The sequence below is a fragment of the Haliotis asinina genome, chromosome 15 (assembly GCF_037392515.1).
Source record: "Haliotis asinina isolate JCU_RB_2024 chromosome 15, JCU_Hal_asi_v2, whole genome shotgun sequence".
NCBI lineage: Eukaryota > Metazoa > Mollusca > Gastropoda > Lepetellida > Haliotidae > Haliotis > Haliotis asinina.
The window spans coordinates 36,234,434-36,378,612 of record NC_090294.1 but is presented as its reverse complement, the minus strand read 5'-3'; the positions used below and the strand labels follow the sequence as shown (position 1 = coordinate 36,378,612).

General features: G+C 39.7%; 5 protein-coding genes across 6 annotated transcripts; 2 read left to right on the top strand and 3 right to left on the bottom strand.

Annotated features, from left to right (window-relative positions):
- Window positions 1–9,578: 9,578 nt before the first annotated feature.
- On the bottom strand, window positions 9,579–16,032 carry LOC137264996 (putative nuclease HARBI1). Its single transcript, XM_067800333.1, has 2 exons — window positions 16,024–16,032; window positions 9,579–10,304 (listed from the first exon to the last, which is right to left on the bottom strand). Exons 1-2 carry the CDS (start codon window positions 16,030–16,032, stop codon window positions 9,579–9,581), a joined length of 735 nt encoding a protein of 244 aa, XP_067656434.1.
- A 13,087-nt stretch (window positions 16,033–29,119) lies between these two features.
- LOC137265267 (helicase POLQ-like) lies at window positions 29,120–46,911 on the bottom strand. 2 transcript variants are annotated; one of them, XM_067800622.1, is made up of 20 exons: window positions 46,547–46,911; window positions 44,738–44,962; window positions 43,251–43,713; window positions 42,169–42,347; window positions 41,348–41,548; window positions 41,150–41,225; window positions 40,485–40,579; window positions 39,319–39,432; window positions 38,903–39,057; window positions 37,730–37,969; window positions 37,050–37,191; window positions 36,466–36,570; window positions 34,383–34,550; window positions 33,821–34,079; window positions 33,508–33,665; window positions 33,045–33,143; window positions 32,655–32,828; window positions 31,869–31,982; window positions 30,922–31,056; window positions 29,120–30,321 (listed from the first exon to the last, which is right to left on the bottom strand). In XM_067800622.1, exons 2-20 carry the CDS (start codon window positions 44,960–44,962, stop codon window positions 30,238–30,240), a joined length of 3,186 nt encoding a protein of 1,061 aa, XP_067656723.1. In that variant the 5' UTR covers window positions 46,547–46,911; the 3' UTR covers window positions 29,120–30,237. The 2 variants fall into 2 exon arrangements, with proteins under 2 accessions (XP_067656723.1, XP_067656722.1); XM_067800621.1 differs by having other exon boundaries at window positions 46,834–46,904.
- Window positions 46,912–47,057: 146 nt separating this feature from the next.
- On the top strand, window positions 47,058–69,756 carry LOC137265535 (uncharacterized). The gene is made up of 14 exons (XM_067800953.1): window positions 47,058–47,141; window positions 49,926–50,063; window positions 50,737–50,814; window positions 53,778–53,958; window positions 55,144–55,208; window positions 55,799–55,949; window positions 57,051–57,115; window positions 57,912–58,037; window positions 59,529–59,600; window positions 60,347–60,376; window positions 61,509–61,714; window positions 62,309–62,581; window positions 67,890–67,959; window positions 69,282–69,756. The coding sequence occupies exons 1-14, from the start codon at window positions 47,085–47,087 to the stop codon at window positions 69,711–69,713; spliced, it is 1,944 nt and encodes a 647-aa protein (XP_067657054.1). The 5' UTR covers window positions 47,058–47,084; the 3' UTR covers window positions 69,714–69,756.
- Window positions 69,757–70,550: 794 nt separating this feature from the next.
- On the bottom strand, window positions 70,551–82,211 carry LOC137265963 (uncharacterized). The gene is made up of 5 exons (XM_067801450.1): window positions 82,092–82,211; window positions 74,139–74,305; window positions 73,280–73,363; window positions 71,902–72,028; window positions 70,551–70,746 (listed from the first exon to the last, which is right to left on the bottom strand). Exons 1-5 carry the CDS (start codon window positions 82,198–82,200, stop codon window positions 70,664–70,666), a joined length of 570 nt encoding a protein of 189 aa, XP_067657551.1. The 5' UTR covers window positions 82,201–82,211; the 3' UTR covers window positions 70,551–70,663.
- Window positions 82,212–82,390: 179 nt separating this feature from the next.
- Window positions 82,391–103,969, top strand: LOC137265962 (uncharacterized). Its single transcript, XM_067801449.1, has 12 exons — window positions 82,391–82,466; window positions 84,614–85,112; window positions 86,194–86,748; window positions 95,097–95,154; window positions 95,940–95,969; window positions 96,326–96,414; window positions 97,589–97,712; window positions 98,471–98,593; window positions 99,057–99,187; window positions 100,430–100,506; window positions 102,280–102,404; window positions 103,095–103,969. Exons 2-12 carry the CDS (start codon window positions 84,639–84,641, stop codon window positions 103,238–103,240), a joined length of 1,932 nt encoding a protein of 643 aa, XP_067657550.1. The 5' UTR covers window positions 82,391–82,466; window positions 84,614–84,638; the 3' UTR covers window positions 103,241–103,969.
- The last annotated feature ends 40,210 nt before the right edge of the window (window positions 103,970–144,179 follow it).

The following is a 144,179-nucleotide window of genomic DNA, read 5'->3' as shown; positions in this document are numbered from 1 at the left end:
TTAACATGTTAAAAATGTATTGTAGTACTGGTGTTCTTAGTTCAAACATGTTGGCTCATGTTCATATTCATATATAAATGTTGGCTCAATTGGCCCATGATTACGTCCTCACAGCTGGGCGACGTTTAATGCCACCAAACAGCTTTCTGTGACATTCGCAGATGAGAGGCCAAACAGCGAGTTTCTGCGTCTTCTCATGAAATGTTCTTCTTGCCAATATTTATTGGTCTTGCTGACAGCAAACCTCTCGAACTGAACTCCCCTGGTGATATATGTGGCGTAGTGTTTATGACTGGCAGCCTAATTCTAACAAGTAAGTAAATGTCATGGGCTTCGTCCGTCTTGATTTGTAAAGGCCGTTCGAAGATGATGCCGTATTGACAATTCTCGATAAGCCAATGCTTAAAGGTGAGGAGAAGGGATAAGTATGTCAATGAAAAAAATTTAAAGAATTTCTATTACATTTTTAGTAATGTACATAACCAGTTACTTATTGACTTTTTAAAAAGGGATATAACTGACTGAAAAATGTTGACTGATATGTATTGTAGTTAGTTGTATTTAACATCATAGGAATGAATTATTCACCGAGATTGGGATAAATTAGTGCATCATTAATGGTTGAAACGTAAATCTCATTACAATCAAAGTAAATGTCAACCTGCCACAGTTTTACAACGTAGAAAATTATTGCTAAACGTTCCTGCAATCGCCAGATGCTGAGGGGACAATGCAAATTCAACTAGGGTCCATACAGGGCACAGGCACTGTACGTCCCATAGTATGAGGATTTACTTACCTGCAGTTGTTGGTGATCTATAATCCGTTCTCATATTGTGTCCTTCTCTTTCGCAATATCGTATTGATTACATGCTGGTGTCACCGTATGTGTGATACTTTAGTTTTGGGGGTTATTTCTGTTAACACATCGTCAACATCTTTTTTTATTTAGCATTTTGCTGATCTTTGGTAAGATTATTTTTGTCACGATATCGCTGAAAACATATCCGTTGTGACGATAAGTATTAACCCAATTTTCTGTTACTAGCATGGTCTTCATGCGTTATGCGTTTAAGAAATCAAAAGTATTTCTAGCTTTTATTTTTAGTTAGTGTTGCCATGCTTGGATTGTTCAGCAATACAATATATGCACTTAATAAAACAAGTGCTTCAGCCAGGCAGCGCCATTCACGCTACAAATATGCAATGGCGTTTTCCCAATGCTGGAGCGTACCCTTTGGCACAACATATTAATTGCCCTGTAGGGGAGGGCGATAATTTATTGCAATACGAACTTCACAATACGATAGACTGCAGTACACATTCGGTGAACCGGTTCACCCGATACGATCGGCAATTACCGCGACCATACTCAGATATCTTCATTATGTAGACAAAACTATAATAACGAATGTATTTCCATTATAATAAAATATATACATAGTCTTGAGAACGGCTATTGATCATATGATTAAGCGCATGACCATATACTAGTAGGTAAAAGGAATATTCGGTATATTCGGAATTATCGCCCTCCCCCTACTGTGTGGATCAAGATCTGCAGAAGGTGCACAATATATCAGCAATGCACTTTGAGAAGACACTATCAGAGGTCTACTATTTCAAGAAATCTACCACACGTCTACTTCATCTCATGGTCACACAAAATACACTGGAAGCAGAGGAATTGAAATAAAAAAGTGCGTGAAAATCGCTGGTTTGCATTCTATAATGCACTCCATGCAATATACTTGGCCTGGAAACCACTTGTTACGTATTTCAAGTTTTGAAATACCAGGTGACTCAGAAATAAACGTCTTGAAAACAGTGACTCGAGAAGTTTCTAACACTGGACATCATCCCACCAGTAGAACGTTCCGCTTCAAAAGAAAACATTGAAATCGATGTAGTACCTGCACCACTTGATGGGACAATTGCAAAAGCACAGTAAGCAAAACTTGGTAACTCATATCTCCGAAATGAATCCAAGAAGTTATCCTCAACTCAGGAGAAGGTCAAAACATACATCACTTTTAAATGTTTAATGAAGCTATCAAGTAAATCTGTGAAAGGTGACATAAAAGAATGAAAAAGTCTCTGGTAACTTTACTGACAAGCTGTAAAACACAGTGCAGAAATTGTACTTCCTGTCAATGTTTTGGGAATTAGGCCCCTTTTCTCTCGTTGCTGAAATTTTCGATTTTTTTTCTCTCAGCGCAGACTGTAACATTTTTTCTACTCAGACAAGCAGTGTAAGGAAACCATTAAAATCATTTGCTATAATAAGCTGACCAGTGGTCCACAAAGGTGCAAGCAAGAATTGAGCAGGTTGGTGACTATTTTGCTATGGTTGCGATTTATCACAAGCTGTTGTTAGTTACTCCCCAACGCAACAAAAGAAGCCAAAACAGGGACGGCTAGTTGATGCTGTGAAACGTGCTCACAGGCGGCAAGCCACTTGCCCGACAGACAGTCTATTCCAGAAGAGAGTGAGTCTCCAACTAAAGCAGTAAATGTTTATAGCACCGACATGTTTTACAAGCTGAATGATTATGGATAATAACCCCTACATAATTTGGTCATGACACATATTATTTTATTGACTTTTGAAGCATTTCGACGTATTTACACTATTATCATTTCAATGTTATTTCACGGATTGTACATTTTTAGACTGAATGAAGTTATGTAGCCGTTGTGTCAAGATTCCTCTTGTTTATCAGCTGGACGTTGATCTCGGTTTGAAGCATGCAGTTGTGTTTTGATGGACAATGTATCTCCTTCCCTCATTTTTATGCAGCTGAAATCTTTTAGAGAAGTTTGCATTTATAAAAGGTTATCATTAGTACACATATACTTTCTATAGAACAATACACTATATTTTTTATCTTACAGATAATGGACGTTGAAGCAATTGACGACACAAGCAGTCTGACAACAAAGCCACCCACTAAAACACCCCAGCATAAGTGAATCATGTGCGAAATCATTTAAAATCCAAAAATGCATTGGTCATCGTCAACGTAGTGTTCATCGAAATCATCAGCTAATTCACCCCGAGTCGATGACTATATGAACCCGTTGACAACGACAAATGCATGCATACGTTGGTGAGACGACTTCGGATCGGCTCATGGATAGGATGACTGGAGAATTACATACATGCAATACTTTGACGAAATGATGAATGAATACGTTGACGAAGGCATAGTTTAGTTGTTCAAACTTCTTTAGTTGGTTTCACAAGACATGACAAACAAGTATACATGAATGAGGTGAGCGGACTTCCAGCTCAACCCCAGGTATCTCACCTGCGAGCGGCATAATCCTGCTCGCGGTCGTCCCTACAAAAACAGTCGGAATGCCGGCCTCCACACTCACATCTCATCTCTCACGTACAGTATAGATGTGAGCATACATATATATAGTTTTTAACAACAATAGACAGGCAAAGATGCAACAATGGACAGATAGAGAAGCTAATAGCACTTCCTTCTACAGCTGATGTGATGAGAGACACAGCCAAGGGGGATGACCAATAAAGGCAAAGACAAAGTGACAAAGAGGAACAAGGTAGCTGACAAAACAAAGTACTCTGCGGTAGTGGTAAAGATCAAGATTGCAGATTGAATAATAATAACTAAATATCATATAGCCTGGCCGCATAGTTTTTGGTCAGTAGAATATTTGGACATGGCTGTCCTGAAGTAGACACTATAACACTTGGTGTGTTAACACAAGTGATGCAGAACCAAAGGGAAGATGTGCACATACATGACTTATGGCAATTAAGAAATGGTTGAACTAGATATCATTGTATACAGAACAAATCAGTGAAATTTTCAGAAACGTAACTAATGTAGATAGATACTTTACACACGAGAGACTTCATTTCGTTAATATTTCAGGAAATTAATAATTCGGGTTATATTCCTCGAATGTGCATAGTACGAAGATAAAGGTTTCAAGGATGACAAATTACCAACATAATCTCTGTTGCATTATAGTTCACAGTAAAAAGTTACTTTACAGTCCTCGCGGGAAACAATTACTTGTAGCTGAATAATTCATTACTGTTGTGTTTCAACTTTTATATTCAATATCTTTGTGTTTGATATTCGCATTGAGTAATTGTTAGTGTGGGTTTTAGTCATAGTAATGAAGTCATCATAGTAAACCCTCTATCTGGAATCTTAACAATCATTCGGGGTCTGCAGTTTCATATGAAAGAGGAGCATTGATTAATGTTGTCCTTCAGACAGAATTACACTGTAGAAATGGTCAGAGTGACTACTTTGTGGTTCGTTGTTTAACTCCTGGATCTCCACATTACTAGCTGAAGTCACATTTGATGCATGGTTCCCTCCAGGTTTGACAAGAACCGGAGATAGCGGTCGAGGGCTTCCTAGGTACCCTTTGGCTCTGTCTTACCGTTTGCCGTCTACCATGCGGCATATTTAACATTGTTTCCGTGGTCGATTAAGTCCAACGTTGACTTGATGTAAGGAACCACTTCTGTTGGAATCATAGTGCGCCGTTATAATCTCACATTTAGAAGGGGGTTCCTAAGTTAAATGAGGTATTATGAACGTAGCAGATATAGCGTAAAAGTCCTGAAGGTTTATTCAAATGAGCATTGGAAACAGAAGGCATGCATTACATGAAAGCTATGATATTATAGACATACCCCTCTCGCGTCTCCATTACCTTCAGTACTTGCCACGTATTCCAGGAAAGAGTGAGCTACAAGATATGGATCTTTGTTACTACCGCAAACGTTGAGACAGTGTAGGACCCGCAAGTAGGCCTCGGCACTTCACGAGACATTGGTACTTCCGCTGACAAACAACGTTTCGTACCTTTTAGTTGGCAGTAAACAACCGGTACTTTTTATAGGGATAAAATGGGCACATAGTTGAACTGTCAACAGCTGTGACAGCGAAAAGGTTGTGCACTCGGACCGGTCATATTTGGCGGTCGTGCAATTTGGGACTCGAACTGGCCCTATTTGTCTTGAAAAACTGAAAAATGATAATAAAATATCCATACACCTTTCCAATTTCCCTTATTATGTAAAATAACAACATAGTCTCTGGTACAACTAATTTACTATATAATACTGAATATGAACTCACCCGCAAATAGCGTCGTGAAATGATGTAATATTTTCACATGTATACAAGATAATTCGTCCCTTGTTACTATACAGTCGTCTTTAAAGAAGTCCGGTCCTTTGTTGGATACTCATTTTCTGGGTCGTCGATCCTCGATCAGTTACACAATAACTACGTCTGTGAAAGGATTGTGAATAATTTACAGGCATGCACAATAGTTTTAACTACCAGTGAAAGTACAACTTGTTCTCTGTGCTAAAAGTTCCGTTATCATTTCTAAATGTGCTTTCTACATGTGACCTGAACAAGACACACATATATACATATGCATTCACTTAGACACGCAATACCTAAACTATTTTGAAAACCCAATTACAAACAATTGTTTCCACTGCAGTGATCGCCAAGTGAAGCACGCCCAAGACGTTACCCCAAGTCCTCCACCTGCGAAGAGATCGGCTGGGATTCCAAGTATGATGAGATAGAACAGAAAATGTATCTGTGCGCATGTTTTTCTTCACAGATCGGGTTTTCCGCAGAATCTGCATGCAGAGCTGAAGGAAGCAGGAGTGTCTACCATTAAAGTACTGTCGCAAATGCTAGAAAAATGCTTTTTAGCCTTAATAGATTTTATAAACGTGATAAATGTAGTATGTTGCGTGTACATCAACTCGCCTATACTGTGTGTAAATGATATTTATTTCAATCGATTTAACATTCCCACATGTGACGTGAAATACTTACTCACTCTCTCACACACTCACATGTACTTAAACGGCAGTTTCCATGAAAGAATTTGGTACCAAAACAACAACTCATGATTTCTTCTCAGTTTAACAAGAGAAATTTGAAGTAGTCTTTATATTTATGCCAATAATAAAAATGGTATAAAAATATGAATTAACATTTTTCATAAGAAACTAAATGTTGAATGTTTGTGTTACTGTAATTCATTATCTTTTCTTTATTGAAGAAATATTTATGTAAGAAGAAACGTTAATTTAAATGATGTCTCAATAAATAAGTTTCCCGTCAGGCATGAACACCTTGATCACAACGTTCATTATGGCTAATGACTTGCAGTCGATTGTTGCAAGGATCTACAGTTTCATTGTGCTTAGAAAATGACAGAGGTAAACCTGTCATTACTTCAGAGAGGGTTTATTACAGAACTTGTAGAGCAGTTGGTATGTCTTACCAACAGGTTTATAACATTGTAAATAACTTTAGACAAGACAGGGGCCGTCTCTAAAGCAAAATCGGGATGTAAAACCATCCTTGCCAACTTTGACAAGGGAGTGATTTAACGGGCGACCACAAATTTACAAGAAGAATATTCCATCGACATATGGGAGTATCAGAGAGAAAATTAAGGACAGTATCAAAGTCTCCAGAGCCACCCTCATCTTTGCCCTTCATTTAAGATGCGTTTTAAGTAAACTGCCCGTGGTGATGATGGAGTTCAGGGAGAAGACGTGATGGAGTTGGTGTGGGTGTCGTGAGACCTCCGGCGTGTTCAGAACCGCGACCACCCGAGCGATTGACTCATGCGAGCGCTTGCTTACATCGAAACAATTGTGACCAACTCGTTTCTATTCCGGGAAAAAGCGTTTCGTCGTCTTGTTGGAGGTTACGGAAAGGGGCGAGTAGTGACGAATGGCATTAAACATGTAGAAGACAAAACGTTATTAATGTCAACTTCTTTATGCTTTACACCGCATTTCTTGGCTATTCCTTGCCCATTCTTCAAGTGGGTGCTAACTAATGATTTGAATGGGTTTTTTCTTTTATTATTAAACATGGTCGCCATCTGTGTTTGCTTGGCGACGCAGCCCTGCGTTCAGCAGGCAAACCGTTACGGAACATTTTGTTTGTTGAAAGTCACGTTTCTTCGTAACGCTACGATAGACCGCGAACGAGGTTGCACGCGAATTGACCAAGATGGCGGACGATGCATCGGTGTCATCAGCCGGTATATTTTACAAGTGCTCCCAGCTCCCATTCTATGCTACGAAGGAAGCTGTTGTTTAGCATGATTGTGGTGAGTCCTGAAAAGTATTTTTACAATAGTGGTAACTTAATATTACGTATGAACGCAACGAAATCGTGATTGACACATGCCGCCATGTCAAAAAAATGTCTTGTTATTATGATTCAGCTCTCCACTTTGCAGCATCATTTTAGATGTAATCATGCTATGTCTGCATTTTACACTCTCAGTGTATCCAGATATGTTCATGTTTCAATATGTTTCAGTAAGTAAGACACAGACCACCACGTCTATTGACGAACTCGGGACTGATGACAACTTGGAGAATGAAGTTCAGAGTAAGTTATTCAGAAAAAAATAAATGCAGTAGATATAATATAGAATACATAATTGCAGTCAGAGTAAATATTGTTTGCAAGTAGGTTATATGTTTATTCTTTGAAAACGGTTATCGAGAACAACAAACGAGTTATTTGCCAATACTGCCCTAGAGGAAAACGATATCAAGTAAAATACAGTTTTACCGTGAAAATAGGGCAAATAGAACCAAAGATAGCTATGCAGTAAAGCAGTCTTAATTATACTTATAACCTTGAAAAAACTGGTTTCTACAGTGAAAATAAAAATTGCATGAGATAAAAACGGTAGTCGACAAAAACACTGGAATATTCCCTATACATGTCTCACAGTATTAATGTAGTACACTATTTCTTTGCAGCTTCTACCAACTGCACATGGGGGTACTCTGCGACCATCCTCCTAACTGAAACCTACAGAGATCTACAACATATTTTCAAATCTTCTGCCTACAAGAAGATTGATGCTTGGAAACGAGTGGCCAAAGTGTTACAGAAACAGAACTATAGTTATACTGCAGATCTGTGTGACAAAAAGATGAGAAGCTTGAAGTACAGGTAATTTAGGAGATAATCATGTGTCAAATTGAAAAGAATGTTAACATTGTTGCATTATGTTTGTATTCATTTTACAAGATGATAATTCATAATCATGTATTATCGGTAAGTAAATGACACTTCATTTGAAGAGTCACGTGGGTCTCATCCGCTCGTCACTTTGTGAATGCATTAGATTATATAAAGAACTGTGTTGCTTTTTCAAAATCGAGCTGGAAAAAATGTGTATTCACCTTACAATTACAATGATAACTGAATATTTTGATCAGGCAGATGACGCCAGTGTCTGTTATTAAATATATTCAGTAAGACTACCTCTTCTTTCAGACACAAGGTGAAAGTTGATGGGAACAACAAAACTGGAAGGGGAAAACGAAATTGGGATTTTTTTTATCTAATGGAAGATCTGCAGACTGGCAGTCCATCCGTCCGGTCAACCATAACTGTCTCTTCGCTCGATGGTATGTGAAAATGTTTCTCTGTTAATTAAGGAAAGACAAATTAAGAAGAATGTCAATAACCACTGTGCTAGAAAGGAATTTGTCACAGGTTCATTATAATTTGGTATGCCACAAAAATAATGATATTAAAAATGAGGGAAGCAAAATTTTATGTATTGATGAGAATTATATGTACTGTTGATGTTCACGTTAGGTGTATAGTGTAGAAAACGTCTTGTTTCTGTATAATTGTGCAGGTGAAAACACCCAAGGAACAACTCGTAGTGCTTCTACAGCTACTAGTGCGCCTTCACCTTCAGGATCTCCCTCCACATCCCTATCATCTTCATCGGCTGGTCGAAAGCGACATGCACCAGAATGGTTTAAGCAGTTTACAGAGGAAAACAAAAAGCAGTTGTCCGAGTTGGTCAAGCAACAAGCAACAGCAAATGAAGTGACCATGGAAGGAAATGAAATTCTGAAGGCTATCTTAAACAAACAGTAGAAGAGTATGTCTCTATCATGTCTATTTTCTGGTTCTTAATGGACTTGTTTTAATCATACCTACTCAAAAGGAGTTACGCGTCATCCAAGCAATAACTATCTTTGGCAAGAACTTTAAAGATTTGCAGCTTCCAGTTTTTATTTTTATTTCGATCTTTCTGAGCTTCATACCAGTGACACTTTTTTCCAGTTAAGCAAGTCATGCTGTGGACATTAGTTAACCAGTGGATTTTCTTATTTAAGGACATGTTGAAAACCAAGGTGTTCATTTATTTTATTATAACATCATTTGTCACGTTGGACCAAGTTAATGTAAAGAGAACAAAGAGTGCTAAACGTTTATTTTATTGTTTTGTTTATTTTAATAAATAATTTTTAAAAGCCAGATTGTTATCAGTTCGTCTTTATTATTACACTGAGGCATGACCGTGTCACCATGAGTGAAGGGCCTTGAAAACACAGAGTAAATCTACAGGAAAAGGGCAGTGTCATTCCTCTTTGCAACAACATCAGCTGGCAGCCTCGGGAGTAGTGCCTCTTAATCGATCAACTCATCTTCCTGGTGATCGTCATTGCAATAATGTCATCATGAAACATTTCCCTCATGAGAATAAAGTTATGCTGCTGCAATGAAGTTGTACATTTCCTCTGTTAGCTGCATGCCAAGATACATCAGCCTCCGAAATCTACGTTTCAGGAGTCTAGCTCTTTCAACATCCACCCTAGTTGATGCATGGCATTTGTTAAACTTCTTTTCTGCAAGTGATAAATGTCCTTTGTCCTTGAATGGCACCATGATGTACGGAGCAAGTGAGTAGCCCGAATCACCAATAAGATGGAAGTCGGGTGGCAAATATCCTTGCTCAAGTTTGTGTCTTAATGGGCTGTTCTTGAAAATTCTGCAGTCATGAACCGACCCCGGCCAGCCTACATAAGTATCGGTGAACTGCAGTTTGGCGTCGCAAACGACCTGTAACTGCATGCTTGAGTAACCCTTCCTGTTGATGAAAGCATCTCTATTACAAGAGGTACCAGAGATTGGAATTTGAGTATCTTTAATGGCACCAATAACTTTAGGGAATCCACACCATTTGGAAAATCCTTCAGCGACAGCCCCTACTTCATTGAGAGTAGGCAACTTTATATATTCCTTGACTGTTGAAGCAATTGCTCCACAGACACTAAGAGCAATAACATGCAGGGATCCTTTGCTCTTACCAAACCAATCGGCAATACCATGATAGGATTCCTGATTGGCAAGTAACCACAAAGTTGACAGTAGCTTTCGTTCTGCAGACAATGTTCTCTCGGGTAACAGTGGTGCAATCCATTCACACAGGACCTACAACAAGAAACAGTACTCATACTACTGGCTGAGTTTACTCTTTAACTCTTTCCATGCTGGCTAAATTATTATTCTATGGGATCTGCTAGTAATATTACCCTACCAGTTAAGCTTCAGCTTGAAACATTTGTTAATCCAATTTAATTACGTTGGCTTCCTATTGTCAAATAGTACTTGGCATGTTCTATATATATATTCCAGTCTGGAGGATGCATATAATAATGTTTCTATGTTTTTATTGTGCTGTTTGCTCTTGAGTTGTCAAACACATACCTAGAGCTGTAGTTGATGTTAAGGATGTTATTTTTGCAATGTTTACAGCAGGTAGTAGGTAGCCCCCCACCCCCACCCTTGCTAGTTCACTGAAAACTACAATTTCTTCTAAAGATAACGCGATTTTGAAAAACGTTTGCACAAAACAGTGCGTTCATCAGGTGAACAGATTGTTCTTACAGAATGTCGCAAAACGTTTCAGGCTATTGAACACACTGCAGCTGTGAGGATAGTTCGCGGGCGCTCGCTCGTCCGGGCACAGGCTTTCAGGATCGAGCGCTCGCGATTCTGAACACGCTTCTGTTGTAACCCCAATGTGTGAGGACCCGGATTCAGACTCGTTCTACTAGTTTTCATGCCAATGCCTGTTGTGGTTGAATAAAATTTGTACTTGCATCAAGTTAATGTGTCTTTCACACAGTTGGTTATACACTTCGAACCATCATAAATTTACTTTGATCAACTGACTAGTTTCATACAGTGACTCTCCGACATAAAGAGTTATCAGAGCTCGTCCGTTTCTACGGTCGTATCTCATCGCTCACAATATGTCCGTTGGCTACACTCTATACTATACTGAACTGATGAAATGATATCCATATTTTAATAAAATATACTATTGACATGCAATATGATTTTAAACGTCGCGCATTTCTACAATCAGTAGATAAAAAAAGCACGTGGTGGGATTCTTTCTAATGGACATTAATTCATATGTTTTTCTCAAAACAAACACAGAATCATATGCATAAATATTATTAGTATAGTTGTTAGTGTGCAGAATCATATTTTGGATATCGCATGATCCTTTTCATAACCAATATGCATACTATTTTCAACATTATCAAGACAAGAGTCTATTGAGAAGACCCCTCACCCGAGCGTGTGCCATGTGTATCGATGCCTGCTCGAAGTCGCTCCACGATATCTGTGTGATTTGATCACAGAGTACAAACCAGCTCGATCTCTGCGTTCAGAAAACAGTTTCTTGTTGACAGTTCCATCTGTGAACTGTTGGCAACGTTCCTTTGCTTTTAATGCAGCAAAGGAATGTAACAAACTCCCATGCACTCTATCTCAGACAGTCGTCATCTCTTGCATCCTTCCAATCTCAGCTAAAAACCTACCTATTTAATACTGCTTTTCCAGAATGATTCTATACTCTATATGTGCGCTTAGAGCATGCATTGAGCACGGATTAATGCGTCATATAAATGCACTATTATTATTAGGGTGGGGCTATCGGATTTTCTTGGTGTGTTGAGGTCAGCAGACACGAGTCAGTAAAACGCAGAAGAATTACAAACTGTCACTCAGAATAGGAAGTACATACATAAAGTAGAACTAAAGTTGGCAGAGTATGTTCAATCTCAACAAGAACATGTTAATAATTTGAAAAGAAAGTTACATTTACTGAGGGAAAAAATGAACTTTGTACACGTAAACTTGATACCGGCGCCGAAAGACAAATGAATAACGTCCTTCAGGACTCGTCTCACATTTTGCCAGGATTATTGAAAACAGGATTTTGAAAACAATATGGTTGCAGAGATGGCAAAGTCAGTCAGCTTACCCAGTCAGCATATTAATGAATCCGATAGTGATAATGATGTTCCGACAGCTCTTATTTACATTTTATATGCATTCAGGGTTTCGCAAAGGGCTTATAATGAAATCTCTATGTTATTTCCCACACTTCCAAGAAGATACACAATCGCCGATGTTGTTTCTAAAATGAACCCTAGTGCATATTACCCTAAACCGGCTGAGCTCCAGATAAGTTTTCAAGCAATAGGGTATTTACTGTCATGTCTGTTTGCATATGAGTAACTGCATTTTTTGAGGAGTAACTGGCATATGTAGCCAACTGTTATGTTGCCAAATAGTTGGCAGCCATTTTTATTTACTCAACGTGGACGTCATGTGACTAATATATTAGAGCATAAACTCCGGGTAGTGGCTACGGCTATAACAGTATATGTATTATCAATATAGGCATCGCCTACCATTTGCTAATGCTGTTGTCGAGTTTGGGTGCCACGACGAATCATACCCAAGCCAGTTTAGTTAATTGAGTAAAGTACGCAAGGTGTTATAGACCTATTGGGTTGTAAATGATTCTCATGCTGCGTTTTTGTACTCCCAGATTTGTAGTTAATTGTGTAAATGTGATTTTTTTATTGATTAAAGTGCGCACGTTATCTGGAACTCTGACAGTAACACCTGACGGTAATGGGGTCCAACAGTCTCTGCGTGATTCTCTCCAGCGAGTTCTGCCTGTACATACTGAACGTATAGGTGAAACTGTTCAACTTAAGACATGTGGGGATGGCACTAGAGTAGGGAACAGGATCCGTATATTTAACTTTGCTTTCAAAATTGTGAGGGCACCCGTGGTGAACCGTCTCCTCGTGGTGGGTGCTGCGTAACGCCAGGAGCTCGCCAACCCCCGTGTGGACCCGGGTCAGCAAGGTCCGTAGCACCCCATTGCTGCTCGCGAGGAGCGACCAAATTGGGCAACCTGTTTGTCTTGGGCTGCGTCTTGTGTCGGTGGAGGAAGGGATCCTGGTGGTTGAGGGCAATAGGGGCCTGCAGCCGTGTTCCTGTTGCCTAACACACTAATTTGGCCCTGTCTTCACCTAGACGGGTGGTAGAACTGGGCCGGTTCTATCAATCGGCTAGTCACGCGATGCCCTGAGCATGAACATGTTGACAATATATATTCCTTACATTGTATTTTGACACTGAATATTGATGGCATTCTGTTGTACGTGTAATAATTGCCTAGAGTCCTATGCCAGAAGGCGGTGGCTCATGGGCCAGTCTGTTGATACTGACCCCTGAATTCTATGTTTCTTGAGTCATGTGTCATGGACCGAACCAGCCTGGCATATCTTCTTTTGGATATCATGGCTATTCATGTCTTTATTAACTGGAATATAACCCCTCTGTAGCCCTGGGGTCACAGGCTGGCTTCCGGTGTAACGTCGTCTTTGCTGACACTTGATGGCGGATGGGGAGCAGAGTTGTCGAATGTATTTCGTATTTTATTTTATGTATCACTCTGGTTCTTCAAAAGCTAACAAACGTCGACATGTTGATTCTGATGATGAAATATCAACTGGAAAAAATCTGATTCTTGGCCTAGGTTAATCGTTGTTGCTTCTGCTGACGGTATCCCATTTGAAACTCAACCCATTTGCTATCTCCAAGGGTACAGAAGGTGCCTGCGGAGAAGTGAAAAATGTCACCTGCCTTCGAAATGGTTCATTGTTAGTTGAATGTGCTCGGAGGCAGCAATCTGTCAATCTGCTCGGTCTTAAGCAGTTTGTTAATACACAGGGTGTCTCAGTGCACAGAACATTGAACTCAATTAGAGGAATCGTTCACGATCGGGCGAAGTGTCTCTTTCGTTTATGAGTGAGGAGGAAATTGTAGTTGAACTGGGAACTCAAGGTGTTACAGCTGTGAAGCGTTTTATAAAATAGATAACAATATCATACAAACAAATACCTACCTGTTTACATTTAAGTGGCCGACCATTCCAAAGTCTATTTAAGCTGGTTATTTCAACTTTGCATTGGACGTATACGTGCCTAATCCACTTAGATGTTACAAGTGCCAAAGATACGGGCATGGTGCTAAGTCTCGTCATGGAAAGAGTTCTGTTTGCTACCGTTGCGGTGGCACACATGAGAGTTCTGAATGTACAAATGAATCATTCAGATGTGTCAACTGTGGTGGGGAGCTTGCAGCCTCATCTAAATCATGTCTTGTCTTTGAACAAGAATCCAAGATACTGAAAATTAAACATACAATGTTTCTTATCACGAAGCGAAACGGTTAGTTTCTGTTTCATCTCAGACTTCGTCTATTTCTTACACAGCTGTAGGTTTCCTCTCCTCCTCTACCTGTTGTCAAATCCTCCAGAGTTTATACTCAGTGTCAAACGTCGATTAGTTGGGTGAATGATGATCAGATCATTCTGGAACAAGTTTCTTCTGAAGCGGACACATCAGTATCCGAAACACAAACAGATGTCCAACTGACACAACACTCAGAATCAGACAATGTTACATGGGAAACTCCAGTACAATTGTCGAAAACGGAAACGAAACAAATGAGAGGAAAGGCTAGGGCCATACAAAACTTGGAAGTGCATTCTTCTCCCTCAGCCCCTGCTTCGGTTCAAAACTGATTTGAACCTTTGGACATGGACGTCAGCCCTCCAGTCTCTACTCAAGGGAGTAGGCGATCATCTCGTTTACCAGTTAAACCACCATGAATAGTTATCAACCAATAATCCAGTGGAACTGCAGAGGACTTTGGAACAATTTCAATGATTTGCAATTGTTATCACAAGATCTGAAAACATCGGCATTTTGCTTACCGGAAACAAATTTAAAAAGTACAGATCAGCTGGAAATCAGACAATATGATTCGTATCATTTTCTTTAACCTACGGGAGCTACGGCCACCGGGGGTATTGGTAAAACAAGGCATAATTCACAGTCCAGTTTCTCTCAAAACACCTCTTCAGGCTGTGGCTGTTCGTATCACTATGCACATTGTTTCCACTTTGTGCTCTCTTTACCTTCCTCCATCTTATTCTCTTCAGCAAAATGAACTTCAAACACTCTATGACCAGCTCCCAAAACCTTGTATTATAATGGGCGATCTAAACGCACATAAACCTCTTTGTGGAAGTACGCATACCAGCAGTAGGGGAAAGATTTTGGAAGAATTTTTGGGCGCCAATGATTTGTGTATTTTGAATGATAAATTGTTTTTTATACGAAACACTATGTAGAGAAAAACTTCAACCTGAACTTTTTAATGGTGCTCCTGACCCCATTAAATGCCTTTTCGATGCACTAGTCACTATAGCTGATGAGTGTATTCCGAAGTCCTGTGTGGTTCCCCATATCCGTAAACCATGGTTCAACAGCGACTGCAAACAAGCTAGGAAGGCAAGGAAAAGGGCGGAGAATTATTTCCGCCGCCATCCTATGATCCATAACTTCAACAAATTTAAAATCTTAAATGCTAAAGCGCGGCGTACCTTTAAACAACATAACCACCAGTCTTTATGTATCTAGAATCAAATCACGCACGCCAATAAATAAGGTATGGAACATGATCCAGGGTTCTAAATCTAGCATACACCATCTTAAAGACGATTACAAATTATTGACTGATAAATCGGATATTGCTAACAAACTTGGTGAAACTCTGGCTAAACATTCTTCCTCTTCAAATTTTGTACCTCAATTTCAAAAATGTCAAAGACAACAGGAAAAGAAAACTATCAATTTCAATTCGGATAATGGGGAAGATTACAGCGAATTATTTTCTCTTCATGAGCTCTATACTGCCCTTGGGCAAGCTCATGATACTGCTACAGGTTCTGATAACATCCATTATCAGCTCCTGAAACACTTACCGCAGCCATGTTTGGAAACTCTCCTATTCATATTTGATGAAATCTGGACACTGTCCACCATAATGGCGTGAAGCAGTTAGTGTTCCCATACCAAAACCGGGTCGGGATCACATTAACCCTTCGAATTACAGACCTATATCCTTAACAAGCTGAGTTTGCAAAACCAAGGAAAGCATGGTCAATAACAGACTAACATGACATTTTAAAAGATTTGCATGATTTTGGTTTATGAGGCCGTTTCCCTAAGTTCATATCCGAGTTTTTAACTGACAGGCAATCTCAAGTCCGAGTGGACGCATTATTATCAGGATCAGGGTGTCCCGCAAGGCAGTATTATATCTGTCACATTGTTCAGCATTAAAATTAATAGTCTAAAATTAATAGTCTCTCTAAGGTTTTAAATGATTCCATTGATGTATATGAGTTTATTCAGTAGGAAGGCCACAGGCCCATGTACAATGTACGATACAATATAAGACGACTGATGTCCACAATTCTAGTAACAAAAACAATTTTTGTATACATTCACAATAGTGTGTTGCGTCGCATCACAGCTTCCTTAATATATTTTGCATACCTATATAAATAGTTGCTGTTTTCACATTGCAGAAGGCGGGTTAGAGAATTGGAATCTTTACAGACAATATTTAACATATATCTTGTTCGTAAATCATTGTATTGTGGGCAAATATACATGAAATGAACCTAGTCGTCTAAATTGTGTTTACAAAATGGACAAAATCTTAATTCTCTTGGGATATTTTTCCTTCTGCCTGTATTCTGTGTAATATTTAATTCACCTAATCTTAAAAGTGATAAATATCTTCTTAAATCTCTATTATATAAAGTTGACAAATATGATTCCATGTTAAACACACTTTTTACACATGAATAGAACTCTAAATTAAAATGTTCATTTAACATAGAAAATATACACTGCATGTTACAATCTTTGACTCGTTGAGAAAACTGTTTAACAAATAAGTCAGTGTTAACAATGTTCTGAAAATTCCACTCACAGGTTAAATCATAAATATACATCAATTTCTTCACTTCTGTGACCTATGATTTGCGGTTATTATCGTCCATGCTTTTTAACATAATATAGGTTTGTTTGGGATATCTTGTCTCTTCCATAATCAGTAGTTTACACCAGTATTTAACACATCTTATTATAGAGTCACAGCAAATATAATGACGGCCGCATTCAGCTAAAACAGCTGCATTAGTTGTGTTATTACCAACACCAAGAACATATTTACAGTATTTCACATGAAATCTTTCGAGAATTAACCACTCCTGAAAACCCCATATTTCTGAGCAATACAATAGAATAGGCTTAATTTGTGTATCAAACATCTGTAATAGGACAGTGGGAGGAAGGGGGGCTTTATGAGTGAGAGTCTGTACGGCTTTTGACCAAGATAGTCTGATGGAAAATGAAATACCCAAGTAGCTGTAATAGGTTGCGGTTTTCAACTTTACATGGTTAAACATCCAATTTTCGGTCTTCTTTAATTTACCTCCATTGCGAAAAACAATTACCTCTGTTTTTGTAAAATTAACCTTTAAACCCCATTTTGTGCAAAATTTTGATAAAATACTAATCTTTCTTTGTAAACCTATAACACTGTCAGAGAATAGACATAGACATCATCAGCATAGAATAGTAAAAAGAGCTCTAAAACATGTACTCCAACAAAAATACCTCTTTCGTCCGACAATGTAAGATCCTCTTCAAGTTGTTTTACAAACATACTGAATAGTAATGGACTGAGTATACTTCCTTGGCGTACACCACTCAAGGAGTTAAAATTTTCCGAAATACTACATTGTGATAGTTTTACAGCTGAAATAGACTTAGCGTACAGATCACGCACTACTGAAAGCATTTTACCCCGAATGTTGTTTCGAGAAAGTACATACCATAGTAAATCTCTATTTACACAATCAAATGCTTTGTGGAAATCAACATATAAACAATAAAATCGACCCTTAGACTTCGACAAATATGTTGGATTAAAGCCTGCAGGGTGAAAACATTATCAACAGTTGAATAACCTGATCGGAATCCAACTTGACATTCTGGATTTAAATTATATACATCAACAAATGATTTCATTCTTTCATTTAAAATATAAGTGAATATTTTCCCGCATATGTCCATTAAGGAAATACCTCTGTAGTTATTCACATCATATTTGTTCCCCTTCTTGTGTAGTGGGAAGATTATGCTCTGTGACCATGCAGAGGGAAAGTCTCCAGAGTTAAAGATACTATTAAACAGTATACGTAAATAAGGTAATAAAATATTACCTCCGTGTTTCCACATTTCAGGAGGTAGTCCATCAGGACCACGTGATTTGCCAAGCTTTACAGCTGATAATGCGTTTGTTATTTCGTTTATGGTTATCTCTTTATTTAGAATATTACTAGTGTCTACATCAATCGATGAGAAAGCATTTTCCGGTATATACTGTTTGGCAAAGGTTATAAAGTCTTCGTCTGTTAACATCTTTAATATTCAGAATATTTCTAAAGTAGTCAACCCATTGCAAATTGCTGATAGATGTAGCTTGTGTATCTGGTTTGCCTAGTAATCACCTAACACCCAACCAGAATGTTTTATAGTTTCCATCCTTAGATGACTGCAGTAACTGTTTAGTTGTAGCTTCGTTGTACAAATCACACTTCCTACAACACATTTCTCTATATTTGTTTCTAGTAGTTCTAAATTCAGTAAGATGTTTGAAGTATCCTTTAACTCGAAATTTATCTAATGCTGAATACTTTCTTTTCTTCATGTCTTTACACTCCTAGTCATGCCATACCGCACTTATTTTTTTGTGACTCGATTGCTCATTAACATTTTAGCGTCTTCTCCGCTTTCGTGGACAATGTTTACAAGTTTATTAGCAGCTTCACCCGTGTGCTTATTTGATAAAGCAGGAAAATCGTTCATTTGCAACAGTGATGTTCGTACACTAAGAGATTTAAGGAATATTTCAGAATTTGACGGCTTCTATTTATATCTATCAATATGATAAACATTCCCGTCATCTTCGCTGACAATATTTTCCGATCTACTGAAGAAACATAATAGGGGAAAGTGATCTGATTCGGTGCGGGTGACCACTTCAAAGTTTTCAATTGTATCAAATATTTGACTGGAGCACAAAATGTAATCAACCAGACTTCCACCGCCCTGTGTATAACAAGTAACACTACCGTTAGCATCTCTAGGAAAACGACCATTTAACATATGAATTCCAAGTGAACAACAAAGGTTGATCAAATCTGTACCGTAATAATTTACTTCATTGTCTCTTGACCTCCTAAAAGATCTAAAGCAATCGCTTTGGTAAGTCATGTCATTCAAAATACTAATGTAAGAGTCACTTTTATCATCGTCATGTAAAATAAAATCGTTCAGCAAACCCGTTCTGGCTTTCAAATCACCTGCAATTATTATATCAACATCAACGAAAAGCGACAACAACTGTATAAGGCAAGACTCAATGAAATCAATCCCAGTCACAGTACAAGTATCAGTCTTGGCTGAGGATGCATAAGGATGTACATACACGATACCAAGTAAAACATCTCTTGGGAAGCCCAATATGGATCCATTGATGGATCTCTTTTTGTGGATGATTTTAACATTTCATATCGTGGTAACAATATGAATACTATTGAAAGGCAGTTATAATTATGTCTAAATAGAATTCTTAAATGGTCGTTAGAAAATGGATTTAAATTTTCAAAGTTACAAACAAACTGTATCCAATTTTGTAGGAAATACAAACCTCACTGAGACCGAGACTTGGTTTTAGATGGCACACCTATACAAGCTAAGCTGTAAAGGAAGCTAAATTCCTAGGTGTAATTTTTTATCACCACTTGACCTTTTTACCACACATAAAGTATTTGAAAAATAAATGCCTGAAGGCCCTAGACTTGCTGAAAGTTGTTGCGAATACTAAGTGGGGAGGGGATCAGAAAACTCTCCTTCAATTATACAGGGCACTAATCCGTTCAAAACTTGATTATGGCTCCATCGTATATGGTGGAGCCTGTAAAAGCACCCTGAATATACTTGACTCAATTCACCATCAAGGTCTGAGACTGTGTCTTGGATCTTTCAGTACTTCTCCTGTTACCAGTCTTTATGTAAAGGCTCTGATGAATCATCTTTAAACCAGCGCCGAATAAAATTATCGTTACAATATGTCACAAAACTCTATTCAGGTGAGTCTAACCCTGCATATAACTGTGTTTTTGTCCTCTTTGTGAGGATTTGTACAAGAAGAAGTCTTCTCTTCTCCCGCCTCTAGGGCACAGAATTAATCCATTTATTTCTTCTGCCGGCATCGAGATGGAAAGTTTATCTTCTTCCCGTCTTCTTTCTTCTCCTTGGCAGTTGGTTAGGCCACAAGTTGACGTAACATTAACATCATTAAAAAAATCAGAAACTAATGAATTAAAATAAAAACAGGAAATATAATCAATTAAAACATAAATATGACAATTACAAATCCTTATTTACAGATGGGTCCAAGGGGGTGGCGCAGTGGCTTGTGCCACTGTCGTTGGATCCAGAACAATATCCTCTAGATTACCGGATAACAGCTCCATTTTCACTGCTGAAGCAAACGCCCCTAAATATATCCAGAAACATCCTAAACATAAACAATACAAAATCTTTTCAGACTCTCTTTCTTGTCTTCAGGCTATTAACAAGTAATCATGTAAACATCAACTTTTAACAGAAATTATTGAATTTTATAATAATCTTGCTACTGGCCAATACGACACCGTCTTTTGTTGGGTACCCAGTCACGTAAGCATTTCTGGTAACACAATGGCCGATCTTGCTGCCAAGGCAGCTCTCAACAAATCTGTGGCTCCACTTCTTATTCCATACTCAGATTACAACGCTACCATTGACCTTTATCCGTGAACTGATGCAGACGAAGTGGGACACACAAGTAGGAATAATAAACTACATAAAATAAAACCGTACATTGGCTATACCTTCTTGGATTGTCAGTCCAGATTTGAGGAGGTAATCATGCGACGATGTCGTATTGACCATACAAGATATACACATGCATACCTGTTGAAAGGTGAGGATCCTCCCTTTTGTATCCCTTGTGATGAGAGAGTCACGGTCAGGCATATCCTGCTAAAGGTTTCAATGCCAAAACTGTTAAGGATCTCTTTACCACTGTTAGTGCTCATTTTATTATTGGTTTCTTAAAAGAAATTGATTTCTTGATTGAATTTTGATTAGTGCGTTGTAGATAGATGTATCCTAATGATTGGTAGTATAAATTAGCAGCTGGTATTGTTAGTGGTTGTATCGTATCCTCAAAGGGGGTTAAAGTGTCGTAAAATTATTGTCCTCCTGAGAAGGTACGTAAGTCTCAAAACTTTTCTCAGTTTCATTTTTGCTTACCCGATTTTAAACGTAGTATATTTGTTCTTTTAAAAATTTGGCTAAACTTTCGTACAATCGCCAGCGGCTGAAGGGATTATGTAAATCCAGCTAGGGACCATGCTGGTAGCAAAGGTACTGTAAGTCGCCATGGAGCCTGGTATGGTGATCTACCTTCAGTTGTAGGCGGTTTATAGCCTGTTTTTGTATTGTATCGTCCTCTAGAGTTAAATTGTTTTAGATTCAATTACTAGTTTTACATGTCTTTCTGTGATAGTCTAGTTGTTTTACTGCCCCTTCGTTGACAGTTTTTTTTCTCATTTTCTATTACGTATATTATTAATGGTTCTCGTCACGATATAGCTGCAATATTGCCGTTGTGACGGCATTAACTCACTCTCACTCACTCAACATTGTAAGTTGTTTGACTCCAACCACAAGGGCCATGACTCTTGGCTTCATGTGATGCACAGACTAAGCAGATTATTGGAACTTTCACCAAAGCGTCTACGGCCGAGACCATACAAGATCCAGAAACACATGGAGAGTAGTGAACGATGTGTGACTGTTGCCAGTCAAAATGAGGACGTTTTGGTAACATTTTGAAGCTACGCTTCCACAGATTTGTAGTCTACGCAGGTCTGGCCGCCTTGCTGTAGTAGTCTAGAATTATATGTTTGAGCTGTGCCTTAAAATGAGTGTAGATGATCAACTGGCGGTGTAGTTTCTCTTTTTACGTACATGCATTTACACTCAGAAGTAAGAGAGGTGTTTACTAGATATTGCTTTTACGGATGATTGTCTAGCTGAGTGTTCAGACTTTATCATTCATAAAGTTCATTTCTGTACATGCTTAGCTTTGTTGTATCACCATTTACTACTGGAAATTAAAACGATAATTATAAAAGGTGTTTCTGGTTACATTGTGCTCAATGCGTAATGAAGTGATCAGTTTCCCGGGGCACAGATTCATACAACACTGTTTGATGATAATACGATATGAAATTAAAATTTATGCATGTTGTTTATTTAATCTTTACCTTACTAGACTGGATGTGTGTGAGAAACACAGTAAAGCCCTTGTTTTGGAATAAGACCACGACCTTTTAGCTTAAAGACTGTAAACTCAAATCGTCAGACAGGACATCATTCACAGTACTATTCAGCTGAATACCTTGCACATTGTTCTTACGTTGTGCTCTTTATATGTGCCTCCTTCATCATCTCTTTGACAATCTGACCTTCAAAGTTTGTATGATCAACTGCCAAAACCCTGCATCATCATGGGAGATCTCAATGGGCACAACCCTCTATGGGGTAGTACAAATACGAACAATAAGGCAAAAGTTTTTGAAGATTTTATTTCTGATAATAATTTATGTGTTTTTAATGATGATTCACATACGTATTTGCATCCAGTCACTGGATCATATTCTTCACTTGATCTAGCTCTGACTGAATCAAACATTTACAATGAATTTGAATGGTCTGTTCATGATGACCTTTGTGGCAGCGATCACTTCCCTACTGTCCTTAAAGCTGTAAGACCAGATGATAATCCTCCTTTATCTCGTTGGAATTTTCTGTAAGCAAACTGGCCTTTGTATAAACAATTATGTGTTGAAAAACTAACACCAGAGCACTTCAGTAATGTAGCAGATCCCATCCAGATTTTTTCAGCACAACTGAATGAAATTGCTGATCAAACGATTCCTAAGTCCTCTGCAACTCTTCATATTCGTAAACCATGGTTTACTGACGAATGCAAACAAGCACGAAAACGTAGGAAGAAAGCCGAAAAACATTTTCGCAGACATCCTACTGTTCATAACTTTAACAATGTAAAAATTACTAGTGCCAAGGCACGGCGTACATACAAGCAAAACAAACGCCAATCTTGGAGAAATTATGTATCAAAAATTAATTCACGCACACCCATGTCTAAGGTGTGGAACATGGTTCAGCGCATAAAAGGCAAAGGCTCAAAATCTGCTGTTCACCATCTTAAAGATGGTGACAAATTGGTAACTAATAAAGCTGATATTGCAAATAGAATTGGCGAAACTTTTGCCAAAAATTCTTCCTCGGCAAATTAAAGTTAATTTTGATTCCGATAACGGTGAAGACTATAATGAAGTGTTTTCAATGCATGAGCTCCACACTGCTCTGAACCAAGCCCATGATACTGCAGCGGGTGATGACACTATTCATTATCAGCTACTGAAACATTTGCCTGAATCATGCCTGGATACGCTTTTAGATATATTTGACAAAATATAGACATCTGGGAATTTTCCTCCTTCATGGCGTAATGCCATTATCGTGCCAATACCCAAACTTGGCCGGGATCACACGGATCCATCAAATTACAGACCGATTTCTTTAACTAGCTGCGTCTGTAAAACCATGGAACGAATGGTAAATAACAGATTAATTTGGTATCTGGAAACGAATGACCTCATTACAAATATTCAGTGTGGTTTTCGGAAGAATCGAAGTACTATTGATCATTTAGTACGTTTAGAATCCTTCGTCAAAATGCTATTATTACCAAACAACACGCAGTATCTATATTCTTTGATCTAGAAAAAGCATATGATACTACTTGGAAACATGGAATTTTAAAAGATTTACATGATTTTGGTTTGCGAGGTCGTTTGCCTCTTTTTATATCAGAGTTTTTAACTGACAGGCAATTTCAAGTCCGAGTATGTTCTACCCTGTCTGATCATTACAATCAGGATCAGGGTGTTCCGCAAGGCAGCATTTTGTCTGTGACCTTATTTAGTATCAAGACCAACAGTTTATCCAAGGTTTTAAACGATTCAATAGATGGATCACTTTTCGTGGATGATTTTAATATTTCCTGTCGCGGTAAGAATATACATACTATTGAACGGCAACTGCAATTATGTTTAAACAAAATAAATAAATGGTGTCTTGAGAATGGTTTTAAATTTTCTAAGACAAAAACTAATTGCATCCATTTCTGCCGTAAGTATAAACCACATAAGGACCCAGAATTATTTTTAAATGGCACTCATACCAAAGTCGTTAAAGAGGCCAAGTTCTTAGGTTTGATTTTCGACTCTCATTTAACTTTTCTTCCGCATATCAAATCCCTGAAAACTAAATGCCTGAAGGCACTTGATCTTTTGAAAGTTGTGTCAAACTCAAAATGGGGAGGGGATCAAGCTACTCTCCTGCACCTATACCGTTCACTTGTCCGTTCGAAGGTTGATTATGGCTCCATCATTTATGGTGGAGCCTGTAAAAGCAATCTAAAACTCCTTGATTCTATCCACCACCAAGGTCGTTCCGAACTTCTCCTATTGACAGTCTCTATGTCGAAGCCGATGAACCATCTCTTACACAGCGCCGTATCAAATTAGCTTTACAATATATTACAAAACTATACTCTAACGAATCCAACCCTGCTTTTAACTGCGTTTTCGATCCTCTTTATGAGCATTTATACAACAAAAAGCCTTCTCTTGTTCCGCCACTTGGGCACAGAATTAAACCATTCATTTCTGCTGCCGGCATTGAGCTGAAAAGTATAGCGCCTTCTCGTCTTCTTTCCTCTCCTCCTTGGCAATTAGTGAGGCCACAAGTTGACCTCACATTAACAAAGTTAAAAAAATCAGACACAAACGAATTACAATATAAACAAGAGTTTATGCAATTAAAAAATAATTATAGTACATACAAATCCTTATTTACAGATGGGTCCAAGGATGGTGGCACAGTTGCTTGTGCCACTGTCATTGGATCCAGAACAATATCTTCTCGATTACCTGATAACAGCTCATTTGCACTGCAGAAGCAAACGCAATATTAACGGCTCTTCAATATATTCAAAGACATCCTAATCATGTACAGTATATAATTTTTTCTGACTCTTTTCTTGCCTTCGGGCTATTAAAAATTTGTCTTGTAAACATCCACTTTTAATTGACATAATTGAATTGTATAATGATCTTGCAACTGGCCAGTGCGACATCGTCTTTTGTTGGTTACCCAGCCATGTAGGTATTTCTGTGAATGCAATGGCCGATCTTGCTGCTAAGGCTGCACTCAACAAATCTGTGACACCACTTCTTATTCCATACAGTGACTATAAAGCTAGCATTAGAACTTACATTCGTGATCTGATGCAAAAGAAGTGGGACACCCAAGTGGGAATAAATAAATTACATGCCATAAAACCTTATATTGGTTACACTCACTTGGGCTGTCAGTCCAGATTTGAAGAGGTCATTATGCGACGATGTCGCATTGGCCATACGCGTTACACCCACAGTTATTTACTATAAGGCGATGATCCTCCGTTTTGTATCCCTTGTGGTGAGAGAACCACGGTCAAGCATATCCTGCTTGACTGTGTTGAATTCTCCATCACAAGGGATAACTATTTCAATGTCAAAACAATGAAGGATCTTTTTAGCACAGTTAGTACTCATTTAATTCTTGGATTTTTAAAAGAAATTGATTTTCTTATTGAATTGTAATTGATATGTTCTGTAGATAGTTGTATTTTAATGATTGGTAGTTTAAATTAGTAACTTAGATTGTTAGTGGCTGTGCCCTCAAAGGGGGTTGAAGTATTGTAAAATTATTGTCCTCCTGAGAGGGTACGTAAGTCCAATACTCTCACAGTCAATTTAAATCTACTACTAGTTTTTAATCGTAGAATATTTGTTGTTTTAAGTAATGGCTAAATTTCACGATACTCGCCAATAGCTGAGGGGATGGTGTAAATCCAGCTAGGGTTCATGCAGGTAGCAGAAGTAATGTAAGTCCCCATGGACCTTAGTATGGTGATCTACCTTCAGTTGTTGGCGATCTATAGCCCCGGTTTTATGTTGTATTGTCTTCTTTAATTCCAATGTTTTAACTTACAATGCTAGTTTTATGTTCCGTGATACTCTAGTGTTTTTACTGTCCTTCGCTGACAGGTTTTACTTTTTCTCTTTTCTCATCTTAACATTACTATAACTTATATTGTTCTCGTCACGATATGGCTGCAATATTGCCGATGTGACGTTAAATATTAACTCACTCACTCACTGTAAACTCAAAACTGAGACGGATGTTGCCGCTCACGGAACTTCTTGTTCCGAAATAACTATGATTTTATTTTTATGAACTCAAATTTACATACGCGTTATGTGAATACTTTCTGAAAACATTTTTGCACAAATAATATAAGTTGTGTGGATACATAATTAGATAGGTCCAATTCTGAATATAAATACTCTTTTATACATGAAAACATGTTTAGAGGCAGAGCAAGAAATGTATATGTAGGTTCATGTGCATTCATATAAACAACTTTTTATAAAACTTTTGGTCACGTGTATTTAAATAAAACACATATCCTGAAAAAACTCAGATACCATCCAAAACCCTCCTGTACTTCCTCATCCTTCACTGCTTCTGTCAAAATAGAAATTCATACAAAATATTAGATGCTTAGCAAACGTTCGTGGTGGACAAGGGTTGCAGCTGTGTGTGCAGTGTAGGACATGTTCGGCGTTTCTGTTTCTGCTGCTGGGTGTATGTTTGGAATTGGAGAGAATTACATAATCTGATTTGATTATGGTCCGGTCAGTAGTCTCAGATTTATAATAGATTTTCAGTCTCTTGGGACTTTTTTACAGTAAAGTCTTTAATTTAGGATATGAAATTTGGTACTCTTTGCGAATTTGAAAAGATTTTATTTTAATTGTTTTGAATGGGCTTTGGAGTTTGTTTTGAGATTTTTATATTTGTGCTTAAATCAAAGGATGGCATATTCAGTTTATTTAGTTTGGTGTGCGTGGGAAAGGTAGATAGGAACACACATGTTTGTCAACAAAAACTATTTCTGGAACTACCCTATCAGTCTTTGACAGGCGTTGGCGGTTTTGACAGGCGTTGGCGGTTCCTCATTAGCTAGAGGTGTCTGGATGTGCACATCCGACGCATGTTTCCATTCCCACTGTGTTAAAAAGTGAATTGCCATGTTCCTTACCCAGTGCAAGAACTCCGAAAAGGACTGCAGTCCTTTGAAATTTACCATCCTTTGTCACGAGAACTGCCATGTCTATGTTTAACAGAGGTTGATAAAACATCCCTTGTTGGTGATGCGGTGTTGACATCTGAGCGTATGATCTTGATCATAATTTTCTTCTTTCTTCAAAAGGTGTTGTAAAGGTTTTTGCCAAATGGGGCAGACACTGAAAACTCGACTCAAAAGAGAAGGAATGTTCTTGGTGTCGCCATCCCAGTGTCTTGGAGCCAGTCTGACTACTCTGAAGAGAACATTTCCCTATCTAGCCTTCTGGTATGAGAAGCTAATACAGGGGTCGATCCTGTGTTTTTGACTGGTCTCAACTTGAGGCAGTGCCAAGCAAGGAGGGGTTACTTGAAGTACTATCCCGAGATTTAGGTCAGCACAAATTCTTTGATTTCCTTCAAGTTTGAAAACTGAACTTGTGACAATGCAGGTATGGTTTTCTGAAAAGATTCCTACAGCTCAGGTTTCCAGTCCCGATTGACTTTGTCGAAATTTGTTATGCTGGTTTAATAAGTTGGAGTAATAACAAGACATGTTACTTGTCAATAATGTATTTCTTTACTGGAATAGATATATGTTATTTAGGATACATATTTGAGATTCAGTTCACTATAAGTATACAGGAACCTTTTGATTCACTGAAATTTCAAATGTACCTTGATCTTTATAAGGATACCATTGCCATTGCTGCCCCCATAGATCCTACTGTTAACTGTAACTATCATAGTTAATGACTGGATGTGTGTTTAGTCCATCAGTCCAGCTATAAGAGCTATGTAATAGCTATCTGTCTATAATTGAGTTGAACATTACAAGCAGTCGTGATACAATGTCACACAATCAACAAAGTAACCGAGCCCTGCTACATTGCTTGTTTTTAAATGCTGTACCCAGCATCATAGCTAAACTGGTTGGAATTATCATGCAACTCTAGTTATCAGAAATGAGCAGGCCTCAGCAAATGATAACGGAGGGCCATTAACAGTTCTGTTGTCAAATAACGTCACAGCATAACAAGAGCTGAAGGCACATGAAGATCCAAGAGCATAAATCTTGTTCCATGATCTGTTGGGTCAACAGCCTGTTGTGAGCAATTTTAAGTAAACTTTCAATTAAACTTACGACACTGTTTGTCTTTTTTAAACCTAAATTCCATCCACTTTAGTTATAGCAGGGGAAATGTTGTTTTTCAGGTTGTTATCATTTGCAGATAGCAGTTGATGGAACACCTAAGGCTTCTACAAATGATGATGCCCTGCTTCACCCCTATATTATTCCAGCTATATTAATAATCATCAAGTCAGGACCAGAGAAACCCCGCAGTTGATATGAGCACTGATCAGCACAATTGGCCTACGATGACATGCATCCACCAAAAAAACAGGCCGGACCACATGATCTTGTTTGTCACCTCTTACGACAAACATGGGTTGCTGGAGACCATTCTAACGTGGATCTTCATGTGTCTTCAGCTCCTAAACCAGAATGGGCTGCTTGGGACTCAGAATTCTCTTTGGGTGAAAGCTGCCAAGTGAGTATGGGATACCGGGGAAGGGGCAATTATACAATTCTCATCCAATAAAAATGATCAAATCAGCTTGTTAATAAATAATTTAATCATGAACCAGTGTAGATAATTTCAGCTTCTGCATAAATTATATACTGTTTGCACAAACAGAAGCAAGTGCAACTTTTACTTATGTGACAAATCAGTACTACCATGATCATTCCAAAAGACACATCCCACCCTGTTGGTGAGTACATTCACAGCTGCGTCAGTGGTGTTTCAGCCAAGTGTGAGCCTGATCAGGGAGTATAAGGCTGCATAAAAAATATCAAATGTTTCTTCGGCACATTTTTTTTAAAAATGACAAGCGCAGTAGGACTTTTCTTTTAATTTTTGATGGAAAAAAGAGTGACAAGGGAGGAACACATTGTTATGTTTTTTTCTCTGAGAAATACAGCTTGCAACATGTAGCATTTGTAAATGAGTTCTGGATTCATTCTTATAGTGGGCAAAATGGATGATCGGACCGTGGCAATGAGAAAATTATTTTTTTCAAATGGCAATAAAATGTTGTTAAGCGCACAAATAAAAGTGATGCGCCGATGTCCTGAGAAACATTTCATGTTTTTATTTAGCCTACTCAAAACAGTCATACAAGGCTGGCTTTGTTTTGTTGTTGGTAGTGGTCTGTAAATAACTGAGTTTGTACCAGACAATCCAGTAATCAACAAGAGCATTGATCAATGCATTTAGGATATGAAGACATGTTTCAACCAAGCTAGCTAGCTTGACACTGGATCCTGCTACTTGCCTCTTATGACAAGCATGGGTTTACTGAAGACCAGTTCTAATCTGGATCTATAGGGGTTACAAGACCATGACATCTCACCACTTTGCTCAAACCCATGACAACAGGTACAAAGGTAACTGAGGAAACATGAGGTGCAAATATGAGACACAAAACCAAGACTACTGTATCCTGCAGAAGCAAAGAGTGGTAACTTTGCACAACTCAATATGGTGATGCAGACCACTCTGGCACAGGTTCCTCATGCATTAAGTTATTCTCTGATTACATAAGGCTAAATCACATTGCTCAAAAACTTGGTCAGACTTGTTTTGTCTATCTGTCTGGCATAAGTCTGCAACATGTAGGTAGCTGGACATATGCCACAGGAGGTCTCACATGTCTCACTGACTAGTCCCTGATCAATTCCCTAACTGAACCGTGGGTAAGGCAACCAGACTTTCAACCTCCACCCATAAAGTCTCTGCTTTCTCGTTTAGCATCACCTGAAACAAACGAAAACAAAAAGGATGTGTAGGTAATTATATTACATGATAACAAGATCCTTTTAATCAACTGATACACTTTACTTTACATGAGAGCATATCATATGTCATGCACATAGAGAGTCATACTGATTTCAACAGTGAAGATGTTGAAACCATATCAAGTACAGGAGATTTGTGACTACTTACCCCAGGTGGGGTACATACACAATGCAAAATACACAGTGATGCAAAACCCTGGACAAAGAGTTAGTCTCCTTCCATTTAAATAAATGTAACATCTTATACACATGCACACATATACAGCTTGCCCAAAGACAACCTGACTGTACCAAGGAAACTTCTAATCCAGCATCCTTAATTCATTTTCAACATGCACTTCCTAACATGTTTAGAGCAGTCTTTTCACAACTTTGTTTCTGAATTTCCAAATTAAAAATCTTAAAAAGTGCATAAATGAAAAACTGTTTTGTTAACTCTCATGCTCCATGTAGTCAAGTAAGATACGTAAAACGTTACATCCAAAACACCTTGACTCCATCCTCCTCCCCAACACTCTCAGAATACCTGGCCTCTCATAGCTAAGTAGGGAATATTCACCTTGGCTGAAGTCACAATCTGTCTGGCTGCTTTCCGTGGCATGTGTTCAATGTTCCTGACCAGCTGTTCTGGGTCAGCAGCAGCAACATCCTGCAGGGTCCGTAATCCACTGTGGTATAGCTGGCGAGCTCGTCCCTGGAATCAACAGTGATTATCTAGCTAGCGAGTGAGCAAGAATGGTTTTATGCCACTTTTAGCAATAGCTGGGGACACCAGAAAGGGGCTTCACAGACTGTACCCAAGTAGGTAATCAAACCGGGGGCATTGGCGTGGTGAGCGAATGCCTTATCCACAATGCTACCCCGTCGTCCTAGTGATGTTCTAGAATGGTGTATGTGACAAACCAAAGTACTACCTCCTACATTTGATGTTGGCCCTGTTGAAGAAGACAGGAGAGTAGGGAAATGGAGGATGGTTCAAACAGGACAGGAGAGATGTAGATGTGAGAGGCCATAGTGCAAGAGGAGAGGATAGTAGTGTAGCAATTGAGAAGTGAGGTGAGATAGATGAAAGACGATGCAAGAGGGCTGAGGATAGGAGAGATGTGGAATGAAAGGATGGGAAAGGACAGGAACGGAGAAGTGAGGAGAGAAGCAGAGTGAACCTTAGCATAGTTTTCCATGCACTTTCAGGAACATGACAGCATTTCTGCTAACATTGGAGGAAAGCTGCTGGTAAATGTACTAACTATCTATATGAAACACATAAGCATGTGTTTGGTAATGTCCAGCCAAGTATGACAATCATGGTAAATAAAAAACAGAACCTACAGTGACAATGTGTGACTACTTTACTTAAAACCAGAGCACAGGCAAGGAAAAAAACAGACTATAACCAGATTCTGGTATTCAAATCGATAAGCAGATGATCTAGACAAGAATAGGGACACAAAGCCTAACTGTGACATTTAAGGTACTGAAGTGTGGGTGTTGATGGGGCATTGTTACCAGTTTGACTCCTGGAATCTCCAGCAGTGCGATCAGCTCCATGGAGACACAGTAGGACAGACGCTTCACAAAGTTGCCCAGCAGGTCCTGGAACGCCCAGAACTCATCAAGCTCCTGCAAGAACAAACTGCTGATTACCCTTCTCTACACAAAGTGAGTGAGTGTGATTTACAAAGCTTCTTTTTAATATTCCAGCAAGATCATGGCGAGGGACACCAGAAATGTACCCATGTGGGGAATTTAACCCATGTCTTTGGCATAACAAGTGAATGCTTTAACCACTAGTCTACCCCACTGCCTTCTCTGCACTGAGGAAGTGAGTGCAATATAAAGCTGCAATCAGGAGTATTTCAACATCACAGCAAATAGACAAACTATTGACTGAATCAAGACCAACATTCAATGATGACACACCAACAGTGAGACAGATGTTGGTGATTTCTGATCCACTCATTAAAATCACATCTTCTGCTCTCATAGAAAACCTATCAACTGGGGAAGTTTCTTGTCAGCTGGTGATCACTGAGAATTCATAATTGACCGTGCTTGGATGAGAAGAATAAAGATAGCATATCTGATTTTTACATGTCAAGTTCTGAATGTTCATAATAAAAAGCATTCTCACATTGTTGTGGTTACCTTGTGCATCATCTTGACTCCTAGTAAAAGCTCTGATTATGACAATGCTGGCTAGTGATCTGATCCCTGGCCTGATGTCTGCACAGGTACTCAGAGATTCAAGGAACAATTGACACATGAGAGATGATTACATGAACCCCTACACACCTGGCAGAAATGGAAAACACAGGAAGCAAAGCTGGCCGCAGAGGACAGGAGGTTCTGGACAAAACCACGGTTGACCTGGAAACGCTGGGCAACCTGCCACACTGTCTTTTGCTGCCACAGCTCATTCAGCATCAGAGTCAGGTAGAAGCGGCTGATGACAAACTCATTCACCTTCTGTAACAATGGAGATGTTGTCCTGTTTGACAAAAAAACTGTTTTGCTTTTTAGTCTGAAATGTTCAAGACCTCTGCTTTGTAAGTAATCAAATTTGGACCAGACACACGGGTTGATCCCCAACCCATGTATTAAGCATACAATGACGTCCAAGCCACAACTTCATGTAGTTTCCATTCAGTCGCCCAAATGCCTGTTACATGTTGATAGAGTTACCTGTCTACAACTCTGACCAGAGGCTTTCTTGGCGATGTAGCTTTCAGAGACGCCGATCAGGGAGGCCACACGCATCTCCATGGCATTCAAAGTGTTCATCTAGAGAGGAACACAAAAGAAATAAATTCATGCAACATTCAGGTTAATAAGATTCCTAAGATTATTCCAAATTAGTTTCTTGTTGTCTTAGATTTCTCAGTCAATACGTGACTAGGCAGATTACGCAAGATTGGTGTCAAGGTTGATTTGAGTCTAAGTTGATTTGAGCCTAACTTCTCACTGACATTCTCATTTTCAACAAACTGTTTCGGAGTTCTATTTCTGTGTAGTCAATCTATAGTGCAATCAAATTCATGTATTGATCACCTTCCAGATTTGGGCCAAGATTCAGAGCCAGGGATATTTTCTCCCTTGGACTCCAACAGATTACTTTATTACAACAAAAGCACATTCCAGACTTCACCTGTTCAAAGTAGACCATCCATGGTATGTGTAGGTCACGTGCCATGTCATACGGTGTGACAAGGTACAGGAGATGAAGGTAGGAGGCCAGGACCAAGGACTCCTCCGCCCTCTTCAAGTCGTCATACAGAAGCCGGCTGTTGTCAGTATCAATAGACCCTGTCAAGGAAACAGTTTGTCACAATTAGATCACTGCCTGCAATTGTTGCCCTCAAGCATTAATATCTTCAACAAGTTAATAGGCAAGGCATCTGAAACAGTTTCAACAACACTTGACGTAAAAGCTCTCTTCACAAACATTCCTTGAAATTCACCTTTAAATGTTGCCCTACCAAGGGCCGTGACTTCTAGATGGACATTTGGACTGTTGGATAAATCTGCATCAAGAGTAGTTCCATCTTCTTTGGCAACTGTTCCCATGGCAACATGGTTATTATGACAAGTTTTGACAGATTTGTCTGCCCCTGCCGCAGACCCATTTATGGACTGCTGGGATCTTGGGCTAGGTTGAGAGAATATTTTCGACTTGTCGAAGTCTTTACATTGATCATGAATCAATTTCTGAGAGCCATTCTGGAAAAACAAAAAAATTATCATTGAGAGTAAATAATAAATAGAAAGAAGTAAAGCAAGAAAATGTTTGTTAACATTGCAATCAGAAGTATAGACAAGTGATAGGAAATATAATCCAAGTTTCACTACCACTGGAGGTGACATTGCATAGATCACTGATCAAAATGATGAAACTGAATGAAAATATCTACAAATACAAATACACTACAAACATATAAGTATGGCATACAGGTGAGGAGACTCACCTGTGATTAGTCAGCTGTGTAGGTGAGTTGAATCAGCTGTATATGTGAGTCCACCCACCTGTGATGGGTCAGGTGTATTCCTGGCCTCCTGTACTAGCTTCAGCTTCAGCAGCTGGTTGAGGGATGCCCTGGTCACAGCTTCCACATCACAGCCCAGGTCAGCTGCTTGCACTGACAGTAATGTGTGCTTCATGAACCTTAGAATCTCATCAGTTGATTTCAAAATCTGAAATAGAAGTGACATGACATCAGCAGTCAAAAAGTATTGTTCTTACCATATTAATCAACGATTTATCTTACTGAATTGACTACTCTGGAATCACAATCCAGTACATATGCAAATAATGCGATGCCTACCTGGTAAAAAACATTTGCATAATGTTGTAAACAAAACTGAGATTTTCATATGTGTGACTTCATACTTATCTAGGCTGCAGATCTTTTGTCACTGTCAGGTATATAAAAGGCAGTTCACCCAGAATAATTTTAAGGTTGATATTTTGTCCTAAAGGGATTAAGGCTTACATTATTATTGGGTCACAATGTTAAGTGTTTTGAATAATAATTATGATGGGTCACATTTCGTATAACAGATGGTCAGCATTTTTTAAGATTTTGGCAGCAGGCTCTCCGGAAATTATATGCCCATCACTTTCTGGTGGTTTACTTCCGGGAGATTATTCTAGAGCTTACCACGTTAGTGGCGATGGTCGTATGTGCTTGAACTTTCGGGAAATGACTGAAGATATGTATATGAAGGCTAGTTGCCGTGTTGGGAACACAGACAGACATTACTGGAGTAACATCATCGTCAATCACTGCCAACGCATGTATCTTCACAGCTGCCGTTAGACCGCTCGCTGTGTTACATTCTGCATAATTTCTCTCTCGCACTAAGACTTTGGTGAGTTTGGGATATTATATCTTGTGACCCATTCATTGCCTTAGATTTTGTCTCATTTGTATTGTATTTGAAATCGGTATTGTGAAATTGACTTGTGACTTTGTATAACTTGCTCTCTCTTTGCTAAGTAGTACAATATTTGAATGTTTTAGACATGTCTTTGTTCTGTTTTGCTGGTTCTCAGGGGGATTTCTTAAACCTTTTGTCACAGCAAATTCTTAACTGTAACATCATAATGAATGATACTTACGATAGAAATATGAACATGGTTAATAAACTTTGCTCAGTATTGCTGCACACTGTAGTAACTAGGGGGATTTCATATCCAACTTCTAGAGTCAGCTACAAGGCTTCTTAACCCATTAAGAAAGACTACAGGTCTGTCATATATAATGGGTGATTTATATGGGTGATAGAGTAAATAAGTGGTACATAATTGGAAGAGGCCAGTAGGGAACAAAAACAACAAAGAGCACTAGTGACGAAGCCAATGACGAGTGGGATTAATGTGTTTGTTGTTTTAGTTCCCAACTTGCCTTTTCCAATTATGTACCACATGTTTATTCTATCACATGCTGTTGTTAATGCTAATCAGCTATTTCTCACAACATACCATGCATATAAGCTTCTCATTATTTGGTTGTATTCACATTAAGCTTGAAAACGATGTCAGAATTTACATCGAAACATCGCTCAACGTTATAAAGAAGAAGTTGTAATCAATAAAGCTGTATGTTTCATATTTGACTCCCCACCTTAAAGAATGCCCATTAAACATGCAGAGGTTCTTCCATGCATTTTTTTTAAGGTTTTCGAGCTATCAATTCATTTGTATCATTTCCCCCAAATCTGAGTTGCACTGTGAACAAAACTTTTGCGGCTGTGACCACTACCTTTGCTGACACTGACAAACTTGGTTCTAACAGCAGCTTGACTGATTGGCCACTGTGAGAATGCAGAGTCAGCAAAGGGAGGTAATAAAATCATTGGTCCAACCCATAGATGCATCCAGAATATAGTGGAGACTCATCAGAACATACACCCTAGAGATAATGAGAATGATAGCCACCCCACTAGAGAGTAAATCTTATACGCTTTTTACTACTGTTAATCCCATTGAGTGAATGAGTCAAGCAGCCAGAAGTATGAAGGTTTATGGACATTGTTTACTCAATTTGGCTTGGGTACTGTAGGTTACTCACAGTAAACTCTTCAATGCTGTATTTACAACAATTACCTTGAGTCCAATAGAGGAGAGAAGCAGACTTCGGATGCCCTTCCCTTCGTCATACATGAGGCTGCTGTGGCAGGGCTCCTGAGTTGTGGCCAGCAGTTCCCGCACCTGGCCAAACACATACAAGGATAGGGAGTTGTTAATGAATATAAACCAGATGTGTGTTTCTCCCTATATATCAGGTCATGTCTTGTTTTTCCAGAATAACCGCATTTGAGGTTTTTGTTTCGCAAGTAAGACCTCTCCCTTAGCTTAAGTCTAAAGTGCAAATTTTTTCCCAAGCAAGATTGCAACTGCAACTCACAGATTTGTAGGCAGACACTTACACATGGCCACTGTGCCAAAGAAAGTAGTAGGGTTGAGGAGAACCGAGGAGAAGTATTTTCTCCGATACATAACCGCTCAAGCAGTTAATAAGGAACAGATTGGAATGCAGGAAGCATAGTGGATCAGCCTAGGAACAAACATGACCTAAGATCTGCTAAATGATACATTTGAGTCATATGAAAGTTCAGTCTGAAGTGCTTTACTTCAAGCATGTGGGATTTCTGCCATTTGCAATCACGATGAGGACATAGCTGGATTACCTTGGGAGCGTCCGCCTTCTTTGTGATGAGAATACTCTCCCCTGAGTCATCAATACCTGCCCGCCCCGCCCGGCCAGTCATCTGTTTATACTGACTGTGGTTGATGAAACCACTGCCCACATACGGACTCCGAAGGATCACTCTGAAACAGTGCAAGGATTGATAAGCACTTATAAAAGAAAATATTGAAAAGCAGATGTCTGACACCAAGGAACAGTAAGGATGGACGAATAGGGTGACATCATACACTGTAACATTAAACCAGTGGTTGATAGTATAAACACTTATCTGTCACAAATGAACTGTGACTTCATTTGTTGTTACTCTGTCTCTCTTCCAAATATGGTCAGTGAACTGAATCAGTCTATTCCTGGATCTTCATGCATATTGCCAGAACAAGCATAACAGAACAATAAATATCATGGCCCTTTATTGAGGTGACTGTCATTTCACTGCATGGCAATAAGCACAATCGATGAATCAGAGAGGAACTGGCATAAATGCTTATTGGTAGTTTAGCATTATTGCAATGTCAGTAACATTAAATATCTCTTCATTTTTGCAAAATAACACCTAAATTATCCCAAATGAATTTCTTCATGAATTTATCTCCCATAGTAATTAGTTTAGGATGTCACATAAATCCCAATGTCAGTGCTGGTGCATCCTAGGTGTCTCACCTCTTGGCGGGGAGGTTGACCCCAGCAGCAAGGGTGGAGGTGCAGGTGAGAAGACAGAGAGTCCCCTCGGAGTAGGCATCTTCCACAAGTCTCCGCTCATCCATGGTCAGGCCACTGTGGTGGTAGGCAATACCCAGGTGGACAGTGTATTCCAGGACGGGGCAGATCTGACCGTTGCCGTCTCGGTACAGCTCACGGAGCAGCTGCTTCCTCTCTGTGCGTTTTACTGTGGTCAGGTGTCTGTGTCATAAAACATGGGGAATTATCTAAGTCAGGTGTCTGTGTCATAAAACATGGGGAATTATCTCAGTCAGGTGTCTGGTCAGAAAACATCAAGAATTATCTCATAAAAATCTGTTCCTTTACTCAAAAATAAATAATTCTGTCAATGTGCAAATGATGTTTTGTTTGTTGTTGGAACATGAATATTAGCCAACGATGATTTTGGTTTGGTATCTCTTCAACACCATTATTTAAATGTTAAGCTATTCTGACACATAAGGTGAGATTTGTAAACAAGAAAGGTGTATAGATGTATAACACATTTTTAATACAGACACTGAATCATTCAGATGAATAACAAATAATGTAAGACACAATCATATCCAAACCAACATCAAAGACCTCGGTGTTAGCATGGATAGTATGGTTTAATGCTCAACAAGATTTACCCGCGAAGGTCCTGGGTAGAATAGGCCTTAAGCAACCCATGTGTGCCATGAAATGCAACTATGCTTGCAATAAAAGGTGACCAATGTAATCAAGTGGTCAGACTCGCTGACTTGGTTGACACATGTCATCAGTTCCCAATTACGCAGATAGATGTTCCTGTTGTTGATCACAGGGTTGTATGGTCCAGACCTGATTATTTACAGACCCCTGCCATATAGCTGGAATACTGTTGAGTGCAGCATAAAACTAAACTCACACACTCACTTAATGGGATTTAGTGGGATGGCATGCCAGTTTGATGTGGGTGTAAAGTGTAAAGTGTTGCAGATTGAGGTGTTCATTAATAAAATTAACCCACAAGCATGGTTATAACGCTGGTAAACTAAAGAATGTAAACAGCAAAGTTGACTTTGGAAGCGAGGTATAGAGGGATTCACCTACTCACAGAGATCTGCAGTGAAAGTCTAGACCTCCTGCTTCCTTACATTAGGAAACACCTACCTGTGATGTTTGATCATCAGTTTAGCCAGCATCATGGCCACATTCTCACAGTTCTTCTTGGTGGGGCAAAATACAAGGCAAGAGTTATTGGGAACCACCTCCATTACCAGCCCCAAGAGATGGTCAGGGTCCTGCTTTCTTAAGTCATCACTGTACTGAAATAATGGACATTGTACTGAACTAGTAGACGCTTTACTTAAATTAAGAAATACAGTTCGCTCTAACACCATGTATACTGCAATAAAGCACACTTTCGCTCTGAACTATTACAGTTTAGCATGAGGACGCTTGCTAAATAACTGGCTAAAAAACAATGACAGTAGGATAGAATGACACAACCACAATTCAAATTAGTATCCTGTTGGCAGTAGTGTTGGGGGCTATCTCACCCACATCCCTACTGGGTGACAACTTACTGGGAACATGGTGACTCGATCATGCTTGAGGATGTCCTGACCCCTCAGGGCCACTTCACCAGTGTCCACCATGAACACGCTGTCCTCCATCTTCACATACTCTGTCAGCTTCACCTGGTAGAAATCATAGATGAATCCCTTTCAATGTAATCCTGTGTTCTCTATATGCAAAGGTGATATTTCACAATTTCATATTGTATTTCTCTCAATAAAAAGCCTGATTGGAAAGAAACACCAAACCAAACTAACTTAAACGTGTAAGCAGATGATTAAACATTTGAATATGTCAAGGGGACCACTTTAACTACCTAAATGTACAACAACACGGTTGATATACTTGCTCATTGGTCAGGACCCAATATAACCATAAGGAGCATAAATGCTCAGATTAGCTTCCCTTCCTTACATGGAGAAAACAAACTTTAGTCAACAAACAACAGTCAGCCTACCCTTTTATCTAACAAAATGTGATTGGTCCAAAGAAAGCTTTCAGTGACCAAGTCATTTTGTTGAATTTGCTGACCATTCTGACTTTAACTGTTTGTCTCATTCACATGGCAGTGATAAAAATTGAATCAACTGGGACCACCGAGTTATGCTTTGTAAAATTTACTTTTGCATATGTTTAAGCTTACCTCACAGTTTCCTATTTTTTAACACAGGACTGGTTACATGTTCACAGGGCCAGCAACATTTTCAGTTATCAGCCCGGTGGACTACCTGTTTTTTTTCAGGAGTTTCAAAATCTGATGTTGGTTTTGTATACCCATATCATGGTAATTTGATTGCATGCATCAGTGTGCAAAGTAGTTTCCTCATTTGGCTAACCAGTGACGCAAACTATGCCTGATAGTTACTAGCCTACTAAATAATTCACTAGCCTGAAATCTGAATACAGCAACTAAGAAAAGGATTACAAAAATAGATGAGAACAAGACATTGTCGGTATGACAGGGTTTCATCATTAAGATGCTAGTATGATGAGCAATTTTATCAGGCCATAACCCTGCACGATTTACATGTGTATCATAACCGAACAAGTCAGAGAGGGTGATATATTTAACAAAATGATCCCATGAAAATGGCTTGTCCAGCCAATGACTGTGGAGATTTACTGTCTGACTCACTGGTTGGCATGCATGTTGACTGTACATGCCTATACTCACTGGTCGGAAGTTGTTGGAGTAGACCTCTGCCTGCAGAAATGTCTGAATGTCTCGGATGTTGTTCAGAGTTGCACTCATGCCGATGATCTGTGTCCCTGAAAACAAACACACACAGATTCCACAAGTCACAATCAATGATTAATAATTTCCATACATGCACAGGTCAGTTTACAGACATAGAAATCAGTGGATGTTGCCATCCACTTCTTGAGTGCAAAAATTCACCTTGGAGAAAAGAAATATAAACTACAATACACTTTAAACTCTTCTCTTTAACACTAATCAACTTCAGTGGCCCTACTCACCACTGCAGTGCAGCAACCTGAGTAATGCTGCCTCCAGTATGGCCCCTCAACTCCCTCCCTCTCCTATCATGTGCCGCTGGTCCTACTTACCCACACAGTGCAGCAATTTGAGTAATGATGCCTCAAGTATGGCCCCTTGGCTCCCTTCCTCTCCTTTCAAATGCAGCTGGTCCTACTTACCCCCACAGTGCAGCAACTTGAGTAATGATGCCTCAAGTATGGCCCCTCGGCTCCCTCCCTCTCCTATTAAATGCAGCTGGTCCTACTTAGCCCCACAGTGCAGCAACTTGAGTAATGCTGCCTCAAGTATGGCCCCTTGGCTCCCTCCCTCTCCTATTAAATGCAGCTGGTCCTACTTACCCCCACAGTGCAGCAACTTGAGTAATGCTGCCTCAAGTATGGCCCCTCGGCTCCCTCCCTCTCCTATCATGTGCAGCTGAAACAAATCACATCTTCAGAATTATGTCCCTCTTTAATACCTCATGCATTGTATACTATGGCAGTTATGATCCATGTGCCCATTTGTGTATTCCATATCCCATCAATAACAGTGCTCACCTCATCCACAACTACAAGGCCCAAGGAATCGAGGTAGTGAGTCTCTATCATGCTGTTCACTAGAGAGTGGGCTTTCTCTAATGTAGCTATGTAGAGAGTCTGCTTGCGGCGCCGCTTGATAGGAGGGAACCTTCCCTTGCTGCCTGCATACTCCTCAACAAGGAAGTCCAGTTCGAGGGCAAACTGACACAGGTTCCGCACCTAGTAACCATGGTAACAATACAACAAATTCTATGACATCTCAGTCTCACATCGTTAATGTTGAAGTTCATTCTGTTACTCATTGGACATGGCCTTCAGGACAGATGATGACCACAGATGGGACTCAAAAAATACTAACATATGTACTTCACAAAACAAACTGTCATCCTAAATATAACATTACATCTGACCACTTTCTACAAGGCATTGTGTCTCCACAAATTAATTGTTTACAACTGTTATATTTCTAAAGTCATTAACCATTAAAGATAAAACAAAAGCTCTGGTAAATAAATTCATACACAGCATATCCACTAGTTACAACAAGTGTTGTATATTTGTATATATAGAAGGAATCTCACCCAAGTGTCTACTGATATCAATTACATCAATACTTGTTGATACAATGATATCAGGAGACAGAACTGTGAGATTCTACTTATCATCAAAACTCATTCTTCATTAGTTTTCAATGAAAAATGTACATCTCTGAACAGGGTACTGCCATTTGACTGGTGCAGTGATGTCTAATCATTGTGATGTTACAGCATGTCAGGGCATTGTACAGTGTGTTCTGTCAAAAGAACATCTCCTGTGGGACAGTTTTGGATGATAAATACCTTTTCCTGCACGATGGAGACATAAGGCAAGATGAGGATGGCATCTTTCTTCTTACACAGCAGCTCACGAAGGATGAGGATCTCAGCAACTAAAGTCTTGCCTCCACTGGTGGGGAGGGAGTAAATCAGATTCCTACCCTGCCGTACAGCTGGGAGTCGGAGACATTCATCCTGCCAGTCTGCCCACACCAACATCAACAACAGTGAGAAGAGTGTTAGAAGAGGACTACTCATGTCTTTGATGTTTTTAGCTGTTGTTTGGGGTCTCCACCCCTCTATACACATGGACAAAACTTCTACGCGCAAAATCCTGGTAGGTAGATGGAGAAGGAAAATAGGACATGGAAAATGTTAGAATATTTGGTTCTGCAGAAAATTGAGAAATCTGGATGATTCTATGGATACACCACTTCTAAATTCTGGGCAGCCAAAGTTTCTACATAGGTTCTAATGCTGTTGTCAAGCAAATGGTGGTTGAGTGACATCTGAACCTAAGATGACGTGTTGTCTTTATTCTCCATCTCCTAAAATTCAAGAATGCCAAAGACATCTACAGACAGTTTTCTGTAAATGTTGTCATATATTTTAATTTACTCATGGCATAAAGAGTTTAACAAATTGTGGATTTGTATGCAGTTTTTTATGGTGGGACAATGTGTATGTGTAAGTATGTTTTACGCTGCTTTTATTAATATACCAGCAGTATTACGGAGACACCAAAAATGGTTTAAGAGGTGACTAAGTAAGTTGCATTAAATTATGGTACTTTCTACTCTTTAATACAGTCATTCCATTTAATTTAATCCCTTTGAACTGTTTTAAGCTTATCTGGCCTATGCAGCAAGTGTTGTTTTTAGGAAAACATCACTGATCGCATACTTGCGGAAGTACTCCACTGAATGGTGTTCAAGATTAGCGGCAAACTTTAATATGTGATTGGATTTACTTCAGATAAAACTTTCAGATGCAAGTAAGCTTTGAAACTGTCAAACTAAACTATTTTTGGAGAATTAGGCAAGTCGCAAAAATATCATGACGCAAAAATTTCGTGATTTACAGTATTTATTGACTGATCCACTCACCATAGAACTTTGTGATCCCTCTGTGAGCCTCCAGCAACTTCTGTACCTTGGATGGAAGGCCATAGAATGGCCCTATATCCACATCTGTACCCTGCTTCTGTATCACTAGCGCCTCCATCTGAGCCTGCTCCAAAACTGTCTCACGGAGCAGATCCACAGTGTGATTCACTCCAGACGGAGCCATGGAGTTGCGCTTCATCTTCTGCTTCAGTCTATCCTTCAAGGATAGATGCTTCGTTACTCCCTGTTCTGCATCTCCCTTCCCTTCACTCTCAGCTGGCCAGACTTTGGAGGTTCCTCCATCATCTGGAAGACTTCCATTTTGTTTGCTTGTTGCCTTAACAACGACACTGTCAATTCCACACCTCACAGATTCAACTGCATCTGATGTTTTTGACGCTGGATGAATACTTGACTCAGATTTCTCCAACTTTCCAACTGATGCCGCTTTTTTACCTGGTATCTGTCAAAAACAATTCCAGTTAATATTCACACATGTACTGTCTGTTCTTTAGGCTTTGCTTCCTAATGATTTTTGTTGACATCCTTTCTCGAAACATTGTTGCTTGAGGTGTCTTCAGAGTCTGTCTAAAGACTGATCTGGCAATTATGGTAACAGTTCGAATTAAAACCTCTTTGTCTACCAGCCCAAATTGCTCTTAGCATTATTTTAACTACAGTTTTGTGTTCAGGTATGGCATTTTGTCTTACTTGACCAAACAGGCTTTCGGCTTGTGGCCAGTGGTGTAGGCTGTGGTAGGTTTAAGGATATGCATAGTCAAACTGTTAACACTAAATCAAAGCATATAGGCAAGACGGGACACACACTGCTCAGCAGCAAGACATCTATACAGCATCTATTGTGAATCCATGATCAACATAAAGACTGCTTTAACAACAATATTTCAGTTTTTTATCACAATGATCACTAGATGTGCCAGGCAAATCACCAAGGAAACCCTCAAGTGAAGCATTCCCTGATTCTTTGTTTACTGTTCTATGTCTCCAGGGACATCATATTTGTCAACCCTGTCCCTCAGCCAAACATCCCATAGAAATAACAGCAAAAGAAATAACATCAAACATTCCAGATCGTTATGACAGCAACACTGCAATACACAGCAATACAGGTTTCTGGCATTCATCATGTTCATTTGGTTAAATTTCATGATAACAAACAACTCACAACTTCTTTGAGTGGCATTTTAGAAGTTGGGGAGTACAAGAATGACAAACTTTATGGATAACAACTTCTTTATTGCGATAGTGCGATCTTTCAGTACAGATTCTTGCACCGTTGTCAAGTAGGAACGAAACATACATTAGTGGCAAAGTATATATATTGGGGCTAATAAAGACAAGATAACAAGGTAATTAACACAATAGGGTGGGGACTGAGGTGATGAAGCCAGTGGGTAGACAATGTGAGATACTATCGTAATAAAGAAGTTGTTATCCATAAAGTTTGTCAATCTTAAACAACTCACATTTGAATGACTCTTCTGTGGATATGATGAGTGATTGTCACTGCAGAATGAGTTAATAAACCAGTCCTCTTCAGTATTGAAAGAGTCATGCATTGTGTGTGTCATGGCTTTCTCGTGATGCTTCTTGGCACTGCTAACAATATCACTGGTGTCTAGAAGAGATGAAGCACTCCTTTTCCTTGAACGAGCAACCCTTCTAGTTGGACCAGCTTCATCACTCTCCATCTGAAGCCAAAACTGTACCTCATAATCATGGCAATAGAATACATGCTGTTGAAGAAAGTTGAGTTTATGTTATCTTGTCATCTGTTAATGCTTTAACTGTTTCCAAACCACAGATTAGGTCTATGATTGCCCCGTACAAAGATATGTAAATGTGCACCATTTAATCTACAACACATTTACCATCTCCAATTGGCAACAAATCATAAATACATCCATGTACACTGGATTTCATTATATGTTCTCACTTTGCCTCTTTCACTATAATTCTTTTGGAAAGACACTACGGGCAGATAGTAAATGATTGAAATAAATGTGTTACTGAAATTTGGGTTATGTTATTTAGTCACGACATGTCTTTTCCTAAATGAGTGATGTAATATTTGACAAAGGTGCAAGAGTTGAGTTGGCTGATCAATTTCAGATGAATATCTCCACATGTTATAGAAAACAGTAAAACAGGTAAGCATTTTGTGTGTGCTATAATGGGATTTAGTGAATCCATGGACCAAGTAGAAACCCATTTCACAGCAAACTCATTTAGTGTGAACATATTCTTTAATCTGGTTCTAAAAATTAAATTCAAATCCTATGATAAAAAATAAAAATCTTACCAAATATTTATCATTGAATTTGAAGCAGCATATTGCACAACATGCAAGACAGAAGTGAGAAAGAGACTACATGCACTTCCATGTAATTCTTCATAAAATAGCACAGTATGTAATCAACTCAGGTGCAATTATAGAAATTGTCCTCCACCTGTAATTAGGCATGCAAATAGTTAAATGAACTTTATCTTTAAAATACAGTGGATAATCTGGCACTCATTGTGACTGAGGAAATAATCCACTACAGGCAATGTGGCAGATTGCAGAGCTCACGGAAAGGACTTTAATTTTATGCCGGTGTTGACAACTTGCTGGATTAGGCAGATGCCAGTTTTTACAGCTTCCTCTGTATGCTTATATTGTAAGAGTTTTGTTTAAAGATTTCACAAATGTATCAATGTTCTAAATTTATTTATTTATTTTCAATAGCATGATTACATATGTTTACACTACCAACTCTGGCAAGCAAGATACAACCCAGTGTACTTATGACATCAACAGTCCAACTTTGCTTTTTGTGGTCTTTGGTCAAGGTTAGGGTGGTTGAAAATATATTCAATAGTTCCTAAATTAATATTTAAGTCTAAGTATTTCCAAATACTATTTCTTTGACATGTTCACCACAATTGCAATGTGTAGCAGTTCTCCAGTCTTTCAAATCACTTTATTTATGAATTCATTAATTGTATTATCACACAAACTTCTAAATGGCTTTGAAGAATCTTAAAGGGGCACTGACTCGCTAAGTTTGGCCGTATCAGTTCACCTTCAAAGACAAACATAAAAGGTGAAGATTACAGAATATCGGATAGCTTCTGTCATCTTTTTTAAGGTTAGGGTAAGGTTTAGGGTTAGCGTTTGGGTTAGTGTGAGGTGAAAGTAATCAGTATGACTGGTAGGTATAAGGTATTCTGTGTGTGTACCATATGAAAAATGAAATAAAAAGTTAGATAGACATGACAAGACATTAACTTACAAGAATAATCCTTATGCAAATTGTTCATACGCGTTCTTACACTGTAGCATACATAGTAATGATGCGGGGGTTAAATTGTACGTTGAATGACTGAAGTCTAAACTTCATGTTCGAATGGACGAACGGATACTGGATGTTTGAGTCAAAGACCAAGTCAAATGTTGAAACAGGTTTTCTTCCGTTCTTCTCAATGAATCGATCAAGGGCTATTTATGGGTGTCCTATTTATTTTTGATGATAATGCAATGGTTTCCAGTTCCTACAGTTAAGTGCTTATTGAAACATACTGATAACCCCGATGTGAAATCTTCGAAATTACCACCGTTTCATAAAGGGAGATAACTGCACACAAAAATACATCGCTCACATCAACGAAAATGCATAACTAGCCTAAACGCTTTAAAGCAGGGAGAAGATAAGCTGTGAATTAAATATGTTACAGGAATATTCCTCCTAATATTTGACAAAACGTCTTAATGCTGATCTATAAGGTTAAATGGAATATATATATGGTTTAAGAGACTGAAATATAGTAAAGATGGCGGCAAAATCAAGTTCAGAAAATGTTATCATGTTGTCTGGTCCACCGTGCTCCGTAAGTCAAGTCAGGTTGAAGTAGCAACTAAACTCAGGACCCATTGGACACGATAGATAATAACTGTTATAGGAGAGGTCGCTGTCGAAAGATGCATTGATCAGTTTGGAACAGCAAATTGTCAAACAGACATCAGCTGTTGCTGATAATAAGACAAGTATATGGACTTCTTTTTATTGTCTAACATGACGTTTCTGGGTTACTTCTTGCCCCTTCTTCAGGTGATAGAGACAGGAGTACAAGACATAGTATATATACCAGTATTTACAGGAAAACGATAAGTACATGTATGTACAAACAAATCACAGAACAAAGATCAAATGCAGTTATAAAAGCAATAATGACAGGGATAAAGTGAAGGCAGTTAAAGGGGCACTGATGCAGAGCGAATGATGTTTCTCGCCAACGGTCTAGTTACGAAACCAAACTGCAAATTGGTCAGCGCCTGCTCCCTCGACCGTGACGGACAAAGGGACTGGGCTTCTGTCCATATTAGCAGAATTTCTTCACCCAAAAGAGTCAGGAGGCCGGATGCCCATCATATGCCATTTTTAAAAATATCCATGGTATTCCTTGTCTGATTGTAATAAAATATCCCAGCAGTGTAGGCTTTTTTCGGATGCTTGGATGTAATGACTGATCCAATTTGATCCTATTTCTGTGTTTTTAACCTCAATATTTAATCATGTTATGTGAAAATATGATGTCTACAGCCATGTAGCAAGCCATTTGTTTCAGTCCGAAAGACTGCAAAGCTTAATATTTAGATAGTTTTGAATGTTGGTTCAGCTGTGATAGCAAATATCATACGTAAATTTTGGTAGCTATGGTAGCTACCCTGCTTTATTATTTATGATAATAAGAAGACACAGTTGATTTATTTGAATTCGTAAACTAAAAACGATGACTTTGCCTTTGGTAGAGAAATCTGAAAATTTTCTTTCTTAAAAAAAAGACTTATTACACCTATTTACCCAAGTACACAGCAAATGCCTATATGCATTCCTTATGCACTGAAGTTCCGTTGGTATCCTAAAAACAGTTTCAGCCCATCAGTGTTTTCAGGCTGCATGCGACGCAGAGATTACAACTTCCTTGCTGTAACTCCCGTTTGATGGTGCAAACCTACACATGTTATTCGTCATCATTCTCTGGATGGTCAGTTAACGAATTTATAACAGATATAATAAGTAGTAACACCACTCAGGTTACTCAACAAAGATTCCCATTTGGCATTTCTCCTGTCTGGAGTAAATACTCAACATTATTAATTAAGGTCTGTAATGGCAAATGTAGTGTATGTTATGTAATATGTGCATGTAAGTGATGCAAGAGGGTTTATCAGCTGAGTTACAAAAACAAACATCAATCAAAGGATTACCCGATAACATACTGATTGATTAATTGCTTTTATCTTCTAGCGGATTTATCAAAAGGCAGTGTGTGTGGATGTACTAATCTATACTGCCTACACTCTGTCCTAAAGTGCGAGTGTAAAAACAACATCCTCCCTTCAAAGAATTAACCACCATTGCGTTGATTGAGTGCTCAATTACTTATAGTGGCGGACATCATACAATTAGTTCCCAGGTGTGCTATCTTGGGTGACCAATGAGAGGTTTATCAGGTTTTCACCAATGTGAAAGACGTGAAACGATGTTTTACTTTTTCGCAAATTAGACTGCTGTAAGACACACGACACAGAGCAGGATTATTTACCAGCCGCAGATGAATGGAATATCGTTCTTTTATGTGGATATTGATGAATACAGTCCTGAACAAGGTAGTAGCCTGACATTGTTGCTATAAAATTAGTCTGTTTTACATTCATTATTTGCATTTTGTTTTAATTTATTTGTTGTAGCATTCAGCAGAATCTGTATGACAGAAAACACACGCCAGATCACATATGTGTGTGAAATAGGATCCACACTGGCAATCTATACAATGTATAAATGTTGCTGTCATGTTAAAAATTTACTTTAAATATACGCAGACTGTGTGTTCTTTTCTTAGTTTTCAAAATCGTACAAATATGACAATAAACTAATGAGGGTTATGAGACAAAATATAGAGACGTACATTGGCTTCGTTATTTTTCCGTCCTAATAGTTTTTTACCATTTCTACCACTGGCAGATGATTAACCTTCAAAGAATTTCATTTGTTTTCATAATACATTTGGAATGAAGTAAAAATGACTTCCCCTTAGTTGATCTGTCAATAATTAAACTCTCAATTGCGCATATGGACTGTGCAGCAGAGGTCACGAACCAGTAAAGAATTGTGGGATATCATCCGGGTACTCAGGGGAGAAAAACAATAACAAAAGTTTACACCAGTCCACGGAAATTGCTCCGCATCAGTGCCCCTTTAAGAGATGTGTACACAGCAAAGTGGTATACAGATAATTAGATTTACAGGAAGCCTGAGGTATGCATGTGTATTCAATCAATGAGGTAGATCAAACAGACGTTACATAAACAATGATGATGGGGAGATGTAAACACAACTGAGTGATATACAGCTAATTAAATGACATCAGGGTGGCTTTTGTGATGTTCCAGGCATTGGGGAGATATACACCTTGATCTCTATTTTTGTCAGGGTTTATCTCCTGATATTGATGGCTTCTAGTAGTTTTTGTTTGCGCCAAATGTGAACTTGGTAGCCAGGATGCTCGTGTGTTGCCAGTCAATGGAATGGGTGGGGTTGTTTTTGATGTGCTCTATATTTGCTTCAACAACAGAAATGAAGGAACCTGCATATAATATTTCTTTTCTAGGGGAAGTCTCAATACTATCACAAGATGTACAAGAATCAGAAAGACTTTTGCAGGGTGTGCCCAGCTGAATTGTACAAAGAAAATCCAGATTTTGGCTTGAGAGATATCTGTCTGCACATTTGTGGTCTGTTGAAAAAGGTATTCTCACAGATAACAGAGGTGCTAACCAATATGATTTGGATGCAAATTTTGTAATATTTTGCATCCAAATCCATACCTTATGATGAAATATTTTGTTTAAAAAAACTATGCATGTAATTGTACCAAGTAGATTTTGATTTACAATCATTGCTAAATAAAAACTTCTTAGTAACTATTCAGCAACTATTTGGCTTTAAAAGTGTGTGCTTTAAGAATACTGCTCTAATCAACCAGTGAAAAGGCCTGGGTAACCATGGTAACAAATTATGGTGACAGAGATAATAAGATTTCATGCTTATGAGATATGCTCTTCATGATTTTAATTTTATGTCTCAGTTTGTGTTTGGTACCTCTGTAACGGCCTAATTACTGATGCAGCATTAAGCATTACTCATCTAGTCTGTAAGAGCTTATAGTCTCCAAGCTATAGTCAAAGTACCAACAACCAGTACTCATAATAAATATTCGTATATCTTTCTGTAATGACATATTTGCATGACCCTTCCAATTTTATTTTGACCTCAATTATGAAACCTTCGGCTGAGCTGCAGAACTTTGAGACCATTTTGTTTTGTGTTGATAATTGATCTATGGGTCTTACAGCTTGGTCACGACTTTAACAGATCATGGCAGTGCCTCAGTTTTGTTTCTCTCTCTTGTGTTTCAACAGGGTAAGAGGGTTGTCATAGATGATGTATGTGATCAGCACACCACCAGGAACGCATATTTCACAGCCATCAAGAAAAAGGTAGGTACATTACAGTAACAGATGTTTAGGTGGAATCCAGGACAAAATCCACCCGGACAAAATCCGACCCAAAATTGAAACCTAGGACAAAATCCACCTGGACAAAATCCACCCGGACAAAATCCGACCCAAAATTGAAACCTAGGACAAAATCCACCTGGACAAAATCCACCCTGAACGAATCCACCCCTAATAAATTCCATCCTAAGAGTAAGGAACTAATGACATGTTTAGTCACAGAAATGAATTTATTTCATATCAGTCATTCATGATCAATAACAAAAACAACCATATTACATATGTTTCACACGTAGTGAAGCGTACTATTTCTTCTTATTTCTTATTATCATTCAGATATATCTATGAATAAACATCTTGCCACAATTTATGGAAGCACTGCAAACAATGGCCTGCACCGTGGAGAAAGTCCTAGAGTGCCTTTTCCTTTGCCATTGTATGTTGTCTGTAATACAGGTTCAGCTGAGTGCTACAACAAATAAATTAGAACAAAATGCAAATGTTAAATTTAGAACAGACTAAAGTTATAGCGACAGTGTCAGGCTATTACCTTGTTATGGAATGTATCCATCAATACTGACATTAAAGAACAATATGCCATTCATCTACAGCTGGTATATAATCTTGATCTGTGTCATGTGTCACTCAACAGTCCGATATGCGAAAAAGTGATACAACGTTTCAGGTTTTTCTCATCGGTGTATAGTCTTATTGGTCATACAAGATAATGCATCTGGCAGGTAATTATATGATGTCCCCAATTCTAAGTAATTTATTTAGCCAATAATGATCAATCAACCAATGTATTGGCAGTTAGTTCTTTGAAAGAAGGATGTTGTTTAAACACTCGCACTTCAGGACAGGGCGTAGTCAGTACAGATTAGTAAGTCAACACACATAACACTGTCTTTTGACAAATCCGCTGTGGAAGATAAAAGTAATTAATCGATCAGCATGTTATCGGTTAGTCCTTTGATCAATATTGGTTTTCGTAACTCAGCTGATAAACCCTCTTGCATCACATATATGCACATATTACATAACATGCAATACATTTGCCACATCAGACCTTATTTATAATGTTGAGTATTTACTCCAGACAGGAAAAATGCCAAATACAAACCTTTGTCGAGTAATCTGAGTGGTGTTACCAGTAACAATATCTGTTATAAATTCATTGACTGACCATCAAGTGAATGATGACAAATAACATGTGTAGGTTTATACTACCAAATATGGGTTACAGCAAGGGAGAAATAATCGCTGTATCATATGCTGCCTGAAAAACCTTATGGGCCAAAACTGTTTTGAGGATACCAACTAAACTTCGTTCTTACATAAGAAATACATATACGCATTTGCTGTGTACTTGTGTAAACAGGTATAATCAGTTTTTTACCAAAGAAAATTTTCAGATTTTTCTACAAATGGCAAAGTCATTGTTATTTGTTTACGGATTCAAATAAATCAAATGCGTGTTTTCATTATCATAGATAATGGACCAGGAGCGTAGCTTGTAGACATCACATCTTTACATGACATGGTTAAATATCAAGGTGAAAAACACAGAAATAAGATCAAATTGGATCAGTCACTTTTCCATCCAGATATTCGAAAAAACCTTCACTGATGGGATACATTTTTACAATCAGACAAGAAATACCAGTTATCATACAGTGGGTAGTGTTCTTGGCAGGGTAACGCCAACAGATATTTTCGGTATCCGTTGGAGTCACATACGGATACCGATGCAAATTAGAGACGTCATATGCAAATTTTAGGGACCACTTTCAGACTGTAAACAAACATGGCGTCACGCCCATCTATCGGCAATCGTGTCCAAATTGACTGCCATGCTTACGTTACTGTGAGTTTCTGTTGGTGTTAACGCTTTATTTGGGGGTTCAGTGAAACAAACATTGTCCCAGCTAAGACTTCTTCAGCACCGAAACGCAGGCATCTTGCAGTTATTCCTTGGACAGCACCCAGAAAAATCTGGAATAAACTGTTTGACACTTTGTCAGTTGACAAGTGCACTTGCAAAATGCCTTGTGAACATTATATTTGTTGTTCAAAAGTTTAACTGAAATTTTCCCAAATTCCACACATTTTTTTGGTCATTTATCAAGCTAAGTTAATATTTGTTGACAACAATACGCTCTTTATCATAAAAGCTGACTGGGAATTACATGATGTAATGCAGTCAAATGAGTGATTAGTAGAAAACTGCTTCACCAAGCTTGTGATGTCATATATTACTACGTACATATTCTTGATGTCATAGATATGCGGGCACATCTCAGGAATTTTAGTTTCATGATCTGTGGCAAATGAAATCACATTTTTTAAAATTTTAAAGTAAGAATTACATTGTATGATAAATAGGTTATCACACTCATGTGTTTTGGGATGGTTAATATCCTGCATTAGGAACAAACACTATGTATGTAGCTTGCCAAGGCTCGCTAAATACAATGTTTATTCTCAATGAAGGATATTAACCATCCCAAAACACACGAGTGTGATAACCTATATGGATATTTTCAAATAACGGCATGTGAAGGGCATCCTACCTTCTCACTGTTTAGGGACTAGCTTACAACACTCACAACTGTCACAGGGACCAGCTTACAACACTCAGAACTGTCAAGCCGAATCAATGAAATGAAATCACTGACATCCTGCATTACAAGGGAAAGGACAAGAAAAGAGGCTGTATCACAGGCAGAAAATTCCAAAGGGCCCTTTCTGTTTTTCTAACTAAACCTAAGGCCAAAGATATACATCAACATTGTGTCAATCCAAGTAACTCCAGCACCAGATTGTTAGTTTCTACTATTTATCCAGATGAGTTGTGGTGACGGGAAAAATTCCAGCAGACTGTCATCTAAGAGAAGCTGTAAATTTCAGTTTCATATGCAATATATCCTTTCACTTTCATCCAGTTCCCAGCGTGCAAGATGAAGGTTATCCAGGTTCGCCCAAAGTATGGGGAGTTCCAGTGTCAGTGGGCTGCCCAGTTTGCTGTGGCTGCCTCCACTCCAGACACTGAGGAGGCTCTGGACAGCAAACAGGCTGAGATACACAAGTGGTTCCAGTCTGATCCAGCTGTATTAGATTCACAAGGTAAGGAGACCGTATTTAATTACAATGTGATCAGGTTAGTCTCATGTCACACAAGTGTTGTAACGACTTGACTTGAGATTCTAACGATTTGATTGGATAACCTATGATTAGCAAGTAGCAAGTACTTTGCTTCAAGCTAAAAAGGTTAGTTTCAAACTCTGCATATAATTTGTATGTAATGAGACCGCATGCAGTATTCTCTATTAATGCAGTGTTTTAGAGTTAATCAGTTTTTATCCCCCCAGCTTATCTGTTCATTCACCCTTCTGTCCGTAATCATGTTGTCTTAAAAACTGAAAACAACCATTCAATATTTTTCAGCAATGCTTGATAGATACATCAAACAGAGCCGAGAGTGGTGCATTTTGCTATTAACAGATTTTTGTCATTTTTGTTTTTCTTGGTTTTCCATGAAATGTTTTGGACGTTTAGTCTCAAAACGGAGGGCTAGGCACTGTTTCCAGAGCACAACTCAAAATACATTCAATATCTTTCTGCAAGACTTGGCAGGCATATTAAACAGGTCTTGGAAGGGATGCCTTTTGCTACTTGCAGAATTTTGGCATTTATACTTTTCATGATTTCTATGGAAACAAGTTGGACTTAGTTTTTTGAAAGAAATCAAGTTGGATTTAAGTATTTATGAACCAGTCAGAAGTTTAACAAGAATCCCGATCACATACTTTATGTACCTCTCAGATAAGTGTAAATTGGCATGGCTTCTACAGCTGAAATCTGAGAATACACAGTAATATTTAGAATGTAGTGAAATGTAACACAGTTTACTTTCGGATTACACTTTCTTAGTAAAGTACATATTCTGGAACTTTTGTTGTTGAGTCCCACCAAGGATTTCAACCCTCACTCTCAGAGTCAGGCACCTAATCACCAGCGCACAAAGACAGCGACCTAACCCTCTCTCCACAAAAGTGGAAATCATCAGCTGGTAGCCTTGACAACATACTTGCTGCCAAGGGAGCTTTCACAGATCCCACCTGTTTGACTTCCATGAAAGCCTCAGCGGCTGAGTGGGTTGGATGACTGACTTGGATTGTGGTAGGATTAAGACTGATGTAACTGATGTAAGGAATCCATGAAATGTGATTGTATTGATAATGAAAAGGAGCTAACTTGAGTGATTAGATTGGAGAGATTAATTGAATCATGTTTCTGTGTATTTTACAGAATTCACAGACAGTTTGACAGTTGCAAAGAAAAGCCTTCCTTTGACAGCAGTAACTAATTATAAGGTAAAGAGCAAGACAACAAACTCATGGCATATTTGTTGTTGCTGTTTTATGACCAAAGCTGTGGTGTTTACATGTCTTCTTTCTTGTCTGGTATGTGATTTTTTTTAGAGGAAGAAATATGTTTAGTGTATGTAAATAGTTTCATTTCGTAAGTGTGTGTAAATAAGGGAGTGCATTAATAACTTACATGTAGATTTGTCAGTCTCACAGAAACTCACATGATGATCGCTTGTTAAGCAACTTTTTTATTTGTGACACAAATCAGAGTTGGTCTGTCAATTTCCTGTGCAAGTGCAAAATTGGGTTTTCTTTCAATTCTTGGAATTTGTGTTAGTGAGCAATTCATAGGTCTCAAATGGAATCAAACAAATTTTAACTTTGAATGAAATATGACATCAGACACGAGAGTTATCTCCCTTATATATGAAACCGTGCTGTTGCCTCCTTATGTTTCTTGTCCTTGGGTCTATCCTTGAGCTTGCCATTACTACCTTTATCTAAAGGTTCACTGAAAGGAATAGTGCGATTTAGGGAGTGATTAATGTAGGGTCATTGTGGTTTTTAATGGCATCTAGACTCATATGTTGCAGCTTGAGGTACCAGCTCTCTTCTTTCAATGGGAGGGCCTAAACACTGACAACAGAAATGCCCAGCTCACAGCACAGCTGTGTCAAGGGTGGGCCACAGCTAACAGATGTGGGAGAGTGTTCATTGTCTGTGATGGGAAGAATGTTAGTAAAGGTAAAGTAAAGTGGATGGATGTTTTTTATTCTGCAGGCCTCAATGTTCCTACTTTGTCCTTTTATACTTTTGTCATTTGTACTTGTATTCCTATAGCAGTTATGCTTGTTGTTAGAGGTGGCATGACATGACATGACTGTCGGGCCTGTTGTCTAGAGACCCACACCTCAGCACATTTAAAATAAGGAAATCACTGTCTACAGAGTCTACATATTATCACATGATTTTCTGTTGCAATATTTTTTGTTTTTACTTAAGGCACTTGGCGGCCATTTTTTAAATAGTCTTCAACTCATGATATCTTGACTTATCGGTGCACTGATACATTGCCGACAAGCCTACAGGCTCGATACGATGACTGATTCAGTTGTAATTGTATGGGTTCATATTTGACATGTATCGATTTTTGTTATTTTGATGTTGCACTGATATCTGCTGTTTGTATTCTGTTTGGGCTCTGATGAAATGCCTTGCTGGCTTTACTTTCTACCTAAGATAATAAGTTTCCCAAGATGAGTTGAGCTGAGTTGGGCTTTGTATGCCAGACCATACTAGCAATTGCAGCTAATCAGAAACATCAAAACAATAATGACATAAAAATTTAATTTTCCTTTCTGGAAAGGTTGTAAGTTTCCAGTTTACTTTGAAGTAGGGATATGTAAAATGGTATATGTCATATGCAATGCTCATATTTTGTATAACGTTCAGGCCCCCACTAAGTAATTGAATTAATTACAGTAAATGTGAAGGAACTGGATCTCAAATGTAAACAAATGCAGCCCACTCGCAGAACAATTGCAGCGATATCGGTAGTTTAGCGGTAGTAACATAAACACAATGCCCTTATCAGAAGCAATGTTGGTAATACTTGAAACATGCTCGGCCATCTTTGGAGATTTCTTGGCTCCGTTCCGTGATTTGTCAGTTGCGTCCGGAAACTTACTCATCATAACATGGCATCACCAGAAGGAGCACCCATTGCAATTCATGGTGACCCATGACCTCAGTATTGAGATAGGTATCGTATCATGAGGCACCTGTATCGTGACATCACTTCTATCTTGGAAAATATTTTGTGTTTATGATGTCAGTATGTTTCAGGTCTAATCAATCAACAAGAAGAAAACTTTTCTGTGAGAACTTTCACAAAAGCTGTTGCTAAAGAGGTAACTGATCTCATACTTGACAGAATACACAAAGAATAAGTGTGTTATTCCGGTCAGAGTAAGAATTCATATTGAAAGTACCGTTACTTATTGATAATACATATATATATGGTTATCATTGAATATTACTTTTGTGTGAGAACTTTCACAAAAGCTGTTGCTAAACAGGTAACTCATCTGATACTTGACAGAATACACAAAGATGTATATGGTTAGCATTGAATATTACTTAATGAACAGTTATGTGCTGAGGTAGAATGTCCACATTGATGTTTCTTCCCCTTCTGTGAAAGTTCAGCTCAATGTACAGCATGTTGTACATCGCCAGCCCATCACAAACATTTATCTTTACCTCTGAATACAACTACACCTGGAAATTTGATGCTTCATGCTGTGGTGTCGCTTAGAAATTTTGCTTTCAAAATTCATATCAGCTATAAAGATATCTGTTTTGTGGGATATTTCCATAAGAATCACTGTGAAGTTTGTCTTTTGGTATGTTGTAGACCCAAAACTGTATGCTTCATTTGGGTGTTTACTATCATTATCAAATGTCTGTTTATTCATCACAATATTCTGTCTCAGTCACTCAGTGTGACAGTTAATAATATGCAGGGATATATCTGTTACATAGATAGTGGTGGCATTTTTGTTTCATCTTCGTTTTGTGTTGTAAGATCTAATGTAATAATCCAATCAACTTCAGTTTAGCCACAGGACTGAGTTACTATCATAGGTTGTGGTGCTAAGTTTGTTTGACTCATATGAGGCCAGCTTCATCACTTGCATATATCAGGTGGACATCCCAGTGTATGTAGTGCAGCTAACGGACCTGGCACAGGCAGGGAGTTTCTGTGTCCCCCAGGAACCAGGAATATTGGCCTACTTACAGAAGAGACACTGTCTACACCTCCACTGTCGGGTAGGCTGTGTCCTTTAATCAACAATATTATACAATTACTTTACAAAAATGTCATCGCTGACCATCCAAGACTTCTATTCACTGTTAACATGTAATCTAATATACAATCTAACATTACTATACTGCATTACACTGTATGATTTTGCATCAGATTTCCAGCCTTTTATCACTCAGTCTGTGGTACCACATTGTGTAGTGCAGGGTCAGTGTAGGAAAAATTTAGAAAATTTAGCCTGTCCACAGGACTGGCTGGTCCAATTTTTCACCAGTCCTACCCAAATCTAGCCTGTCGTCCAAATATAAATAAAACACCATTTCAAGACTTAAAACTGGTTTGTTTTATTTTAAGCTGTCATTTAACATGCACACACAGAGCTCAGACTGTTAAATGTCTCCCAGTGGAATCCTCTGGTTACAACATTACTGAACTAGTCTTCAGACAAGTCATCAACATCTCCATCAAGATCTGAAAACTGACCCGACAAGGGCACTGACGAGAATTTCTTAAACCCATCCTCCACAAAATTCACCCATCTTGGACATTGGGATGGGCTATCTTTCCTACACTGGCAAAGACATGACAGATTTGTCTTAAGTGTTATTCTTGCTGTGTCAAATGATAGCCCTCATTATGGTTTCCCCAAAGTAGTTAATGTCTTAGACTGGCACTTTGTCTTTTCTGTTTCACTAGGAGATAACATAATATCACTGAAATGCTGCTGACAGCAGTGTTAAACCCATCTCACTCCATCACCTTCCACTCTATTATTTTCTGACCCGTGAAGACACGGGTTAGAATTAGTCATCAGTAACCCATGCTTGTTGTAAGAGGCAACTTACGGGGTCGGGTGGTCAGGCACGCATACTTGCAGTGACCAGTGAGCAATGTATTTACTTTACTGAACACCTCAATGTTAATTCTAAACTGTTTGAAGCATGGGTACACTTAAGGCAAGCTGTGTGAATCAAGCAATTCAAATTTTGCGTCTTGCTGTTTTTCCTGCAGGTATTGTCTTAGTTAAGTTGCTGCAATGTAATTCCCCTTTTTAATATTCACAGGGACTAGATTTCAACGTTTTGTCGAAATTTATTCATTGGAATGTGAGGCTAATCTTTTTGTGGACAATGCAAGATTTTGCAGATGACAAAACAAAAACAGATTTATAGTTGGCTCCCTTCCATCAATTTGCATTTGCAAAACATTGGAGATATTTGTGTATCATGCATGATTCAATGCTATTCGTTTGTAAGTGTGGTACATTGAAAGTAATAGAGGAGCACTTAGACGGTCAGAAAATGACATTTATGTGTGAGGTAAGATAAATCATCTTATCCCATTTGTGTAGATCGATGCTCATGCTGTTGGTCACTGGATTGTCTGGACCAGACTCGATTATTTACTGACCACTGCTATATAGCTAAGTGCAGCGTGGGATATAGCTAAGTGCAGCGTAAAACTAAACTCACTCACTTCATCATCTTTCACTGCAGGCCACCCAGTACATCTATGCCAGTGCCTCCCACAAAGCCATGGCCGAGAGGGCAGGAGTCCGACACATCAAGGCAAGATTTCCTGATCCTCAAACAAGGATAGGGAGGCATAAGTGACCCTTTGATCTTATTGGTTACAATTGACAGTGCATGGTTACTTCTTATAAAATGTGTCAGAAACCTGAAGTCATGGGATCTAATACCAAATTCATCCTGTTTCTAGGTTAGTCTTTTCAAAACATGGGCTTCACTAAAGTGGTAAACATTTATATCTTTCCCTCATTTGACAGAAAACCAAAGTATTAGCTGTTCAAAAACGTGTCAAGCCAAACTCATTTTACAGCTCAAACCCTGATGTGGATCACTCTATTTTCAAAAGTCTTTTAACATTATGGTATCAGCTTGTCTTGGTGCTTGCCCCCTGTAACCTTTTCTGCTGACAGTTCAATTTTTAAAACATAAACAGGGTTTTATGGTTGTGTTAGTCATCATGACTGACAGTCCACCCAGACTTCACCATACCCTCTTCATTGTTAGTCATCATGACTGACAGTCCACCCAGACTTCACCATACCCTCTTCATTGTTAGTCATCTACTTAGTGATTGTCGGACACATAAATGGAATGACATGCTTTCAATAGGAAAATATGTCTGTGATGGAAGGTAAAACAAACAATATGAACAATACAGACCAAATATAAAACCTTATTTTTATCTTAAATGCACATTTTTGATTATTGTGTTATGGCAAGCCTTGCAGACTCCAGATGTGTACTTTTTTAAGCTGATTTTTTCATCATGGTTACTTGTGTTCCAGGTATCTCAAGTTCTCCACCATCCTAAGCTGGTAGGTAGTCTTACAATCAACCTTTCTTTAATGACCTATACTTCAGGCTTGTATCTGGCAAAATATTCTGTTCAAGTATGGATTCCTTGAGGAAGACTCTTGAATACTTCAGATTTACTGTCTCTCAAACATCATGTTTGATTGTTGCCAGATAGACAGTATGACTGCTTGTCACCAGGACAATCATGATTGAATTAGGATTGAATTGTTAGGTCTGTCTTTAAAACTCATGAATTTTAGATGCTTCCATATAAACCATAAAAATGAGAATGCCTAAGAGGGCCTTGACTTTTTCTAATCAGTTACCAAATCATGTAATGTACCTAGAAATAAAGTTTTAGTTTAATCAGACCCAGTTGAAATGTGTATGGATGAACAGCAAGGGAGACTGTACTGGTTATGTATGAACTGACCGAACGGGTCTTTTATACTTACAGAGTTTTGAAACTGTGGTTTGTGCACATACCGTATGAGACTGGATATGACAGTAGGAGCGCATAATTTATGTTATGCAGTTATTTCCCTTTATCTCGCTTCTAGTCAAACATATGCATTTATCCTGAAGTAAACCTGGACAAGAGTTATCTCCCTTTTCCAAAATAAATTTGGGCATGCCATTTTAATTGGAGATATTAAACTTGGTTGATACCCACTGGTAGCATTTTTTTTTCAGTATTGAACATTAATCTAGTGTGAATTTACTATATAAAAATTCATTTTATGAAAAAATCTTTAAGAAAAATGTTAGTATAAAAAAATATTTTTCATTGAGGATTCAGTATTCCTGGGTCTTTACAGAATTAATGTGTCAAATCTTACACACTGCCTGGAAAATTGACTTTCCTGCTTTATTTCATATCAATACTGAAATATCTTTATTAAAAAAGACATAATAATAATAATAGTAAACAATTTACTTTTTAAGAAGACTTATTTTGACATATTACTTTTTACAGATGATGCCATAAGGGTCAAACAAATGTCATGGTGACTTGCTAATTTTACAGAATTAGATTTGGGACACATTTTTCTACAAAATAACACCAAATTCAGCAATTTCTTCATATTTTGTATCCAGACTCCATGAGCACTTTGTGAAAACTCTGTTTTTAGTTAAATCTTCTAATTGCAGCTTGTGTCAGCTCATAGCAGCTTGACACCAAGGATACCTGAGCTGCTGCAGCACATGATGGTGGAGGCTGGAGATGAGGAGGAGCAGCCGGCAGAGATTCCCCTGTACCGTCACCTTGACAACATGGAGGATGGCTGCATCAAGATGGAGCTGCCAGGCGGAAGAAGGGAAATGCTGTTTGCAAAGAACAGTCAAGTTGTCCAAAAGTAATTTTGATCTTAATAGTCTCAGCCGTGACCTGGTGTAAAAACCTTATGTCAGCCTTGTGTGCAAACTCTTTCAGTGTTGTCACAACCCCTAGTGTACAGTACATATCCCTGTGCATGTAAAAGAACCTACGAATACATTGGTTGATGGCCAGCAACATGCATTAGACTTGGACAAAGTGCTGTGACCATGTATCCCATTCCACCCAGTTTTGAATGGAGACCTTGAAAGGATAAGAAAGCCACAATAACACTGCATGCCTAGTGGCTGCAAGGTCCCTAGGGAGTTGTGATTGATAGTTCAATGTGCCGTTGAGATGGACATGCAATGATAGAGGGGGAAAAATACCAGCACCTTGAGCATGTACTAGTTGTGTGGATATGTGCACTATATGAATATCCTAAAACAGTCAAGAAGAGCCTGTATGTGTAGCAGTGGGGATCAGAAACCATGTATTGATGTGACAAATTGTTCAACCACCAGGCTTCTCCTATGCCTTCTAAGTAATCATGTAGGTATATGATGAGATTTTTGTGAAATGATGAATTTATTTGGTTGAGGAAATGAACTAATTCTACTTTTTCATCCTGCAGTTATCAAAATGACTACCTTATGTCTGCCACACGTGTTGGACAAGTTGGAAGTCGAATCCATAACGAAACATGGAACAGATCTGCACCATCAGAAACACCCCCTTCCCCGACCTCAGTGTCAGACGTACCCACCCTGTCCAGTGACTCCAGTACGGGGTCAACAGCAGCTCCTGTGAGGGATCTGCCTGTTTGGATGCTGGGGAAGTCCAAGAAGAGCCCAGCACCATCTTTGTCCAAGAGTGACAGTGCCAGCTCTACAGAGGGAAGATCAAGGTGAACCTGCACAATAAATAATGTTTTGTATAAGAATGAAGATTTTTATGGATATCAACTTCTTTATGAGAGAACACAACGTTTCAGAGTTAATGCTTACTCCTTCATCAGGTGATTGAGAAAGGGATACAGAGGTGTATTTATATGTACAGGTAAAAAACAATAACAAAGTAACAAGTGGAATGAGTTAACGAAAGCTAGTATAAACAAGCACTGATAGGAAGCCGATAGTTAAGATAACAATGATGGAAGCCAATGGTAATGCATTACGGTTGATTGGATATGTTTACATAACACAGATACGGGGTAAGGACGATGTACATGATTGGGGATGAGGATGGAAGCCAGTGGTGATACATTACGCATGATAGGATGATGTATATAACACACGATAGGGGGTGAGCATGTTTACATGAGGGTTGATGATGTACAAACACAAGTAGGTAAGGATGTACTCGGGTAGATTGGCTATACATGAATTACATAGATAGAATGTACACAGGTAGATGAGATTAATTTATCAATAAGTCCCAGGCACTTGGTAGGTACACTCCTTGGTCGCGGTTGATGGCTGGTTTCTGTCTCCGGATCTCGATGGCCTCTTGCAGTTTCTTTTGGCGCCAGTTGTTGTTGTTGGTAGATAGTATCCTAGTGTCCTCCCATCGAATTGAGTGTTCAGGGTTCTTGAGAATGTGTTCAGAGATGGCCGATTTCTGGTCGAGTTTCCTGACTGAGGTCTGATGTTCCTTCATTCTGGTGTTGATTGGTCTCAGCGTTTCTCCAATGTATAGGTCGCCACAGTTGCAAGGGATCTGGTAGATGCATCCTCTCGGGTTAGGGTGTTCACAGCTGGGTCCTTTACCGTTGGCTTTTAGGTAGGTCTTGATGGTCTTGCCACTGGAGAAGGTGACATCGATGCTGGCTTTGGTCTTGATGAGGCGTGATATTTGATGACTGATGGGGCCAAGGTAGGGTATGGTTACTCTGATGGGTGATGGAGAAGGTTTGGGGCGGGGTTCTCGGTCCTTAAGGGTCTTGTTGATGGTGGCTGTGACGAGCTGGGGAGGGTAACCGTTGAGTGTGGTGAATGTCTTTCTGAGGTGGTCCAGTTCATTGTTTAGGGCATCGGGGTGGCAGAGGGCTTTGGCACGTCTGGTAAGGGTGGCGATGATAGCTTGCTTGATCTGAGGATGGTGGCAGGAGTTGTAGTGGATGTACTGGTCGGTGTGCTTGCGGTAAACTGAGGTTCTAAGTCCATCGTCTGTGCTGTGGAGGGATACGTCGAGGAAGGGCAGGTGTTGGTTGGTCTCAGTCTCCATGGTGAACTTGATTCTTGGATGTTGGTCGTTGAGGTGGTTGAGGAGCTCATTGGGGTCGTTGTCATAGGCGATGGTGGTGAAGGTGTCGTCGACTTTGCGGTACCAACAGAGGGGCTGGAACGGAGCTGTGTCTGACCTCTACCACAAGACCCAGTCCTTAGCAGAGAAGACCAAGCAGCACCTCCATGAGAAAGTGAAAACTACCCACATCACCAAGTTCACCCAGTTACAACGCCCTCCCACCTCCAACATTCCTGAAGCTAACAACAACAACACCAACCTCAAGACAGTCATCAACCTCAGCAGCAAGCCTCTCACACCATCTCAGACATCTCTCCTTGCTAAAGGCCTGAAGTATGTCCCAGTCTCCGCCAAGATCAACACAGATGCCTTCATCACCAGCATTGAAAGTTGACTTCAACAACTGGCTCCCAATGGCAACGTAGACTACCTCCGACACCAGATTATAGACACCATCAAGCAAGCTCCCAAGCCCCGCCCCAACCTCACGCACCAAGAGAGACAGGCCATCACCGAACTCAAGAAGGATGACAGCATCACCATCACCGAAGCTGACAAGGGCAAAGCAGCAGTCATCATGGACACCCCGGAATTCCTCCAGCTCGTCGACAACAGCCTCTCAGACACCACCACCTACCTCAACATCAAGAAAGATCCGACGGCCAGACTGGAAAGACAACACAAGAAAACCCTGAAGGACCTCCATGAGAAGAGAGAAATCAACGACATCATCTTCAACCAGCTGAACCCTATCAACTCCCAAGCCCCATACGGAAGAGCCACCATCAAGATCCACAAGAACCCGCCCAAAGCCCGGATCCTAGTCTGCTCAAGAGGTTCAGTTTTCTACAACACCGCCCAGTTCCTCACACGTCTCCTCGCTCCACTTGGCAAAGATGGCAAGTCCTACATCAGCGACTCTTCATCCTTTGTCAACCAGCTGAAAGAATCCAACCCCACAGGCACCATGGTCAGCTACGACGTCGTGGACCTCTTCACCAACATCCCACTAGAAGAAGCCCTGGACATCCTTCGCAGCAAGTTAGCCAACTGGATAGAAGACTTGGACACCCAGCTCACCATAGACAGCATCACCAACCTCGCCCGCAGCTGCTTTGACACCTCCTACTTCACATTCAATGGTAAGATATACAAGCAGATCCACGGTCTCCCCATGGGCTCACCTCTTTCTCCTCTCATTACAGAAATCTTCATGACCTCCTTCGAGGAAGCAGCCCTCTCCACAGCTCCGTTCCAGCCCCTCTGTTGGTACCGCATGGAGACTGAGACCAACCAACACCTGCCCTTCCTCGATGTATCCCTCCACACCACAGACGATGGACTTACAACCTCAGTTTACCGCAAGCCGACGCACACCGACCAGTACATCCACTACAACTCCTGCCACCATCCTCAGATCAAGCAAGCTATCATCGCCACCCTTACCAGACGTGCCAAAGCCCTCTGCCACCCCGATGCCCTAAACAATGAACTGGACCACCTCAGAAAGACATTCACCACACTCAACGGTTACCCTCCCCAGCTCGTCACAGCCACCATCAACAAGACCCTTAAGGACCGAGAACCCTGCCCAAACCTTCTCCATCACCCATCAGAGTAACCATACCCTACCTTGGCCCCATCAGTCATCAAATATCACGCCTCATCAAGACCAAAGCCAGCATCGATGTCACCTTCTCCAGTGGCAAGACCATCAAGACCTACCTAAAAGCCAACGGTAAAGGACCCAGCTGTGAACACCCTAACCCGAGAGGATGCATCTACCAGATCCCTTGCAACTGTGGCGACCTATACATTGGAGAAACGCTGAGACCAATCAACACCAGAATGAAGGAACATCAGACCTCAGTCAGGAAACTCGACCAGAAATCGGCCATCTCTGAACACATTCTCAAGAACCCTGAACACTCAATTCGATGGGAGGACACTAGGATACTATCTACCAACAACAACAACTGGCGCCAAAGGAAACTGCAAGAGGCCATCGAGATCCGGAGACAGAAACCAGCCATCAACCGCGACCAAGGAGTGTACCTACCAAGTGCCTGGGACTTATTGATAAATTAATCTCATCTACCTGTGTACATTCTATCTATGTAATTCATGTATAGCCAATCTACCCGAGTACATCCTTACCTACTTGTGTTTGTACATCATCAACCCTCATGTAAACATGCTCACCCCCTATCGTGTGTTATATACATCATCCTATCATGCGTAATGTATCACCATTGGCTTCCATCCTCATCCCCAATCATGTACATCGTCCTTACCCCGTATCTGTGTTATGTAAACATATCCAATCAACCGTAATGCATTACCATTGGCTTCCATCGTTATCTTAACTATCGGCTTCCTATCAGTGCTTGTTTATACTAGCTTTCGTTAACTCATTCCACTTGTTACTTTGTTATTGTTTTTTACCTGTACATATAAATACACCTCTGTATCCCTTTCTCAATCACCTGATGAAGGAGTAAGCATTAACTCCGAAACGTTGTGTTGATATCCATAAAAATCTTCATTCTTATGTATTTTCACTTCTAAATGACATTCAAAGACTTAATGTTTTGTACGTTTGGCGTTTTATGCTACAGTTGGTACTGTACCAGCTATCCCAGCTGCCTGTAAATAATCCATTGATTTATATGTGAAGCATCCCAAGTATCTGATGACGAAGTACCAAACGTGACCACATGATTCACTTCCATGCCTCTTAAGACACATGAAATGTTTAAGGGGGATTTATTCTAACATAAAATCGATGCACAGAAAGATGTCGTATATCTTCTTTGCAGTTGTCATGTTCATAAAACGTTCTTCTTGAGAAATTATTACATTCATTGTTGAATTTATGTGGAAATATTGGTGACTATATTTCTATTGTTGAGAAATGCAACTGCATCAGCCTCCTCTGTAAAGCTATGATTTGTTGTGCAACGAAGGCTGTTAACTCTTTATTGTTATCCTGTGATCCTTTATATTGTAGGTGGGCCTGTTTAATGTCAAATAACAAACTTTTTGACTTCTTTGTGAGTCATTTTAGAAGTTGTGAAAATAAATAAAAACCAAGTTGTATGGATTGTCAACTTCTTTATTGCAATGAATGCGATGTTTCAGTGTAGGTCACCTCAAGTAATCACCCCATACCCCCCATTTGCCTTCCATGCTTCCCTTCGGCCATTGTAATGACAATGAATTATAGTGTACTACAATCTAATTACCATCTCAATGTACAACTCACTGTTGTTTAGACTCAACCTCTTATCACAACCGACCCGTTAAGGTCCCAGGGTAAAATAGGCCTTCAGCAACCCATGCTTGCCATAAAAGGCGACTATGCTTGTAGTACGAGGCGACTAATGGGATTGTGTGGTCAGGCTCGCTGACTTGGTTGATGCGTCATCGGTTCCCAGTTGCACAGATCAATGCTCATGTTGTTGATCACTGGATTGTCTGGTCCAGACTCGATTATTTACAGACCGCCGCCATATAGCTGGAATATTGCTGAGTGTGGCATAAAACTAAACTCATTCACTGTTATCACAACCAGTCACTCTTTACACTCTGTACATCAACCCACTCTTCCCAGCTCACTAATTCGAAATCCACTGTACATCAACCTTGTCAACTTTATATACTCACTATGCAGTCATGTATATATTCTCCTTGTTTCAACTCCTTGTCTCACAAGCTTGATAACAGTGTTAGTACTTACACCAAAACATTGGACTCATAACAATGAAGAACTTGGTTTGGCTTGAATCCCTAGCATGCTTCAACTGATGATCATATTTCAAAGTGTGTCATCACTTCACCCATGCTTGTTGTTTTCACATGTGGTAATCATCTGTGACGTAGATGGTCTTCCTCCCAGTTGCCTTGATGTCACTGAAATATTTTTGAAGCCTGGTAAGCCCAACTCACTTCTGTGTTTTATCTTCCAGGTTTCGGAAGACTGTGTATGTAATGACAGAGCTGGAGCTAGTGGAAGCAGCTAGACAAGTGCTGAAACAGGTATACGTCATGAAAAAAAGGCAAGATTTATGGGTGTCAACTTCTTTATTTTGAATAACACGACATTTCAAAGCGTATGCTTCCTCCTTCATTGGGTGAAGGAGCATACGCATGCTCCAAAATGTCATGCTACAGTGGAAGCTGTCAAAACTGGCATCTGTCCAATCCTGCTGGTTGTCAACACCGGCATAAAACCTCAGTCCCAACGATGACTTGTACATTTACCATCACTTCTACAATTCAGCACTTTGTCTAAAGCAGATGATTTCTTCAGTCCCAATGAGTGTTGGTTTAGACAGCTACCACTGCATTCACAATAAAGAAGTTGACATCCACAAATCTTGCATTTCTTATGCATTCCACTTCTAAATGGCCATCAAAGATTTAGGTTTACATTATAGTGCCACTACACTGCACACTCTTGCATGGACACGTACATGTACAGGGAGGTCATCATTGCTGTGTTTCAGCTTGTGAAGGCAGATACAGTAAAGTCAATTTACTTTCAGTCTAAGTGATACGTGACCTTCTACAAGGGTTTATTAGTTTACTTAGACTGGTCTACATTACTCCTCTTGATGTATTCCCTGATAAGCCTTTGTATGTTGAAGGAATATTTCATCATTTGTGACATTTCCGGGACTTTTCCTTTCCCATTCATCACACTGATACTGAATAAGTGTATTTGAATTAATATTCATAGATACACATGAAAAGGTGGCCAGTGGGAATGGAATTGGATAAGCCAAATATGTTATCTTATTTGTCAGCACCTTATGTGGTACGTCAGACTCCCAGTACATTATGTTGAGCTTTCTTCAAGCTGTGTCAGAACTGAAATATCTCAGCCTCAACGAAGGCTGTGTCCATCAGGAATATATCAGTTTAAGACCACTCAACAGAATAATGCAGTTATTCAGCCAAGTATGTGCTAACTTTCAAATCATCCATCCCAGACTTGTGAGGACTGTTAAACGTAGTCTCATAATGGTGATATTATTTTTGAGGGGGCTTGCTAATCACTGTATCAAATGTTCACCCTCGTCGTTCCTTGTTCCCCAGCTCATCTTTTCCCTTCTAATATTTATTCACTTCACAGAGACATGGGTCGTGTGGCCTGTCCGAGCCGCTATGCGCAGAATCAATTTCATCATCCTGCACTACACAAGCACTAGCCTATATCTGCTCTCCCTTTCACTATCCAGATGGGCTTGCTCACTGATGTGCAATGCCCACTTCTCATAAAACATTCTCTGTACTGGTCCAACTTATCCTTGTTTGCCAGCAGTGACATGAACTAAACAATTACCACATGTTGACAGGGTGGGCGAGAAGACCTGCTTGAGGTTCTTGAAAAACAAGCAAAGGAGGAGACAGGTATAGATGCTGGTGTTCCAACTTCAAACAAGGACCAAACACACAAGTCAACTGTCGTACCGGAGGGAGAGTTTGAAGACATGTTGGCTGTGCCAACACTGTCCACTGATCTTGCTTCTCCCAGAAAAAGACAGATGCCTGCCCCAGAACATTCTGCCGGTGAATCCACCAGTCTTCCATCTCCAGCAAAGAGGAGGACTGTATCTCCTGGACTGGGGAGGAGGGGACATCAAGAGTCACCTGAACTGGTTGGGGGTTCTGCTGAAAACAGTGGGGAGGAGGGAACATGTGGGATTCAAGATGATGGTAATGTAGAGGAGTCTCACCTCAGGTCAAGGAAGCATGTAAGAGATGTGCTGAGCTCCATCTTTGACTAATGACAAACTTCTTTGTAATAAATGGTGCTATAGTTCTATAGAAGTATTGTTATGTATCTAAAATTGAACCTAAGCTCTTTGCATGGATACCTAACTGAGGGCTGAAAAGGCATTTGATGTTAACTTTTTATTGTGTCTGTTGACTCACAGCTTCAATAGGTCCCTTTTGATCAACCTGTCTTGTAAAGACATGGCCACCAAAGTGCAGCGGTATTGTTGCAGACTGTCTAGGTTGTTGTTAAACACTGCATTCAGTGATTTTCCAGCAAAAATGGTGGCATGGAGATAATCCAGTGATTGACATGAGTATCATAGTAATGAGTCCATTTGTAATGCACTAAGCTCCACACCAGAAGATATGCTCAAAGTGATACAGATTTGACTAGTCAGATTATTTCTCGAAAAGCTAGGTTTTTAGGTCTGACTTGAAAAGAATGCCAAATGTTGATGTTGTTAACTCTTCTGGAAGAAAATTCCAGTTTGGGTGGAAAATCGTCTGCTGCCAAATTCTAGAAATGGCCACTCAAGGACAAACTGATTTACAGGCCTTACTGGTCTGGTTCTGCATTAAAAGCTCAGAGAGGTACAGTTGGTGGCTTCAATATGCAACTAATATCTTCAGTGCTGGCTGTATGAGGGAGAACATGGGTGTAAGAGTCACTATCCGTGCTGCAGTGTTCTGTAATCATGAAATGGATTCTTGTGACATTCCACACAACCTACTGCAGAGGCGAGTCAAGAAAATATGAACTGCAACATCCTTGGTTAACAGGTGGCTGATGGTATTGAGTATATGATGCACAAATCTCTGGACAAGCAATGTCAACAAACAACAGCTTCACAGATTTGTTTATTGGCAACAACTACATATATGTACACATTTCTGGGCTCACTCTCACACACATATACTCTGCTGAACTTCCTGAAGTCTGCGATGAACTGGACCTAGTCTATCTGTTATGCCGATGAAGTGGGTTGAACAGCCTGGGGTCATTCAGATAATGAGGGTCTTTATTCATGTAGGCCATGTAACCTGAAAACAATTCACATATTTATGAATATGTAAAGGATATCACAAAGGACTGCAGCTTGCCTGGTGCAGCCATTGTATAGTTCTGGCTGTGACTTTCCTCTTGTTTTCTCAACACTTCAGCTTAGATTATGATTACACGATGCCATTCAGAAAGTGGTCGAATGCAACATGTGTTATATTCGGCATTTCACTTTCTTAGTAAAGTACAATTCTAGTACTTTTTTGGTTGAGTCCCATCCAGGATTCGAACCCGCACACTCAGAGTCAGGCACTTAATCTCCAGCACACAAAGTCAGCCGGATAGCCCGCTCAGCCACCGCGACTTCCACAAAAAGCTAGACTACCAGTTGTCCGACTCCCATTTATGTGGAAGTCGCTGTGGCTGAGCGGGCTAGGTGGCTGACTTTCTGTACTTAGGTACCTGACTCTGAGGGTGCAGGTTCGAATCCTGGATGGGATTCAACAGAAAAAGTACAAGAATTTGTACTTTACTAAGAAAGTGAAGTCCCAAATATGACATGTTGCTTCAGCTTAGTTCCCTGATCTTGTTTCATTATGATCATTATTGTTAAGCAACCTTTACAATAAACATCCCTTCATGATCACCCTTGACACCATTTTCAACACCTAGTTGAAAGTAGATCCTTACAACTGTTGATCAAGGTTCGCAGAAAAATGCTAGCTAAAGAATGTTTTAGGTTTCACAGATTTGAAGTTAACTTTTCATTTCAGAAAGCTAAAACGTTATTTGGACATTGCTGTCTTTTGTTTCAAAGGTAACGAAATTTGGTATTTGAAAAAAAAAAAAAAATATTATAGGGTCCATTTTACCATAGTTCTAAATTCTGTACACGCCATTACAAAAATATCATAATGTTCAAAGCAGCCTTAACCCAAACTCACTATTTGTAAGCTAACTATATATCAGAATGAAGATTATATGGATATCAACTTCTTTATATGAGAACACAACGTTTCGGAGTTAATGCTTACTCCTTCATCAGGTGATGAAGGAGTAAGCATTAACTCCGAAACGTTGTGTTCTCATATAAAGAAGTTGATATCCATACAATCTTCATTCTTATGCATTTCACTTCTAAATGCCCTTCAAAGACTTAACTATATATCAGCTTGTATGATCTGATATCGACTTACCCAACACTCGAGCCCGTTTAATTAGTTTGGCCACGCGTTTCTGCATTGGAATGCACAGCTGTGTAATATGGCGGCCATATATTCGTCCAGTGAAGGGTGACACAAACTGACTCAGGAGACGCACATTCTGAAACATAATGACATCTTATCAAGGATCACAAAATAACAGTAACAAATATTTCATGCATCAAATACTGAAATGTGAATAAATTAGCCCAATCTGATATGCTGTAAACAAATTATTCACTACATTATGTGACAAAAGGTGCCGTGAAAATAAGAATTAAAATCCAGGACAAATGGACTGGGTATTTTGTCATCAGCAGGATTAACAGAATTGGGTCCCTTCATCAGCAGGATTAACAGAATTGGGTCCCTTCATCAGCAGGATTAACCGAGTTGGGTCCCTTCATCAGCAGGATTAACAGAATTGGGTCCCTTCATCAGCAGGATTAACCGAGTTGGGTCCCTGCATCAGCAGGATTAACCAAGTTGGGTCCCTGCATCAGCAGGATTAACAGAATTGGGTCCCTTCATCAGCAGGATTAACCGAGTTGGGTCCCTGCATCAGCAGGATTAACCAAGTTGGGTCCCTTCATCAGCAGGATTAACAGAATTGGGTCCCTTCATCAGCAGGATTAACCGAGTTGGGTCCCTTCATCAGCAGGATTAACCAAGTTGGGTCCCTGCATCAGCAGGATTAACCAAGTTGGGTCCCTGCATCAGCAGGATTAACAGAATTGGGTCCCTTCATCAGCAGGATTAACCGAGTTGGGTCCCTGCATCAGCAGGATTAACCAAGTTGGGTCCCTGCATCAGCAGGATTAACCAAGTTGGGTCCCTGCATCAGCAGGATTAACAGAATTGGGTCCCTTCATCAGCAGGATTAACCGAGTTGGGTCCCTGCATCAGCAGGATTAACCAAGTTGGGTCCCTGCATCAGCAGGATTAACCAAGTTGGGTCCCTGCATCAGCAGGATTAACAGAATTGGGTCCCTTCATCAGCAGGATTAACCGAGTTGGGTCCCTTCATCAGCAGGATTAACCAAGTTGGGTCCCTGCATCAGCAGGATTAACCAAGTTGGGTCCCTGCATCAGCAGGATTAACCAAGTTGGGTCCCTGCATCAGCAGGATTAACCAAGTTGGGTCCCTGCATCAGCAGGACCACAGATGAAATGACCACGTCCTGTCTGCATTCAAATGTTTTGACCATTTCAGGATACGCCATTAACCCTGCATCTGGTCATCTATATTCACCACGAGCTGCTGGCATCGCTGCACCTGGGTACATTATCTCTTGTATTTTTGTTTACATGGATGTATTTTGCGAAATATTTATGTTACCTTAAAACAGTTTTGCAACTTTTTACACCATACCTTCCAATCCGAATCTATATCCTTCTCACACAGCAGACATTTTCTAAATTTCTTTTCAAAAGGGTCTGGCATCCGATGCAGAGGCTGAAAAAATGATCAGTTCACATCATTTTCCATTCTACTGTCTTGATTAGATGAACATGCAAATGAAAGAAAGTTGAGTTGGGTTCATCGACACTTACCCTCGTGTCTTTGCAAGGATTAAAGTAGTATAAAATATATATAATATTTGGAGAGGGCTTGTTTCGACACACCCCTTGTCATTATGTTTTGTACAGTGAAGCATTTAGAGTTGGGGGGTCATCTCAGAAACAATAATTTATTAATCATTAAACCTTGCAGACATGACAGCCCATGCATTTCATGAAAGGCACATGTATGTTGTTGACAGACTTAACAAGTGGTGGAAACTGTGACCTAGATCCACAATCACAGGGTTCTCGGATGAAGGATGTGACTCTACACTGTAAAAATTGGGATGTGCCAATTTATCTGAATGCAGGTGAACTGTTACTGTTGACATTCATGCATCTTCATGATCATATGATAGTTTTCTTAATATTCATCAGTACAACTGTCAGTAGACATGGTAGAGTTGATAAGTTTCTGGGCATGGTTTCATCACACACAGCAGCATACCAACTTCCGGTCATATCACTTCCACACCAGAAAACAATATTGTACAAAGCCTCTGCAAATTGTACTCATCTTGGGGACCAGTAAAATGTCCTCATCTGCTGAAAGATGGCACAAACAAAATCCTTTTGTCTTGTCATGTATAATAAATTCATTTCTGTTAAGCTGTAAATCTCAGAACACTATTAATGTTTAAGCACGCTTAATTATGTAAAACTCAAACCATGTCATTTTCAACTTGTGCACTGAGCTGCTTGACTAGCTGTGGATTGAACTGCTGGACATATTTGAGACTTGGATCTTTCTTTTCTTCAGTCAAGGTGGCCTTATGTTTTGATGTGGCAGTAGGTTCCTGGCTTTGTGCACAGAATAGTCGTGAAAATATCACACCTAAACAAAAAGAATTGTTGATGTTTCAGGATGGCGATTATAAACGTGATAAATGTTGAAGTGAATATAACACACATAACCCTATCACTACATGTCACTGATTATCAGGACCATTTGGCCTGGTAAACGTAGAGCCTGATATCTATGATCACCGTTGGTGATACCTAAAGCTTAATCCCAAGATGGCACATTGATCAGTGACAGTACCTGTACAATCTCTTATTGAGGGACAAATGCATGTATCATGTGCACTGAGTATAACATGTTTAAATACTTTTTGAACTTGATGTTTTTCCATTCTGTATCAGTGATCATCAATATTCTTTCAGGGTCATTCAACTTGTAACAATAACATGCATAAGCTGGTGGTCTTCACATAAGATAAGACAACACCTTATTACCCAAATAGGAATTCTTTCACAATGTAATATGTATGGAATTACGATAATAGATGATTAAATATGAAAAAAATATGATCATGATAAAATTATACACCCATTCAAATGCATAATACACATACATAATTATACAAGTCATATCTGTGCACTTTTCTGTACTCCTGGAAATCACATACACTAACTCAACAAACTTACAGATACCTATACCAGCACTGAAAAGTCTTCTGAGTGGCAAATGTTCAGAGCTTAGCACAGGTGACATTTTGACATCATTTAAGGATCAGACCATCCTGAGTTTCAGTCTAGGCTATCAAAATACTACGCACAATGAATACAAACGCATGTATCAATCTAGTTCATATGAATAAACTTGTATTCCAGCCAAGACCTACATCAAGTTGTCAGGCACACTGACTCCGTCATGCCAATTTGCCACACAATATGTATTCTGTTTATTACGATTATTTCTAGGGGTTGTGGTTTGGATTTAGCATTATCGGAAAGAGTTCTGCCCTTACACACACACCCATCAACTCTTTCTTTAGTAAGAAATGCGATCCCGGGGATTTATTCCCTTATGTAATATTCTAAAAAGGGGCGCTGGTATAAATTTTTGAGGGGTTAAAGCTTTTAATAGGGGTTTAGAAGTTTGGGGGTAAAATTCAAGTGGGGGGAGGGGCGGTGATTAAAATATAACGTCTTTGTCCTTCGACTTTGTGTCTGTGTTTCTTCCTCCGACTTTGCTCCATCCGTCTCTTCTTGTCACCGGCAACTTCCTGTGCATTAACATACTACTTTCATACATCTAATGTTAGTGGTGTAAACATTCAAGTGAACTACATAACTAACAATTTTAACTAAGAATCTAACTAAGTCTGAAAGTAATGACGTCGATTCTGGGAACCGAACCCAGGTCGTATGGTCTAGAGTCCTCCATCCTGCCTCAGTGCTACTGGGATTGGTGACTGACAGAGCGGAACTTATTGTATTTAGATGGTGGTTTGTAGGCTTACGCGTGGGTTGTATTGTATTAATTGACACGCTCATTTCAGAAGTCTCGGTGGTTCCAAGGAACAGTGGAGATACACTTAGAGATAAGGGTGGTGAGTTCATGAAATCGAACCTCGTTCCCCATGAAGTTTTTGTCCGTTTCTGTTTGTTGACATATGGAGGTAATACAGACATAACAACTAATTGTAGTCAAGGAATTGAGATTGTCCAACTCTGTTGGTGGGTGTGAAATTTGAATGAGACATCACCTGATGTGCTTTTCCCATGCATATGATGACTTTGGTACAAGTTGCTTGTATGTGATGACGTCCCACGATTTTATTGCTTTTTGAATAAAACATACACGTCGTCATTCCCATGCGAGACCCTAGCTGAGTGTGGTACACATTCCCGGTGTAAGAGAAAGACAAAATTTAGAAGCCATGTCGTCATCATCTAGTTTAGACATTCCCCCTAACGTAGTACGAGATCGTGAGCCTTCTTCTTCACCAGACCCACTGTTGGATTTTTTTCCTCTCTTATCGGATGGTGACATTGACCCAGGTCAGAGAGCGATTGACGACTTGAACAAGGACTCACCGGGTTCATCAAGCGTTAATGACCCATTAACTGAGCAACGAACGAGTGACATTCAGCCCATCAATTGTTCAGTGTCCAGCACAGGTGTATCTTTTGTACTTACTCAAAATATTAACACCAGCAGTAATAGTACTAACACTGCTCCCGTACTTCCTGCAAATCCTTGTAGGTCGTCTCCTCTTGTTCAAACATGCCCTAAACGCATTATTAAACGTCCCATTCACTAAACCATCTGAAACAAGCCGCCCCCATAAGTGTAGCAAAAAAAAACCTGCACCTAACTCCTGCAGACCCTGTCTCACCTCCATGCTCTCCCACACCTTCACCTGTTGATGCAGTGTCTCACCCCACACCCCCTCGTAGGGTCTCCCCAGCACTTCGTCCAGCACCTCGGGTTGTTACACATTCTGGACAATGCTAAACACCCCCTACCCATGAATCTAATTTCACATTCAGGTAGCACTGACAGCACTGTTTCTTTTTGACAGCGGTACGGGGTGTTACCAACCCAAGCAACTTGTCCTAACTGTCAGCAAGTACTAACTTGCACTTACGCAGTTAATCGCAAGGGTAAGGTTCCTGACTATCGTTTCTAGTGTAACCGCAAAGTATGTTAAAAAAGTAACAAAAATCAAGTTCCAGCATGGAGGGGTACGTGGTTCTCTGGCTCGAATTTGTAACTGAGAAAAACCGTTTTGCTCACCTACTGCTTTGCTTATAAAATGTCACATGCAGACACAATCAGAGAAACGAGTTTTGATTGTGATGGTGATTGGAAAGTCCTAGAAACCTCAAGAGAAACACATATCGGACTATTTCATGTATTGTAGAGAGGTGTCCTCTGCAATGGTTAAAAAGAATGATTCGGACACCTGAATTGGTGGGGCCGGCTTGACGGTGGAAACTGACGAAAGTAAATTTGGGAAACGTAAGTATCATAGAGGTAGGATGGTAGAGGGTCAGTGGGTTTTGGGTGGTATTTGTAGGGAGACTAGACAGTTCCTTCTTCATTCTTGTTCCTGTAGAGACGTGTGACCGACGGACATTACTTGATATTATTTGTAGGAAAGTGGTGGGGGGTAGTCATATTGTTACGGACTGTTGGAAGGCTTACGACGGACTGTCTGACCTGGGTTATACCCGTAGTACAGTCAACCATTTAGAGAACTTTTAAGGTAAGTGCATGCAGTATAGTACATGCGCACAAATAATTTGCAAATAATCCGCCATTTCCAGTAAAGATTATTTGTATTTAGTACCCAATCCCACCACTGGTGCCTGTACAAACCTGATTGAAAACCTGTGGTGCTGCATCAAAAGGCAACTACTGACAACACACACTTGGTGACACTACTTTGCTCTACATCTAGCCGAATATATGTATCAATGTAGTGCCGAGAAAGACATTTTTATGCAAATCCTAGAGGACATTGGCTCCATTTACTATGGAGGACAGTAGAGGTACGTTATACTTTTCTTGAGTACCGATCAGTTGTGTGGAATATCACTTACAAATGGCGATGTTGTTATGCTGACCTCAACCTATCTGGACACCGTTCGATTCCCGAAGCTGAATACGGGAACGGCAGTTATTGCAGGTCATATGTTGTTTTTCATGCCTTACACAAATTATTGACGGTATAACTAGTGATGAATTTGAGTGACAGTTCATAAGTTAATGTTTTGGGAGGGAGTTACGGGCTGAACTCTTACCGGTGTAGGGTAAAGCCAATTTCCACCGTCAAGCCAGCCCCACCAATTCTGTCCAAACCATTCTTTTCAACCATCGCAGAGCATACCTCTCTACAATACATGAAATAGTCTGATATGTGTTTCTCTTGAGGTTTCTAGGACTTTCCCATCACCATCACAATCAATACTCGTTTCTCTGACGTGTAACAACCCAAAGTGCTGGACGAGGTGCTGGGGAGACGTTACGAAGGGGTGTGGGGTGAGACACTACATTGACAGGTGAAGGTATGGGAGAGCGTGGAGTGAGTGAGAGAGTTTAGTTTTAAGCCGCACTCAGCAATATTCCAGCTATTTGGCGGCGGTCAGTAAATAATCGAGTCTGGACCAGACAATCCAGTGACCAACAACATGAGCATCGATCTGTACAATTGGGAACCAATGACATGTGTCAACCAAGTCAGCGAGCCTGACCACCCGATCCCGTTAGTCGCCTCTTACGACAAGCATAGTCGCTTTTGATGGCAAGCATGAGTTGCTGAAGGCCTATTCTACCCTGGGACATTCACAGGTGGAGACCGTGGAGGCAAGACAGACTGGAAGGGGTCTGCAGGAGTTACACTGCACTTACGGGGGCGGCTCGTTTCAGATGGTTTAGCGATGTGTTTAGGGCGTGCTTGAACGCTAGGAGATGACGTACTAAGATTTGCAGGAGATACGGGAGCAGTGTTCGTACTATTACTGCTGGTGTTAATATTTTGAGTAAGTACAAAAGATACACTTGTGCTGGACACTGAACAATTGCCGGGCTGACTGTCACTCGTTTGTCGCTCAGTTGCTGGGTCACTGACGCTTGATGAACCCGGTGAGTCCTCGTTCAAGTCGTCAATCACTCTCTGACCTGGGTCGAAGTCACCATCCGATAAGAGAGGAAAAAAATCCAACAGTGGATCTGGTGAAGAAGAAGACTCACGATCTTGTACTACGTTAGGGGGAATATCTAAACTAGAGGATGACGACATGGTTTCTAATTTTTGTCTTTCTCTTACACCGGGAATGTGTACCACACCCACCTAGGGGCTCACATGGGAATGACAACAATGTGTATATTTTACTCAAAAAAGCATTAAATCATACAAGAAACTCGTACCAAAATCATCATATGCACGGGAAAAGCACAACACATGATGTCTACATCTCAGTCAAATTTCGCACTCAACAATAGCGTATGACATCACAATTCCTTAACTACAATTAGTTGTTATGTCAGTATTACCTCCATATGTCAACAAACAGAAACGGACAAAAACTTCATGGGGAACGAGGTTCGATTTCATGAACTCACCACCCTTATCTCTAAGTGTATCTCCACTGTTCCTTGGAACCACCGAGACTTCTGAAATGAGCATGTCAATTAATACAATACAACCCACGCGTAAGCCTACAAACCAGCGTCTAAATACAATAAGTTCCGCTCTGTCTGTCACCAATCTCAGCAGCACTGTGGTAAGACAGAGGACTCTCGACCAGACGACCCAGGTTCGGTTCCCAGGATCGACATTGTTTCTTTCAGACTTGGATTCTTAGTGAAGTTAGTTTAGTTAGTTATGTAGTTCACTTGAATGCTTACACCACTAACATTAGACGTATGAAAGTAGTATGATAATTCACAGGAAGTTGCCGGTGACGAGAAGAGACGGGCGGAGCAAAGTCGGGGGAGGAAACACGGACAGAAAGTAGAAGGACAATAAGTCGTTTTATTTTTTATCACCGCCCCTCCCCCAACTTTTTTAATATTACCCCCAAACTTCTAAACCCCCAAGAAACGCTTTAAAGGGGCACTGATGCGGAGCAGTTTCCGTGGACTGGTGTAAACTTTTGTTATTGTTTTTCTCCTGTGAGTACCCGGATGATATCCCAGAATTCGTGACTGGTTCGTGACCTCTGCTGCGCAGTCCGCAAGCGCAATTGATAGTTTAATTATAGACAGATCAACTTAGGTGAAGTCATTTTTACTTCATTACAAATGTATTATGAAAACAAATGAAACACTTTGAAGGTTAATCATCTGCCAGTGGTAGAAATGGTAAAAAACTATTAGGACGGAAAAATAACGAAGCCTATGTACGTCTCTATATTTTGTATCATAACCCTAATTAGTTTATTGTCATATTTGTATGATTTTGAAAATTAATAAAAGAACACGCGATCTGCTTATATTCATAGTAAATTTCTAACATAACAGCAACATTTATACATTGTATAGATTGCCAATGTGGATCCTATTTCACACACATACGCGATCTAGTGTGTGTTTTCTGTCATACAGATTCTGCTGAATGCTACAACAAATAAATTAAAACAAAATGCAAATAATGAATGTAAAACAGACTAATTTTATAGCAACAATGTCAGGCTTCTACCTTGTTCAGGAATGTATCCATCAATATCCACGTAAAAGAAATCGTATTCCATTCATCTGCAGCTGGTAAATAATCCTGCTCTGTGTCGCGTGTCTTACAACTGTCTCATTTGCGAAAAAGTAACACATCGTTTCACATCTTTCGTTGGTGAAAACCTGATAAACCTCTCATTGGTCTCCCAAGATAGCACACCTGGCAACTAATTGTATGAAGTCCACTATTCTAAGTAAGTTAGTTAACCAATAATGAGCAATCAATCAATCAACGCAAGGGTGGTTAATTCTTTGAAGGGAGAATGTTGTTTTTGCACTCACACTTTACGACAGGGTGTAGTCATCTACACACACTGCCTTTTGACAAATCCGCTAGAAGATAAAAGTAATTAATCAATCAGTGTGTTATCGGTTAAGCCTTTGATCGATGTTTGTTTTTGTAACTCAGCTGATAAACCCTCATGCATCACTTACATGCACATATTACATAACATACAATACATTTGCCATTACAGACCTTAATTTATAATGTTGAGTATTTACTGCAGACAGGAGAAATGCCAAATGGGAACCTTTGTTGAGTAACCGAAGTGGTGTTACTACTAATTATACCTGTTATAAATTCATTAATTGACCATCCAGAGAATGATGACAAATAACACGTGTAGGTTTACACCATCAAACGTGAGTTACAGCAAGGAAGATGTAATCTCTGTGTCGCATGCAGCCTGAAAACACTTATGGCCCGAAACTGTTTTGAGGATACCAACGGAATTTCGTTACATAAGGAATACATACAGGCATTTGCTGTGTACTTGGGTAAATAGGTGAAATAAGGGTTTTTTTTACGTAAGACAATTTTCAGATTTCTCTACCAAAGGCAAAGTCATCGTTTTTTGTTTACGAATTCAAATAAATCAACTGTGTGTTTTATTATCATAAATAATAAACCATTGCAGCTACCATAGCTACCAAAATTTACGTATGATATTTGCTATCACAGCTGAACCAACACTCAAAACTACCTAAATATAAAGCTTTGCAATCTTCCGTACTGAAACAAATGGCTTGCTACGTGCCTGTAGACACCATATTTTCATGTAACATGATTAAATATCGAGGTTAAAAACACAGAAATAGGATCAAATTGGATCAGTAACTATACCATCCAAGCATCCGAAAAGAACTACACTGCTGGGATATTTGGTTACGATCAGACAAGGAATACCATGGATATTTTTAAACAAATGGCATATGATGGGCATCCGGCCTCCTGACTGTTTAGGTGAAGAAATTCTGCTAATATGGACAGGAGCCCAGTTCCTTTGTCCGTCACGGTCGAAGGAGCGGGCGCTGACCAATTTGCGATTTGGTTTCGTAATTAGACCGTTGGCGAGAAACATTATTCGCTCCGCATCAGTGCCCCTTTAACCCCCCTAACATTTATACCAGCGCCCCTTGCATCGGGAAATAAATCCCCGGGACTGCATTTCTTACTGAAAACCGTACTAACCTACCTTAATCACATACAATTACGTAAAAGAGTATTATGAAGTGTTTTCAAAGCTTATGGCGCTGAAGGTAGTCCCTATCTATGAAAAATGTCAGACTCAAAGCCTGAATTAACCACTTGCAGACACATCACGATTTCATATGTTATTCCACGATACGAAGATCGGAACAAACATCATACCTTGGGCACTGTGTGTATGAGATAAATTAGTGAAGCTCATGAACTTGAAAACACGATGTATTTTCAACTGCACGCTCATGATTTGTCCTGAGGTCATGTGCGCGGACATGACACTGTCACGCAGTAAATATGTTACCCAAAATATTAAACTTGCACATATCTGCAGCATTTCATAATTACTTCTCACAAACTAAATAGTGACGGGGGTGAAAATACCTGAAAAAACAATTGGTTGTTTTTATGTAGTCTTAATTAAGCTTGTTTGCTTGAAAGCAGTCACTGCGTTCCTGTAGTGTTTACAAATGGCGAAACTTGTCAAATTCTGCATCCCTCCAAATATGATGTGACTATATTGTCACTGACAGATGATCTAAGGTACCAGTTAATGTCAATGTGATTGAAGAAGGCGTATTAAATTTAGACCGACACTGGCATCGTTGTAGTCTCTGATTACAAGGGGTGCCGGTCAAATCGCCCCAGCGACAAAATGCCCCAGCAAATTTGGTCAAAATGCCCCAGCTATTTCGTCAAATCGGCCCAGGGGGGTAGTCAAATCGCCCCAGTTTATTCAAAATGGTCTAGTATATGGCATAAATGAATGGTTTTGTGAACTTCCATGCTACATTCTTCACATGAGATTATGTGTTATATTATTAGTAATATCCATGTCTTGGCAACACCGTAATACCAATTATTTGGTAAAGAATTACAATCTGTATAAAACTTCCATGTTACAGTCTTCACGTGATACTATGTAGTAATGTTTCTGATAAATATTTAACTAGTAACCTGATAAGAGCAAAAGTAATATTCATGTATCGACAACACTGTAACACCAATTATTTGCATGTTATCAATGCTTTTGTAAATTTCAAGAATAAAATGAAAGGTTTTGACCAAACTTGGGGCGATTTCACCAAATATCTGGGGCATTTTGACCAAATTTGCTGGGGTGTTTTGTCGCTGGGGCTATTTGCCTGGCACCCATTACAAGTACAGAATATTCTCAAGTGGGCAAGTTAGGCGTGAAAATGAACATTGTCACATTGTGTTATCCTGGCGTAATGTAAGTTCGCGGACATCTATTTTCGCGCACCCATGACTTCCGGATTTTCGCTGTCACTACACATAAAAGTGAGACGAAAGATTTCATGTTTGTAAACAAGACTTCATCTTCTTTTCCTGCTGTCGCGATTCGGAAACCACAAACTTCAAAGAAGAGCTTTTTTCCAAAGTTTTCCAGCAAACGTATTTTTACCCTTCTGTATTCATGCAAAAACATCCAGACGAAAGTAAACCCCCCAAAACAGTTTTCAATCTTGATATCACCGATCTTCCAGTCGTCTGTTTTAGTAAATGGTAATGCTAAAAGGTCATGACCCCAGAAAGTGGGCCCCAGTGTTGTACGGGAAACATAACTGTGGAAGACCATTTCTGACACAAGACCTACAAGTTTACAAGATATTTTCATGAAAAGTTACATGGTTAAAACAATTAATCTGACTCTTTATGATAAAATCTAATGGTTTTAATTAATAAATTACATGCATATGTTTGTGTTTATTCAGTTAAAGTCTCCACGGGGATGTAGAAAGTGATTTAAATTTTCATTCAAGATTACCTTCAAATTTTTACATAAAAGACAAAAGTAGACAAAATGTGAACATTTCCTGACCAAAACCTTCTTATCAGCATTGTTAGACATGAACGTCAATGTTACATTGGTATCAGCTGTTGGCATTAACTATTCACCATGCTGTTTGTAGGGATTTTAGCTGTCACAAATATTGATCAAGCTGATGTCAAATTTTGATGTCTGACCTTGATACTGTCCTGTGGATGATGGCTTCGGCCTACTATGATAGTGATGAAACATATGTTTATATAAATATTTTATATTGACGAAGGTTTGTATAAATGTTCATTTCCATGTGCCTTGTTAATTCCGCATACCATGCTGAAATGTGTTAGGTGGGCGAATATTGCTTACGCGAGTTTGCCCTATACAATGACAAGAGTCCTAGGAAGTATATGATGACGTCTATTGTGGTAAGAGTTCTTTCCGTTCCCCGGTCCCAAATAATGTTTATAAATTACTATATTCTAAAATTATTAACTAAATCTAAACACAAAAATTACAAGAGAACACACCAAAGTAACTATAAAAGGCCCAAAATTAATTCTTAGGATCATGTGTGATAAGGGCCCCAGGCATGGCATTGTCACAAAAGAAATATGGGGGAACGGAAGGAACTCTTTCCTCTGTTGTCTTGGCATGATCGCTTACTGCAGTTTACTGCATGAAACTTTGTTGATTTGCTTTACTGAAGCTGCTGTCAGTGACTCTATCACTTTCATTGGCCAATGTGTGTCTACCATCTATTACTCCCTTTCCCTACTGATAAACAGACTTGCATGAAATAATGAATACATCAAAACAGAAACAGCAGTCATTCTATAGTTTAGTAAATAATGATTATATTGCAGGTATATGATATGCTAATATATCTGTTTTATTTCAGCTGTATGCAATACTAAAACAGCAACATGTCTGGAGATACAGGTCCAGCTGAACTGAGTATGTCAGGTCCAGTAGAGTTAGACCAACTTCAGTTTGACTTTAGTGGGAAATCAGATGCAGACATGGCCATCAGCAGTGACATGATTGAAGAAAACAGTGACAGCTCAAGAGAACAGTCAGCACTCAGGTACCTCATCCCAATTAATATAAACAATGATGCAAGCCGTGTGGGTCTGGTAGATGAACAGAATCATGTCAAGGAGCATGAAGATATGATAAAGCAGCAAGAGGGTGCTGCACAAGACCAGAAGGCACAACAACTGGATGTACATCAGGCTAGTGATGCACCTGCATTTACCAACATCCTGATTGATCAGAAAGTGACAGAACATACAAAATCTGTTGATACATCAGCGGGTGGTCTGAACATTATGAACAGAGGACAGGATGGAGTAGCCTTGGTGAAAGAAGAGACTTTCCATGTACAGGATCAAGATCAGGTAAATAAAATACACTGCAAGACTCAATATGCTACATGTAATGAATATTACGCATCAAATCTGAATGTTGGGAACAAATTTAAATATTGGGCATCAAACATGAATATTGGTCAAAAATATTAATATAATGAATTAGATAATTTAATTTACCTTCATGTAAAATATTGTAATGTCATTGGTCACTGACACTTTAGCAAGTTTCCATGTCACCCCTATCACTAGGTGACAACTGGAACAAATATGCTGCCATAGTAACTGCCAAACTCTCCACAGACAATCCACAGATGTCACTGACAATCGTGTGACATCACACTCTGATGCATAAAGTTCACAGAGTTTGAAAGCCTTTGATTAGCTATTTTTTGTTTCACTATTTACACATGTACTTTATTGATTTTCACTGCTTTATATAAACTATTTTATGCATTGAATCTTTTGCACACTCAATTTAAACATATTAAGCAATTATATAGAAGTTTTAAGCATGTCAGAATATGTTTCGCTGAGTTTAGTAATCCAGTCAAGAGGCAAACAACATTTTGTTTATATGTCATACAGTCTGCAGCAAGCTTATTGATCTTCAAAATGAAATAAAATGATGCTTGGTAATTTAACATGGCTGTAAGAAAAATATCTTATAGACTTCTCCTTCAGATAATATGGTCTGATGTATGGATCCTTGTACCAAGCAGTATGACAATGACCAGTGAATGTTTTTGTTTAGATTGTGTATATAAGTGCGTTGGCAGTTACCCTGCCTTGCATGAGTACATTCCAGCCCAGTAAACAATCGTAAAGAATATACCAAGTGGACATTCTCAAACTCACCCGGATGACATAAGGTGGACCTTTTTAAGTACTGATTTTAGGTTATGGATGTAACATGGCACTGACTTTATATCTGGTTTTTATTTATTTATGAGAAATTTAGAAGATTTATGCGAGGACTTGATCTGTTACTTGTGGCCTTGTTCAAACAGAATATCGAAGGAAGTGGAAGTGGAAGTGGATTTTGAAGTAATGTAGTTCTGCAAAGAAATGACAAAGATTGCTATGATATTTTAATATTTTCTACATACAGAATTTACTGAGAGAGAGTGTGCGATCTTTGACAGATGTGATAGTTGAATCTGGCCCAGTCCCAGAGAATACCCGTCATGATATTTTGTCATCTACCAAGAAGTCTAGAGAATCTGGTGAAGGTGAAGACTCTGATTCCGAGTTCGAGAATGAATATGCAGAACAGGAAGTTCTCCAGAGAGAAGAGTCTGAATCTGATTCCGAGTTTGAGGTTCCAGATCGTCCAAATGAAAACAGTGGCATTGATTTGTCAAAACATGTTAGCCCTCCAAGCCTGCCAAAAATGTCCCAAGATCAAACAGCCTTGCCTTCAGGATCATCTCTGTCATCAGGCATCCATCCTGAAGTGCCATCCGCCCTACCTGCACAGCAGCCAAATGTTACATCTTCACCTCAAGAAAATGTCCCCACCACATCGCCTTCAGTCACAGGGGGTGTTGGTTCAACTGCGATTACTTCAAGGGAAACCAACCCCCCTGTATCGTCAGGGCTACCATCCATCTCCTCTAGTGTGACCAGTTCCTCATCTCCACAGCCAGTTGTAGACAGGCTGCAAGTGAGTCATGTAGGGCCTGTAAAATGAGTTTTTGTATGCTTGTTGTTTAGTGCTGTACCAGTAATCTGGCTATGTGACAGCTACCTGTCAATAGTCAAATCTGGACCAGAGATTAATTTGGTATGCAAAGCATGTTGTATGATGAAATGCAGTCAATATGCAATTGAAAATGATAGGTTGTCAGTATAGGAGAAAACATGCTCTGCCCCTTGGGATTTCCCTCCCGTTCTAGTTTTACATTGTCTACCAAACCCTCGGAAGCATGTTTTCTCTGACGTATATAAACGTAAATTGTGCTTCTCACTATGTATTAGTCATCTCTTGTTTTCCCAGAATAACCGCCCTTGAGTTCTTTTTCAGAAGAAGTCCTCCTTGGGGTACATATAAGCATTTTTATGTCCATTAAAAATCCCTACGACAGTTGTAACTATTTTGATAATAAAATATTTACAAAACAAAAAACTCGTTTTTGTCTTGTGGGACCACCTTTACAGGGCCCCCCAGGCCCCCTACAGCCAAGAGCAGGTAACTCTGGCCGTCTACCTCGCACCTCACTTTTCATGCTGTCGTTCGACTAGAAAGACGTGTGTGGTCCATTTAGATAGTTTTTGTGCTATCTGCCTACGGAATTATGAGTGAGAAAGAGTCAGCTACTGTATGTATGGTTCCTTTTCTTTCGCACGGGCGTTAGTTGGAATTTCTTGGCTGAAATTTTCATTCATATATTGTTGTAACTTTGCCGGTCGGGTCCTATCTTCCTGTCATGTGGCAGGCAAGATGGCGGTCTTTATGGCTTCTTTTTTAGTGCGGGAAGTGTTTCGCTTGCGTCTCACTTATTCCTACGTGTTTCTTATTAGTATGTTTTACATGCTAAGATGTCTTAACCCATTTGTTCTTGTTTCAGTCAAAATGGGGATGTTGGTTTTTAAGACTTTTCGTCTTTTTCATTGCATTACGCACTTGTGTGTGCACACTTGTTATTGCATTTATCCGCTTATACTTTCTTGTTTAGCTGGGTTAATGTATTTTGGCAATTTATTATCGCCCGTGCGTTTATATTTTGCATATTGTGTGTTCAATTGCGTATGTTTTCTGTACATCAGTTACCATTAGTTGGTTCTGATTGTTACAGTTTCGGGGTGCACCCAAGTCTTGGGTCTAGGCTCAGGCACGGGTGCTGTCCCTGTGGGAATCTCAGATCCAAGCTACGGCTCTGGTGTCGTTTTCCCAGCTGGCTCTAGGGGTTTTGCACCGAGCACCGGCTCGGGTGCAATTCCGCTTGCCGGTGCCGGTCCATCGGGTCTCGTACCGTTGGTCACCGGCAACCTAACTGGTGGTTCTCGAGCACCGGCTTTGCCGCCTGCCTCGGTTCCGCTCAGTGCATCGGGTGTCCCTGCTTCGGCAGCCGACCCCACAGGGTCTCGACACCCTGGTTCTTCAATGAGCCAGGGGTAGGCCGACTCGGACATCTCGGCTCTTCTGGGTCTGTTGTCCTTGTTGACGGGTCCCTTGTGCGTCGGGGTTACCGGCAACCTAACTGGTGGTTCTCGAGCACCGGCTTTGCCGCCTGCCTCGGTTCCGCTCAGTGCATCGGGTGTCCCTGCTTCGGCAGCCGACCCCACAGGGTCTCGACACCCTGGTTCTTCAATTAGCCAGGGGTAGGCCGACTCGGACATCTCGGCTCTTCTGGGTCTGTTGTCCTTGTTGACGGGTCCCTTGTGCGTCGGGGTTACCGGCAACCTAACTGGTGGTTCTCGAGCACCGGCTTTGCCGCCTGCCTCGGTTCCGCTCAGTGCATCGGGTGTTCCTGCTTCGGCAGTCGACACCACGGGGTCTCGGCACCCTGGTTTTTCAGTGAACCAGAGGTAGGCCGACTCCGACAACTCGGCGCTTCTGGGTCTGTTGTCCTTGTTGACGGGTCCCTTGTGCGTCGGGGTTACCGGCAACCAAACTGGCGGTTCGAGCACCGGCTTTGCCGCCTGCATCGGTTCCGCTCAGTGCATCGGGGTCCCTACTTCGGCGGTCGATCTCACGAGGTCTCGACGCCTTCCTTTTTCGGCGAACCGACGGAGGCCGATTCGGAGCTTTTCGCTCCGTTCGTCCCCGGGGCAGGTACGCGAATGGATCGCGGTAGCACTGACCCGATTACACGGAGTTTCGTCTTCCTGGGAAGTGTTTACTCCGTGCAGGGTAGCCGAGATCAAGGGGCTGTGCCGCAGGTGGTCGTCCCTGCGGACGCCCCCGATCCCGCGGAGTTTCGTCTTCTTGGGGAAGCGTTTGCTCCGTGTAGGGTGGCTGAGGCTCAATTGCCTATTTTACCTTCACTCCTCAGTGAGGTAATTAATCCGCTCCTGTAGGGTAGCCGTTCGCGGTTCGATCTCCCAGAGCTTGACCGGCTACTTGATGGGGGACGATGCGCTATTTGACCCTCCCGTTGTCGACGAGTGCGTGTACGCCTCGATCGCGCTTGGGGGGTCGTCTGGCCACTGCCAGGCGTCGGCTTGTCAGGGTCGCCGCTTGCCGCTTTGTACCTCATCGAACCAGGTGTTGCGCTCGGTTTCCGCTCCTTTGAGGAGCAATATCGGAACGCCGTGCAGCAACTTAAGGTTGCGGTGCACTCAGCCTACCTCTGTCTTGCAGAGGCAGGTGGTGTCGCAGGAGGACGGGGACGAGGATTTTTCCTCGTCCACGTTAGAGCGGCAACTTACGGAGGTGCATTCACATTTGACGCGCGACTCAATGCGTTCACGAGTCAGATGATGTATGCTGTGATTGGCCTTCGTAGGTTATGGCTGTCGCCAGGTATTCACCGGCTACACAGCAGGCACTGCTGTCTCTGCCTTTCCGACTGGGCTTGACCCTGTTCCCGGGGGCTTTGACGGGAGTTAGTGAGGCTGCGGAGGCCGTTAGTCAATTCAAGGACTCTTAAGTCTTTTCTTGAACAACCCTCCACCTCTCGCTTGCGGCCTTCGGTCCTCAGCTCAAGCTATCCTGCGACTCAGTCTAAGGATGCGCCGAAGTGGACTGCTCCACTACAGGCACGAAAGAGCAAGGGCAGGGGTAAAGGGAGTACCTCCGGAGCCCTCAGTTGTCCCGTTGCAAGCGGCAATCTCTGCCGTCGGCCGGGACACTTTGCCTTCTACCCGAAATTCCTGTGGGTGGTCGCCTCCCGTTATTACTCAGGGATGGCCACACGCCACAGTGGAAGCGAGAGCTTACTCCTTTTGCCGGGATTCGCTGCACTCCGGTGCCGAAGTCGCCGGAAAAGGTGGCAATCCTCCGTGCCGAAATTCAGTCTTTACTGGACAAGGCAACTATAGAGATGGTTCCATCAGGACAGGAGACTATGGGGTTTTACTCCACTTATTTCCTGGTAACCGAAAAGAACGGAGGGTTCAGACCCATTCTAAATCTCAAGGGTTTGAACAACTTGATAGAGGTGCCGTCTTTCAAGATGGAGACACTGAGGTTAGTGATCTCGTCTGTAGAGGCAGGGGATTGACTTACGTCAATCGACCTCAAAGACGCATACCTCCATGTACCGATGCATCCCGAGTTCAGGAAATACCTTCGGTTTTCCTTCGACGGGCTTTGTTATCAGTTTCGCGTGCTCCCCTTCGGCATCTCCACGGCGCCAAGGGTGTTCACCAAACTCATGCTAGTACCAGTTCAGGTCGCCAGGGCGCAGGGCAACTTTTGTTTCCCGTACCTGGACGACTGGATCCTCAGAGCGCTCTCCCAACACCTAAGTCGAGAATCCACACAGCAGGTGATGGATATTCTCACCAGACTAGGTTGGGTTATCTATCTTAAAAATCAATTGGTGCCGAGGCAGGATCTGGTTTTCTTAGGGGCGAGGTTCGAGACAACCCGAGGGGTGGTTTCTCTGTCCCAAGAGCGCATTTTTAAGGTACAGGGCATAGTGTTAAGGTTCCTTCAGTCCCATATTGCCTCAGCACGGACGTGGCTTCAGTTGCTAGGCAACATGGCGGCGACGGTGGACATAGTCTGGCGTGCACGTCGGAGAATGCATTCCATTCAGCAGGCGTTAGCACAACAGTGGTCCCACTCGGAGAGCTACGAGAAGAATCTGGCTATTCCCCAGTGGTTGATACGTCACTTGCGGTGGTGGACAGATACCGGGAATCTATTCAAAGGTTTACCTCTGATGACCCCGGTACCGTCGCTCACAGTTCAGACGGATGCCTCCCTCACAGGGTTGGGGGGGATGCGTCCTGGGCGACCTCGCGATGTCGGGACTATTGTCCGACCAAGAGGCGACCTTGCACATCAATGTGTTAGAGTTGAGAGCTGTGACGTTGGTGTTCGAACGCTTCGTGGATCAGGTTCGAAGCCGAGTGGTTTGTCTAGAGATGGACAACCAGACGGCGATGTCCTACATTCTGAAGCAGGGCGGCACTGTGTCTCCGTCGCTCCTTCAGGAGGCGTGGCAGTTTTCTACTATGGTGCGATCAGTTCAGCATACGGGTTATGCCTGTGTATCTCCCAGAGGTCGACAACGTGCGTGCAGATGCGCTCTCACGACGTGTTCTGGCTCCCCACGAGTGGTTGCTCGATCGGGAGATATTCGGGATTATCTCCCAGTTGTCGGGGTCGTTCTAGGTGGATCTGTTTGCCTCTGGAGTGACGAACTAGATTCCGGGGTTTTTGTTCGCGGATTCCTGATCCGAGAGCGATTGCCGCCGACGCCTTCCAGCGGGACTGGACGGACAGGGTGGTGTCGGCGTTTACGCCAATTCCCCTGATTTCCAAAGTTCTGTCTCAGCTTGCCACCCAACCAGCGCGGCTACTAGTGCTTCTCGCACCTCTGTGGCCGTCTCAACGCTGGTTTCCGGTAATACTCAGGTCGCTAGTGTAGCCGCCGGTACTATTACCGCGGCGACCGAACCTACTATCCCAGGACGGCCAGCCTCACCCCAATCCCCAGGATTCAGTGGGTGGCCTGGCCACTGTCCGGAATCGTCTCCAAAAGAGCGGAATTCCTGCATCAGTTGCAGACACAATTTTGGCTTCGTGGACGGATTCCACAAATGTACAGTGTGAGGATAGGTGAGCCTGTTATGCGCGCTGGTGTGGAAATAGAGGGATTCTCGATCCCTTTTCTTCGACTGTAGTTGAAGTATTGGAGTTCTTACCGTCTCGTTTAGAATCTGGCTTAGCCGCTTCTACGATTCGAGGCTACTCCCTGGCTATTTCAGCCTTCCACATACCCGTTGAGGGTGCCTTGTTGGGACAATACCCCCGGGTACAGCGTTTTCTTGCAGGCGTGGACAGACTGCGTCCGGTCGTGAAATTTGTCTCGAGTATTGGAATGGTTACCCACTCCTCTCGTTTATGACTTGGCCAACCCGTCGTTACAACTGTTAAGTTGGAAAACGACTTTTTAGTGGCGGTTACGTCTGGTAGACGTGTAAGCGACTTACACGTCATGTTTTCAGACCCGGATCTTACTATGTTCCATAAGGATCGGGTTAGCATTCGCTTACCGGATTCATACCGCCCAAAAAAATTCGATCATTCGCTTCGAATGACCGCGCCTATCGATCTAACTGGGTGCATGCTGCCTGCGTCGTCTGATAATACATACCGTAAGGTTCGTGTATTAGACGTTATGAAACCTCTTAAAGTTATTTTAAGAGAATAGCCTTGCTCCGTACGGAGAAACAGCTATTTTGCTGTTGTGGTGGCGGAATGGCTGGCTATCCGACTGATACGCAGGCTACAAGGTCTATATACCTAAAGGCTTATCTCCCCAAAAAGGGGTTGTCAGCTCACTCAGTGAGAGCAGTGGCCACGTCAGAACCGTCATTACCAACTGAACAGACACTCACGAGAGTGTGCTCGGTTCGGTCAGTCAGTTCCCTGCAGTAGACAGAATAGTTCTGCTCAAGCTGATTAAGCTTTGTTTGATAACTATATCTGTTTGCACTCGGTGTTGGGTAACTATCCATTCCCATTTTATCGGCGGTGATATTTGGTGATGGTTTCTTAGTCCCGCCCTCTTTGGCTGGGTGCCTTACTTTCCTTTCCATTTCCCTGCTTAGCTTGCTAGTGCGGTATGGACAAGGTTCAGTTTGGCGAGTGTCCCGTACGTCCAGGTCTCCAAACTTTGATTTGGGTGGGCGGGGTTTCTCATTTGGGATTTCCCAAATTCTAGCCAATGGGCATGTAAGCTTTGACAAGCGGGTCCTCAGCTTTGTCACGCCCCCGCCTTGATTGACATCAGCGGTCAGGTGACCAGGTCGGTGCCTTTTCTATTTCCGTGTGATTGTAGATTTGCACTTCGATCGAATGGACTGTTGCTGTCAGACAGAATACCACTCCCAATTGCTTCTCTTCGGGAGTCTGTTTAATGCTTATATGTACCCCAAGGAGGACTTCTTCTGAAAAAGAATTATACAAACCTGTAGAGGTTATGAATTCTTTGAAGAATGTCCTCCTTGGGGTACGGCCACCCGCCTCCCCTCATTCTGTCTGATACGTTCAGCATGAAAAGTGAGGTGCGAGGTAGACGGCCAGAGTTACCTGCTCTTGGCTGTAGGGGGCCTGGGGGGCCCTGTAAAGGTGGTCCCACAAGACAAAAACGAGTTTTTTGTTTTGTAAATATTTTATTATCAAAATAGTTACAACTGTCGTAGGGATTTTTAATGGACATAAAAATGCTTATATGTACCCCAAGGAGGACATTCTTCAAAGAATTCATAACCTCTACAGGTTTGTATAAGTTTTTGTTTTGGAGGGACAGGTTTTACTTTTCGCCAGAAAGACCTCTTCCCAGGTTTTACTTTTCGTTAGTAAGACTGCTTCCCAGGTTTTACTTTTCCTAAATTTATATGTCTGAAATCAATTGAAAAGTATTGTTCAAGTTTAAACTCACAACAGAGATGTTTTTCTAAGCAAGACTGGAACCATAATTCTCAGATCCGTAGGCAGCCGCTCTACCCCACAGCCACCAGGCTGACAAAAAAGATGCCATTAAGTTATCTACTTCTAGTTACTGTCATTAAATTGATTTTACACGCTTCAGTTATTGTTATGTAGCTTCATTAAATGATCATCTACATTGTAATTACCCATCACTGACAGTATATATTTTAGAGAAAACACTTCTCCTAACTTTTGTTAGACAATGTAGAACCATCAGGGTGGGGAAATCCTGACATTGTCTACCCAAACCTCTGAGGCGTGTTTTCTCCTATACATATACCGTCAATGATGGATAATTACAATGTAGATAATCATTTACTGAAGCTACATAACAATAAGAAAAGTACATGTAAAATCAATTTTAATAACTACAAATAGATATGTCAACCCCTTTTCCCTTGTTGGCCCGATGGCTGTGTGCTAAAGCATCTACCTACAAATTAAAGAATTGCAGTTCCAATCTTGCTAGCAAGGTAAACATTTGCGCTTTGTGCTTATTTCTGAATGATATTTTTCAATTGATTTCAAACACTCATGTATCATTTGAGTGTTGATGTTCATACAGAGTTGGGAAAAGATGAAAGTAACTAACGAAAAGTAAAATTTGGGAATAGGTCTTTCTAGCCAAAAGTAAAACCGGTCCCTACAAAACCTAAAACGCGTTTATTGTTGTAAAATAAGTGATGACCTAATATACAGTGAGAAGCACATTTTAGGTTTATATTACTTTTTAATCATTTCCATTATGGAATGCCTGTGTTGGTTCCTTTGCAAGATAGGTAGAGACATCAGATATTGTGCAGCTGTTACGTAACTAGTCTAGTGGGAATCTCCCATCATCCGAAGACAGTGTTCCTAGGTTTGTACCTGAAACCATCTGTAAGGGGATATATGTCTGTGACAGGCCTTTCATATCTGAGATGCAAATTAAATTCTGCTGAAACAATGTAGTAAGATGAGAAGTAGTTGGGAACCTATTGGGATTCTGGGTTAGAAATGGTTGCTAGGAATGTATTCTGCCTGTCAGAGATGACTTACTAAACCTGAAGCCCTATGACTAGACTGATGGCAGTGACAGCTGTATCATATACCACTTTGTATTTAGATTTTCATTTTGTATTTTTATTTAAATAACAGATGTATACACACTATGTACATTATTTCTTTTGATGTCGTGTTAAAACTGAATTGAAAAAGGTAATCAGGAGTATATAAATAATCCCAATTGTGAACAAAAGATCACTTTTTTTCCCAGTTATCCTCCTTAAGGCACTTGGGTACTAAGCTCATGATCTGATTTTAATTAGATGAATTAACCTTCATTTAGATTTAAGTGTTTAAGTATGATTCTAAATTCTAAAGGTAAATTCTTATGCTTGGCTTTGTTCTCTATTTGATAGAGAGTTCCTGAACTTCACAATTCTGATGACTGGGAGAATGTTACCACAATACAAGCAGGTGAGTTAATTGCTCCATGATTACAGTGAGTGCAATATCAGTGTGTGTTTACTGAGTATATCTATGATTGTTAGATGAAATACTTGTTTGTCATGTCAGTGGATTATAATGACTGCTTTCATGGAGATATGTTTTCAATGTTACATCAGGATATTTTAGAAACTGACCCTCATGCTGATCATGCAATTGCATTCTCTCACAGTTGTGTTTTGTTCATGCTACTGGAACAGGCTAAGGCTGTTACGATTCATTCACATATTCGGTGAATCAAACCGTAGCCCTTCATGAATTCAATTTGTTATTTGTGGTCATCAGAACTGAATATTAAGAAATATTTATGATTGTTTTCTTAAAGGAGCATGTTTAACCTGAATCCCTTTCTTTTTTTGCATAGTGAGATATGCAAGAATGGAATATGTATTATTGTACTAGCCTTGCAGTAGATGTATCTTGTAATTTTCCAAGGCTGCACATGTTACTGTCAACTTTAAGTATTGCATACCAAATTTGAATGTCATGAGATCACTGGTTGACAGATTGATACTGTCAACATAGGTGTTGCATACTGTGCAATAATTACTGAACTACAATATTATATTCATGAATAATTCTTCATTTTGGTTTCGCAGTATTCGTGATATGTATCATATTTACCATTTAGTGTATTCACTGCAGCCCTATGGAACACAGAAGGTTTATTTGATGCATATCAATTAATACACATTCCAAGACACCAGTAATACAAGGTGTAAAATCCTGATCACTGTATCCCGTTATGTTTTCAGAGTTTGCAGAGAACAAGGGTGCAGCACAAGGTAGCTAATGTTTCTGTCTGTTTAAGGTAATTCTGTAAAGAAATCTCAAAACAATTTGTGAAGAATTGTTTTAAGATACCTTATAGGAACTTTCATTTTCTTGTTTTACTTTCTCGTACCCTCAAAACTAGGCTTATTCTAAGATAGATATATTCAACAATACCAGGCAAGGGTTTATCTGAATGACAAACTTTACATTCCTCACTGATAATCATGATGTTTATTTGGTAGGTCTACTGATAAAGTATCACTTCTTTGAGATTTGATTTTATTAGTATCATACAGCTAAAGCACTTTGCTGCCTGTAAGTAATCTGAAACTACTGATAGGTTTGTGAATCTTGTTCACACCTCCAGACAGCACAGTACAGGCCTACCCTTCTCCCCTGCTGTCTGTCCAGGAGGCGGTTGACCATTTCAAGAACTCGGATCTCTCTGCTGTGAAGGTTAGAGAACATAACCAGCGTTGGTACTTTCCCTGAAGTCTTGAACTGTAACCATTATATGTATCACAGGATATATTCCATGTATTCCCAAGTATGACTACCAGTACATGAATTTATTCTAATTTGGAAATGATCCAAGAACAGTAAACTGATTAAGTTTCCAAAATCATTTCATGTTTGTACATATGCATTATAACACTGACTAACCAGCTTGCGACAGGATACCTCTCAACAGACGTGAAGACAGCTCCAGAATATGTTGTGTGAGTTGAACCATCAGATAATCAGCATGTAGGCCTCTGAATTCTCTGTTTGAGTAAAGTGTATAGTGTGTTGTTTTGAGAATAGCACTGATATGTTGTTATGCATGAAGATAATGAAAAACAGCTGCCAGATGTTTGATAGTTGTTGAACAATTTGTTTAGAATTGTTTCAAGATACCTTTCATTTTCAGTGTACACTTTACCATCAAAACTAGGCTTGTTCTAAGATAGATATATTCAACAATACCAGACAAGGGTTCATTAGAATGATAAAGTTTACATTTCTCACTGATAATCATGATGTTTATGAGGTAGAACCTGTGCTAAATTATCACTTCCTTGAGGTTTAAATTTATTGGTACCAAACAGCAAAAGCTTTTTGCTGCCTACAAGTAATCCCAGACTACTGATAGGTTTATGAATCTTGTTTACACTTCCAGACAGCACAGTACAAAATTGTTGTTTGATTTCATGGTTGGGTAGCTATTAGAACTGTCCTCCAGTAGACTCGAGGAGAGGGAGTGACGTTCAGCTTGACGTGGGAAGAATGTCTCATATGAAGTTTCCTACTTTGATAGAACCCACAAATTTGTGAATAGTGCTGAAAAACCCACTTGGGTGTTATGTATATATGGTGAATGTCATGGTAAGGAAAGAATCTCAGGAAGTCTGTTCCAACATTGAAAACTGAGACAAAAACTGAATCAGTCCAGAATTCATAATACCCATTTGTGAGACTCATGATGAATGGATGATGGGTGTTATGGCCACTGTAACAATGACAGTTCAGACTGTCTGTCAACTATGACTGAAATGTATTGAAAATATATGTGAGGCTTTAGACTCAAATGTCATGACACAGATGCAATTGTATATTTCTTGCTCAGCATGTCTTCATGTACTTGTTACAGCCAAACGTTCAGACATCCATTGAAAGACGAGGGTTGTCAGCGTTGACACACTTCCTGTTTGGCCCACCAAAGATACACAGGGACTTGATGCCTGAGAGAGATCTGATCTTCTGCGTGGCTGGATGTGAGTGTAAAGGAAACGAACAGAAGAAAGCATTAGACTTTTGACATTGAAAGGCATAGCAGCTAAGGGACCATGGTGATGATGATGATTATTTTGGAGAAGCATCTACAAAGTGAATGACTCGCCCTATAATTTATGTTCAAAGTATTTGACCCCCATGCATGTCTTGAACAAAATCAGTGCATTTCTTTGAAAGGCATTTCTACTTTGAAAGGCATTTTCCAAAATCAGTGCACTTCTCTCCCTTCCCATTACTCTTTTAACATTTCATATGTACGAAATTGATGACTCCCTACCTGTAGCCATAAATTATGATGAGTCCCTTATGAAAAATACAATGTTTCATATCCAGTAAACATGGATTTTAGTGTAAGCCTGACAGCAAACAGACACCAAAATTAGATAAGATTTTGAGCTTCCTTTGCCATGTAAATTTATGTGAATGGATTCACATGAAAAGTAAGTTCTGTCAATGCATAGTGTTTAGGTCCAGCCTCACTTTAAAGGAGGAATCCAGTTGTGTATATCAAAATGTGGTGTGCCATTTATATATAGTCTTTTACTGATTGCTGAATGGATATGTAGAAGTCACTGCTTATCGTAATGTATAAGACTAAGCTTTGGGTCTGATGGTTTTGTTGTAACACTCGCAAATCAGTTACCTTTCCTGTTTGGGAACATATAAAAATGTGCACTCTAGGGAGAAGCCTATTTCACACAGATAGCCATTGACATTTGTATCCTTCTTTACCTTATAGCTCAGATGGACAATGAGGACAGGACCCATGTACAAATCCTTCAGTCCATATACCGCACTCTCACAGGATCGCGATTCGATTGTCAACGCTTTGGAAATCACTGGGAGGAGATTGGATTTCAAGGTTGTAAACTGTAACATGGCATGTAAAGTCACCCTGATAAATATGTTCAGTTTTGTTTTGATTGTACCCTCGACCCATTAACCACCATAGCTTCCTTCATCTAGAAAGTTAGAATTGGTCTTCAGTAACCCATGCTTTTCCAAAGAGGCAACTAACAGGATTGGAAGGTCAGGCTTGCTCAATTGTTGACACATGTCATCATAATCCAAACGCAAAAAATTTTGTTGATGCTGATTATCACTAGATTGTCTGGTCCAGACTTGATTATTTACAGATTGGCACCACATACGTGGCATATTGCTGAGTGCAGCATTAAACAACAAACCAATCAATCAATCAATCAAACAATCAATCAACCAATAACTGGAACTGCCCATGAGCTTGAAATTATGAATTAGCTTTAATATCAGGAAGATGTATTCAATACAAAGACATGGATTTCTTCATGTTCATTCTGTCTCAGGTCGAGACCCAAGCACTGATCTGCGTGGTGTAGGAATGCTGGGATTGTTGCAGCTTCTGTACTTCCTGCGTAACCCCAAAACTGCACAACTTGCTCGGGACGTGTATAAACTGTCTCTTCATCCTACACAGGTTGGACCAGTAATGTATCATCTATAAAAAAAAACAGACAAGCTGTAAAATTTGCACTTTTATTTTGAAAATGATACTAAAAATAATTGTGATTTAATTACGCATTCATTCTAGTATTATGAACATAAAATACATTGCAAGAGTTAATCTGTCATGTGCTGTTGAAACAGAGATAATTTCATTCATGACTGCCCTTTTTCACTTTCCTGCAATAAGGTTTGAGAGCCATAGTTAGTGTCAAACTAAGGACAACACACATTTGTTTACATGTGAACCATGATAAATGTGCATTAATGAGATGATGTTATAGATTTGAATTCGTATACTTATATAATATTTTATGCAAACTTTAGACTGTTTGGTATGAAATGAGAACATTGTAAAATAGCCCCAAAGAGGTACAGTTATTGTAATTGTAACTCTCATTGCATAGAATTCATCCGTCTGCCAAGTATACAGTCTGTTTGTCTCCAAATGTTAATGTTGGATTGCAAAATAAGTCAATATTGGGAATAGTTGAGTAAATATCAGTTTTACATGTGACACTATATACATTCTGACTACTACTAGTTGCTGTGGATTATTTGCATCGTCATACCAGTCATTGTAAAATGAAAGAAAGCATCTTGTTAAATATGCAGGTTGACATCATTGTACACTTGTGCACAAAACATAACAATACTTTCTCAAACAACTTCCAGTGAAGGGTTATAAGAAAAACAAACAGCAGATATATTTTTTTACAGAGTATTTGTTGTCAAATACCTTATTCAGATTCACTATAACCATTTTGAGTTATTTTTCAATTCATTGTTCTCACATGGAAACAGCCCCATGAAGGTCCGGGGTAGAATAGGCCTTCAGCAACCCATGCTTGCCATAAAAGGTGACCATGCTTGTCGTAAGAGGCGACTAACAGGATTGGGTGGTCAGACTCACTGACTTGGTTGACACATGTCATTGGTTCCCAGTTGCACAGATCAATGCTCATGTTGTTGAACACTGGATTGTCTGTTCCAGATTATTTACAGACCGTCGCCAAATATAGCTGAGTGCGGCATAGAACTAAACTCACTCACTCACTCACTCACTCACTCACTCACTCACTCACTCACTCACTCACTCACTCACTCACTCACTCACTCACTCACTCACTCACTCACTCACTCAACAAACAATGTATGTGGCAGATGGGTGAATTCTCTAATGAGTGCCCTGATATATGTATTGTGTTTTGTTCAGAACTTCCCATTCTGTGTGATGGGCATCAACATGTCCAGGATATGCATCCAGTCACTGCGAGCGGCACTGCTCAACAAGTAAGTGATAAACCTAACAGTACAGGTGACTATTCACCTGTTGTGATGGCAAGTCATTTCCCAAATGAATGTATAGCAGGGTTTCAAAAATCCCATCGCCCGATGCCCGCAACAAGTCAGTTTTCATTTCAGGCAATCAAATAATGGTATTTTACATGTCCGTGGACTACAAGATAATATCCACTTATGACTTCACACTAGAAATAAACTTGGATTTCTTTTCGTCATCTACATTTCGCAATAATTTCGCATTCTGTCATAAAATCAGGGCAAATGGAAAATTATTCAGGACAAGTTAATTTCTTGAAGTCACTTGCCCTGTGGCAAGTGGTTTTTCACAAAATTTTGAACCCAGTATTATTTCTATGAATTAGGAACAAATTGAAGTAATTTGTCTTTTTAGATAACTGACTAGAAACTTGAAACCAACTTAAAACATGAAGTCATGAACTCATGAAGTTGCAAGTCTGCATCCAAACCATAATAATATACATGACAACATAAAGTTCAATAACACAAATCTTGCACTTCCTGTATTTTACACTGCACATTTTTCAGCAGAAGTCAATCACAAAACTATTGATAGATATATACTGTCAATTCTTCAATAGTTTTTCCTTTCTACCATAGATTAATTGCTGTCAGAGACTCAACTACTGCAACCTGTCAATAGTTTGATGACTATTTAATTAACATTAGCATCTTCTAGATCAAGGGTAGAAGTCAAGGTACCTGTTTCATGATCCAGACGTCAGAGGAAAAATGTAGGGACATAGAGAATACCTGTAGCTGCAAATAAATGTACAAATTCCCCACGTCCTCATTGCTAAGAGTTGCAAGTTGTAGTATTGTCAGCTTACTAGTTCTTGAGTTAATAACAATTCATATAACATTATGTTTAACAACTTTCTGTTCAAAATTAATTTTTTTGAATTTGTGCTTTCTGGACATTCTAGAAGTTAGCAAGTCAATATGAAATATACAACTTTTAGGAGACAAACATCATGTGTTGGCCAATTTCCGGGTGTTATTGAGTATTTGAAGCATGGGAATGCATTTGGAACCAACAGCATCAGCCGGAGGTTTCAAATGAAATATTCCTGGGCTTCAAATGCTCCATGACACCCGGAAATTGGCCAACACATGATGTTTATCGACATTGTAAACCAAAAAGTAAACCAAAGGGTTTTACTGTCTGCACTCATTTACATCAAGTACGGGTACAGCAGTATCATCAGCAGTATCATCAAGTGTCATCAGCTGGCCGTTTCAGCTGGTTCCCATGGTAGCATCTGGAGCTGCTCATTTGTGACGTAATTCTAACTTTATGATTCACAATATGATTTGAATGACGTCACCACTGCCAATGACACAACAAAACAATTGTTTGCGATGTTTCTACATGTCAATACGCAGTGAAAAGTCTTGCAGTTTCCGGGAATCAAATACCATTTGATCATGTTTTTCAACCAATCAGATTACAGAACACAGTGACTTTTGGTTTGCAATATGGATTACAATGTCACTCTATGCAATAAACAAGAAGTGCTATCCACACACTGGTAGCTTTCATTATTGCATGCTCTGTCAATTCCAAATTTGACCAGATTATGATCTTTGATTTCTCAGTGCTATAGTCATGATTGTCACGTCAGCTTGTATGACTTTCATGATGATGTCCCACTTCCAAATGACACTGAAATACAAGCAGTGGCAAATCCAAGTGACACTCACAAGAATTTATCACTGGCTATTTTTCCTGTTTTTCATCAGGGAGTGCAATAGGAGAAGACAAGTGATGGAGGTTGCGAATGAGTTCTATGTTGGGACGTACTTGCATCTCTATCAGATCTGGCGGAAGGGGAAGACTATCTCTGACTCAGGGCATGTTATTAAAGGTAGGTGAGTGAGTGAATGAGTTTAGTTTTACACTGCACTTAGCAACATTCCAGATATGTGGCAGGGGTCTGTAAATGATCAAGTCTGGACCAGACAGTCCAGTGATTGACATCTTGAGCATCGATCTACACAGGTGGAACACAATGACATGAGTCAACCAAATCAGCGTGTTTGACCACCTGATAACACTGGTCACCTCTTACGACAAGCATGGGTTACTTTAGGCCAATATTCTCACCCAGACCGTCATGGGTGTATAAACTTCTGAACATGACAGCATCATAATTTTACAGCTTTAGTTTGCTGAATATCATTCTCACATTCTGGTATGTTTTGCACCCTGTTTTCTATCAGACATTATGTGTATCTTTTGCAGGTGTTACTGACGTAATGAAAGAGAGTAACTTAAAGTTGAAACAGGCGTTAATGGCTGCATGTTTCCTGGAAAATTCATTGTGTTACATGTGTACATAGCACTGCTTACATTCAAACTCTAAGAAGCTCATATTACTTCAAATCAAGTAATCAGTGTTTGCTAGTCATTGATACCGGATATTTGGCAACCAAATCATCTGTAAGTTGATAAGTAAGTCAAGTAACAGTAGTTCTTAACACCAAGCAAATTAGATTTTTTAAACCCTCTCTGTATAAATGTTTTTTTTCTTATTTGTGAATTTTTATTTTTGCAGAAGTTGAGGGTCTTGCCAAAAAGAATACAAAGGGTGTATTTAAGAATCTGGAAGAGTATCTAAAGAAGAAGCCATCAGCCGATGTAGAAGTTGAAGATGCCACAGAGGAGTTCCTCAGTGTGTGCAAGGTGGAGGCTGATGATTGAGAAGGGAGGAGTTTGTGGAGTTCCTCAGTGTGTGCAAGCACAGGCAAACTGTAGCACAAATAGGGTTGCACAGCATAGAGAAAATGACCAGTCTTCTTACATGCGTGCAAAGCGAGCAAATGTTGGCAACATACTTCCTCCTTCGGTTCAAAAAATGTTTTTCATGTCTAAATAAAATATCGCCACCATCAAACGTATACACCCATTTCTTCACTTGGTTGTGCTCTTCGATTTCCAACCCCATTTTGAACAATTACTCACGTTAAATATTTTTTATTCAACATTTTCAACATCCAGTGTGTGTGTGCAAGGTGGAAGCTGATGATTGAGAAGGGAGGGGTTTGTGGAGTTCTTCACTGTGCAAGGTGGAGGCTGGTGATTGAGAAGGGAGGGGTTTGTGGGGTTCCTCTGTGTGTGCAAGGTGGAGGCTGATGATTGAGAAGGGAGGGGTCTGTGGGATTCCTCAGTGTGTGCAAGGTGGAATTTGATGACTGAGAAAGGAGGAGTCTGTGGGGTTCCCCTGGATTGATGCTGTGATAATGTTTGGTGTTGTACTTAAAAAGAAGCAACTGAGGGAAGAGCCCCTCAGTGTGTGAAGGGACATGAAGGAATGGGTTTGCGAGAGTCAGATCAAATGGAGGAAAAGTTTCTCACTGTTATTACCATAAAGGTTACACTTTAAAACAAACAACAACTTAAATATAAAAGAAGTAAAGTTAAAGAAGAAAAGTGTTTGAAAAAAAGTTTTCTCGAACACTGACTTCTGTTATAGTTTGTTTATTGTTTTTATTTCATGTAAATAGCCATTTGATCAACAACAGATGGACAGATTGCTATGTTCAGCTGAATGTTTTCTGTTTTTGTTAGTAGTTATGATTTCAATAAGACAGTAACCTGTCTGAATACCCACTCAGGTGATATATTGCCTGTAATGGCTGTGTGATATGCCATGATGTCCTCCACAAAACAGAAATGGCAAGGGACTGACTCTGTATGTGTTAGGCACCTGACAAGGTTGTGGATCAGAACACTTCAGTGTTCATTAAAAAAAATGCTAGAGGGCCATTTGTATACTTGATGTTTCCGTCCAGTAGATGTGATTGTGTATGTTTTGAAGGATGTGCTGTAGCAGATGATATTTTGGAGGAATGAATACCATAGTAACCGATGATTGTGTTTAACAGTGTCAGTGTAGTGAACTGTGATTCTGGGTAATATGCATTTATGTTACGATGTTTTTATCTGTGAGATGTGGGGTGTCGTGGTGTCCTTGATACACAGTTTTATGTCATTGATATGTGCCTTGAGTTGTAGAATAGTAGTGGAACAGTGTGATGAGCTGAAGGCACAGTGTATATACAGTGTTCCCTGTACCAAAGATGACATTTCCTGCCAACATGTTTATATAGAAAACATATATATCTGCATCATCAGACCTCAACAATGTCTTTGTTGAAACTTACCCAATCTCGTTTAAGTCAGATTTTGTACTGTCAAATGACACCTTTCTATAGACAGCTTGATTGGAAGACCTTGTAATCTTTTGTCATTCACTTTTTAAATTTTTGGCACAAGTGCACAATGCATTTTCACTGGACTATCTGATTTACATCTAAAAATAGGTACTATTATCAGGGACTTCAAAAGATAATCATGGCATTTTTTGTGATGGCTAATTTTATGAAAGATTGAATCTGATTGCAAGGGAAATACAGTTGAAGGAATATTTGTGTTATGTTTGGATGTTCATGTTCTTATATGAAGCAGCAGCATCTTGACATCAGACTGGTTCCTTAACCCATTCAGCGTTCAGAACTGGTGGTCAGAAGTCTCTGAGAGCTCATTCACTGGCTGATCAGAAAGTTCATCTTGCACAGTGGTAGTAAAGTTAGACTCAATATTATTCATTACACTGCTATACTGAGTATGACAAAGCCCAGTAGAAGGTCACATCAGGTAACCTTTTCAATTAACCAATCAGAACACAGCTTACAAAACCACGAAAGTGGTCATTCACACATTCCTGTTGAACTTTCTTTGCGAAAAAGTCTGTACCTGAATGATTCTGAATGCTATTTTCTGTACGATCGATTCCGAGTGATGTACATGGAGGGCACTACAACAGTAAGTAAACAGTCATTGAAAATAGTGGTTTTGTTAGTATTCAAGGATGTTGGCTTGCATGAATATTAGCTAATGGTAGCCATGTTTTCAGAAAGGGTATATACTGCTGGTCAAATATCCTTTTTTATGCAGATTTTCGTCTCTTGAGAGATCATTGTCAGTGACCAGTGAATTTTGTCTCTCTCACAAAACCTTAAACAGTAACTGTTTTCTGATTGGTTAAGTGCATTCAGTAGTCTCACATTTGACTGGATGGTCATAGGTTGCTTAAAGGTCAGGTGATGTGAGCCTGTACTAGGGTTTGTTAGACTCAGTATAGCAGTGTAGCGAATAATACTGAGCCAAAGTTTACTTAGACTGCATCTTACAATATGAATATGTCCACAGATCTTGATGTGGAGGTGTTGTATCAAAGTACAAAGTCTGATGTAATGTCTGTGTGATATGCCACGATGGACCTGTCAAAACTACCCTGGTTATAACCTAAGTGTTGTTATGATGCTTTTATATGTAAACATATTTTCTCATCAGACTGGCTGATACTTTTGTGAGACAGCTCTGTTACCATATACAATTTGGTCAAAGTATTGTTATTATTGTGTAAGTTTTGTAAGGGCATGATGATTTTTTCACTCATGAGAGGCATGTTGAAAAACATGTTAAAGTAAATCATAGTTCCATATTTTTCAGATGTCTATTTAGTTTTCAAATATTGACATTTCAGTGTGTGATCAATGAAACTGAAGTTGAAACTTTTGTGATGTATGTGTTTCTAGTGTGTGATAGAAATGAATTCCTTTTAAAGACCAGACCCATTTTATTTCTTGTTTTACAGGCTTTTCTCCTCAGAAAACCTAAAGGCAGGAGGGGAAAAAAATAGGGAAAATGTTTGAGAGTGCATTTAACATGTTCAGTGAAAGGTTCCAAGAAAACCTGAGACTAGTTAACACTGTGAAAACTGTGAAATCATGTTGGTTTCCCACTACTGGTATGTAAATTATCATGTAAAATTTTCAAACATTATTTTGTCACTTACATGAAAAGATCTGAACCCACAGACATAATACTTAGAAAGGCAGGGTTTGATGTCAGTACTGCTTTCGTAAGTAATATCAGACAAGCCAACATGTTGTGATGCTGTATCTACCAGAGACAAAGGGTAGCCATGCCCCAGTGAAGGATTGAATGAGGCAGTGTATGGAATAAGCCATAATCCCAGCCAGACATCAAAATGGATTTATCCAGACCAGGCCTCTTTTCAGGAACATAACATGATTGTATGTCACTGAGGCAATATTTGTGCAATGTTAATGAATGGGAGTTAATGTTTACCTTGGTAAAGGCTGCTTTGTGAAAGGAGCACAAGAAAATTATTCAGGTGTATTGAACAAGTTATCTATTTTTACCATACTATCAGGCTGACTAGTATTAAATTTAGACCATCTGTCCGAAATAATCCCCATCTCGGTAGGTCAGGTGGGGATTATTGATACACTGAGTGAGGAAAGCAATGTTAAATTATAGACTCAGTGGAAGCAAAGCAATATGTTATCACCAACATTTAATGGCTGAGAGTGTTTTGTTGGTTATTAAATACCATTACCAAAACGATTCACAATAGGGAGTCCTGCACACTATGTTCAAAACTGACATTAAAATGTCTATAGCTTAAAAACAGGGAAAGCAATAGTCAGTCTCTTCTTTTTCTCCAACACCTTTACTATAGGATGCATCATGGAGTTTATTTTCTGAAACAGAAGAGCTTCATGCCTCCTTTCCAATGAAGGTATAAATATGTTCATGCTGGCAAATGGGTAGTAACTGTACATTTTAGAAGTTGGTCAGTAACTGGTGGGGCAAAATACTTTTATGGATGACAGCTAATTATGATGTGACATTTCAATGTAGATCTTTATACTGTTGTCAAGCTTTGAATAAGGAAATTGTAAATTATAAAAGTATAAAGCCTTTACTTGTAAATGGGTAGATAAAAAAACAATTCACAAGACACAAAAATGCCAATGAATGGCAGATAATTTCTAACTACAGTAGACCCGTGAAGGTCTGGGATAGAATAGACCTTCAGCTACCCATGCTTTCCATAAGAGGCATCTATGCTTGTTGTAAGAAGTGACTAACAGGATCAGGTGGTCAGGCTCGCTGACTTGGATGACACATGTCATCTGTTCCCAATTGCACATGCTCATGCTATTGATGACTGGATTATTTACAGACTGCCACCATATAGCTGGAATATTGCTGAGTGTGGCGTAAAACTGAACTCACTCACTCACTAAAACGACAGTATGTTACAGGAATATAGAATGATTATGTTGCTGTTAGTCCAGTGAAGTTGGTGCATGCCACAGCCTTGGACTGATTTGCTGATACACAGTAAACATAGGGTACTATTTTAGTCATCATCACCTGTGTCTTGACTTGAAAGTTTTATGTGTGTATATTCTGTTGCCTGTTACATTTGTTTGTTGGTTTCATAGTAAATGTTGTGTACCATGTATCTTATGTACACAAGCCTGCATATCTGTGTTGGCAAGATAATGTTACTGTTTAAATAAACTGTATATATCTCATTTGTGTACTTTGTATTTTATATGGTTGAAACATCAGACTATCAAGGCTAAGAGTGGACTTGGGATAAAGTATAACATTGATACCATGGCAGTATGCAAAGTAGTTTCCAAATAGTGCCAGCCAGTTGGGCTAGTTGTGCCTGAGAGTTACAAGCCACAAAATGATTCACCACCCCTAAATTTGAATGTGGAAACTAAGCAAATAATTACAAAAATAAAATGCCATCAAACACTAATGTAGCCATAAACCTTCCTTAGCCACTTGGGTGAGTGACTGTAAAGATTTACTGGCCCAACTGGATTTTTACTAGCCACAGACTTGCAGGCGGGTGGTTATTTCACATACTGCAACATGGATACAAGTGTGAAGTCCACTGGTGGTGCCCAGTGATGTAACGAGGCTGAAACAATCATTTCATTGAGTGTCAGGTCAATGGTCAGTCACCATGGACACCAAAATGCCTCATGAGGAGTCCCTCAGGCATGTCATGATTCTATGGTTGAGTCTCTAATATGTCCAAGATTACCATCCAGCTCCCTTGCCTCGCCATTTGGTTAATATCTGACACCTGCATCGCGTAGTGTTCAAGAACTTGCTGAGAAGGTCTGGGTTTGATCACCAACTGATTCCCAACATAGATACACCACAATGTGGAGAACTTGATTCCAGTGTCCCTTATTATCGTCGTAATTGGTTGGTTGCTTGGTTTCTTGTTTAATGCTGCACTTGGCAATTATTCCTGAAAATAATCCAATTTGGACCAAGTAATTCAGTGGTCAACAGCATGAGCATCAATCTACCAAAATGGGATATGTTGACATGAGTCAACCTAGCTAACAAGTCTTACCACCGACCCCGTGACAGGCATGGGTGTCTGAAGACCATTTCAACTGGGACCTTTGAGGGTTCATCATTTTGAAGGAATATTACTTAAAGCTTATGAAAACCTTACTCACCCGAATATGATTGAAATATCATTCAAAGTCACGACTAAGCCTGGTGACTGAGTAATCACACACACTCGTTGGTGCCACGACATCTGGCTAGTACCCTGAACATTTCACTGAGCTGTTGGGTTGGTGTATTGAAAACATCCTCCTGTGTAAATGTTACAATATATTAATATACTTATTCAGTTTAAATCATTAATTTAGAATTATGTGCCCCTGGACAATTTAGTGTCAGGTACACATGAACATTTATTGTGACCTACTTATATGATTGATACTCTCGAGGCTTATCTACAACTATATAGCAGACGGAAGTAATCTTGTGGCCAAGACAGCTGTGACTTTATCTGGGTATATTCATGACACCAGGAGAAACCAGTAGTTCACAATGAATCCTGTGAAGGTTAGTCAATTATGTCAGTACTTTGAGGTGAACACGCAGGATACGCCATTTGAAGCAGGCGTTGTGAAAATTCTCAGGACACATTGGCCTCTTATCGTAACCAATTCAAAATCTTGTTGACGTAACATGGTAACAGAGATTTGCGAATCTCTGCTGTCTACTGTCGAGGAAACTCTAGCAGTTGTTGTAGATAAGCCCTGCTACTACTCAAGCTCAAAACAACAAATGACTTCTGATCTGCCGAAGTAGTCTCTCACATTCACTGAACCACATTTTTCCTTCACCAGCCCAATGATCAACTTAAGATGTAACATTATAATTTGTCTTCTTGAAAACAGTCTCTGAATCCAGTCCAAAAGCACTAAGAGAAGCAAGTCGAGAAATCACCTGGACATGGATTTCGAAGCTCTCTTAGCGCTAAGATATATTAACATTAATTAACGGCTGTCTTAGCGCTAAGATATATTAACATTAATTAACGGCTGTCTTAGCGCTAAGATATATTAACATTAATTAACGGCTGTCTTAGCGCTAAGAGAGCTTCGAAAATCTAGGCCCAGGTTGTGATCCTCCCGTCTTACTCCTTTTTAACATCTTTACGCAGAATCCATGGCTGTTGTTTTTCATTGGATTAACTGCGCTCTTCCAAATCAGTGAGTAAACTTTTTTAATTTTGTACCTACGGGTTATATCTCACTGACTGAGAGAACAACAGAACACATGGTACCATGGACATTCCGGGTGCTAAACGTTCTCCTGCAACATGTGGTTGTACGACGTGGCACGATTTATCACAAGGCGTTCGTAAGCCTGTTATAAATTATAGAGTTACGACAGATCGTAAGGTTACGGACGCTTTGTTGATCATGGCCTTGGTGTTCAGGCTTAGTGTCAGAGTAGAAAGCTTACCATCGTAGAACGAATGTCTGAATCGTTGTCCTCGAGAATAGTCATTAACTGTCTGGTCGAAACTCGATTGTCCACAAGCTACTGTCATACAGATAACGTTTTGCTAAGTGCGTCCTGAGAGTGTTGTGCCTACTGATGTTTTTTTGTTCGTTTGTTTGTTTTTTAAGTTTTTTTAATAAACAAAGGTACTGATGTATCCCGTGTGGACCCTGGAAAAGAGTATGTGTCAAGGATATATGCTAAACCCGATTTATTTGAGAACTGCATGTGTTGCTGGATGAGTCAGGTTTTACACCACTATAGCAATATTCCAGCAACACCACGGCAGGGGAAACCAGAAATGGGCTTTACACATTGTAACCATGTGGGGAATCGAACCCAGGGCTCCAGCGGGACGGTCGGACGCTTTAATCACTAGGCTACCCCACCGGCCCCCTCCAACGACGATCTGACAACATTGTTGCATTGAAGAGCAATGGAAACGGTGGTAAACTACGGAGTATTTGGTGATTTAGTCACCTCCATATTCTGGACATCTTATACTCAAGATAATCTAACACGTCAGCGATTATTCGTTGATGCATCTTGGTTTCAGCTGATGCTACGTGGTGCTACGTCTGTGACAACCCAGGGTCTGACAACACCGCCTGTCCGTCCATAATCAAGTGTCCCGATCACCAGGTAGTCTTTCATTGGAACGATGAGAGTCGCAATATGGCGCCCTGCATGTGTACTTATCAAACCGCATCTACTTTAACCTGGCGTTAGTATCCTGCTGTCCCATACCAGTAAACTGTGATAGTCTCGTTGACTGTATACGCCGCATCAGAGCTATTCAAACTGGCGTTAAACCACGCACCCATGGGGTAGCCCAATGGTTATTTTAAAACGATTGCCTTTCATGTTGCAAAAACCATGGTTCGATACGTGTCCAGTATGTGAAGCCCATTTCTGATATTCGCCTTCGTGATGTTGCTGAAATATTGCTAAAAGTAACGTGAAACCCAAACCATTAGGCTTTAAAATGTATCTGAAATATGAAAATATTTGGACGTGCACCATCCAGTCACGCAATAGTCTGCTGAACATCTGTAAATATCAAGTATATTTTTGTAGTGGGGAGGACTTAGACCCATATCAGTTTCACATACATGGGAGACATTCACATTGCTTACAATGAGGATATTTTGTCTGACAAGCATTGCTCCGCATAAATCGCCAAGTTGGTCGGAATAATTTCATTATTTGTGGACACGAGTTTTGCAAATTTGTTACATGTAGCATGAGCAAATAATTTTTCAGGTATCAATTTGACTCTAATTTCTTCTTGGCATTATAAATATATATAAAATATAAAACGATATTCATCTTCGATGTAAAGCTTTTCACAAAGAAAACAGGTTCTGTCACTAATTCTATGCACACTAATATATCGGCCCGTTTCGATTTTAAACTCATGGGAACCACACCTTAGGCGTGCTAGAGCATTTCGAAATTTTGACAGTGTTAAAGTGTCTATGTACTAGTGTCTGTTTCACTACCAGATGACGTCTTACACGAATATAGGGATGTTCCAGAACCACTGCAGAAAGCATAATGCCACTCTTGTTCCTAAGAAACCATAACACAGTTCACAATTTTGGAGAAGAATGGGTTTAATATCGCTAATCTGTTTTAGTTTCCAGATTTATCCTAAACCGTTTTGATATAGAATATGGAAACCGATGCTTCATTTACTTTACCATTTTCGAAGTTTAACATCATATTATAGCACTTTTCATATAATAACACTTTTTAACATATCCTTCCTAACCGAACTCCTGTAGCAACTCTTTTACAGTAAAATGTTTCAAATGGCGTCTGCCAAGTTCACCACGTACAGTATGGTTGCCGTGCATTTTACACGTCGAAAACGTTTGCATGCAAAGAGATAAACCTTTTCAGGCTCACAATGAGGTTAATAGGGCAGTCCCCACACCTCTGACCCATATAACAACATTGGGGTAATTTGAGTGTCAAAAATCATGAAGACAACAAAAGGCAATGGGTTCAAAAGAAAGCAAAGATATACATATATCTTATTGTGCTCTGCAAGTTAACCACATATGCAAAATGTCCAGATTATGGTGTTTGTGGGGTTTCTGTTAATGTTAAAGTTTAGGTATCCATGTTTCCAATATCTATTATGTCAGCTGAGCAGAGTGTACATGCATCATAAATAATAGTTTTGTCGACATGTTGTGTACTTCATTGTTCAGGTAGTATCGTCTTTTTCCAGATGTGCTATCTTCAGAAATACATCACCGTTGAGGTCGTACAAGCTACCGATCTGGTTGTCAGAACAAGACCGTAAGTTGCTTGTTCTGATTTCTCAGATGGGACAGTTAGGTAACGATGACCCAGGTTCGATTTACCATATGCTCTGCAATGTGTGAAGCTCATTTCTAGTGTCCGCTGCCTTTGCATTGCTCGAATATTGCTGGAATATATAGCTGCCTCACACAACAAACAAAGTTTCGACAATATGCTTAGAACTTTGTTTGGCAGCATCCTAGCAGTGCTCATAGGTGCTGAAGTCGAAGACATGACTCATTTTGACCTTTCCATATTTATGATGGATTGGCATTCTAGAAGTTGGGTGGATGAAGAATGAAGACTTTTTTAAAGACATACATTACTTCTTTATTCTGTAGAGGCGACGTTTCGACATGGATTGCAGGTGCTCAGGGGAGATCCATCCAGCCCCAGGCACCCCAAGAGACTGGTAGGACATGAAAAGCATCTTCATTTTCCCCTACGATTTGAGAAAAGGACCAGTCGGAACTTAAGACCCTGTCAGAGGTTAAGACCTCGTCTACCAGGCCTTAAGTTCCGACAAGGTCTTAAGCTCCGGTTGAAGTCTTGCCCCCTACCTGGCCCCTCATGGTTGATTGTGGCTGGTGCAGACCATTCCCCTGATCACTTGGAGCCTGTACAGACCTCTGTAGACCAAATATTTCATTCACTCTCTCTCTCTTTTCAGTCACCACTTTCTGCACTCTCGGCGCTTCATGGCGAACAGTCAGCGGGCAGATGACAGGTGGTGGCAGGTGCTCAGGGGAGATCCATCCAGCCCCAGGCACCCCAAGAGACTGGTAGGACATGAAAAGCATCTTCATTTTGCCCTACCTTTTCAGAAAAGGACCAGTCGGAACTTAAGACCCTGTTTGAGTTTAAATATTTAAATATTTTAACTCTGAAAAGGTCTTCAGTCCTGGTTGAAGTCTTGCCCCCTACCTGGCCCCTCATGGTTGATTGTGGCTGGTGCAGACCATTCCCCTGATCACTTGGAGCCTGTACAGACCTCTGTAGACCAAATATTTCATTCACTCTCTCTCTCTTTTCAGTCACCCCTTTCCGCACTCTCGGCGCTTCATGGCGAACAGTCAGCGGGCAGATGACAGGTGGTGGCAGGTGCTCAGGGGAGATCCATCCAGCCCCAGGCACCCCAAGAGACTGGTAGGACATGAAAAGCATCTTCATTTTCCCCTACGATTTGAGAAAAGGACCAGTCGGAACTTAAGACCCTGTCGGAGGTTAAGACCTCGTCTACCAGGCCTTAAGTTCCGACAAGGTCTTAAGCTCCGGTTGAAGTCTTGCCCCCTACCTGGCCCCTCATGGTTGATTGTGGCTGGTGCAGACCATTCCCCTGATCACTTGGAGCCTGTACAGACCTCTGTAGACCAAATATTTCATTCACTCTCTCTCTCTTTTCAGTCACCACTTTCCGCACTCTCGGCGCTTCATGGCGAACAGTCAGCGGGCAGATGACAGGTGGTGGCAGGTGCTCAGGGGAGATCCATCCAGCCCCAGGCACCCCAAGAGACTGGTAGGACATGAAAAGCATCTTCATTTTGCCCTACCTTTTCAGAAAAGGACCAGTCGGAACTTAAGACCCTGTCGGAGGTTAAGACCTCGTCTACCAGGCCTTAAGTTCCGACAAGGTCTTAAGCTCCGGTTGAAGTCTTGCCCCCTACCTGGCCCCTCATGGTTGATTGTGGCTGGTGCAGACCATTCCCCTGATCACTTGGAGCCTGTACAGACCTCTGTAGACCAAATATTTCATTCACTCTCTCTCTCTTTTCAGTCACCACTTTCCGCACTCTCGGCGCTTCATGGCGAACAGTCAGCGGGCAGATGACAGGTGGTGGCAGGTGCTCAGGGGAGATCCATCCAACCCCAGGCACCCCAAGAGACTGGTAGGACATGAAAAGCATCTTCATTTTGCCCTACCTTTTCAGAAAAGGACCAGTCGGAACTTAAGACCCTGTTTGAGTTTAAATATTTAAATATTTTAACTCTGAAAAGGTCTTCAGTCCTGGTTGAAGTCTTGCCCCCTACCTGGCCCCTCATGGTTGATTGTGGCTGGTGCAGACCATTCCCCTGATCACTTGGAGCCTGTACAGACCTCTGTAGACCAAATATTTCATTCACTCTCTCTCTCTTTTCAGTCACGCCTTTCCGCACTCTCGGCGCTTCATGGCGAACAGTCAGCGGGCAGATGACAGGTGGTGGCAGGTGCTCAGGGGAGATCCATCCAGCCCCAGGCACCCCAAGAGACTGGTAGGACATGAAAAGCATCTTCATTTTCCCCTACGATTTGAGAAAAGGACCAGTCGGAACTTAAGACCCTGTCGGAGGTTAAGACCTCGTCTACCAGGCCTTAAGTTCCGACAAGGTCTTAAGCTCCGGTTGAAGTCTTGCCCCCTACCTGGCCCCTCATGGTTGATTGTGGCTGGTGCAGACCATTCCCCTGATCACTTGGAGCCTGTACAGACCTCTGTAGACCAAATATTTCATTCACTCTCCCTCTCTTTTCAGTCACCCCTTTCCGCACTCTCGGCGCTTCATGGCGAACAGTCAGCGGGCAGATGACAGGTGGTGGCAGGTGCTCAGGGGAGATCCATCCAGCCCCAGGCACCCCAAGAGACTGGTAGGACATGAAAAGCATCTTCATTTTCCCCTACGATTTGAGAAAAGGACCAGTCGGAACTTAAGACCCTGTCAGAGGTTAAGACCTCGTCTACCAGGCCTTAAGTTCCGACAAGGTCTTAAGCTCCGGTTGAAGTCTTGCCCCCTACCTGGCCCCTCATGGTTGATTGTGGCTGGTGCAGACCATTCCCCTGATCACTTGGAGCCTGTACAGACCTCTGTAGACCAAATATTTCATTCACTCTCTCTCTCTTTTCAGTCACCACTTTCCGCACTCTCGGCGCTTCATGGCGAACAGTCAGCGGGCAGATGACAGGTGGTGGCAGGTGCTCAGGGGAGATCCATCCAGCCCCAGGCACCCCAAGAGACTGGTAGGACATGAAAAGCATCTTCATTTTGCCCTACCTTTTCAGAAAAGGACCAGTCGGAACTTAAGACCCTGTTTGAGTTTAAATATTTAAATATTTTAACTCTGAAAAGGTCTTCAGTCCTGGTTGAAGTCTTGCCCCCTACCTGGCCCCTCATGGTTGATTGTGGCTGGTGCAGACCATTCCCCTGATCACTTGGAGCCTGTACAGACCTCTGTAGACCAAATATTTCATTCACTCTCTCTCTCTTTTCAGTCACCCCTTTCCGCACTCTCGGCGCTTCATGGCGAACAGTCAGCGGGCAGATGACAGGTGGTGGCAGGTGCTCAGGGGAGATCCATCCAGCCCCAGGCACCCCAAGAGACTGGTAGGACATGAAAAGCATCTTCATTTTCCCCTACGATTTGAGAAAAGGACCAGTCGGAACTTAAGACCCTGTCGGAGGTTAAGACCTCGTCTACCAGGCCTTAAGTTCCGACAAGGTCTTAAGCTCCGGTTGAAGTCTTGCCCCCTACCTGGCCCCTCATGGTTGATTGTGGCTGGTGCAGACCATTCCCCTGATCACTTGGAGCCTGTACAGACCTCTGTAGACCAAATATTTCATTCACTCTCTCTCTCTTTTCAGTCACCCCTTTCCGCACTCTCAGCGCTTCATGGCGAACAGTCAGCGGGCAGATGACAGGTGGTGGCAGGTGCTCAGGGGAGATCCATCCAGCCCCAGGCACCCCAAGAGACTGGTAGGACATGAAAAGCATCTTCATTTTCCCCTACGATTTGAGAAAAGGACCAGTCGGAACTTAAGACCCTGTCGGAGCTTAAGACCTCGTCTACCAGGCCTTAAGTTCCGACAAGGTCTTAAGCTCCGGTTGAAGTCTTGCCCCCTACCTGGCCCCTCATGGTTGATTGTGGCTGGTGCAGACCATTCCCCTGATCACTTGGAGCCTGTACAGACCTCTGTAGACCAAATATTTCATTCACTCTCTCTCTCTTTTCAGTCACCACTTTCCGCACTCTCGGCGCTTCATGGCGAACAGTCAGCGGGCAGATGACAGGTGGTGGCAGGTGCTCAGGGGAGATCCATCCAGCCCCAGGCACCCCAAGAGACTGGTAGGACATGAAAAGCATCTTCATTTTGCCCTACCTTTTCAGAAAAGGACCAGTCGGAACTTAAGACCCTGTTTGAGTTTAAATATTTAAATATTTTAACTCTGAAAAGGTCTTCAGTCCTGGTTGAAGTCTTGCCCCCTACCTGGCCCCTCATGGTTGATTGTGGCTGGTGCAGACCATTCCCCTGATCACTTGGAGCCTGTACAGACCTCTGTAGACCAAATATTTCATTCACTCTCTCTCTCTTTTCAGTCACCCCTTTCCGCACTCTCGGCGCTTCATGGCAAACAGTCAGCGGGCAGATGACAGGTGGTGGCAGGTGCTCAGGGGAGATCCATCCAGCCCCAGGCACCCCAAGAGACTGGTAGGACATGAAAAGCATCTTCATTTTCCCCTACGATTTGAGAAAAGGACCAGTCGGAACTAAAGACCCTGTCGGAGCTTAAGACCTCGTCTACCAGGCCTTAAGTTCCGACAAGGTCTTAAGCTCCGGTTGAAGTCTTGCCCCCTACCTGGCCCCTCATGGTTGATTGTGGCTGGTGCAGACCATTCCCCTGATCACTTGGAGCCTGTACAGACCTCTGTAGACCAAATATTTCATTCACTCTCTCTCTCTTTTCAGTCACCACTTTCCGCACTCTTGGCGCTTCATGGCGAACAGTCAGCGGGCAGATGACAGGTGGTGGCAGGTGCTCAGGGGAGATCCATCCAGCCCCAGGCACCCCAAGAGACTGGTAGGACATGAAAAGCATCTTCATTTTCCCCTACGATTTGAGAAAAGGACCAGTCGGAACTTAAGACCCTGTCGGAGCTTAAGACCTCGTCTAGCAGGTCTTAAGTTCCGACAAGGTCTTAAGCTCCGGTTGAAGTCTTGCCCCCTACCTGGCCCCTCATGGTTGATTGTGGCTGGTGCAGACCATTCCCCTGATCACTTGGAGCCTGTACAGACCTCTGTAGACCAAATATTTCATTCACTCTCTCTCTCTTTTCAGTCACCACTTTCCGCACTCTCAGCGCTTCATGGCGAACAGTCAGCGGGCAGATGACAGGTGGTGGCAGGTGCTCAGGGGAGATCCATCCAGCCCCAGGCACCCCAAGAGACTGGTAGGACATGAAAAGCATCTTCATTTTGCCCTACCTTTTCAGAAACGGACCAGTCGGAACTTAAGACCCTGTTTGAGTTTAAATATTCAAATATTTTAACTCTGAAAAGGTCTTCAGTCCTGGTTGAAGTCTTGCCCCCTACCTGGCCCCTCATGGTTGATTGTGGCTGGTGCAGACCATTCCCCTGATCATTTGGAGCCTGTACAGACCTCTGTAGACCAAATATTTCATTCACTCTCTCTCTCTTTTCAGTCACCACTTTCCACACTCTCGGCGCTTTAGGACCCTCTCTGTACCCTCTTGGTTGCTTTGTCTTGTGCAGAGACCCCACCGCATCCCTTTTACCATGTGCAATGCCCTCTTGACTCAACATTTCATTCATTTTCTCTCTCATCCCAGCCCACTTTGGCCACTTTCTTGGCATGTCAGGCAGACAGTCAGAGTGTACCTTGGACCTGCAGCCAGCAGCCCCAGGAGAGCTTCATCCAGCCCTAAGCAACTCTGGGACTGGTAGGAAATGAAACGCATCTTCTTTTTGCTGGGCCTGTTCTTGAAATGCATTGTGTACAGCCTTCAGTGCTGACCGAATCATCTGACATTTGTGATTTGATGATTTTGTGTAAGAATTTTGTGTTCTTGAAATTTTGTATCCATGCAGTAATTACAGCTAATTTCTAATATTTAGTTGCTTCTTTTCTAGTCTGATGACTTCTGCAGAATGTGTGGAGAGAAGTTTTTAAGCATGCTGAGTCAAAAAAGAAATATTCTTTCTTTTATGCACTATGAAAGAACAAGAGATGGTAAGGTGATTAAATTGTTATTATTTCATCGCTGAGAACTGAGTGATGTACTCGATATACTGACAGTGCCACAATCAGTTCCATTAGGCTACACCTCCTTTCCAAAACATGGGTATACAGAATGTCAAGTCACAATATGGAGGTTGAGAATGGAGACTGGCTGCCTGCATATGATTCCAAATGGTTCGTGAGGACAGTCGACCTCTTAACATCTCAGCCCTGGTTCATGTAGCCAGCAGAAATCTGTCACGTAGGTGACATAGGATGATCTCACGGTCTTCTGCTTGTGTCGTCACACATGGACAACCTGACCTTTTGCAATCAGAAGCGGTGCCAGTTTTTTTGTAGATGACATCTCAAGTCATACACAGTACGATATCTGCATCCCATTGCTCTTGCGACATCAATAACTGATCTTCTCGCTTTTCACATGCCAACGGCACATTCATGTTGCACAGTCGTGCCATTTAAAATATCGTTAGAACTGTGGTTTAAAGGTGTTTTTTATCCCCCCGTCATGTAATGTGGGGGGATATAGTTGACGCCTCGTCTGTCCGTCCATCCGTAATCATTTTGTTTCCGAAACATAACTCAGAAACCATTCAATATTTTTAGACCAAACTTGATAGATATGGTAATCTCAGCCAATGGTTGTGCCTTTTGCTATTTACAGATTTTTGGCATTTATATTTATTTTTTTTTTTACGTGGAACATTTTGGTGTTAGTTTTATGATTGGGTGGGCTTCGTTTCCAGAGCAGAACTCAAAAACCATGTGGTATTTTTCTGCAAAACTTGGTAGATATATCAGTCAGAGCCTGAAGTGGTGCCTTTTGCCATGTACAGGATCTTGTGATGTATTATTTTCTCGGTTTCCATGGAAACATTTCAGACTTAGTCTCGAAATGGGGGGATGGTATTCATTTCCGGAGCAGAACTGAAAAACCGTTCAGTGTTTTTTCTGCAAAACTTGGTAGATATATCAATCAGAACCTATAGTGGTACCTTTTGCTATGTATAGGATCTTGTGATCATGGAAACACTTTGGACCTTGCCTGAAAAGTGAAAGGTGTGTTTTATTTCCAGAGCAGAACTCTCAAACTTCTCTCAAAATGGAAGGGTGGGCTTTGTTACCAGGGCTCAACTCGAAAACCATTTCATATCTTTCAACAGATCTTGGGAGATATATCAGACATGTCTTGAAATTGTGACTTTGCTGGTTACAGATCTATGGCATTTATAATTTTCATGATTTCCATGGAAACAATTCAAACTTAGTCTATAAAAACAATGAGTAACTCTCAGATTATTTGTCCTTTCAAACATGTGGGGGCCGGATGGATATGTCATCTTCTGATGACTCTTGTTTCACTTCTTGAGGCCAATGCAAACATGTGCAAATGAGGAAAACTTCGATGCAAAGATCACATGAACGATTGCACATGCAAAACCTGATGTGGCACTAACGTCATTTGCTCGACGAATTGATGGGTTTGAGTGGGTTTTGCTAACGGTTTTCTGGAGTCGAAAGTTTGGGATCCCATTTCGGATATACAGATGTATCATCAGAGAAAAATTATTCATTATTATCCTCCCGGCATATAATGGAAGAGGAGAATACAGTGTTTTGTGTAAATGGGCTGTTCTGTCTGGGCTCAATTTCTTCAGGGTGACTTGTGATAGCTTTCATTAAAGATCAAATGAAAGACGCTGAACTTTACTGACATTTCTTTTGGTCCACAATCTGCACATTGTATTGACTCCACCCATCCATGATTTGACCCAAAGTTCAAGGTTGTTTAGAGTGTTTCAGATTGAAACTTCGGGTGACCATTGTTGACAGTGGACACAGCAAAATTGAGATGGTCATTCCATGCCTGTATGGCTGTCAAATAGTAACTGCTTCCTAACAGTTATCGCCAGTATATCAGTATCAGTGTGCACAGTTCGGGGCACTGAATTAACAATTTCTGTTTTGTTTGCAGTGTTTTTTCACAACACTAGAGGACAGCTCAAGAATCTTGTGCGATGTAACATAAGAGGAAAATTAAAGAAAAAGTTATGAACTGCATAAATGTTTTCACCTTAGTCAGGGCAATATCACACAATCAACATAATAGCAATCTATATCATACATAATAGTGCATGTTAACAAAAGTGATTAATTGCTCCATTCCCTATCAGTCTAGCGCAAAAATCAATCAACTAGTCACACAATCAAATATCAGAGGTTACTGTATCATGATACAAACATACATTAATTCACAAATGAGACAAGGAATTCTGAAATGGCGATAGAGTAAATTGTGAGGAAACACCTATTTGTACTGCCATGATTCTCTTCTGCCATCTTATATAAAAACATGATCAGCAGCAGTGAACTGACAGGCCATATTGGTGAATAGCTCAGTAAGTACCATGACTAAATCTTATTGCACGGAATATTTTCGTAAATACTGCTAAAATATGGTGATAACTTTTCAGCAACATGTTAACAGCCTGTTAAGAAAGGATATTTTTCAATGAAACATAATGTTGCTGTGGAAGTTAGTGGGAAAACACTTCAGTTTTAAGCAACCTGTAAAGGCAAGTACACACTTTAATAATTCATACTTTTATGCTTTCCTGTTGATATTTTACCATGGATACCAGTTGGCAAATAGTGACAGATTTCATAGTACTGGGCGTGAAGCTATAGTTACTTTAAATGGAATGGATTGTTTAGTGGCCCAGATTTGAACACAGCTTTGTTTTGTGGTCTATCAGTGACAAGAGCCCACATTGTCGAGTCATTGTTACCTGGTTTCTAAATTCATAGAACCGATAAATTTGACAACAAATTAGGATAAAGTCACCTCTGCCACTATTTGGGTGTCTGAGTTAATCTTTTCAGTGTAAAGTCACAAGATGTGATTATTGTTAGTATGAAATGTGTTCACTGTTGTTGGCACAACATGCCACAAACCCTTTTGATTGAACTAAACAATGTTGCATATGATTCATTCATTCTGTTTGACCCTTTTGGCATATGAATAGACATGGTTTTCTTTTTAAAAAACACTTTTTTCATTTTTGACTTTCAAACAAGTATGTAGTCTCATGGCTGTTATTTTCCTATTTGACATTTAACATGATATTGACACCATTTTCAACTTGTAGAAAGACTTGTTGTGACAGGGGAGGTGTATCTTTGCACAATCAGCATAATCAGAAGCCTTCACATCCAAGTTAGGCTAATGTTGACAGTATGTAATCAAGCACTCTCATTTTGCACTAATATCCTCTACCACCTTTTAGATGCTGTCACAACTGGACATGTAGGTACATACCATGTTTAGTAAGTCTTCTGGTCCAGGCTGTGTCTCAATATCAAATTTAATGACTCACTTACCCTTATTCATTAGATTTGTATTTCTGAGGGTTTTTTTTTTCACTTTGAGAAGAGTAACCAATAAACTCCTTAAGTTTTCTTCATTTTTTTTAAAAACTGACTAATGTGTGAAATGTGGGTTTGTTGAAGCAATTTTAAATCTCAATCACATGAGGTCATGAGTATCAAAATCATATTCCTTTAATGTAGTAGACTCTGATGTGTCAGTATAGGAAGGCAAACAACTGACCATTACTGAACAGGAAGTTGTGTAGTTACCAGTTTTTAGGTTTAAACATTATTCGATATTCGAAATATGCCTTCGCTTGGAACTATCACATGCCCCCCTTCTTTTGTGACAAATGAGTGAAATCCCATGGTATCTGTTTGATTATAAAAGATTCTTCATTAATGCAGAAATACATTTTGCAAAGCATTTTTGAAATAATGTTACCTGAGGGTTATAATAGACCTAATTTGTCTCTAACAGCTATTTCAGTGCAACAAATCTCCTCTTTATGGATATGTTGGACAGGAGAAAGTATTGAAGTATCATTCAGTTGCCTTTTATAGTCGACATCTCATCTGTCTGTCCGTCTGGTTGTCCATAATGATTTTCTTCCCAGAGCATAACTCAAAAACTGTTCAATATTATACAGTAAAAGTGGTAGATATACCAAAAATACATTTTGGTGGTGCCTTTAGCTATTTACAGATTTTTGTCATTTTTTTTCCTGGATACAATTCAGACTTTGTCTCAAAAGGGAAGGGTGGAGTTCGTTTCCGGAGCATAAATAAAAAAACGTTTCATAATTTTAGACCAAAATTGATAGATACAGTAATCTCAACCTATGGTTGTGCCTGTTGCTAGTGACAGATTTTTGGCATTTTTTTTTTGGTTTTCTATGAAACGTTTTGGTCTTAGTCAAATGGTGCAGTGGGTTCGTTCCTGGAGCAGAACTCAAAAACCGTTGAGTATTTTTCTGCAAAATTTTTTTTTTGACAGTCAGAATGTAAAGCGGTGCCTTTTGCTGTTTACAGGTTTGTGTGAGTTATCAAATGGAGGACCTTGAAGTGGTGCCTCTCTGTTTACAGATATATGGCGTTTATATTTTTCTTGATTTCCATGGAAACAATTCAAACGTAGTCTAAAAAGTCATTAAGTAACTGTCAGATGATTTGTCCTTTCAAATATGTGGGGGCTGGGGGGATATGTCATCTTCTTATGACTCTTGTGATTTATTATTATCTCGGTTTCCGTGGAAACATTTAGGACAAAAAGTTTCTCAAAAGTTATAGGTGTGTTTCGTTTCCGGAGCAGAACTCAAAAAACTTCTAAATATCTGTCAGTAAACCATGGTAGCACAACTCAAAAACCATTTCATATCTTTCAACAGATCTTGACACATATATGATACAGATCTTGAAATGGTGACTTTGCTGATTACAGATATAATTTATACTTTTAACCTTAAGTGAGATATGATATGATATGATATGATATGATATGATATGATATGATATGATACGATACGGTATGATGCGATATGATATGATGCGATACGATACGATATGATATATGATATGATATATGATATGATATATGATATGATATATGATATGATATGATATATGACATGACATGACATGATATAGGATATTTATATAGCACACATATCCACACATTAGTACATGCCCAAGGCACTGGTATTGTTTCCCTCGATCACTGGATGTCAATCTGAACAGCACACTGGGACACATAGTCACAGTACTTAGTCCAAGTTCACTGCATGTTGCTGTACTGGAGTTTGCCAGTATCCATTTGGCCACCATCTGGTCATATGCCAACGGATTTGTGGGTTGTGCACTGTACATTAGAGGTCTGCAACACAAATAGTCTGCACACAAACTTGACTTCAAGGTTCTTTACACCCGATCACAGTTGGGCTCGATCCTGACACCTCAACCTCGCTGGGTCACTAGCCTGGCACCTTAGCCAGCTCACCTACCATACCCCCTGTAACTATTCTTTTAAATATTTGGGGGCCAGGGGAATATGTCAGCTTCTGATGACCCTTGTTTCATTGTAGTTGTGACATGATGCTGATTACCACTTTTCCAAGATATAAAACATCAATAATTTGGAAGAACAACAAGTGTATAGGTTAGATGTAAAGTATTTTTAGAGTCCTCCTTTTTGGAAGCAATGATATTTGAATCCAGCAATCCAGCAGGACAAACGGACTTTTTCTGTAGGCTGGTGCATTGGATCATAGACACATTTTGGTCAGTGTCCAACACTGTAAGTTGTGCAGCAGCATCAACATGCACATGCTATGTAAGTTAAGGCTTGCTAAACTTATTTGGAGTGCAGAAGTCAACAGTAATCATCATGCTCATGTATTTTTGTACTAAGGTTTGGAATGTACAAATCATGCTTTATTTGGAACACATTTTTCAGCCAGGACTATCATGGACATGTATGATTAATAGTCATTCTTCTTTAGTCAACACATTATATAGGTTGAGATAGAAAAATGTTATCACTAAATATACTGCCAGTGCCCTGTTGCCAATACCTGTGCATTGTAAGGAAGTCTGTCTTCTTCATGCACTAGGCTGTTGTGTTTGGGAGTTTGAATCAAACTTGGTGCTGGTGTGTTTCAACACCCTTGTTTTTTGCTGTTTTTGACAATGTTTCTTTTCACTCAAACTCAACGAATATTGAATTATATTTAAAGTGACCATTAAGCGCACAAAAACTTACATTTATCTAAGAGTAATAATGGCTTCACCATGATTCAGTTTATGTATATATATGACTATCAAATTCTGTGATGTTCCCACTTTCTTTTTTTTTTTTGTTGTTGTTGTATATAATGAACAATATACATTTAAGGAAGAGTCAGTTTTTGAATAGTATGTCCTTGTACCTAAAATGTATTTTTTCACATCCATAGCTAAGCCAGTCATGGTACATGAACATGTCAATAAATATGGATTAGTATCTGTGGCTTTTGCACTGAATGTGTTTCTCTACTCTTGTTCATTTTCAGTAAATTTTATAACATTATTAACATTAATCACATAATGTGAGATAAAAAAAAGAATGGTAAACATGACATTATGTATTACTATACCTCTCCATATAGCTTAGATATTGTTGAGTGTGGCATTTGATAACAACAACAAAAAATAAACAAAAACATGTGAAATACAATTGATCCTAATGATTGATATTGATACATTTCAGGCACAACCTGCAAGAAAGAAAAGTAAGGAAGTCGCAGTGGCTGATCCGTCTAGACAGCTGACTTTGTGTGCTGGCGATTAGGGTGCAGGTTCAAGTCCCAGGTGGGACTCAACCAAAAAAGTAGTAGAATTTGTACTTTACTAAGAAAGTGTAATCCCAAATATGACATACATTACATCTGATCACTTCCTAAATGGCAGTGTAATCACAATCAGTTATGCCTTGATATGGGAACAATAAGTCAAACTCAATATTCCCTATCTCAGGGAAAGGTAGTTGACAAATATCAAATAAAATATGTGTGATCTGATATGAGATATCAAATGTGATTTTTATGGTCATATCTAAAGTTTTAGTCACAGATGCAGAAGCATCTTCCTGATGCCTGATATAAAGGAAATTATTGTTGATGTAATTATTACTGAGACAGATACACAGAAAAGATGTATTTGACTTGCACGTTTCCACTGGTGAGGCAGTATAGTATTCCCAGAAATTATTGAGAATCATGTTGCGTCATGTAACTCATTACGTTTATTAACTTCTGGTGTTTTACTTACATAAACATGTTAAAACATCATCCTTTTACAGTCTCAGTCTTGTTTTAGTGCTTTGTTAGACCTCCTCGCTCAGCAATGCATGCCTGAATACGCCTAGGCACACTACCCATCAAAGTTTGTAGGTAATCGTGTGACAGGGTATCCCAATATTGGACCACCTCGGCCTTCATATCTTCAATATTTCTCAGTCCCTTTTGGTTTATTCTGTCCTTCATGACTCCCCACACATTCTCAATTGGGTTTAGGTCTGGGCTGTAACTGGGCAAGTCTAAAACTGGAACATTTTCGCCCGACAACCACTGTTTTGTGTAGCGCGCAGTGTGTTTTGGGTCATTATCATGCTGGAAAATCCAATCATCTTCATACAATGTTTGTGCTGTCGGAAGAAGGTGACCATTTAGAATGTCAACGTATCTTTCTTTTGTCAAGTTTCCCGTAAAAACACACAATGGCGTCACTCCGCGAGCCGATATGCCACCCCACATGTGAAACTTCGGGCTATGTTTTGGTCGCTGGTAGATAGGTTTGACAGTATCTTTGGTCCAAATTTTCACACAGTTAGGGAAAAGCCAAACAGAACTTTCATCCGAAAAGAAAACATTATCCCAATCTTGATTTTCATGAGCCCGACACCAGTTTAAACGGTTTTCCTTTTGTGCATCTTTCATCAACGGCGAGGGAATTCCACGTTTTTTCACCCAATTAAGTCTCTGTAATTCCTGCCTAACTGTTTCATTGCATACCTGAGGACTTCCTCTGCTAATCATTTCATTTCTGATGTTCTCAACACTTTTCAATTTGCCCCTACTCTCAATCTGCCCAAGTCTTCGGCAATCCACAACACTGAATTTCCTAGGCCGACCTGCCCCTGCTTTGTGCTCTATCCCGGTTCCTGTTTGAATATTCTTCAAAGTTCTGTATACTGTAGACAGAGGAATACCATGTCTACAAGCTAACACTTTAGCATCAGCCTCACCACTTTCAAAATCATCTAGAATGAGCTTTCTTTTCTCTCTTGCTGTAAATTCTGCCATGTCAACACAGGAAGCCGTCTGCTCAGACAAGGGAGATAACTCTTGACGTAATGAGCTGCCTTCTAAGCCTTCAAGAGTTGTCTCACTTATTTAGTATGTTTAGTGCATAGTGAAAGCCCTTTTTCCAATCTTAGCATCATTAGAAAAAAAACAAAGATTTTCTCAATAATTTCTGGGAACACTGTATATGCTCAGCTTTCTGTGAACCCTTAGTACCAATACTATATGCCATAGTAACAATCAGACAATTCCCTCGGCTCTGTAGTGGCATGGCTAATGACATATTTGTCATTTTTCCATTCAGAGAATAAATGTATTTGACAGTTCAAAGGCTTCTGACAGATTTTAGCCGTAATTGTCCAATAAGACATTTTTATGTCTGATGTTAAATTCATTATATTTTTCTCATATTTTCCTCCCTTCAGGTTATCATGACATTAAAACCAAATGTTTCTATTAATGATTAACTTCATATGTTCACAGGTTGTTCACCATTCATCCCATGTTGGGTTGATCGCCTAGTCCAGATCAACAATTTGCAGACAGCTTGGAATTCAGTTGATGTCTACTCTTCCTCTCAAGTGAAGCATTGTGAACTGAGTGCAGCGGCACTGTTGAATTTATAGATTTAGCATTAAGTTAGGGTAATTCATGCACCCACTTGCCATTGATTTTAAAGGCATGTGACGAATAAAAAAGTTAAAAATCTGTAAAAAATAGAAGTCTCGTGCAAGTACAGTGGGAAGTTAATGACAAGTTTGAAATGCAATTTGGTATCATCAGCCCAGAGAACATGTCTAAATTCCCTAAACTGTAGATTTTAAAGGCATTATTCCATTTTTGGTCTCAGTCATGTGACGAATAAAAAAGTTAAAAATCTGTCAAAAATAGAAGTCTTGAGCAAGGACATTGAAAAGTTCATGACAAGTTTGAAATGCAATTTGGTATCATCAGCCCAGAGAACATGTCCAAATTCCCTAAACTGTAGAATTTAAAGACGTTATTCCATTTTTGGTCTCAGTCATGTGACGAATAAAAAAGTTAAAAATCTGTCAAAAATAGAAGTCTTGAGCAAGTACACTGGGATGTTAATGACAAGTTTGAAATGCAATTTGGTATCATCAGCCCAGAGAACATGTCCAAATTCCCTAAACTGTAGATTTTAAAGGCATTATTCCATTTTTGGTCTCAGTCATGTGACAAATAAAAAAGTTAAAAATCTGTCAAAAATAGAAGTCTTGAGCAAGTACATTGAAGAGTTAATGACAAGTTTGGAATGCAATTTGGTATCATCAGCCCCGAGAACATGTCTAAATTCCCTAAACTGTAGATTTTAAAGGCGTTATTCCATTTTTGGTCTCAGTCATGTGACGAATAAAAAAGTTAAAAATCTGTCAAAAATAGAAGTCTTGAGCAAGTACATTGAAAAGTTAATGACAAGTTTGAAATGCAATTTGGTATCATCAGCCTAGAGAACATGTCCAAATTCCCTAAAATGTAGATTTTAAAGGCATTATTCCATTTTTGGTCTCAGTCATGTGACGAATAAAAAAGTTAAAAATCTGTCAAAAATAGAAGTCTTGAGCAAGTACACTGGGATGTTAATGACAAGTTTGAAGTGCAATTTGGTATCATCAGCCTAGAGAACATGTCCAAATTCCCTAAACTGTAGATTTTAAAGGCATTATTCCATTTTTGGTGACAGTCATGTGACGAATAAAAAAGTTAAAAATCTGTCAAAAATAGAAGTCTTGAGCAAGTACATTGAAAAGTTAATGACAAGTTTGAAATGCAATTTGGTATCATCAGCCTAGAGAACATGTCCAAATTCCCTAAAATGTAGATTTTAAAGGCATTATTCCATTTTTGGTCTCAGTCATGTGACGAATAAAAAAGTTAAAAATCTGTCAAAAATAGAAGTCTTGAGCAAGTACACTGGGATGTTAATGACAAGTTTGAAGTGCAATTTGGTATCATCAGCCTAGAGAACATGTCCAAATTCCCTAAACTGTAGATTTTAAAGGCATTATTCCATTTTTGATGACAGTCATGTGATGAATAAAAAAGTTAAAAATCTGTCAAAAATAGAAGTCTTGAGCAAGTACACTGGGATCTTAATGACAAGTTTGAAGTGCAATTTGGTATCATCAGCCCAGAGAACATGTCTAAATTCCCTAAACTTTAGATTTTAAAGGCATTAATCCATTTTTAGTGACAGTCATGTGACGAATAAAAAAGTTAAAAATCTGTCAAAAATAGAAGTCTTGAGCAAGTACATTGAAAAGTTAATGACAAGTTTGAAATGCAATTTGGTATCATCAGCCCAGAGAACATGTCCAAATTCCCTAAAATGTAGATTTTAAAGGCATTATTCCATTTTTGGTCTCAGTCATGTGACGAATAAAAAAGTTAAAAATCTGTCAAAAATAGAAGTCTTGAGCAAGTACATTGAAAAGTTAATGACAAGTTTGAAATGCAATTTGGTATCATCAGCCTAGAGAACATGTCCAAATTCCCTAAAATGTAGATTTTAAAGGCATTAATCCATTTTTGGTGACAGTCATGTGACGAATAAAAAAGTTAAAAATCTGTCAAAAATAGAAGTCTTGAGCAAGTACATTGAAAAGTTAATGACAAGTTTGAAATGCAAATTGGTATCATCAGCCCAGAGAACATGTCCAAATTCCCTAAACTGTAGATTTTAAAGGCATTAATCCATTTTTGGTGACAGTCATGTGACGAATAAAAAAGTTAAAAATCTGTCAAAAATAGAAGTCTTGAGCAAGTACATTGAAAAGTTAATGACAAGTTTGAAATGCAATTTGGTATCATCAGCCTAGAGAACATGTCCAAATTCCCTAAAATGTAGATTTTAATGGCATTATTCCATTTTTGGTGACAGTCATGTGACGAATAAAAAAGTTAAAAATCTGTCAAAAATAGAAGTCTTGAGCAAGTACATTGAAAAGTTAATGACAAGTTTGAAGTGCAATTTGGTATCATCAGCCCAGAGAACATGTCCAAATTCCCTAAACTTTAGATTTTAAAGGCATTAATCCATTTTTGGTGACAGTCATGTGACGAATAAAAAAGTTAAAAATCTGACAAAAATAGAAGTCTTGAGCAAGTACATTGAAAAGTTAATGACAAGTTTGAAATGCAATTTGGTATCATCAGCCTAGAGAACATGTCCAGATTCCCTAAACTTTAGATTTTAAAGGCATTATTCCATTTTTGGTCTGAGTCATGTGACGAATAAAAAAGTTAAAAATCTGTCAAAAATAGAAGTCTTGAGCAAGTACATTGAAAAGTTAATGACAAGTTTGAAATGCAATTTGGTATCATCAGCCTAGAGAACATGTCCAAATTCCCTAAAATGTAGATTTTAAAGGCATTATTCCATTTTTGGTCTCAGTCATGTGACGAATAAAAAAGTTAAAAATCTGTCAAAAATAGAAGTCTTGAGCAAGTACACTGGGATGTTAATGACAAGTTTGAAGTGCAATTTGGTATCATCAGCCCAGAGAACATGTCCAAATTCCCTAAAATGTAGATTTTAAAGGCATTAATCCAATTTTGGTGACAGTCATGTGACGAATAAAAAAGTTAAAAATCTGTCAAAAATAGAAGTCTTGAGCAAGTACATTCAAAAGTTAATGACAAGTTTGAATTGCAATTTGGTATCATCAGCCTAGAGAACATGTCCAAATTCCCTAAACTGTAGATTTTAAAGGCATTATTCCATTTTTGGTGACAGTCATGTGACGAATAAAAAAGTTAAAAATCTGTCAAAAATAGAAGTCTTGAGCAAGTACATTAAAAAGTTAATGACAAGTTTGAAATGCAATTTGGTATCATCAGCCTAGAGAACATGTCCAAATTCCCTAAAATGTAGATTTTAAAGGCATTATTCCATTTTTGGTCTCAGTCATGTGACGAATAAAAAAGTTAAAAATCTGTCAAAAATAGAAGTCTTGAGCAAGTACACTGGGATGTTAATGACAAGTTTGAAGTGCAATTTGGTATCATCAGCCTAGAGAACATGTCCAAATTCCCTAAACTGTAGATTTTAAAGGCATTATTCCATTTTTGATGACAGTCATGTGATGAATAAAAAAGTTAAAAATCTGTCAAAAATAGAAGTCTTGAGCAAGTACACTGGGATCGTAATGACAAGTTTGAAGTGCAATTTGGTATCATCAGCCCAGAGAACATGTCTAAATTCCCTAAACTTTAGATTTTAAAGGCATTAATCCATTTTTAGTGACAGTCATGTGACGAATAAAAAAGTTAAAAATCTGTCAAAAATAGAAGTCTTGAGCAAGTACATTGAAAAGTTAATGACAAGTTTGAAATGCAATTTGGTATCATCAGCCCAGAGAACATGTCCAAATTCCCTAAAATGTAGATTTTAAAGGCATTATTCCATTTTTGGTCTCAGTCATGTGACGAATAAAAAAGTTAAAAATCTGTCAAAAATAGAAGTCTTGAGCAAGTACATTGAAAAGTTAATGACAAGTTTGAAATGCAATTTGGTATCATCAGCCTAGAGAACATGTCCAAATTCCCTAAAATGTAGATTTTAAAGGCATTAATCCATTTTTGGTGACAGTCATGTGACGAATAAAAAAGTTAAAAATCTGTCAAAAATAGAAGTCTTGAGCAAGTACATTCAAAAGTTAATGACAAGTTTGAAATGCAAATTGGTATCATCAGCCCAGAGAACATGTCCAAATTCCCTAAACTGTAGATTTTAAAGGCATTAATCCATTTTTGGTGACAGTCATGTGACGAATAAAAAAGTTAAAAATCTGTCAAAAATAGAAGTCTTGAGCAAGTACATTGAAAAGTTAATGACAAGTTTGAAATGCAATTTGGTATCATCAGCCTAGAGAACATGTCCAAATTCCCTAAAATGTAGATTTTAAAGGCATTATTCCATTTTTGGTGACAGTCATGTGACGAATAAAAAAGTTAAAAATCTGTCAAAAATAGAAGTCTTGAGCAAGTACATTGAAAAGTTAATGACAAGTTTGAAGTGCAATTTGGTATCATCAGCCCAGAGAACATGTCCAAATTCCCTAAACTTTAGATTTTAAAGGCATTAATCCATTTTTGGTGACAGTCATGTGACGAATAAAAAAGTTAAAAATCTGACAAAAATAGAAGTCTTGAGCAAGTACATTGAAAAGTTAATGACAAGTTTGAAATGCAATTTGGTATCATCAGCCTAGAGAACATGTCCAGATTCCCTAAACTTTAGATTTTAAAGGCATTATTCCATTTTTGGTCTGAGTCATGTGACGAATAAAAAAGTTAAAAATCTGTCAAAAATAGAAGTCTTGAGCAAGTACATTGAAAAGTTAATGACAAGTTTGAAATGCAATTTGGTATCATCAGCCTAGAGAACATGTCCAAATTCCCTAAAATGTAGATTTTAAAGGCATTATTCCATTTTTGGTCTCAGTCATGTGACGAATAAAAAAGTTAAAAATCTGTCAAAAATAGAAGTCTTGAGCAAGTACACTGGGATGTTAATGACAAGTTTGAAGTGCAATTTGGTATCATCAGCCCAGAGAACATGTCCAAATTCCCTAAAATGTAGATTTTAAAGGCATTAATCCAATTTTGGTGACAGTCATGTGACGAATAAAAAAGTTAAAAATCTGTCAAAAATAGAAGTCTTGAGCAAGTACATTGAAAAGTTAATGACAAGTTTGAATTGCAATTTGGTATCATCAGCCTAGAGAACATGTCCAAATTCCCTAAACTGTAGATTTTAAAGGCATTATTCCATTTTTGGTGACAGTCATGTGACGAATAAAAAAGTTAAAAATCTGTCAAAAATAGAAGTCTTGAGCAAGTACATTAAAAAGTTAATGACAAGTTTGAAGTGCAATTTGGTATCATCAGCCCAGAGAACATGTCCAAATTCCGTAAACTTTAGATTTTAAAGGCATTATTCCATTTTTGGTCTCAGTCATGTGACGAATAAAAAAGTTAAAAATCTGTCAAAAATAGAAGTCTTGAGCAAGGACATTGAAAAGTTCATGACAAGTTTGAAATGCAATTTGGTATCATCAGCCCAGAGAACATGTCCAAATTCCCTAAACTGTAGAATTTAAAGACGTTATTCCATTTTTGGTCTCAGTCATGTGACGAATAAAAAAGTTAAAAATCTGTCAAAAATAGAAGTCTTGAGCAAGTACACTGGGATGTTAATGACAAGTTTGAAGTGCAATTTGGTATCATCAGCCCAGAGAACATGTCCAAATTCCCTAAAATGTAGATTTTAATGGCATTATTCCATTTTTGGTGAGAGTCATGTGACGAATAAAAAAGTTAAAAATCTGTCAAAAATAGAAGTCTTGAGCAAGTACATTGAAAAGTTAATGACAAGTTTGAAGTGCAATTTGGTATCATCAGCCCAGAGAACATGTCCAAATTCCCTAAACTTTAGATTTTAAAGGCATTAATCCATTTTTGGTGACAGTCATGTGATGAATAAAAAAGTTAAAAATCTGTCAAAAATAGAAGTCTTGAGCAAGTACATTGAAAAGTTAATGACAAGTTTGAAATGCAATTTGGTATCATCAGCCTAGAGAACATGTCCAGATTCCCTAAACTTTAGATTTTAAAGGCATTATTCCATTTTTGGTCTGAGTCATGTGACGAATAAAAAAGTTAAAAATCTGTCAAAAATAGAAGTCTTGAGCAAGTACATTGAAAAGTTAATGACAAGTTTGAAATGCAATTTGGTATCATCAGCATAGAGAACATGTCCAAATTGCCTAAAATGTAGATTTTAAAGGCATTATTCCATTTTTGGTCTCAGTCATGTGACGAATAAAAAAGTTAAAAATCTGTCAAAAATAGAAGTCTTGAGCAAAGGCATTGAAAATGTTAATGACAAGTTTGAAATGCAATTTGGTATCATCAGCCCAGAGAACATGTCCAAATTCCCTAAACTGTAGATTTTAAAGTCATTATTCCATTTTTGGTGACAGTCATGTGACGAATAAAAAAGTTAAAAATCTGTCAAAAATAGAAGTCTTGAGCAAGTACATTGAAAAGTTAATGACAAGTTTGAAATGCAATTTGGTATCATCAGCCCAGAGAACATGTCCAAATTCCCTAAACTTTAGATTTTAAAGGCATTATTCCATTTTTGGTCTCAGTCATGTGACGAATAAAAAAGTTAAAAATCTGTCAAAAATAGAAGTCTTGAGCAAGGACATTGAAAAGTTCATGACAAGTTTGAAATGCAATTTGGTATCATCAGCCCAGAGAACATGTCTAAATTCCCTAAACTGTAGAATTTAAAGACGTTATTCCATTTTTGGTCTCAGTCATGTGACGAATAAAAAAGTTAAAAATCTGTCAAAAATAGAAGTCTTGAGCAAGTACACTGGGATGTTAATGACAAGTTTGAAGTGCAATTTGGTATCATCAGCCCAGAGAACATGTCCAAATTCCCTAAAATGTAGATTTTAAAGGCATTAATCCAATTTTGGTGACAGTCATGTGACGAATAAAAAAGTTGAAAATCTGTCAAAAATAGAAGTCTTGAGCAAGTACATTCAAAAGTTAATGACAAGTTTGAAATGCAATTTGGTATCATCAGCCCAGAGAACATGTCCAAATTCCCTAAACTTTAGATTTTAAAGGCATTATTCCATTTTTGGTGACAGTCATGTGACGAATAAAAAAGTTAAAAATCTGTCAAAAATAGAAGTCTTGAGCAAGTACATTGAAAAGTTAATGACAAGTTTGAAATGCAATTTGGTATCATCAGCCTAGAGAACATGTCCAAATTCCCTAAAATGTAGATTTTAAAGGCATTATTCCATTTTTGGTGACAGTCATGTGACGAATAAAAAAGTTAAAAATCTGTCAAAAATAGAAGTCTTGAGCAAGTACATTGAAAAGTTAATGACAAGTTTGAAGTGCAATTTGGTATCATCAGCTTAGAGAACATGTCCAAATTCCCTAAACTGTAGATTTTAAAGGCATTAATCCATTTTTGGTGACAGTCATGTGACGAATAAAAAAGTTAAAAATCTGTCAAAAATAGAAGTCTTGAGCAAGTACATTCAAAAGTTAATGACAAGTTTGAAATGCAATTTGGTATCATCAGCCTAGAGAACATGTCCAAATTCCCTAAACTTTAGATTTTAAAGGCATTATTCCATTTTTGGTCTCAGTCATGTGACGAATAAAAAAGTTAAAAATCTGTCAAAAATAGAAGTCTTGAGCAAGTACATTGAAAAGTTAATGACAAGTTTGAAATGCAATTTGGTATCATCAGCATAGAGAACATGTCCAAATTCCCTAAAATGTAGATTTTAAAGGCATTATTCCATTTTTGGTCTCAGTCATGTGACGAATAAAAAAGTTAAAAATCTGTCAAAAATAGAAGTCTTGAGCAAGTACACTGGGATGTTAATGACAAGTTTGAAGTGCAATTTGGTATCATCAGCCCAGAGAACATGTCCAAATTCCCTAAAATGTAGATTTTAAAGGCATTAATCCAATTTTGGTGACAGTCATGTGACGAATAAAAAAGTTAAAAATCTGTCAAAAATAGAAGTCTTGAGCAAGTACATTCAAAAGTTAATGACAAGTTTGAATTGCAATTTGGTATCATCAGCCCAGAGAACATGTCCAAATTCCCTATACTGTAGATTTTAAAGGCGTTATTCCATTTTTGGTCTGAGTCATGTGACGAATAAAAAAGTTAAAAATCTGTCAAAAATAGAAGTCTTGAGCAAGTGCATTGAAAAGTTAATGACAAGTTTGAAATGCAATTTGGTATCATCAGCCCAGAGAACATGTCCAAATTCCCTAAAATGTAGATTTTAAAGGCATTATTCCATTTTTGGTCTCAGTCATGTGACGAATAAAAAGGTTAAAAATCTGTCAAAAATAGAAGTCTTGAGCAAGTACACTGGGATGTTAATGACAAGTTTGAAATGCAATTTGGTATCATCAGCCCAGAGAACATGTCCAAATTCCGTAATCTGTAAATTTTAAAGGCGTTATTTCAATATATTGTTAAGGTGATGTGACAAATAAGATTGTTCATAATCTCTTAAAATTTGAACTATTGACTAGGTAGAATCACAACTTCTTAACAAGTATGAAATGCTCTTTACTGTAATAAGCTTAGAGAACATCTTCAAAATTCCATAAACTGTAGGTGTTAAGGGCAATGTTCCATTTCTGGTCAAGGGTGTATGACAAATAGAAATAGTTAAAAACCTCGGAAAGTAAGAACTTTTGACCCAGTACATTCAGAAATTGACCACAAGTTTGGAATGTAATTTACTATCATCTGTACAAAGGAAATATTGAAACTCCATAAACTGTAGGGTTTGCATGCTTTATTCCAAGTGCATGGGACTAATGATTCATGTATAATGTAGAGTCAATTAAAAAGAAAGGTACAGCATCATTAAGGATGGGTATCCCAGAAACTACAAGTAATTCCAGTTACTTGTATTATTTATTTCACCAGATTATTTATGTCACCATGACATGCAGTATCACTGTCACAGTTCTTAGGTACTGATTGTTGAAGTTGTATGAACCACCAGTGGCTACCACATCAGTACCTAATGTAAACACCCCTTGTACAGACATCCTCTGTCAGTTTTCTCCTCATATTGACAATCAGTCATCAAATCAGCAGGATTAGAATGTGCTCCATATTTTGTTTCTGTTGGCCTTTTTGTGACAGGTAGCTTCCTATCATGAGTTCATAACAAAATACCAGATTATTTTATAGCCCTGGGGCTTGTTTTATAGTGGTAGCTAAGCTCTTGCAAATACAAAGGGTATAATGTTCAGTGTCATAGAATTGTAAATACCATATACTGACACATTCATTGTTGGTTAGCCAATGGCATTACTTGTTTGTTGGATTCTTTTCGACAGGTATGTGTCTATACCAACTTAATGACTTTAGTACTACATATCATTATGTTTAACATGGTATTCTTCAAGTCTACTACTTGGGAAGATATGCAGCACTGTTTTGTTATGTAATAAAACACCTTCAACAAAATTGATTTCTTTTGTCATTTTATGGGAAAATGTGACAATGGTTATGTTTTACCTGGCCAGCTGACGCTCTACAACATTTCTGAATACACAGACAAGTAACACCATGATTTGGACAGAAAATGTCCACTGTGACATGTTCACCAAGAACATGATTCAGCTGTCAGTGTTCAGCTGCATTTATAGGATGCCACAGATATTACCTCAATGCAAATATTTACAGTTGATATCCTGGATTGTGATGTGACTGGTATGATATGAGGCATCATAAACAACTACCTCTCATTTTACACTTTATTCACATTTTCAAAAGCTGTCCCAAACATGTAAACTTCTGATGTCTTAAGAGTCACATGTGCATGTGGTACCTCTTGTAAAATGTACTAAAGGTGTCCTTAAAAACGTGCTTCTCATGATGTATAAGCACACCTATATTTCAAGTTTATTATTAAAGAACATGACACATAACCCAAGCATTGATCACCAAACACCAAATTCAGCTCCAACACTGGGAAAGTCTGCAAACAACCCACCACACTGCTGAAAGTGTGCGTATGGTTTTACTTCACATTTAGCAATATTCCAGCAATATCACGATGGGGGACACTGGACTTGGGTCTCATGTTGATCAAACACTTTATAACCACCCATGCTAAAGGAGTAGAATTTATGCTCTCAAATTTTCTTCAGGTACATGCTCACCCATACTGCTTAGTGGAAACAAAACAGGCTCAGTGCTGAGGAAAATGTATATACTTTATATATTCTTTGGTTTTATGAATTTCCTGGAATCACTGACTGATTATATAAACTGTAATTATGACTTGACAACAACAACACTCAATTTCCATGTCAAACTTTCATACAACGATACATAACTGATACAGTTTCATGAATGTACAGTGGTAAACATGTACAAGGAGTGCTTTCATTGATTTGGTCCATGCCAAGCCTGGGGGTCACTTGGTAGACTTACTTTGGTGTCATAAAGAACATCATCACCCCGCCCCAGCGGTAAATTATCAACGGTACCTTACATAATTACGATCGATTTCTTAACAAACATTGGGACATGTCTTTATTTTCCGTAGTATTGAAATGGTAGTTAGGTTGAAATACACTCTCATTGCACGCTTATCAACTTAACACGACTGAGCAGAAGTAAACCGAATGCTGTTCAACTGAGAAGTTGTGCGTAAGAAAGACGTACGACCTGGTCACATAAGCTCCGCCCACTAATGATTATTCATGTTCAGTCGGGACTTAAGACCTGTCGGGGTTTAAGGGCTCTACACACGTACTAGAGGTCCAGTGGCTATTTCGCACACTGATATTGATTCACTGAAGATACTGCATTTTATAGAGTAAACTATTTTCATTGCGAACAGATATAATGGATCTTTTGGACACTTGTTACTCTCCATGCGACCCTTTTGTAACGCAGATGCATTGTCTGGGTGATGCAGTTGAGTGATGCATTTTCCAGTTATTATTTCAATGCACAGAATGTCATTATCAAACTGCTTCTCTCACCCAAATATTTACTGTCTTGGGTGAAACAGCAGACATTTTGATTTCTGTGTCTCGAATCCATCATTACATACATTAGCTCACAAACTGATGCTTATATAAAATATGTATACGAATATCACATGACTTATTCAACCAATTATTTATTTACAGCAAATCTGTTTCCAACAACTGTGTGTTACGCATGCCCTGCAACCTCTGACCCCACGCAGTGTAAAACAGCCAGCCATTGTGGACGATACGATGTATGTACATATCAACGGCATCTCACAATCGCGATATCAGTGACAACTCATACTCATGATATCTGCGACACCTCATAGTCACGACATCTGCGACACCTCATAGTCACGACATCTGCGATACCTCTCACACCTCACAGTCACCACATCTCTGACACCTCAGAGACACAACATCTGCGACCCATCACTGTCACGACATCTTCAACACCTCACAGTCACGACATCTGCGACACCAGCAACATCTCACAATCATAACATGACTGACACCTCGCAGTCACGACATCTGCGACACCTCATAGTCACGACATCTGCGACACCTCATACTCACGACATCTGCGATACCTCTCACACCTCACAGTCACCACATCTCTGACACCTCAGAGACACAACATCTGCGACCCATCACTGTCACGACATCTTCAACACCTCACAGTCACGACATCTGCGACACCAGCAACATCTCACAATCATAACATGACTGACACCTCGCAGTCACGACATCTGCGACACCTCTAACACCTCACTGTTACGATATCAGCAACATCTCACAGTCATGACATAATTGACACCTCACAGTCACGACATCTGCGACAACTCACAGTCACGACATCAGCGAGTTTGTCTCCCATTCGGATTATATCGATATATCTTGCTTGGTCGATCAGTTGATCCTACAAATAATGAATCAACAGTCGAGTTGAGGGTCTGATTTTTTGAACAAATAAGAAAGATGTTAAATTGTTTCGTGTCACACCGTCAACACTTTGGAAGATATCCCCAAATCACCTCAAATCACCTCAAAATACCAGAATCGTACATTGTACGTATTTATCATAATTATTTATTAACCGAAGACCCAGATTCAATTCCCAACACTGGTACAATGAGTGGAGCCTACTTCTGGAGTCCCCGCTGTGATATTGCAACAATGATGCTGAAAAGGGTGTAAACCACACTCAATTAGTGTGTGTATATATACTCACCTCCTGCAACTACAAACTCACCACCCTGTGAAACGTATGTTCTGTAAAGATTCGCTTCCCACACCATCATGATGTGACAACTTACATAGCAAAAACACGATAACTCATATAAGACGAAGTGTGTGCGGGTCTGACAGAACTCGCATCTGCGCCATGCTGTAATATGTTCGATTTAAGGTGTCAAAGGACATGTAACTAGACATGGTTAAATGGTGATGTTCCAAGGACTTAACGAGAGTGAACAGACCATTTTTAAAGGACCCAGATACTTTTGACAGTTCACCTCGCGGGATATTCCATAATTAAGACCAAATTTGTTTCTTTTGGTTGCTGTTGTTGTTGACACGATACGAGTTTTAAACGTCGAACAGACCTTGTCTTGTGTAACACACATCTTGCCAAGTCAGCAAGATTGATGACTAACGAATATATCTCTTCCAGAAATGTCTCGAATACAGCTACCATGTTCCTCAAACTAACCAAATCATGTATTATCAGGGGTGTTCAACAAAACAGGTATGTGTACACCTTCATATATGTTGCCGATAATGTTTAGTGTTTGTTTGTTTCTTGTTGAACGCCACATACAGTCTACTACTGCAATTATATACTACCCTTCAAAAGTTTATACCAACTAGTGTAAATGTAGCCACTAACTTCAGTCAACTGTTCTAAACTAGATTTTGCAAAACATTCCATTCTGTTTGAAGATATTGTTTACACATGAACTTATGTATTGTAAAACAAATTCGGAACTCTGAAAAGATTATTGTCATAAGTTCAGTAAATGATGTGAAAATCAGTGAATCTTTGCAAACTCAACAAAACTTTACACCAAAACTCAGCTGTTCACATGCACGAACTTTGCACATGATTTTTAGCAAGTTGATGCATGACCGTCGTCCATTTCATCCGCATAAAGTTTGCATATAGTGAGTGTTTTAAGTGAGGCTAAACGTTTGATGGGAAGTATATGAAATCGATGACCATGATCTTTTATGGATAAATCTTCTTTTAATCTTTACACACAAAGTTTCAGGGTCATTTCACGACAAGGTAATAGATGACACAGTAGATTTTATACCCACCTAGACCAAGGTATTTGACGACCTGGGCTAAGATATTTGACTAGACAGAAGATTTTCTTCCCACTTAGACCAAGGTATTGACAACACAGTAGATGTTATACCTACCTAGACCAAGACGTTTGACGACATGGGAGGTTATACCCACCTAGACCAAGGATCAGGCACCAAGTTGTTCTTTTATATTTCAGCGTTGCGATGCGCTAGCCGCATCAGCATCTACCCCCCACCATGGTGGGTTCCTGTTCCAACACCAGACTTGGTACAACACCACTTGCTGCGACCGCTACATGTGTAATGATGGCACGGCACTGATGGCGACAGCGACACCGTAAACGACACCGTCAACCTACACATGCTAACACGATGTTACCTCTGTCTTTTTGTCACTCAGCCTCCTTGTTGTTTATAACATCTATGTTTGGATTCGTTTTGATTAACCCTTAACAATATACATAGACTGAAACTATAGTGATGAGTATGTCGTGTTGGTATTACCGACGTGAGAGTGTATTGGGTTACAAAAAATAATAACCTTTCTCTCCTGCTCTCCTGTGTATTAGGTAGTGTCATTTTTGCTTAATAATGCTCCTTTGCCCAGATGAAGTCAGCTGGTCTTAAATGTGACACCTATGGCTTTCTTTTTTGCTTTGATTTGCTGTGCCAATCATTTCCCATTAGCAAAGGCCAAAATGAGATTTTTAAAGAAAATATGAATATGAAATGTCGATTATGAAATGAATTTACAGGGATGCCCTTTCTTGGCACAAACACTATGCCTTAAAAGACATGATAGCATGGTTCGTTTGGTTCCAGTAATTGTCATCGCCATGCCTGTGGCTTTGACACAGAGGTCCATTAATGGTGCGACCCTAAACATGTTCAGAGCGTCGTGGAAAATGACAGCTTTTAACTTCTTTGGAATAGGCCCAAAAACAGCCGCAGAAGAAATGATCTTGTCCTTTTTGATGAAACCAATGAATGTATTTATATCAATGAATTCTCTGTCTGTTTTCACAGCCATGTGATCAGCAAGATTCAGGATAATCATGCAAAGTACGCAGACCTCGCCCTTGTTATGTTTCGCTTGCATCCCATTTACATTATTGTCAGAGTCCCCATTGTTCCCGGTGTCCTTGGTTTGGTACCTCCTGAATTCTTGGCGCAAATCAGAGAAGTGCCTTGGGTTCTCCACCGCAACGGTCCCATTAGCAAAGATCTGAGCTGATGATGAGCCTTACCAATCTGACTGTGGCGGGATCACCCGTAACCTGTGTGCTGCTGTTTCATCTCAAACCGTAAAAATACTATTGTATTCATCATATGTCACTTAATTTATGTTGTCATGTACAACAACACTGGCTGATGACACGCTATCATGACGGGGCTTGTTGTTGGGGTGAACTACAACAGTGACAATCCGAGAAGGTTTGCCATAACATGAGAGCATTGCATTCTAATTCAAACCATTCATGTCAATATCTGATTTACGATAATCTTGTCTAAGTATCATCAAACCTAATGAACCACAAACACGGCAAGGAAAACATTCATGTCAAATCTCGAATTTGGACTCACGAATATCCAGGATCAGCAAGGGGAGTCAACTCTAAGAAAGTTCATCAGCTGTATTGATTTAGTCATGGAAGGGAAAAAAGGACATTTATCTGATCCAAACATGGTAGAAGCATAGGAAAAGGAACTTTCGGACAGAGTTGCGTTGTACGAATGAAGGCAGTTTTAAACAGGAACAGATTGCTCTGAAAAATCCGAACTCTTCAGGCGCCTTTCGTCTGCAGGGATCCATTGTCCTTTGTTGCGGGTTTTTGCGTTTTTGTGTGTAATATGTACTCACTGACGAAAGAGGAGATCTTAATGGGTTCGCTGAGATGCCATATGTGTCGCATTATCTTTTAAAATAAGGGCAGACGTACGCCACAATGACAAGCGGACATCGGTGGCGTCAACAATGGAGCCACTATATTACTTATTCAGTTCAGTTCTTTTATAACAGAAGCGTAGGCCATCGGCCCATAACTACATAAGTTGCATTGTATATGGTAGAACATGGTATGTACAGTATAGATTGATATTTCTAACATCTTGGATGCATTGTGTGAAAATTAAAGATTGCTCACTTACTCATAAGACTACATCATATTATACGGTTGCCTCGTATCATCAGATAATGACACGAACATTTAGAATTTTGGTAATTGGTTCAAGTGGAGCTCTTTCAATTTAGAACACACTAAGAGAAAGTGGTCATTGTATATTGTGGCAACATAAGTAATGACATCACAGACAGAATACGTCAACAAGCAGCTGACGTCATAGACAAAGGGTCTGTGGGCAGTGAAGTGGGCCGCAAGGTATGCTGCGTTTGGAAAAGGAAAAGCATTGTGTTATCATCCAGCTTAGCTCTCTCGGTTATCCTTTTCTTTAAAAATACATCAGCAAGTCTCAGACGTAGGCGTGAGATGAGACTGTCGTAGGTAAGTGTGCACGGCATGAGACTGATTTGGTACAATTAGTAAATGCTATATGTTAAAAGAGGTTTGAAGTTGCATGTCATTGCTTTTCATTTCGTTTGCGAGAACGTTTGCACGATGTTTGAGAGTGTGAAAAAAGAATTCGGTTGTAAATATGAAAGGCATTTGAAACAGCCGAAGGACAGATTACTCTGAAATGTCTGTGCTCTTCCGGCACTTTTCGTGTGTGTGGGGGTCGATCTTCCTTCTTTGCTGCAGAATTTGTGTATTTTGTTTGCAATCTGTGCTTATTAATGCTGGAAAGGATCTTTATGGGTTGGTTGAGATGCCCTACATATCGCATTGTCGCTTAAAATAAGGGAAGACGATTGCCAAAGAGATATAGGGTCTTGAAACGCTATGGAACACACTGGTGATGTTGCCAAGCGGAAACTGCTGGCGTCAACAATGGAGCCACGTCATTGTATATTGTGGCAACATAAGTAATGACATCACAGACAGAATACGTCAACAATCAGCTGACGTCATAGACAAAGGGACTGTGGGCAGTGAAGTGGGCCGCAGGGTATGCTGCGTTTGGGATGTACCACAAAAGCAGGTTTTGATCTTACATTAACGGAATTAGGCAGAGGTAAGTCTGAGGCTGCATTCTTTGATGCGAAACCATTTCCTTCAACATTCACCAAGGCCATTACTGAGCGCACACTTGCAACGACTGTCTACTACTGGTGACTATACCTTTGTGTGTGTGGTAATTTAGTAGAATGAGATAAGGGCGATGATCATGTGAGATATTGTTGTTGGAAACGCAAACATTGTGCCGTGAATGAGTTGGCTTGTCAGAAAAGTGAACTCTACTTCTGACTGAATGTGTTTGGATTACTAGTTAGAAAGCCTTCCAAAGGAATCTATTCATGTAAATGTCTGTGGCTGCAAAGGGAGGGATTTGTGTTGCGATTGTTGACTGCCGTCAAACATGACTGGGATGTGTGTGGCTTGAC

Bases quoted from the DNA above. Each gene is read 5' to 3' on its own strand.
- LOC137265535 (XM_067800953.1), top strand. From the start codon at position 47,085: ATGGCGGCAAAATCAAGTTCAGAAAATGTTATCATGTTGTCTGGTCCA. The intron at 47,142-49,925 runs GTAAGTCAAGTC...TTTCTTTTCTAG, and splicing joins TGTCTGGTCCACCGTGCTCC to GGGAAGTCTCAATACTATCA. The intron at 53,959-55,143 runs GTAAGGAGACCG...TGTATTTTACAG, and splicing joins AGCTGTATTAGATTCACAAG to AATTCACAGACAGTTTGACA.
- LOC137265267 (XM_067800622.1), bottom strand. From the start codon at position 44,962: ATGGAGAGTGATGAAGCTGGTCCAACTAGAAGGGTTGCTCGTTCAAGG. The intron at 40,580-41,149 runs GTAAGTAGGACC...GTTTGTTTTCAG, and splicing joins CAAGTTGCTGCACTGTGGGG to GGACACAGATCATCGGCATG. The intron at 34,551-36,465 runs GTAATTGTTGTA...CTTCTATTTCAG, and splicing joins TCTCCTCTATTGGACTCAAG to ATTTTGAAATCAACTGATGA.
- LOC137265963 (XM_067801450.1), bottom strand. From the start codon at position 82,200: ATGTCCGCGCACATGACCTCAGGACAAATCATGAGCGTGCAGTTGAAA. The intron at 74,306-82,091 runs GTATGATGTTTG...CTTTTTGTTTAG, and splicing joins TCATACACACAGTGCCCAAG to GTGTGATATTTTCACGACTA. The intron at 70,747-71,901 runs GTAAGTCGATAT...AATTGTTTTCAG, and splicing joins TAAACGGGCTCGAGTGTTGG to GTTACATGGCCTACATGAAT.
- LOC137265962 (XM_067801449.1), top strand. From the start codon at position 84,639: ATGTCTGGAGATACAGGTCCAGCTGAACTGAGTATGTCAGGTCCAGTA. The intron at 85,113-86,193 runs GTAAATAAAATA...TTCTACATACAG, and splicing joins ATGTACAGGATCAAGATCAG to AATTTACTGAGAGAGAGTGT. The intron at 97,713-98,470 runs GTGAGTGTAAAG...TTTACCTTATAG, and splicing joins GATCTTCTGCGTGGCTGGAT to CTCAGATGGACAATGAGGAC.